Source organism: Anguilla anguilla, chromosome 3 (assembly GCF_013347855.1).
Source record: "Anguilla anguilla isolate fAngAng1 chromosome 3, fAngAng1.pri, whole genome shotgun sequence".
NCBI classification, from domain to species: domain Eukaryota; kingdom Metazoa; phylum Chordata; class Actinopteri; order Anguilliformes; family Anguillidae; genus Anguilla; species Anguilla anguilla.
Genome location: NC_049203.1, coordinates 23,193,789 through 23,302,096, shown reverse-complemented (window position 1 = coordinate 23,302,096; position 108,308 = coordinate 23,193,789). Strand labels below are relative to the sequence as shown.

At 44.0% G+C, this 108,308-nt stretch overlaps 2 protein-coding genes across 4 annotated transcripts; one reads left to right on the top strand and one right to left on the bottom strand.

Annotated features, from left to right (window-relative positions):
• Window positions 1-38,601: 38,601 nt before the first annotated feature.
• Window positions 38,602-47,571, top strand: LOC118222836 (stress-associated endoplasmic reticulum protein 2). The gene is made up of 3 exons (XM_035408725.1): window positions 38,602-38,995; window positions 43,342-43,414; window positions 46,489-47,571. Exons 1-3 carry the CDS (start codon window positions 38,912-38,914, stop codon window positions 46,527-46,529), a joined length of 198 nt encoding a protein of 65 aa, XP_035264616.1. The 5' UTR covers window positions 38,602-38,911; the 3' UTR covers window positions 46,530-47,571.
• Window positions 47,572-50,250: 2,679 nt separating this feature from the next.
• On the bottom strand, window positions 50,251-98,965 carry LOC118224240 (TSC22 domain family protein 1-like). Of its 3 annotated transcripts, none has more exons than XM_035411539.1 (3): window positions 95,921-98,965; window positions 53,822-53,873; window positions 50,251-51,988 (listed from the first exon to the last, which is right to left on the bottom strand). In XM_035411539.1, exons 1-3 carry the CDS (start codon window positions 98,275-98,277, stop codon window positions 51,710-51,712), a joined length of 2,688 nt encoding a protein of 895 aa, XP_035267430.1. In that variant the 5' UTR covers window positions 98,278-98,965; the 3' UTR covers window positions 50,251-51,709. The 3 variants fall into 3 exon arrangements, with proteins under 3 accessions (XP_035267430.1, XP_035267432.1, XP_035267431.1); XM_035411541.1 differs by lacking the exon at window positions 95,921-98,965 and adding an exon at window positions 60,301-60,441; XM_035411540.1 differs by lacking the exon at window positions 95,921-98,965 and adding an exon at window positions 54,489-55,074.
• Window positions 98,966-108,308: the final 9,343 nt, after the last annotated feature.

Below are 108,308 nucleotides of genomic sequence, written 5' to 3'. Positions count from 1 at the left end.
GGAAGTAGAGCAGCTTGCCTTTCATGTAATGCTGCATAATATGCTATTTTTAATAAAATATATAACAATACAGCTGAAATCTGCAGTTGATTTACATTGAGGGGTTTGGTTATCATTACTGGTTAAAATGATTTAAAAAAATGTTAAACCAACATGCCAAACCATCCAGTGGTAGCACATATCCAGCATCTGCATTTTAAGCCAATGGCATTAAATATTAATTTCATACAGTACTTACAAGTTACCTGAACTTTCTAGAATCTTCAGTATAACGTACACCAGTTTCTCATGATGTGCAGCCACGTTACAACAACGTCTTTAAATTGATTTGCCTGCAGGAATTTGCTGACTCCTGTGGCTTCTGGCTGTCGTTCATGCTGCAAAGCGTGTCGGACGGGTTCAAAATCTCTTATATTAGGAATTCCCAGTCTTTTTCAGAACACCCACCCAATGAAATGGTTAACTTATCCTACCTTTATGTAACACCACCACAGGCTGCAGTGCAGTCACTCTCTGACACAGAAGCACATGAAAGCATTCTTAATATGTGGTAGAATGAACAGGGAGACTAATTTATACTCTCAGAAATAAAGGTACACAAGGGTACACATTATGTACAAGTATAAAACTGTCCCTCTAAAGGTACTAGTGACAAGCAATTGTACCTTTCTAGGTGCTGAATGGTACCTTTTTTCTGGTAAAGGTACAGTTCTGTACCTTCAAGGGGTACTGCCACAGTGACAAGCAATTGTACTAGGTACAGAATTTGTACCCTTGTGTACCTTTATTTCTGAGAGTGTAGCATAGCAGTTAGGGAACTGGGCTTGCACCTCCAAGGTTGGAAGTTTGATTGACAGGTGAGGCATTGCCTTTTCACTTGTGCAAGGTACTTAACCTGAATTGCTCCAGTAAATATTCAGCTGCATAACTGGTGTACATGTAAAAAAATGTTAGCATAAGTCACGTAAGTTGTGTAAGTCACTTTGGATAAGAACATTTGCTAAATGCCTGAAATATATTGGAAAATGATAAATATCAGCATTAATAAAATTAGCACAATGGCAATACATATTTGTAACAAATGCATTATTAGTAACAATATTGCTTCAGTAAGTATCCAGACAAAAATCCGGTTTGTTTTATCTGTAAATATTTTGAATGAATAATATAGACTATAAACCATATAAATATAAATGATGTTATTAAAATGCTTTTTTTCATTTTGATGAGGATGATCTGAGGCCTATTTGCAGACTCCCTCTAAGTCACGAAGTAACACCTTTCTGTTGTGTGGGAGCGTGAAAAGCATTCTCAGCTGGAGACAATTGTATTTTCTGCCTGAAAGGGACTGTACGGATTTAGTCTCTTCTTACATCTCAAAATGGTGCATACCCTTAAACCAAGTATAGAAAGCAATGCCTTTTCTTTACAATAATTTACAGTAACCTGTGAGGGAAGAATTTTTCTTTCTTAGGGTTTAAATGTGTAGTCATACTTGTATCTGATGTATTTTTATACGTCTACTGTAAAATTGAAATACTCTTGAAAGCTGCTTAAATACTCTTCTAATAAGATGATATTGACAATAAGCATGCCAGTGGGACATTCCACTTAGGAATCAATTAAACAAAGGAAATCCAGAGATTGTTATGGGTTGATAAAAACAGTGACACATATGGCAAACAATTTAAGGTCTGAGCAAGAAGTGATGACTATGCTCCCTCTGCTGGTTACTCAAAGCACAGATATTGAAACAGCCCGGAAATTTTTTCTTCTACAACTGTATGTATTGTAATTTTGTGAAAGCTACAGCAACCTATTGTTCTGAAAGTTGGTATTGCTATTGTATTTATTGGGCAAAATATATACATTTTTAATATAAATTCATGCAGATTTAAGTTAAAATGCCTCTCAATGCAACCTGTATACAACCTTTATGTAGTCTGCAGTCTTCAACTAACTGCAGTGTTGTTTCCATAATTTAAACAAAATGCAAAAGACGCCAAAAATATGGCGAATGAAATTCAATATGGCCAAATGTAAAGTTCTGCATGTGGGAAATAAAAACATAAGGCAGGATTACTTTATGGGAGGAACAAAATTGGAATGTGCTCACTTTGAAAAAGACATAATGGCTGATAAAAGTCTTTCAGGTTCGTGGCATTGTGCTGTAGCAGTAAAAAAAGAAAGAAAAAAAAGGCCAACATGATGCTGAGATATATAGCTGAAAGTATTGAGTATAAACCCTAGGAAGTTGTACTTATCTTATACAATACATTTGTTAGACCACACTTGGAGTATTGTGTGCAGTTCTGGGGACCGTACTACAAGAAAGATACAGAGGGAAACCAAACTGTTTCCTGGTATGAAATACAAAAGCTATGAGGAAAGACTTAAGATGCTTGACGCTTAGTAAAAGGAGACTTGATTTGATTGAGGTTTTTAAATTCATGAAGGGTATTAACAAAATAAACTACAGGAGGTTCTTCAGGTTGAGTCCTGTTTGTAGAATAAGGGGACATAAATGGAAATTAGCAAAAGGTAAAAGGTCAGTGTCTGGAATAGCCTGCCAGGTCACATGTTATGCGTTGTGTTGCGTTGCGTTGCATTGCGTTATGTTATGTTATGTTATGTTATGTTATGTTATGTTATGTTATGTTATGTTACGTTACATTACGTTACGCTACATTACGTTACGTTACGTTACGTTACGTTACTTTATGTTATGTTATGTTATGTTACGTTATGTTATGTTATATAATTGTCAGTGAGGATCAGGAAATCCTTGTTCGTATTTTCAAACCTAGAAACAGTGACCTTCAGTGTTGCAGTCAGTCATTACGGTTCCAGTGATGGACTTACACACCACCTTTCCAAAATGACTCGTGAGAAGGGTTGTCATTACAGCCATATGACACATGATCCCCCTAAGGCTATTGTAAGGCATTGTTTACGCTCACAGTTTCCGTATAATCAATACTGTATATTTGGTTGATTGTTCAGATATGATTTATTGTGGGATGTATGTCTAGTCCCATGCATTTAGACAGACTACGCATTTCTCCTAATCATCGCACTCAGCATTTTTTATTTTTTCAGACCTAACAACCAGCTGTACGGCTGGACATCCAGCAATTTCTGTCATTTTGTATTAGAATGCTAATTATCAGTAGAATGTTGGGGATCAGAGAAGACTATGAAGTTATTTATTGTCAAATTCAACCCATGCTAGCGTGAGGTGATTCAAATTTGATTCATATGGGTCATCCAGGCTACATAAATTAAATGTAACACGCATGGATTTTTACCTGAAATCTAATGTAACCTATGTTACACAAGGACACAATCATAAACAGGGCTAACGAGGGCTTCATTATCAATTGGACCAATCGCAGTTTCTTTTACTAACATCTCATGTGTAGTCATAGTAACTCCCTGATAACACTTCTCACTCTTCACTTGAGAATGACTTGTTTTTCTCTTCTCATGTGCTTGACCTATATTTTCTGGAGGGAACTCCAAAAAGAAACAGGCCTGTGTCTCACATCCTTTGAATAAAAAGCTGGAAGACAAACTGACGGTGCAAATAAATTTTCTTGGCACAGTTAAGTTAGATACAGTACCATGGAAGTGGTGTTTGAATGAATAAGACGCTCTTGCCAAAATGAGTCAGTGTCTCGTTTGAAGAATCTGAGTCTAAGCTTCTCTCTGATCTTGGCAGCTATGTTAAGAAGTTATCTTCTTTCATGAGGACACTGTTTGTTTTTGCTATTTGTGGTGATCATGTGGCATATAATTTGGTTATTTAAATCAACAGCTCCCCAGTAATTCAAAATGTACTTGTAGGCTAACTTAAAAGATATGAGGGTTCAAATCTCAATTGGGGTGCTGACATTTCACCTTTTGGCAAGGGGCATAATCTGAACTGTGAATTGCTTTGCTAAAATATCTGCACAAATGCATTGTATGCAAAAATGTAATCTTTGTAAGTCACTCTGGATAAATGCTGAAATGGAATGTAAAAAAGATCAAACACTCTTAGAAATAAATAGATTAATGAGATTAATAACAGCATTACAAAGTAATGTGTTCCGTTCATTATGTGCTCAGTGTTTGGAGTGGGCAGTATTTGTCAGTCCTTGTCAAGGACAAGTGCGATTTTAAAGTGGAATTTTAATAGCGTTTGGAAAATTTGACTGCAATGTGATTTTTACCTGTAACAAATTTACACTGAGTCGTGTTCATTTATGTTCCATCATGTCTAATTTGTAGGTAAATCTCATTAGACATGATACTAAAGTTTATACTGAAGGGATATTTTATGTTTATGACTTACGCGTGAGAGTGTTTCACATAGTTTCTAATACCAGGTCTTACTGAAATACAGGAGTTGTATTGTGCAGAGTCTGTCTGTGCAGAGTGTGAGCCTGTTATCTTAGCCATGCAATGGTTCATTATGAATCGCCCCAGGCGTTCCCACCCATAGTCGGCACAAGCACCATCAGGATTCATTTGTGGGAGTGTCACAGCACCATGTTCCCCTGCTTTCGCTGGATACAGTCATCCCATTGCAACAGATCACAAACCTCAGTCCTACAGGGTCACAGCGTGTGTTTAAGCACTTAACTGCTTAATTTAAATGACTGATTGACTGTAGAGTTACACACCGCACTTCCGAGACGTAACTGGCAGCTGTTTTAAAGGACACCACAAAAATAAATAAATAGATTAATTAATTTTTAAAAATCATAAATAAATAAATAAATAAATGAAACACTGTGACCTTCCAGGACTATAGTTTGCAGACCCTGCTTTACAGTTTGTGCTCCGGGATCCTTTCGAAAACAAACTGCATGACGTAAGCGACAAGATGGTTTCCCAGGGACTTGTAAGCCTGGTGGAGAATGCAGGCGGCAGGATGGTATCCCAGAGACAGGAGCACAGGCAGCAGAAGGGTGGGGGTGTTTGGTAGTCACGGTGATTTAGCGGGCAGCTGGGGAAGGCACCGGGGTTATTCCCCGGCCATTCTGACATGGATTCTGTTGTGTGGCATGGGAATTGGGCACTTTAGCCTCAAAGGGAATGGACCTTTTTATATTCTGTCCTCATTGGAAAAAATCACTCTGTAAGCTGATTGATATCCATGTCAGGGGAGCATGGGGACTCAGGCTCTGTAATAAGCAATTTGTCTTCACTATTAGAATGAACATATTGCTATAAACATGCTCCATGGACATTAATATGTATTAAAATAGTTTTTTGAAATGATATGAGTTAGTTGTGCTCTTCTGTTTCTGAGACAACCCTGAAATGGCAGCAACTAATCAAGTGTCACTAACAAGGTTTTGACAATAGGGGGAGACAAAGTCAATATAAGGTAACAAACCCATTGTTGTTTCAAAGAGTAGCCCAACCAGAGAAAACAGATATCTGTCTTATTTGTATTGGGAATTCAGTTCTATATGCATTTCAGTTCAAATTAATATATTTTTAAGACAATGTATGTAGTACAAGCAGATTAATCTTAAATAGAATACAACCCAGGTATGAAAATCACAGCCAAAGACCAACTAGTTAACTGAATGGATATAAACAAGGAGTAGCATGAACATTTACACTTTTTTCACTTATTGCTTCTAATATGATATAGGGATTCTTTGTAATTATCACTGAAGCAAAAAGAGAATTTCAACTGTCTGTAAACTGTCAGGGTATTATGTGGTATAAAGAGTATTGTATGGTTCAGTCATTTTAGTGGAGCTTGTTAATTAGGAGTTCTTAGTAGTAATTAATTAGTAGTAATGGAATAGTTGTTATGGTTGCAGGTGAATTGTGTCTTATAACTTAGTTTGGATATGATAGATTAAGTATGGTGAAATATGTATATCAAAGTTGATTTGATGTAGTAGTGTAGTAGAGTGTATGCGAGCAATACAGTGTTTCCACCAGGCTTTCCAGTAGGCTTGTGCAGGTGGGTGAATTGTATGCATTTAAAGTTCAGGATTGTGCTATGTATGGTAAGATATTGCATCACAGATGGCAAACTCCAGTCCTAGAAGCCACTGTATCTTCAGGTTTTATGTTTGTTTCAGCACTCAACTGCTTAGTCACTGATTACCTAGACTCTACACAGCATGTTTCCAAGGCCTGAACTGGCTGCTCATTGAAAGGAAATGGCAAAATAGTGTCTCATCCTTTTACGTGTGCAATAATTGTATTCCTGTCAGTCTCAAAATCCCAGTTTTTACCTTCGCCTTTTGTGCGGTTAACGTGCACTTGTGGGTCCTATTGCATCCATCGGGGGGCAGTAGCAGCACACACACATCTGGCAAGGCTTGTTTACTGGAAACAGGCCTTCGTCCTTATTAGCAGTCCCGTCGTGTCACACAAACTCGTGGGATACTTGCCATCAGCAGAAACGTGAGGACAGTGATTAAGGACAGTTCCGTGAGGTATTGCGCCGGGGAAGCGCTGCGATTCGCGCGGAACGGTCCGGCGAAGGCAGGGGCGGCGGCGGCGGTGCGCGCACGCCATTCGAAACGTTATAAAGGTGATGTTGACAGATTCACGCTCTGACGCATAGCCGCATATAGGGCGGCCGCTCCCGGGGTAAGGGATGCGGGTGCTGTAACGGGAGGCCAGTTTATGTTGTGAGTGAATCTGTTCCGAACACATCCGCCCCGTGCGGTGGGACACAGGTGCAGAGGCACGGTTCAGCTTGGATTGCCGGCCTGGGGGTGTAGCGTGGCATCGTTTTGAGTTTGCACGGTATTTACAGTAGGTTGCAGGATGAGAGGATGTAGGCCAGGGGTCTGCAACCTTGGCCCTGGAGAGCCAAGTGGTCTGCTGGCTTTCACATTGAAATCACCAACCATGTCAGACCCCAGAAGCCAGGTTAGGCAAGCTAACCTTGCAATCAACAGCCTTAATCGAGCAGCTCAGTGCTGGGTCCCTCATGGAAAGTGAATACACTGAAAATACAGTACAGCGAAATACTGTAAATTATATTATCAAGATAGCGCAACACCGTTTTTCAAAAATAAATATTGTCTTTGTATTGCAGTAAATATAATTCTGTAGGGGCATGGATGAGTTCGAGTTTGACCTGTGTTTTGGATAGAGAGGCCATTTTAGGCTAAAGGTTGCAAATGTGAAAGTCCGTCTGTTCCAGTGAGTAGGAGCTGTGGAAGCTGGGGCAATGTAGCGTGCTTGTTCAGAGACTCTGCTGCTCTGAAAGGCTAGCTTGGTGTTTACTGTTGCTTTAAACCACTGTTAGCATGCGGCACCTCTTACAGGTGTCTGTGGTGGGGTAAGCAACCGGATGAGACAGCTTGTGCATCATTTGCTCTGTACTGCACTCGCCATTTAACACATAAAATTGTCTTCCGTACAGAAAAGACATCTATACCTCCGCTGCTCCTGACTATATATTTAGACAACACCGTTCTTTATTGTCATGCTTTTATGACTCACCGTACAGCATCTACTCAAGCTGGTTTTTAGAATATCAACCCAGTACTGTATTCAATCACTGTAACACAATCACTTGTAATCACACTGGCCATTGTAATGGTAATAGGTGTGCACATTTATCTTCCCTTCCGAGTTCCCTTCTGTGAGGTGACAACATTAATACAGCTGGCAAAGTGGCACAAATTGAAACCAGATGGCTGGACTTGTTGTTTGTAAAACTCACAATCTCACTGACCTGATACAATACTCTATTATGGGAATGTTGATATTTCCAAAGTGTCATTTTTTTCAGTTCAATAATGCATACTGTGGTACAGTTCAACTGTTTTGTCCCCTGTTGTAACCCATTAATTAAATTAATTTTAGTTTATTTATTTATTTTGGGATTTCCAAGTGTAATTTATACTTCCACACTCTTGTTGAATCGATGCATACGGTTGATGTAAAATTTAAGAAAACATTGTTTTCATAAACACCGGAGATTAGAACACCCGCTTAATTATGAACATGTATTTTTACCCAGACGTATATGAGGTTGTGATAAGGGTGCGTGTGTTTGTGTTTGTGTTCGTGTGTGTGTGTGTGCATGTGATATGGCGTGGAGCGGTGTGTGATGGATTGATGTGGTGTGATATGGTGTGGTAGGGTGTGGTGTGATATTGAGTGGCTTGGTGAGATATTAGGGGCATCCCTTTGGGGGGAATAGTGGTATTAAGGGGGGGGGGGGGGGTGGTCTGGACTTAAAAGTATGCTTTGGGAAGGGGGCCCACACCTCTGAGTGTAGTACGGTATGGTGTGCTATAATATGGCATGGTGCCCGTGTCGGGTGAAGTTGGCTGGATTCAGCATGTATGAACAGCTGCCTCCAGTCCTTACAGAATGAAGCAGTGACCATTCCTGTATCCATATCATACCTCCAATATCATAACATCTCCCTTTGTCCAAAACACGTCAAATACCAAATACCACAAGGACTGCTCATGCCTTAGCATTAGCTACTTAACCGCAACCCTGATATTTGTCTGTTATATATGAAGTAAAAGTTAAATAACCAGTGTCAATTTCTGCCGATGACTGGTCTATGCCTTACTGCAACTGCCATAACTTCACTGACTCAGCCTATCCTTGTAACGTAGGCTTGATGTTAATGACTAACCCATGGATACCTGATGCTTTATGAGAATTGTACCTTATCTGACCTGTGTTCTGCAGTTGTTCTAACAACCATCAGTATGTATTTATTGTATGTCGCTGTGGATAAAAGTGTTTGCCAAACAAAATGTAATGCAATGTAATGCAGTATAGAACGAATGCACATAAATTAAATAATGGTTGATCGGAAGATATTAAAGATCTCAGAAGTGTAAAGTCAGTGTGGTTTCTCACTGCGAGCCAGAGCATCTCACAGATTGCAGCTGGAGGACGGCAAGAAGCCACAGGAGAGAAGAGCACTGCGTCGTGCTTTGACCCTAGTTTCTGGGCGTGAGGCCATTTGGGCAAAGAGAGCGTGGGGAAGCATCACTGCAGCGGAGATAAGGGGTTCGGTCGAGGGAGCTCCGGTCACACAAGATGGCCGCCATTAAGCAGTTCAGCAGCAATACAGGTCTGTTGAAGAAAACTGTGACTCACACGCAAGAGGCTTTGCTGTACTGGCACATTTTCAAAAATGTGTCCTGTATTTTGGACGGCAAGCGAGGACACGAAAGCGATGTGTTTATCATTAAGTGGGAGGCCGGTGCTGACCAGCAGTTTGATCTCGCTATCAAACAATTCAGCTATCTCGCATAATCAACGACATCACGGAACATAAAATGTCCCTGAAGAATATTCATAATTGCAGTTTAGAGCATGACCTAGACCAGACGAAACAGAGCGTAAGCGGACGCAGCAAAGACACAGCACCTGGAGCGGGATAAAATTTGCGAGCGGATCGTCAAGTGTGAACGGGCCGCTGAGCGTGTTTCCAAAATACAGCCAGATTGCTGTTGTTTTGCAAAGAACGTAGAAAAAAGTTATTAAAATAGAAACTTCACACCACCAGCATCGCAGGGTTAGGCCTCAGTGTCACGCAACAGCAAGGTACAGTGCGTTTTAGTGCAAATAGACACAGTCGGGGGTGGGGGCCTGTCGGATTAAACTGGGTTTACAGTTCTTCTATTTGCTTTTACCTTTTATCCAAAGCGACTTTTAATATGGTAAAATAACCACAGGCACATTTATCATGGTAAAGCTCCAAAGGGTTCAGCCATTGAGTTTATAACAGCTTTTTTCCTAAATTTAGTTTTTCCTTAACTTGTGACAAGGATAGGCTAATGGAATATGAATCTGTGCACTATGTGAGATGTGAGCTATGCATGTTGAACATATTCATGTTTCACACAGCACCTTTTAGGGAAAGCTTAATCTGTGGATCTGAGCACACCGGCTGGAGCATTTTGTTACAGTAGAGAACCAATGATGATTAATCACATTAAAAATAAATAGTCACAGAAATTCAATATTATGTGTCAAATCTATTCTATATTAATGCAATATAACCCTCTCACCAAGAGCTTAGATTTCTTTTGTCTCCTTATTTACTCTGTGTGTGTATGTGTGTGTGTGTGTCTATGTGCGTGCGTCTGTGTGTGTATGACAACCAACTATAAATAACTCAATGCCTGAATCAGCCACCCACTGTTTTGACTTGAGTACATTGTCACACTCAGTCAGGTTAGCCACAGCTAACAGGAAGTATACCACATACTGTACATACATCACAATCTTCACTCAGAACAAAAAAGGAAATGTGATACAGACCGCAGAAGTGTCTGTATCTAGTACTGCATCTCAGATCAAGAAGCAGATCTGCCAGAACTTGTTTTCTGCTGGAACTTACTTCCCCTGCCAAATCCTCTTTATTTCCTGTGTATCAGAGAACCACACAGTCAGCAGCTGATGCTTTCGGATAGACCTACAGACCCCAAATGTCGGCTTTTTCTGTTCGTTCACACACAGCCGGAATTTTCTTCAAACAGACATCTTGCGGATCTCGCTCTTCTAAAATTGGGCGCCGACTGTGCTTCGCACGGTCAAACGCCATTGATTTACTGGATCGTCGTGTCACTTGCCAGCAGGCGGTTGCCATCCCTTTTAACATAGGAGGCCAGCTTCAATGGACCCGAACCGCAGAACGGGGAAGCATTCATTCAGTAAACAGGGACCGTGTGCCGAATAGCCGCAAACACAGTACCATAGATACATTATTTCCAATAAAAGCTTCCGATTATACATTCAGTTTTCCATTCATCCAGTTATCACGTGCCTGGGTAGCCACCGTTATGAGGTCAGAATTTACCAAAAACTTGATCAAAACCTGGGTCAAATAGTTATTTGGAACACTTTAACTCTTGGAACACTTTAACTTTAACTTTCACGCTTTCACTTACAGATAAATGAGAAGTTTCAGTTACATATGTTACAAACCAAAACATACCATCATACAAATTACTCTTGTTCTGAATGTTTGTGAAAATAGATGTTGCTTTTGAAATAATCTGTCATCAATTATAGCGTCATCAATATCTGCAGGGATTTTACTGGTGCCTAAAGGGTCAAAGTATACTAAATAATTATTTTACCCAGGCCTGATGTCCACCACAGTTAATTATAGGTGGTGGTTTCTTGCAGCTCTTCAGGCTTGTAATGTAATACGCATGATTTGCTCCAGCAGTTTGAGACACTTTTATTTGACTCTCCCTCCTGTAAATGATTCATTTGCAAGCCTCTTTGATTACACTCCAACGCAGTCAGAACAGTGAATCTCTTGTGTTTTACTACGTGGATAAGACAGGCTTAATTGGCTCAAAAAATGTCCTTTCTTTTTTTCCTCAGCCAATGTTTGGAGCGCATTCTGGTTAAAAATGGCTTCCGTACATCACCCAGGTGGTGGTGATTGGACCCCATCCCAGCATGCATTGGGTGAGAGGCAGGAATACACCCTGGACAGATTGCCTGTCTAATGCAGGGATTATTATTATTATTATTATTATTATTATTATTATTATTATTATTATTATTATTGTTGTTGTTGTTCTTGTTTCTGTATGCCCCATGTCATGTCAGTAAATGGTCATGAGAAGTACTATATCTACAAGATTATTTGGGCAGCGGGCACTAGGTATTGTGTAGTTACATTGAAAAGGACTGATTTCGTAGCGCTCCATCTCTTTACCTCCCTGCTCCTGACTCTCCTCTCCAAGCCGAGCCCGGTTCACCACCAAGCATGGTGCCCTTTCTGAACCGACACTACCTTTACATCGCTTTCACAGCACTGTACGCCCACTTCCACGAGCAAAATGCACATTAAAGCTGGCGAAAACTGCAAGTTCTCTCCTTACCATCAGACCAGGGTCATATGCTTATCTGAAGTACTTTAAGCCTTTAGACACCAGTTCTTCACAGCTCTCTGACAAGTAGCTCAGGTGGAACTCGTTATGCAATTACTGGTATCCTCTCCCACGCACAAGCACTTTCAAAATCGGATGAAGTTGTCGGTGCCTGTCGACTGTTGGCAGATTTGTAAATTGAACTCAGGGACCCTGCAAAGTAGACAGTCATGCATCTCAGTTACCTCCATTACCGCCAGTTAAAACAAGATTTCATTTCAACTGTCAGGCCATAGTAATTTGTGGGAATATGGGTGGAGGCTCAATATTCTCATGTAGGGTCTGTTGCTTCCACGAACCAGTACACTGTAAACCCAGGCTGAAGGTATACAGAGACAATAATTGCACCCAGTTAAATACTGTCTCTGTAGTGGAGGACAACACTGGCCAAGACACAGTCTGTGGATGTATCCACTGCCCCCACACAGCAGGCTTTTAATGCAGACAGGGCCTGGGGTGGGAATTAAGTAAGATCTCCTTTCCCAAAAATGACATAGCTCACAAAGCTCTGGACCCTGGATTTAGAGTGTCCTCGCAGGTAACTGGATCAGGGTTGGCATTACTGTTCTTGTAGGGCCAGATGTACAAGCATGTTTTTGTTTATACCAATTGTCCTGGCCCAGTTAGTTAATCAGCAGAATAAACCAATGCCTGTTCGTTCTTACAGAGGACCACGGCAAAATATTTATAGGGACGTAAGAGTAGTCTTCAGCTGTCTTTCTTCTCAATAGTGTAGCTGAAATTATTGGTCTAATTAACTAATTAAGAGCAGAAGTTGGCATGAAATGTAAAAACAGATACAGGTCTCCTTCTGTAACCCTGATGTGGCAAGTAAACACTTCATGAAGTAAAGCAAGCAAAAAGCTACTCAATTTGTAATCCTTTACGAACTTGTTCTTTCATAATAAAAGCACCCTTTTTCGACTGCGTTCTGTTGGAAAGCAATTAATAAGAGGCACAGGGGAGCTAACAAGAATTCCTATTCTGGGCTACAGGGAGTGACATCATCTCATCAGCGCTTATTTTGTCATTATGACCTCTGCTGGGGGAAAAGCCCTCTGCCTCCATTGTAATAAACTCGCTGAAAGGCCTAATGTGATTGCATTATCTTCAAAAGCACTTTTCCTCAAGCGCCAGGGAAGAAGGGGCGGGCCAGACAGCAGTGTTTAGAAGGCCGCTGGCGAGTCCTGGACCACGTCGCCGCGGCAGAACGCCGTACTGTTTTGCTGACTGAGTCACAATGCACGCTGCTGAAGGAGTCACGGTCATGGGTGGAGGGGTGGAGGGGTGGAGGGGTGGGGGCGGGAGGGGGGGGGGGTTTGGCACCGGCTGCGCCGTGCTGACTCACATAAAACCCACAGTCTGAAAGACAGAGGACAAGTCTGTCTGTTAACAAACTGGGTCACGACAACAGCAGACAGCCAAAATCTTCTGGAACTTCCCAAGCTTCACTTCCCAAACCCCAGTACCATCCCCTGGAAATGGTTAATTGTCATAGAATGTGTTTTTTTTTTTCTTTCTTGTGATATTCATCTAACATTAGTGAAGGATTTACTGCTTTGTGCAGTTTGTTATGGAAAACAATTAAACTGAAAGTTTGCTGAAAGCTAGCCCTCCTAAACTCCCTCGAGGAGGGTTTAGGTCTCCTGAAAATCAGTTTTGCCAGGTTTGGCTGTCTGCAACAAGCATGCTATGAATATGTTAATGAATTGACACTACTACTAACTGCTGTTTAATTGAGAACTTTAAAACTGTGAGTAACTATTCCTCAAGGGCTCTGAGAGGTGTGGCAGGTCATGTGTCCTGACAGGAGCAGGAAGTGAAGTCACGTGTGAATTACAGTAAGTCACGTGACCCGTGTGCAGACCGTGATCCCTGCACTCTTGCGTACGTGTGCGGACAGGAAGCCGTCGCAGAACTGAAGAACCGAGGCTCGAACTCCCGGTGATTAACGAGCACCGCGTGCACAGCACTATCCGTTACGGGGCTCAGCGGAGGGCTCTCCCATCCACAAATATCCCCGCTAACAAGGCGAGGAGGTGACCCGTGAAGCGGGGGACGAGTTCGGGCCCTCAGAGGGAGGGCTGAACAGCTGCTGAACGCCCCGCTCATTTAGGTCGGGTTTGTTGAGGACTCACTGCTCCGAGACAGTCGTGCTGCTCCAACAGATACTATTTCCTCAGTAGACCTGGCACGACTCATCAGTCCAATAGACGTTTATCTCCACAAAACGTAATTATCAGGAACGATAGAAGCAATCTTCTTTTTTCCATTTGTCAACATGGAAACAGCATTCTGGTTGAATCAGTTGGGGTTCTGAGCCAGCTACTTTTGATCTTTGATTTATTGATTTTATCAATATATGTTGTACACAGACCAGGATGAGAACTAGTAACATGTTAAAAAACAAAGACAAAAATCAAACATATGATGGGCTTTCATACAAGCATGTTCATCATTTATTCAATAAATACTTGATTATTACTTGCTCCTGGGTACATTTAGCTATGGTCAAAGACTAGTCCAGGTGTGGACTAGTATCTGTCTCAGGATTTCAGGGCAATAAACATAATAACATAATTACTTAATCAGCCAAATCATTTATGTGATGTGATATTTTAGTCACGTTTCTTGAAAAGGTCATAAATGACAGCTGGAAACTGTTCTTGTCTATATTAAGGGTTTAATGTGATCAAATCTACGAGAGAACTGGCATTCTGCTGTATTCAACTAATTGGCTAATGAAATTAGGACCACGGATGGAAACAGAAACCTGAAAACACACCGGCCCTCCAAGAACAGGTTTAGCCAGTCCTTGATCTAGACTCTTCTTGTACTCAGAGCCCAGACTGGCAGTCAGCTGCCTCATCTGGCAGTCCTCTTGTGGCTGAGACTGTGGCTGAGGCACCATTTTGCTGTTGTTGTCGGAGCAGCTTCTCGCATGGGGCTCGTGTCTGAGAGGGAGGTGGTAGAGTCGCGGTGATCTCAATGCTTGGATTCAGTCCTGGTGAGACAGAACATCTGCTGTGGGAAGACTAGGCCTCACAGCCTTTGGTGTTGGGAACTTGGGCCGATGTGTGCAAATATTCCCCCCGGAGACGTGTTTTTCTCACGATCAGTGGTTTTTTTAATGACTCAGGATGAAAAGGAAATTTAGGGAAACCCAGCTTCTGACCCTTCAGCCCACCCCACCCAGATTGCTTGCACAGTATCCTCATTCTCCCTCCAGGGCCTCTCTTCTTCCACCCCCACCTGACCAGCCCCCCCCCCACCCCTCCGGCCCCTGGGCCGTCCCCAGACACTCTTTCACTGTGGAGCCTTCCTGTACAATCCCGCAGAGACCAAACACTCAGACACCACCCCTTACACAAATAATATGATCACGTGCATAGTGAGTGTGTCTGTGTTTGTGTGTGTGTGTGTGTGTGTGTGAGTGTATACATGTGTATGTGTGAGTGTATATGTGTGAATGTGCAGAGTGTGTTTGTGTGTGTGTGTGTGAGTGTATACATGTGTATGTGTGAGTGTATATGTGTGAATGTGGGGTGTGTGTTTGTGTGTGTGAGTGCGTGCGTGTCTGTGTATGTGCTTGCAGGTGTGTGTTTGTGTATGTGTGTGTGTGTGTGTGTGTGTGTGTGTGTGTGTGTGTGAGTGCATGTGACCTGTGAGTGTGTTTCTGAGGAGCAGTGTGATCCCCAGCTGTGCCAGCATTTTTATTCAGCCCTGTTTGGACTGGCACACTTTCAGTCCGTGTCTCTGACAGGCTTCCCACCATTCAGCAGGCCAAACAATAACAATGACCGTCCTCTCCTGTCCATGGTGTTCCCTCTGGGGGAAAGTGTTCACACAGGTTCTACTGACACTCGGCTGCTGCATTCAATTCCTCTTAACTGCTTCATAACTATAGGAGGCACTGGTTGGTTAGAGGAGTATAGGGTGCCATATTACAATAGGTACACAGAATGCCCATTGCCACAGTATTGTCCTTGGTTTTACCCCTTAATGAGTTTTCAGAAAAATGTCTCAAATTGTAGCATTTTGACTTCAGTGGCAATGGAAGTTTCAGTGTTAAGAATATAGGACTGGGAATCTGGTGTTTCTATAGAATCTGTGGTGCCCATCCAGGATTGTCAATATCCCAGCGCTGGCCCCTGAAGTCTCTGAGTGTTATTGTGCTGGGAGAGAAGAAAGAGGAAGAGCAGCTGAGAAAGGAAGTCAAACAAATAGCTTCCACACACATTGTATTTTCAATATCACATCCTGAAAACCGGATGAAGAACAAAAATATAAAAGAATGAAGCTATACAGCATAAAAAGCTATATCATGAATATATTCATGGCTGCAGGGGAGTTAGGTGTGACATAAAGCAGAGTGCCATATTGCTTTTATAATATGATTGCAAGCATATATAAATTATTTTTTAATGGGACAATATGATATATTTTGTAATATTATTTGCAATTAACATGGAGTGATACCGTTTACAAACAAGCTGTTTGATCAGCCATTACCGTATCGAATTTACAATCATTGTAGAATGCAGCCACAGCCAATCAGCATCCAGAATCGAAACAGCCAGTTTTAGAAAATGTATTCATGCATTCACGTATTATTACTTCCACAGGCAACAGCTATAGCTATTCACAGACACACACCCAACACACATGCACGTACACATGCACAAATACACAAACATACAAACACAGGCACACACACACTGATTTGAAAGCTGAGAGCTATAACTGAGTGTAGAGATGGAACTCAAAAATCTCCACACACAGTACAGGTTTTTAGGTAAACACAATCTTCAGTCCATAGACAGACACTCTTGCCAGTCAGCGTTAACACCAATGCCACTGTAGACATCAGAAAAGAACAGAAATGATGTCCCACTTATCACTGACCGACTAACTCTTTGACCCACTCTCTTCGAAGAGTCAGGGGAACAAACAGTACCATCTGTGTAGTAAATGCAAGAACGGTGGAGGAGGAAAAGTTCATTTTAGAGGAAGAGAACTACATTACTGTAAATTGGACCATCATTTTACACATCATCATTGTACGAGAATGCTTCCATTTTACCGAGTGAGGAACAGAAGTTTTACATCCAGAACCTTCCCTCACAGCTCCCATCAAGTGCACTCTGGGTAATTTTTGGGGAAAAAGGGAAGTAGCACAGAATGACATCTGCTATGTGCAAACAGGAGATACTCTCTTTGTAGTATTAACGCACCCAGACCTTAATCCATTTGAGGAGGACAGTGGCCTGCTGTCACCTGCCTATCCCCCTCCACATACTCCTGTGAGGAACCATTACTTTAAACATTACATCATGGGTGGCACTTAGGTGGTGAAACAGGGACAGGAGGGACACAGATGGGATGTCACACCTGTGTGAGACGATACGTCGTGCAGATGGCCTTCTTGCGGCCTGAAGGCGTGACAGACAGCGAGGGGCTGGGGGGACTGTCAGACACAAACAAACTGTCATACCTCTATTTCCCCACCCTCAAATAAAAGTTGTTGTCAAGGAAATGTAAAAAATATTTTTGGAAGTGAAAACATCGGGTAAACTGAATTTTAGCAAGTGTGGTCTATCCAGGCAGACTCAAATGATATATCCTGGATTAGTCAAACCACTTTCTCCAATACATAAATATATCTCAACCAAAACACATTTAAAACATACAAAAATGCCTAGTTACTCACACATACAAAGCTCTGTCTGCAAGTCATTCATTAAAACTTGCTAAATCTAGGCCTACTATTAAAAGTACTGATATAAAAATGAGGTAAAGTTACAGCAAACAATATTTGCTGTCTTAGCTTGCTCAAATTAAACAAGCTCTATTCCATAGCAATGTTTCTCAAATTGTTTTATGTAACTTGGCCCTGTGTTTTTTTCATCTGAAGATAATCACTGTAAATTCCTCTGTAGAACTCTTCCATTTCTGTAGAAATGCCACAGTGGTCAATTTGACCGTTGCCACTACAAAAATCAATAAATCTGGAATCCATATGGCTCCTCCTTCATGACTTTTCCCAAATAGAATGAAAAATTCAAACAACAAGCAATTGCAGTGGCAGGCAGAATTATTTTTGCAGGTCGGCAATAAACAATGTCACTTTACCCTTTATTTTCTTGGGATTGATTACTTGCGTTTTTTATTTTTTATTTTTTTTGGTTTATATTACAGACAGACTATCGAAATGGCCACATGAAAATGAATGAATCAGATGAAGTTGATACCTGGTAGAAAGGTCTATTCACATACTCTCATAATAACTTCTCTATAAAACCCAAATAAATCGCCTGTGTTTGTGCGTGTGTGTAGCCCGTTTTACTCTTTACCCTCGCCCAGACACCACAGCGCGAGCGGCTCGGCGCATTCAGGAGAGCATCAGCAGCGTAACACAACAGCACCGAGGGCTCCAGCTCTCCGTGCCAAACAGCTCGGATACAGTCACCGCGGTGTCATCGCCGAAGTGCTGAGTTGCGTTTTCTGTGTCTGACTTTATCGGCGCAGTGCTGCTCCAGCGCAGGGCGCGAGGCCGTTTCCTCTCAGCGCGTCATTAGCCGCGTTTCCACCGCAGGAACTATACCCCGGAACTAGGAACCTTTTGAGGAACTCAGTGCGTTTCCACCGCAGGAACTAGGGTCTAAATTTAGTTCTGGGGGCTTTGTTTTACCCCCCAAAACGTTCCTGCTCGGGGGGTAGTACTTTCCGAAAGTACAGGAACCTTTTGGGTGGAGCTTGCAGCGCTGAACATTTCTGATTGGTCGAGTACTCGTAGCATTTGTGTTGTATTTATTTTCCGCCATTAGCCGCCATGTTTGAAAATATGCAGCGGCAAACCAATTTATTTTCATAATAACTTCAAATCAAACTTGTATGTTATGCGGCGCAGTAGCCTACTTTTGGTTATAGCCTGTCAACGTCTTGGAATTATAACGTGTGCTCTTCTGTTCTTTTCTTGCTTTAGTATTCGTTTTATAAAATGCTAAGCATTCGTGCTGGGACAGCATATTACGTAGGCTACCAAAACATTCAAACGGATTAATTCGGTTGCTGAATATTTTCTTCCGGATTTTCTTTGTTAGCCCGTTGTAATTGACTCAAAACGTTTGATACAGTTATGTGAGGTATGCGGTAGTTCTGCATAATTAACATTGGTGATACAGTACAAGCAAACTGGAAATCACCTTCCGCACTTTTTATCCGGGTAAAATAACAGGTTAATTCTAGTAATCTTCGCTTTAGCTTTTTCAGACTGCCGTAATTTTACTCAATTTTACTGCCATTTTTCAATTCCACGAAAAGACCAGGAAGACTATGGACTCATTTATGGTGCATGGTTCGCATCTGGAGGGCACACTTCGCTGCTCGGCTAGCAGTAACTTCGAAGGAAAGCAAACGGTGGCTGTACCACTACTAATTTACATTTTCACGCAAGTCCGAGTTTTCGTTCTATTCTTGTCATTTTGCGATTAGCCTATATGGAATTGACGACGAGAAAGTAATAAAACAGCAAATTGTTTACAACGTGTGCATGTTTTCTGCTGTTAATGAATGTGTTTGAGAGGATATATGAAAATCAATAAATACAAAAGTAACCATATATAGTCATTGTTGGTAACCCGTTGTATATAAGTGGAATAAACCCCTCCGGGCTGTCCCGGTTATTAGAAAATAATGTAGGCTACTTCGGTGGTAGTATGGGGTTACAGAAGAAATCATATGACAGATGGACCGACGACAACGTCAGTGGGCTAATTTGCCTAATCTTCGCGGTACTTTAGACCCCGGTGGAAACGCAGACAACCATTGGCTGAAGGAACCTTTTAGTTCCTGGTAAAGTAGTTCCTGGGACTGAAAGTTCCGGGTAATTTTGGTGGAAACGCGGCTATTGTAGAATGTCAGCGAACTGGCAGAGACTGAAGATCGCGGCTCCTCTTCCCCCCCGCCGGCCTCGTTCGTTTCCGCAATCGCGTTTATATTCCCTTGGGAGTTCCGCCGCCCCGGTTCATTTCGCAGAATCGCTTAGCCGGCTCTGCAGTGGGACAACAGATTCATACAAATGACGTGCGTGGGGGCCTCCATTCAAAGTGGCAAAATTTCTTGAAAGATACATTATTTCACGTGCTGAGGGTAACAGGTGGCCTCCATGTCTTCACCATCATTATGAAATGGTTATTATATAGGCTATAATAAATTAATTCCTTCACAAAAATGTAGTTCACAGTCGTTCCCATCTGAAGTGTACAGCAGAATACACCTGGCAGACTGCAGGTTTGGGTGAAATTTATTGAAATACTTTTAACTCTTCATCTCTTTAACAGAAAATGCTCTTCGGGTCCCTGAGAATGTTTAGTGAAAATTTTTCAAATCAAAATGTACAATCACGTGAAATAAAAAAATCTGTTCTGCATATTTCATGATGTCTCCTGTTGGCAGGAATTCCCAGGATCACGCCTCCCAGACTAATGTGACAGAACAGAGATGTGGCCGTATTCAAGTTTTGTTTGGTCATGTGCCTGGCGATGGCTGCTTTTGTCTGCACTGGGAATAAGAGCATGTGCAGTGTGTGCATGAGTCAGATAGTCAGACAGGAAGCACCAGGCTGAAGCTAAAAATGAGAAGAGGTGGTGAGGAGAGAAGGTGGGGTGACACCAAAAATAACTACTGCAATATAGGAAAGTGAAACGCGATAAAGGATGATCATGGTCAAGTTAGTCACAGGAATAGAAATGCAAGGAGCTTGCTCATCCAGAGAAAGATTTTAAAAGGGCAATTTTTAAAAAAAAGATGCAATGCAATTGCCATTGGAGTATCTTGTAATGCTTTTATATTTAAAATGTAAATATAAGAGCAACATCAGCAGCAAAATTGCTAATTAAAACTGTCAGACACACGTGAACTGTCGGAAAACCCACTGGACAAAGAGTGCAAGAGACACAAAACAATTAGTACAAGGGTAAACACACAACATGCTGTGCTGCTGCTAAGCACATATTTATGTGGTGTAGATTGGGTTTGGACTACAGAGAGACATTTTCGAAGGGGGAAGGGGATGACAGTGTGGGGCCAGAACTGTAATTGCACCCACACTGTACTGTGTGTGCCTCCAGTCAGATACATAAAAACAGAAATACATTTTTCCAATGGGAGAGGGCGAGGCAAAGAAAGAGACTTTCATTAGTGAAAGTATGGGAGGCTTTCCTTCATGAAATATTCCATCTCATCAGCACAAATATTAGCCTAAAAAATTAGTGACCGCTAACAGCAGGCATTAAGGTTTCCCCACTTTTATTTATTGAGACAACTGCATGCTAAGTGAACACAACAGAGGGGGGCATTGCACCAATCATCCAAACTGGCCAGGGGCCTATCAGAGAGACCCAAAAGCGCAAGAAATGCATTCAGTTTTTAATGCCACTGGCCGTGCTGCGTCGACCTACTTTCCCTGGCCAGGTCAGTTCCTGCGTTCCTTCCAGATGGACAGAGGGTTATTCACGTAGTCTGGCATGCTCCCCGGTTTCATGTGGCAAAGACCCACCGTGTTAAAACCCCTGCAAACCTGACGGAACACTGGTCCGCAGGAAAAGGTGTTGATCTTGGCTACCAGCAGCAGACCGGCGGCCATTTTACTGTTGCCGCCGAGCGGAAAGGAAGCAATTTTATACTGCATTTCACCGACAGAGGAACAAACGGCCTTTGGTTTCCTCTCGCGTTTCGTGACAGAAAAGTATGCACAGGCTACACAGGTCAGTGCATTTCTTGCCCCGCGGAGTTTTCACCAGGCCAATGATAACATTGCGACTCTGACCGTTTGTAGAGGAGTTGAAAGTGCCTCGATGGGTGATCACGTTAAGACATTCTTTTCTCCATATGGTGTGGTTTCTTTGTCCCTCACAGTCTCTGAACACCTGGTGGTAAAACAGAGACACAAGATTACGCTCAAAATGACACAGCTCATTTCAAAGCCTGTTGGCGCGATGCAATGTAAACAAGTAATGACTTTGTTATTGATGAGAAGGAAATCCTGTGCCTGTTGCGGTCTGAAATATTTATGAAGAAATGAATCATTTGGAGAACAACAGACACTGCAATGCTCTTGAGCTCTCCAAACAAAAACAGCTCGCGTACATTTGAAATCTAGCCTCGGAAGATGTCTCAAATATCTCTTTTAAAACTGCTACATTTACCTCTAACCTCCCAACGGTATCTTACATGCTTTCAGTTTAGAGCCCTGGGTATAATATTCGTGCAACGATTCACAATTGTATCAGAAATCTGATCCCATTTATATTCTGTAGGGTTTTTTTTTTTTTGGCACTTTCCTCACTTGTGTGCGAGGTGACTGCAAAGCGGGGGTGCAACCGGGACTCAGTGCCTGGCGGCAGGGTTGCGAAGCGGGGCCTATTTTTGGGATGAAGAGAGAGAAGGTGTGAGAGAGAGAGAGAGGTGCCGCTGTTAGGACAGGTATAAAGAGTTTCGTGACTGCGTTCCCGGAGGACTGGGAAAGTGGGCGGAACATGAAAGGGACACCGATCTCCCGCTCGCGCTCGCCCTCCGCTCTCCTCCGTAGGAAAGTGTTTACTCAAAAATAGAGAAGAAGCAGAGACTTCAAACGCCCTCGCCTTCACACGGCCGCCGAGCTCTGGAGAGTTCTCGACGCCTAGCCAAAGCTGCCTGCTTTTGAGCATGAGACGCCTGTCACTAAATACTGCTGTGCGCGCTAGGCCAGGGAAAGGCTCAGCAGCCTCTGAACAGCGCAGTTCCCCCTGGACCTGGTAAACACTGTCTCTGAAAGCTGCTGCAATCAAGGGACCCATCATATTCTTCTGTTACACACACGTAAACAAACCTTCAAATGCAGAACCACGTATGCACTCAGAAGCACTTGCATGCAGACCTGGGTAAAAATATTGGGATGGCAGGAAGGCCATCCAGCCACGTTACACAGCATGCCCCATATATTTTATACCAAGATGTTTTAAATTATGGTTCATTATTTTCTACTAGACTATGGGCTTCCATCTTTCTTTTGGTTGCAGTTGTTTTGAGAAACCATTGCACTGATCTGTTTACATGTTTTTGGACTGCATGGGTTAGTTTATTCCCGTATCAAGTACTTTATTTGAAATGCTTTAACATTTTAGATTCCAGCGAAATTGTTTTGAGAAACCATTGCACTGATCTGTTTACATATTTTTGGACTGCATGGGTTAGTCTTTACCCGTATCAAGTACTTTATTTGAAATGCTTTAACATTTTAGATTCCAGCGAAATTGTTTTGAGAAACCATTGCACTGATCTGTTTATATATTTTTGGACTGCATGGGTTAGTTTTTTTTCCCGTATCAAGTACTTTATTTGAAATGCTTCAACATTTTAGATTCCAGTGAAATTGTTTTGAGAAACCATTGCACTGATCTGTTTACATATTTTTGGACTGCATGGGTTAGTTTTTTTCCCCGTATCAAGTACTTTATTTGAAATGTTTTAACATTTTAGATTCCAGCGAAATTCTCATGGTAGGAGGTGGTGCAATGGCTTGTGTCTGTGAAAATTGGATTAATATTAGTTACAGGGTAGTTTATATTCTGCAATGAAGTCTGTATTACATACAGTATCTTCTAATTAACAGAAAGGCTATTTTGATATGAGCACATGCTGAATGGGGAAAAAAGACTTTAAACAAGATTTGTGGGAGAAGATATCAGGACACCCCTCAAACTACTACCTGTTATATCTGTTCCCTAAACGTTAAAATCACCACGTACCTTCACTCCCTTGTGTCAGCTGTTTCCAAGATATCTCCCTCTTCTGTCTTCATTAAAATACCTGTATACATGTTTAACTGATGTAAAAATGGCTCTAAGTTTACATCAAACTATTCCACACATAATGTGTGTCTTAAATCACTTTTGAATGCATATCTCTATATTCTACTGAAAAGAATAAAACACAGCAAAATATGTGTTTTTGTTCAACGCTAAACAGTTTATACGAGTCCAATAGGGATGAAATTTACTCTGTCAGAGTAAAATTCTCTCTATCAAAGTGAATTTAACACGGAACATTTTATCATGTGATGACTGGCTGTCTGGGAGCTGAAAAGCCGCTGTCTCCCATTCAGTCCGACACAGCTGTCGAGCGCATTTTCTGTTCCTTTTGTGGAATATCGATTCCATCTGCCGTCCTCCCGGTTACATTCAGCGCTGAGTTTTTGGGGGAATGTGAATTATATGAAAAGGGAGGATGTGGAAGACAGTACCCAGCTGCCTCGCGTTGGCATCTCAACGCTTCCTGAGCTTTCTCGGTCACACTGTGAAATAAGCCAAGGCACGGCTCAGTAAATTTAGGACGCTTCCTGAACACGTCAAAAAATCTTTTGGCTTCCATGACGTCAGGCCTGTGTATTTTTATATCACGGCTCTCAACTGACTTTTTTTGCCGTTTGCTTTCGATCAGCAGCCAACTCCTTGGAAACAAGGCGTGTGGACTCTTCAGCTAAATTCAGCATATATGGTCTGAAACACCTTTAATAAAAACCAGCGAACACTGTGGCCTTGCAGGACTGACATTTGAGGTCCCTGATATACAAATATACATAAAAAAAGAGAAAAATGCTCTAAAATTCACATTTCCATTCAAAAGATTGTACATGCAGATTTAGCTTTGAGGATATATCACAATGACATCACCTTGACCGTGCTGGCGGTCAGTGAAGGGATTGCAATCTTCAGCTTGAACTTGCTTTGGCCCCATTTATCTGTGCATTTTTATTATACAGCATCTAATTTCTTGACAAATGAGATAGGCCTACATCTTGCTTTCATTAACATGTGTGAACTCAAGAAATTGTGATTGGATCACTTCAGGAGGAAGTCTGAACTGGATTCCGCTGGTATTGGATGTGATTGTAAATGAGTCTTGTCCTATCGCCAACACTCTGCGGGCAAGAAACATCCTATAACAAGCTTGTGTGTGACACGAGATAAGGATACTAGGTGCGTCTAAATGCACAGGATCAGATATACCGCACATTATAAATCATGTGATTACAGACAACCACATATATCAAGTACACAAAAATCAGATAGTCAACTGATATGAGTGGAAACAAGGATAAATTATGAATGGCTCGTGAACAGCAGGTGGACCCGCCTCCTTCCTACCCAGCTCCACCTCCTCAGTCACCAAGACAACCTGACCTACTAAGCACAGAGCCCGTGTAGACACACACCCACATAAACACATGCATGCACACACCCACATACACACCCGCACGCACGTTCCCATTCCCATGCATTTAGCACACTTGCACCAATGACGCATACATACACACAGGCACAGAACTGCTGCCCCCAGTTATTATGCACCTCTCTCTCTCAAATCTGCAATCCTGATTCTGTTTCGATATCCCACTGTGCCCCATGCATGGCTGCAGCATTAAACCTCATTGAAATTAGTTGTGTTACAGAGAGAGTAATCCGCTGTATATCAGTCTCTGTTCTAAGTGTTTTCATTCTCATTTGTATTCATCTCTGATTGTACAGCAGCATACCCACACACAGAGGTACAAGACAAATTCACAGATACACACACACACAATATTTTATGCATGTCACTACTCTCCCATATGAAAAGGAAGCCCAGCTCTGAAATACACTTACTGCAGGTAGGCAGTGTAGTCTGCTTGCTCTAATTGCATCACAAAAAACTTTGCCCCATTTTCCTTTATTAAAGATACAGTTGGATAATTTAAGCAAATATATACAGATATTCCTACACATCAAGTGTGAGTATGTGGTGTGGTGGTTATATGTCTGTTTAGAAGGAAAATGAAAGCTATATTAGCTACAATCTATTTAGGAGAAAGATTAAAGCTATAATATAGTCTATTTAGGAGGGAAATTAAAGCTATATTCTCACATTGCAAACCACTTCATCTACCACATCACTGGACAAAAAAGAGGGAAAATCTCTGCTTGAAGATAAAAATGTACCAGTTAAAATATAAAAATGTTTGATGACAAGAACTGGTCACTCTGTCCATCTTCATAATGCAGTGACAGTCAAAAGAGTTTTCAGGGTTGGGCCAAGCCTAGACTAGTCTGTATGTGCTGCCCGAAAGAGCTCCATCATCAGCACCTACGTTCCACAAGAAAATCAATCAAAGTATTTTGTTGATGCAAGACAAAAGCATTTTCTCAGGTGTTGCTTCTGAATACCCAGTAAATTCTTTGCTTGGTTCAGATCTGATGACTCAGAAGGCCCTGACATTTTCTGTCATGCTCTTTCAATGGCTGTATGGCTGTTCATGCTGTGTGGACACAGGGGGATTGTCGTTCTGAGACTCTGCAGGAAAGAAATTAATTAACACGAAGTGAACAGGATCGCTCAGTGATCACATGTAACTCTCTCATCGTGTTGATCAGAATGCCAATGGCAAGGATCTGCCGATACAGCATATCCATTAAAACTGCAATAGGACATTTTGACTCCAGCCCTCTGGGAACTTCTACCCATTTCCCACTTCTGTTGAAGGTCGACCAGCCAAATGTGGGTCTGAACTCATGGTACAAGAGAAATGAGACTGTTGACTGTTTTTCCAATGCTTATACTTCCTGAGTCTCTTGAACAGTGGGTACTGGGTTATTTTTATGCATCACGGAGCACTATAATAAGATATCAGATTTCTCTTCCTTATTGTTTCCTGTGATATCTGATGATGGGTGACTGGTCCCATTGCTATCATCCACCACAGACAGGAAACTGCTCAGAATTAAGAAAACCAACTCCACACAGCTTACAGAAGAGCATTTAAGGGCTTCAAGCATACCGGCATACCCAAAGCAGAAAAACTGAAAGTGTTCAGTTTTGTTTGTGTATAACCTTTTTAAAATTCCACCCCCCGCAAAGGTTGACCTTATTATCCTAGTTGGAATAAAAGGGTTCAATATTTAATCTTCTTCTGTCAGAAAATGTGAAAAAGGAAAAAAAATAAATAAATAAATCAAGCTTAAGCTGCAATTTGTGCTATGTGTTATAGTTAATGATAAGTCACTGTGGTTAAAAGGTCAGTATGTGTTCTTGCAGAGATACAGTATCAAGGCAATAAATGCCCATTTAGTTGAAAGAGTGAGACAGCACTGCTGAATTTATTGTTAGCAAACAGTAGGCCTAAACAGGAAATTAAGACTCAGGTCTGATCATGTGACCTGACAGAACACAGAATCAGGGTTCTGTTTCACTCGCCTAACAGGCTGTGTACGCACACTGTTTTACTTAAAAAATAATCTTAGACACAGCTATCTTTCCAAAATAGCATCCTTTGGCTTTAATTACAATTAAACAAATAATTGGAAGTCTATCCAATCATTTTGCAAATGGGGAGTCGGTGGAAGGTGGAGGGGTAGGTAAATGGACTTAAATCTTATTTACCTTTAAGTAAAAAAAAAAAAAAAACATAGGTAGTGTAATACCATTGGCATGCAATGTAAGTAAAATTGGCTCTAAAGCTGCAAGATATGTGACAAAAAATAAGGCTTATATGCGCAGGGCCAAGGTTATTCCCCACGAGAAATTGCAAAGAAGCTTAAGATTTCCCGGTGCAGATTTCAGTACACACTCAGAAGGGTCCAGCTGATGGGCAGTAATGTTAACAGGAGAAAACCAGGAAGACAAAGTGGCAAAAGACAAATATCTTGTGCTGTCTTGCAAGAGCAACCATTGTAAAATCTGCACCACAACTACAGAAAGAACTCAATGCAGCAAGAGAGAAACCAGTTCCCCTGACTACAGTGAAACTACGAATATAGTTTTTTAAAAACTACAGGTGGTCTAATACTTTTGGCCTGTACTGTATGTTTGCACATGTGTGCCTTTGTGTGTGTGTATGTGTGTGCGTACGTAAGTGTGTAATTTGTAAGTATGCATGTGTAGGCTTAAGCCTACATATTGACCCAGATATTTTACATACTTAAGTGTCTAATGACCTTGATATTTATATCTTGAAAACTACAGCAGCTATCAGCATCCATTGTAATATTCAGCAGTTTCTGTGGAACAAAATTTCTCCTGAAACAATTCTAAAATTGTCTCTCCTATGACTCTTTGTTCTGCCCTGACCATAGATATCTGAGCTTCAGAAATGATGAACGGACTGCACCTCGGATTAAACTGTGTCACCAGGCTGTCCTAAACAGTCTGGCTGTAATTCAACAGTCCCAAAGTGACAGGGAGTGGCCGCACGGGTGCACTATACAACCCATTGAGCCCGGCAATGGGAGCGGAAGCTTGATATCCTTCTTCGGGCCCAGTTCTCCAAAGGAGCACAAATGCTGAATGGTGCTGACTTTAGAACTGAATGGGTAGCATTGTAGCACAATTGTTGGGGAACAGGGTTTGTAGAGCTTGTAGAGATTCCCAAGTGGACAACTGGCAGTGTACCCTTGAGCAAGGTATTTAGCCTGAATTGCTTCAGTAAATATCCAGCTGTACAAATGAATTGTATGTAAAATGGGCTCATTCTGGATAAGAGCATCTGCTAAATTTGTAATGCACATCAGCCAGGACAGGAACAGAATCCAGCTCTGCTGCAGATAGACGGCGGGATGGAGGGGCGGAGGGGCGGAAGGGCGATCTGACAGGGGAGGGTGGGAGCACTTTGGCCACTCTTCTGGGTGACTTAAATACCTGCTGGAGCTTTTACTTGCTCAAATTCACTCTTGTACGAAAGTACACGTTATCAGCTTCATAATGCTGCTCCTCATGTTTACAGACTGCAGTTTTATCAGACCTGTGCCATCAGGGATTTTTCTCATCTCAAATTCAAATAAAACTCCAACGTCCAACGATAGATAGGAGGGGAACTTATCACTGATGAAACTAAAATGATTTACACGATGGTGTAATTATTGACACTCCCAAAATAGGCATGGGGATCACAAGGGACTTGTAGAAAAGGGTCACAGTTTGGAACTGTTGTGTTCCTTCCTTGTAGCACTTCAGCAAACAGTCAAGACATCTGTGTTTGCAAGCAATCAGGAAGAGCTGAACTGATGATGTTGTGTCATGAGATGGGGGTGTCGCTCATTTGGGGCCACGCCCCCCAGGATCATGCAAGACAAATGCAACACAAGGGCTGAGTCACACACTTTGAAGCCACGCCCTTACTTCCTTGCACTACATGATCTATAGAGTATGGATTGACGAAAGCAATGCTGCATAAACCTCCCTTCGTCAATTTGTCAGTCAGAACAGTGAAATGACAAGGGAAGGAAGAGTATTTGGATGAGAACTATGAAAACACTGTCAGGGCCCTGCTTGCCTGTGGAACTGAAAGAGTTAAATGCATTTCATTAGGATGAGGAAGAGCCAGGACTTCTCCTCGGCACGTTCGATTTCTCCCCGAGCAGGGTGGCAGTACTTTGAGCTGGATAAGACCTTCTAATGCATGTTCAAAGCTACAGTCACCGAAGCAGGACATACAGTATGACTTTATTTCATAACACTGTTATGATATACAATATACATGATATACAATATACAGTACACAGATATTATATCGCTCTATATGACGGTGTGACTGAGCAACTGGAAACAATATTTGGATGCCAGAAAATACTGTATATTGCGATATATATTTTATCACCAGCATAAAAATATCAAACTAATGGACCTTTTTTGGAGCTTCTTCAAAAAGAATGGTTTTTAATGACTTTAACCTCAAGGCCCCAGAGGGTGTTCACACACATTATTTTCTTCATTCGATGCCTCTCCAGCACCATCACACTCCATGAGTGCATCTAAGCATAGGTCCCCTGAAGAACATTATAGGAAACTTGATGATTTTGGGCATTTTAAGTGGTAGGCAGCTTATGATAATAATATGGAAAGGCATCATTTAGTGTACATTTGTTCCAACGGAGCAATAAAGTGGCATTTTGGCATGTGGTTTAGGTACAGTGTTACTGGTTCAGCACCAAAATTGACTGGTCTCCAGGTAAAACATTTAATTTACTTTTGTATATTTTGAAAAGATGCCCTTATTTTATCCCTATTTGGAACACCTAGTTTGTGTGACTTCAGATTCATTGCTCCAACCTTGCCTATTAACTCATGGAAACATATGGTGTCAACCCACTTCTTCATTTCAGTCCACCCACTAGTCCATTACCTTAACAGGATGAACCGTCCCACACCCCTCCGTTTCCTTGGTACAATGCAAATTAGAATCTCAACTGAAACCTTTTCAACATAAAAAAGCAAAGTTACTCTCTGCATCATTTTATAAAATCACAAAAACCTATCTGCCAACAAACTTATGTCAAAATGATGTCAAGTTACAATGCAAGCTTTCATCAATGTTTGATAGAAGTTAAATACACCGTATCCCAAAGTAATGCTGCTCATGTTCTCCAGTGGTTTCCTTCCCAATGCATAGGTCACAGCATGCCTGTACAAGCTGCACATGAACTGTGCTCCTTCAACCCAATGTCTCTGCTAGTTTAGCAGCTGAGCTGCGGATTGGAAAGAAGCAGCCGCTTCACGCTGCATTTTGTGGGAGAGTACAGACCAGCAGGCGCCCTCCGCCGAAACGTGAGGCTGCAACAATTGAGAGGGAAAGAAATTCTTCACGGTGCAAAGGTCGCCAAACGCGATTGAAGCGAGGGAACGAAATGGGGTGCGCTCCATTCCTGGCTTTCTCCAGTAGAACTCAAAGCAGGCGCAATCTCCCCGCGCCTAGATTGAGCTGTAACAGCCATCAGCACGAAGGCAATCAGAGTGGCTGTATACTGTAGGTGGGGTGCCCATCTGTCTCCCCCAAGCCTGGTTTCTACAGTTAGTGGATGCACACACAGAGAATGTGAAATCCTAGCAACAAATAGGGGAGAATAGGTTTTCGCTCTCACCCCCTGGATGTCCCAGCAGCTGTTCTGTATTTGCAGTATACAGGGCAAGAATGTCTGGGATGGGGGGAATTTCAAAACAAAAGATAAGCCTTGCATCTGATAAATTTGTCTGTGTTATATTCTTCCAATGTTTTGTGTCGAAAAGTAAGAAATGTATTGGGGTATGCCTGAGCAATCAACCACTTTTCACAAGGGCTATCATGGCATTAAAGTAATGATCATTTTTGGCTAAACCTAAAATGTATAATTATTAGTTTTGACGATAATCATTAGTTGGCTCGTGGCACATCTCTTTTCTAGTAAGTGGTTGGTTCAGAGTGGCTGTCTTTTCAAGCTCTGTATTTACTATTTTGAATTACAAATTAAATATTACTTGAGTTCTAGATGTAAATTCTTTCAGTGAAATGAAGTCCTCCATGCAGACTGTTTCCAGAAAGTTGTTCCAGGACCAAGGAAGTTGAAGGCCTCCCTACCTAGCTGAATTCTTACCCCAGGTACCTGGAAGTTTATGTTCATACTGCAGCTAAAAGAGATTGTTGCCCTCACATGATTCTTAGATCAGGTGTTTATAGAACAGTGTGAACAGCAAAAAAAAGAAGAAAGAAAACAGATATGGATTTGAGTGTTGCCAGTTCAAATTTGTGCTACGTCTATGTGGAAATATATCTGTACACATAGCGATGCAATTTGCATGCAACTAATGTGTCGATGCTGAAATGAAAGAATTGTTCAGACGATGCATGTGTTTAGTATAGTACCGTCCTGTAGGTTTTCATTTCAACCTTAATTTGGCTCAAGTGATTCTACTAAATTAGCAGCTTAACAAGATCTCTAATTGTTGAATGGGGTGTGTTTTGTTAGGGTCAGTGTGAAAACCTACAGGATGGTGCATCTCCAGGAACAGTGTTTGGCATAATAAATACATTTTACTGCTTTAATGAATACATTTCCATTTCTGTTCCATGTGCAACTACTAAAAATATGTTTTGCATTAATAGAATTACTTTTTGACAGTTAACAGTTAACAATTCATGTATTAAATGAATGTAGTCTTGACACTGACATTTTTTTTTACCATGGTTCAAGGTTTTCAAATGTCTCTATAAATAATGTACTAAATGTAAGAAATGAATAAATAAATAAAAACATGCATATGCAATATAAAAAGAACTGTAATAAAATTTATTCATTCCTGCTTCTGTAGACAGTCTCTATTATTTATGTCATGTGACGGGCCACAGTGGAACAATCATGTAAATATCAGATTGGAGTCATTTCACATTTGATGAACATATGCTATGCTACTCAATTACAGTGTGTGTGTGTGTGTGTGTGTGTGTGTGTGCATGTGCATGTGCATGTGCATGTGCAAGTGTGTGTAAATTTGTCTTGCACCACAGTGTGTGGGTATGCTGCTGTATAATCAGAAATTAATAATAAAAATAAAAAAAACAGAAAAAAAACATAACAGAGACTGAAATGCAGCAGATTACTCTCTCTGCGCCTGTAGCACAACTAGCTTTCATGAGGTTTAATGGTGCAGCAATGCATGGGGCATGCTGGGATATCCAAACAAATTTGGTATTACATTACACTGCTTAGCTAAAGATAAGCACTTCATACATCAGTGAAATAGCTGGTTCTGAACGACAGTGCATATGAATGGAACTCCTAACTAGCTATTGCTGAAGATAGGCTAAACATTTGGGTACAGCCAATTTAGCTGATTTAAGTTGCTGTGATGTGTATCATAGCCTGTTTTGATAATAAGGATATATACATCCTGTCTATTTTTGCCAAGGAGCTATATTTACTGGTCAGAAGCAAGATCTGTAACAGATGGAGCAGATCTGCAAAAGTGCAAATCTTCACAAGTCAGCAACTTTCACAGTAAGGGCCAAAATTAAAATGCATCTGACATGTCCTTGGAGAGAGTGTTCATTTTTAAACAAGCTTCATGAAATAGAGCATACACAAAGCACATGACTAAGGTGCTGAGCATGTTATAATACTGATGAAGTAAATGAGAGAACCAGACGTTCATTCCTTAGAGAAAATTGAATATATTGCAATGGATTGTAAACATGTCTTTTCTAATGAAGTGATAAATACATTCAGCACAGCTGGGCATTTAATAATATACAGACACCTACAAAATTATTAACAGCTTGAAAAAGATGAGCAAAAAAGTATACAATAAACACAGGTAATGAGCTATGTATATTTATGCTGAAAATAAAGGAAAACTATATTCTGATAAAATTGTCAGAGAAGGTTTTTTTTTTTTTTTTAAAGTAATCACTTTTCCCAACCAAAATGTTTGGTGTTAAAAGGCACCCCTGTTTTCAATACTTTGTGACCCCTCCATTCGCAAGGATGACATAACTTGGGGATCCACAAAAAGATTGTGATGCTTTTGCATCTGTCAATCTGTCTAAATGAACAGGAAAAATTATGTATGGTTCACAAAGAAACCTCAGTGGGTGGAGAGCACATGCAACTGCATTACTACAGAAATAGCAATGCATTGCACAATCTCAGTACAGCATATATAATTATGTCATCGACATATTTCTATGCCAAACTGTCTCATTTTCATGCAAATGGAGCTCAGTACAGGGCATGGCACTATAATGATTGGAAATTACTAGTCGCAATAAGCATGGATTTTAAAGACCTGAAACCTATTGTTCATGTGGATCTTCCATATCAGGTTATCTCTCTTCAGCTTAAAGAAGACAGAAATTATCTGTCATCACAAGCTGAGTTATGCAATATTAGAATTGTATGATTTGTTTTCTGCTAATTAGTTTAGACAACTTCAATAACCAATAGCCAATAGCCATCTGCTTTTAAAAAAAATCATTCATTCAAAACGATCCAATTTTATGAATTAAGATAGTAAATTGTTCCAAGAAATACTGAAGAGGTGCATTTGTTGGTGAATCAACCTTGTCTCATCTGTGGCTCGATGATTTCTTTTGTAATCATTGTTTTTTCCGCACCATTGTTTGCGAGCCAAATTCAAATTAATCACTTGTAAAATGACGGCCAAGATTTCAATCCATGTTATTGAATCAATGCATGATCGACTTAAACAAAAAAGAGTGAGCAGAACTAGCCTTTTACCTAATTTGTGCTTTCAGTTTTCAATTACACAAACATAATCATGCTCAGACAACTGGGACAAGGTACAGACTCAGATGTAGAACAAAGATGACTAATGACTAAGATGAGGCAAACTAATGCAGCAGAGAATATGAATCTTGGCGTAAACCTCAATCTAAACATATCTTAAGGCTGATCTGATGACTAAACCATCGTGTTTCACGACTAAAAGCATTGTACTTGTGAACTCCCCTCACAAACTATTTGTCCATGGTTACATGGTGAATTGATTTGATACTCCAGTGAATCAGTCATATATGGTATAGATAGTATTAGGACAGTATCTACACCGGAGTCATCTGCTATAGTGCTTTATGAGATTTGTCAATATATTGGGTGGAATCTTTAATCTTTCCCTATACAGAGACTCTCATGACCCTTCAGATCTTTCAGTTTGTATTTGTGGAATACCCTCTTCAATACCCTCTGTGACTTCAAAACAGAGATGATTGTTGGAAAATCTTTAGCAGGAGCTACAGCAAGGAAATTGCTGATAATTCATTGGGAGCAGTGTCTAAAGTAATGCTATCATATCAACTCTGAATAAAAACATTATTAAACAAAACACAACTGGATGGAAGCATGTATTCCTGGACCTTGATATCCATGCATCATTTTGAGAAGCAAGGCAAAACAGGCAAGCAACTCAAAATCAACTGACTGTAAATTGCAATATCGGGCATGAACATGCAATTCATCGAGAATGGTCCTTTGGGAACTCTACACAGTATGATACCATAGTTAGGTTGTGGTGAACAAACCTTTTACTGTTGCATGTTTGTGTGTACAGTGGAACAAAGAATACTGGTAAAATGTGGCACGGTAAGATGAATCATCCTTAATCATGTTTTTGAAAAACATACGAGTGCACTTGTGGAGCACACCTAATGAAGCCAAAAGCTCTGAGTACTTCATTCCAACAGTGAAGTGTTCTGGAGGTTCGGTAATTGCTTGGTGTACATTCCTAGCACGGTTTGCATGCATTTGTCCCCTCAGAAGGCGAAGGTCAATGCTACTCACAACTTGATGTGATTACCATTAATAATGCTGAGTGATCGCCTTCATCCCATGTTGCAGTATTTCTTTCCAGCTAGGAGGGGTGTTTTCCACAATGACAATGCCCCTGTCCACAGAGTGGGTGTGGTCACCCCAGTGGTTTGATGAGTATGACAGTGATGTTATCAATTTGCCATGGCCTTCTCAGTCATCCAATCATGACCAAGCTGAGCATTTATGAGAGATCCTACAGTAGAGCTGTTCACAGAAGTTTGCTCATTAGACCCTCAAAGGAAAACAGACTTGTTTACTGTGCTGACAGGGAGTCAGCAAGTGTGATGAAGAGACAGTGCTCTGTTGCAAAATGTCTGATTGGATCAGCATTATGTGAACTTTAGCTTCTCCACAATAAAATGTTATCATGTTTTGTGTTGTTGGAAAACTGATGTCATGGGGAACAAGTTGATGTCTTTAGTGGTGGGGTGCTGACTAAACATCTTGATACCTATGGGTGAGCACCCAGCCAGATACAAAGGTTAACTGGGTGTGATATGCTTACAGAGGTAGGGCAAGCAGGATCATGATTGTGCCTTTATTTGACGGCTTGGCATTTTGCTATAATCTTTACGTATAAAAGGAGAGAAGTGCAATGGTTTGGGGAGACACACGTCTCCTACTCATCTCATGTGCATAGCCATTTCACCACTCACATTTTGCACCATTGTATTGTCATTATTACTAAACACAATGAACAACAAACTGCATAAATCTTACCCTGGCATTCCTTTTTGACTCTTACCATTGCACACCTAGCAGTTTTAAGGTTCTAGAATACACACAGAACTTAGGATGTCTGCACCCCATTGCCCATTGTCACTCAACTACACACTAGTGCTGTTGCAGGATACAAAATTGTATTATTCAGGCTACACAAGCCAAAGATATGTCCGCACCTGCCAAGCTAGATAGCGATTTGTACAAAGTCACGCTACTGGCGGACAGCGGTCTCCTCTGTTTATGCATAACTGTTAGCACAGAGGAAAGATTAAAACATTAGTTTCTCAGATAACTGAGATAATATTAAATGAATCCTGTTCCAGTAGCACCCGGTAAGACTACATGTGTGCCTTCACCACTCAGATACTTCCGTTGTTTCGTTTGCAGAGGGGTTTCTTACATTTGGTGACCTAGACCTGATACGTTTTTGTTTCCTGGTGTTGGCGACCTCGACACACCGTATGGTGTATCTGAAAGGTTTCTTACACTAGAATGACGTCTGATACAGCATTTCCCACCTCCGTTGGCATGGCATGTGTCTTTCTCAAAGAAGAATGATGCCACATCCCTGCTGCATTCCATGATTCAATGCCACAGTTGAGGCAAGCTGTTCTGGTGGCCCAATGCCTGACTATATTTTTGTGCTTCCACCTTTTTGGTCAGAAAACCATATATTTGCCCATGTTTTACAAAGTATATGTTTCAATATATGTTTAATATAAACTATTCCTGTACCAATTTCCTAATGCAGTTGTATTTATTAATGAAGGAACAATATACTCAAAAAACAACTGCACAAATTATGGACAACAAAATGTAAAGTAGAGGCTACTACATAGGTGTGGGTCAACTATTAATTAAGCAAATAGCATCCCCTGATAGGTCATGTATTAAAATGAATAAATGCATAAAAATTATGCATATTAAAAAAAGGCAGTTGCAAGAGGAGCTCATAGTGTAAATGTGTTGCTGTTAATAAAAATTTATGACTGTATGGGGCATAAAAAGATGTGAGAATCACAGTTGAAATTCTTCCTCTTGCAGGTACAATACTACTTTTTGTACATGTATTCATTTAAGTGCTCACACACTGAGGCCCACGCTAATGAAAAAAATATATGTATTGCGTTTCTAAGCTAATCATCTGAGAATTCTCAGTATCAAAATACAGAAAGTGGGCTATAATTGGTGTGTCATTTCATTCTGAATAATTAATCAACTGATTAAAATCAATGATTTCTTGAATTAAAAAGATTCAAAATTTCTGCAAGAAATATGGAGATATGTAAAGAAAACAGCCTACTCGTAAAGAAATGTAACTAAAACTGCCAGCTTGTCATGTTCCCTGAATGTGCCATTTCCATCTGCCATTGCGTGGCCAAACTATTCTCTGGAGCAGTTCCAGCTTGACTGCTCAAACACCCCCCTTCTCCCCGCAGTTGCTAGGCAACAATTTTTACAAGTGTGGCAAGATCACTGCTGATGGTTAAAGCAGTTTTCTTCTCAAACAAAAAAATCTCTGGCTTTATACTATGCAGTTTTGTAAGGTATAAAGAGGCATAACCTCAACATGAGCATTCATTATCAGTAATCATGTAACAAATAAACCCCCAAAATAATATTATCTTTAAAGAAAATTGAACATGTCTAAACCTAAATTTCCTAAATGTTTAAACCCTACATTTCAAACATGACCAGTCAAAATGAGTTAGGGCAGCATGCAAGCATTGTGAATCCTACCCACACATATTCAACATGACCAGCATGTTAAATACCTGGATAATCTATTTAATACTGTGAATATTGGCACTGTATCAAACTATAACAAAGCAGATAGTTACATAAAAATGTACAATCATGGCCATTTATCCTATCTAGGCTCCCCATTTACCAACAAGCTGAAGAGTATGTAAGACTGCATCAGGCCTGGATTTGAAACCCCAAGGGTATCTGCCTCTATCACATGACCTACATAAACTGTACCACAAATTGACAGCTCTCTGTGCTATGTTCTCCAATCCTTGAAGATTTTACCTTAAGCTAATTTCCCCCTGCACTGCCGAGGTCTACTTTTAGATGTGTCAAAATCTTCCAGATTAAAGGCGTGCGCTTCAGTCAAAATGCATTTGCTTAAATATTACTTCTCCCCTTACATTTGCTGAATGCGTAGGTAGGCTTGGATTGCCTGTTTACAGCAACACATTTTTGTGGTTTCCAGCGGTGGCAGGGTATTCATACTTGTAGTGTCAGGTGACTGGTAGTTTACGACAGGTTGCAAGAGAGGTATTGCCAGTTCTATGCAATGCTTCTTCTCAGTTTATATCAGCAGCCAACACAAGATCCAGCTAACAGGGAGGTATGAGTTGTGCTTGCTCAAACTCATTGAAACCATGCCTGTGAATGGTGGCTAAGAATTCACATATTATGACTCCCTGCTCCAGTTACGTCTATGTCCGTTGCCCCGTCTCACTGATAAACATTACCTACTAATTCCAAGCAGGAATATGCTTCCCCTTATCCACAACAAAAGCTTAAAACAAATGAAATCTTATATGATTCATAATATATTTTGAGACCCTATCATCTTTTTACATAAACTATGAATACAAGAAATTAAACTCCCAAGAAGGGGTCATTTCTATAAACGTGCCCATGCTACTATTACTACTACTACTACTACTACCACTACTACTACTAATAATAATAATAACAATTATTATTATTATTATTATTATAACTATCACCACCGCCATCATCATCATCATGTGCAGCAGCACGTTTAACTAGTACTTCTGCTATTTGGGCTCAAAACGTTGTGTGTGGTTTATGACAAAAGTGATAAACCACACATAACACACATAACAAACAAACATTAATTGGTTCTGTTAGGTAGAACAGAACTCAGATATTTTTTTAAACGTTGAATAATTGCGAAACACCATAACTGGGAGACGTGAACATGCAAGTGAAACGGGAAAGGATGCGAACATCCCAGTCGCGACCAATCTATTGAGGCGTACTTCCGTCCATTATATGTTACGCTATTGACCTGCAGGTGCTGAGGAACAGCGACTTTGGCATCAGTACCGGCTAATTATAAAAACAAGAGACATTGCAATAAATACTGTTTTTCCTCGGAAGATGGTAGCAAAACAGAGGATCCGAATGGCAAACGAAAAGCACAGCAAGAATATCACACAGAGGGGAAACGTGGCAAAGACTCTGGTAAGACAGATGGAGTCCTCCTTCACAGCACAAATTCTCCTCAAACGTGAAAGAATTATAGACATGTCACGTTGTTTACTTTTAATTATCATTCTGAAATGCGTGTAAAAAAAAAATCGAAGACGTCTTTTACGCAGCAGTCGTAGACAGAACCTGCTCTTTTAATAAGGACAATTGCGCTGTCGTTTCTTGTGCTTTCCATTCAACTTTGCACCATCTCATAAAATAAGCACATTTTCTATTGTTCTGTACCAAAACTGGAACTGGATATTTGCAGAATGGCTGTCAAAATGTGGTCGTAACGTTTGGTCTTGCTAATAGAACCTCATCAAAACGCTACCCAAGTCGACACTGAGATGTCGGCAGCAGGCTACACCTCATGGGTTTCTGTACACATGGAAGTGATTTTACCGATAATCTACCATGTTAAATCAGACAGCATGCAGTTTCTACTTCGTGCACAAAGGCTAACAGATAATGTGCCTATATCCTACACCCGAAAAGCATAGTTTCCAGAAAAGCATTTCCGACGAATGTGTTTAGGTACAAAGGTATCAATGTATCTACATCACTTGTCAAAGATAAATGCTGAATTTAAGAAGCGGTTTTTTCCTCTCCATAGAACCAATACTTAGTAATGATACATCGCCCAGCACAGGCTACAGTTTTACACTAAGAGTAGCCTACAAATAGGCTACAGTTAATCAATTGGTTGTAGCTTATTCCTTATGACTGATATACCCATTAATGGACACTTTGCTAATATGTAAAATGTACTGACTGACATACAGCCCATATTTAATCCTTCGGTTGCAACTAATGAAGGGAATGCCACTAATTGACTCGAGTTATTCGCGTTATACGTGCAACTATGCATACAGCATGCATTAGTTTTCATATTCTGTTCCTAGTTTTAAATCATTGCAGCCAATCAAACCAGAATAGCAGGCCTATACGTCTTAATCTTAGCAGATCAATTCGAATCAGAGACAGTACATAAGCATAACAGGACAGGTAAAGTCTGCCAGCATTATGGCAAAGCACCTGTGTAAATGGATGGAAATGGAACTGTGAGTCCTGTACCTTTATATCAGGGAACTCAAACACCACACTGTAAGCAATTTTTGTAAATGACACCGTATTTTACAGTATATTTGCCAGTATGATACCGTGAAATAATTTTACTGATTACTACTGTGAATGGCAATGCATTATGGGAAACCAATTTGTATACATGGCATGGGATGTAATACTATTTGTTGTACTGTGAAACCATTCATAGTACCAAATGACAAAAAACAAAGTTTTTGAAAAGCGATAGGACAAAAGATGTGGTCCTCAAAGGTCCACAGTAGCCGTTGGACCAGACAGAAAGTCCAGAAGAAAGTAGCACTCCTAAATCCCCATGTGGCATCCTTCATCACAGGCTATTTGGACTTTGATTGACTAAAGTATTAAAGCAGTAACTGACCGGTTGCCAGTAAGTTACTGTAATTTTCACAGGATCTTTTTTACAGTGCAATCTTGAAGGGCCATGTCGTCTGTTTGTTTTTGGTGTTTCAGCACTTAAGTGCTTAGTCTGAGTCATCGATTGGCTGAAGAGTACACACACCTGGTTTTCATGACCCGATCTGGCCGCCGAAAGAAAACCACAGCAAACCGCAGACACTGTAGCCATCCAAGGTTGAAGCTGGAGATCCCAGCTTTATGCCCATTAAGTCAACTATTGTGCATTTTTAGTATTTTCTAATATTTGCTTTGGCTTCTCTCATTCTCTCATTGCTGATGTTTTAAAGGTCCAGGAAACTGAAACCTGTGAATTCTTTCCTGGTGTGTTGTTTTAATACTTTTTGCATTCACAAACGGCCAAAAAATATTTTAAAATTATTCCTGCAAAAAAGCCTACACAATTATTCTTACTTATTAGCCTACACATTGAATGATCTTCAGGTTTAACTATACGATGGTAAAGCCTAGTTTATGTTGCTTTCTTTCATTTTGTCTGGTAGTGTAAGGTTACTGCATGGGACAATCTGCTTTAACCAGCTCTAACCTAGCTAGTGATGAGGAATGGTTTACATATGACATGACTTATGGATATAAATGTCAATGAGTTCAGGATACATGCCCACCCTGTCCTTGTCTGCTTAGCAGGTCACAACAATATAACAGTGTTTATTAAAATTGAATTGTTATAACTGGGTTAACAACTTGAAAGAAATATTAAGAATAAAATCAATTGTCACTTTTGGGGAATATAACCACAATATGAATCCAGTTTCCTGGACCTTTATGTGGGTATATGACTTATATATAGTGGGTATATATAGTGCATTAAACATGCTGTCTGCTTTGCAGTGAATATAGATTCCTTCATTATTTGAAGTTGCTGACGCAAGCATTAAAATATATGAATACATTGCAGTACTATACAGCAGTTATATTCTCTGTATATCAATTGATCCAGTGAACCAAAATGATTCATTTATTGTAAAACATATTCCATGTTGCATAGAATTTTGTGTATTCATTCCTCGAAATGCCAGTCAGCTTTCTATGCTGACAGTGATTCTCGCAATTCATCCTCTTAAGCGCTCAAAATGTGAGTGAAGCATGGAGTTTTTGTGGGAGCCTTCTAAACAAGAATAGGCTAATCCCTCTTAATTTGGAATGTAATACTGAATATCTGTTTTTATGCAGGCATTCCTCAGTGCATGACAGAGCTGAGCAGTACAAACAAAGAGAATTGGCAACGTATGGAACAGTCTTCCTGGTCATGTACAAGAGCAAGGGACCCTTGGGGTGTTCAAGTCCAGGGTTGACACAGTGGCCATTAGTGGCCATTAGGTCAGGGATAGCCAATCATGGTCTAGCAGTGCCACAGAGTTGAGTTCTGCTGGTTTTTGTTTTCACCCTAAAATCACCATCTTTCAAACCCAAGAAACTTTGTGAAGGGGGACATGTGGATCAGTCTCTGTCCGTTCACCTGTCTATTCATCACACCGTATTATGTGTCTGCCACAACGTTGCAATGAACCCATTGTAACGTAGAACTGAATACAGCACTCTCTCATTTGTATGCCATTGCTGACGACTGCATCACTTTTCAAGTCAATCAAAACAGTCTAGCCACTATCATATAAATAGCCTACATTTCTCCACGTAAACATTACAGCCGGTTCAATAATTAGCGGGAACGACACGCTACCATTTGTCTTTTCAGATATTAGGCTGTCAGTGTTATCAGTGATGGCAGCACAGTGAATAACACTGTTTATCTTAGAAGACAGTGTGGCGATCCGCTGCAGTTCTATTTAGAATCCAGCGACACTGCAGAGGATGTTTTCGTGAGTGGTAGCTACACTACATTTCCAAAAGAATGTGGACACCACTCCTAATTAGAGGGTTCAGCTATTTCAGCTACACCAATTGCTAACAAGTGCATAAAATCAAGCATACAGCCATGCAATCTCCATTGACAAACATTGGCAGTAGAATGGGTCGTACTGAAGACTTCAGTGACTTTCACTGTCATAGGATGCCACCTTTCCAACAAATCAGTTAAATTTGCTAGAGCTGCCCCCGTCAACTGTAAGTGCTGTTATTGTGAAGCGGAAACGTATAGGAGCAACCACTGCTCAGTTGCGCAGTGGTAGGCTACACAAGCTCACAGAACGGGACTACTGCATGCTGAAATGTGTAGGGCATAAAAATCATCTGTCCAGAGTCTAATGGTGGTGTGCTTTACACCACTCCAGCCGATGCTTGGCATGGCGCTTGGTAATCTAAGTCTACGGCTGCTCGGCCATGGAAACCCATTCCATGAAACTCTTTGCTAACAGTTCTTGTGCTGACATTGTTTCCAGAGGTAGTTTGGAACTCTGTAGTGATGAATCACACTTCCCACAATGCGATGTAACTGTATTCGTACCAAGGTTAGGCATCAAGTAATTGTCCCCCAACTGATGAAATCGGAGGTGGCGACACCGCACCTTTTGTGGGGGACAACATGTTTACTACTTGATTGTTAATCAATTACTTTAATTCGGTGGTTCCCAAACTGGGTCCCGGGCCCCCCAGTGTATGCTAGTTTCCGTCACAGCCACTTTAATTGCTTTAATTGATCAATTAAGTTGTGAATAACAACAAAAACCTGCAGACACACAGGATTGGAGGGTTCAAAACACCTGAGCTAAGCTGTAACTGAAAAAAATGAGCCAAGGGGATCTGGCCATTATGAATTCTTACGGTTTTAACTCTGTGATCTCACATGTACTGATGGTTGTGTGTTTCAGATCTATTGTAGAATTTGCAGTGACTGCTTGTTTTGTGTGCTTGCTTTCCAGCGACCGCAGGAGGAGAAGTATCCTGTCGGGCCCTGGCTTCTGGCTCTCTTTGTGTTTGTTGTTTGTGGATCAGGTAAAAATTTACCCTCGCCTTCACAGATCTTCAAACAGGCTCAGTACTCGGTGCCTTATTTCACATTTTGTTATCATGAATGTGCATGTGAATGTGCTTTTTAGTCTGTGTTTATTTATTTATATATCGGTTACATGCAATATAGACATGTTTAATAAATGTGTGTGTGCGTATGACAGTGACACAATTTTTTGTGAAAAAAAGTTGTTTTGACTCTGTACTTCAACACATCAAATTAAATAATGGATTTGACTCTGTACTTCAACACATCACATTAAATAATGGATTTAACATCCATTTCAGTTCATCTGTGTTGGAATTAAAGGAATTTATGATTTAGGAATTATAGCCCTTTTGCGTAAGAAACCCCTCAGATACACCAAACGGTGTTTTGAGGTCACCAACAGCAAGAGAACAAAAAAGACCGCAAAATCACGTTGCGGTCACCAACTGTAAGCAACCCCTCCACAAACCAAACCACGGAAGTATCTGAGTGAAGAATAAAGACACAATCATGGCAAAACAGTATTCGATCAATGATTGTGTGTGCACTACCTCTGTAAGCATATTACCACGAGTTGCATCTGGCTGGGTGCTATACCCATAGGTTTCAAGATGTTTAGTCAGCACCCCACCCCACCTCTAAAGATACCAACGTGTTCCCCATGACATCCTTTTCCCAACTATACAAAACATGATTACATTGTATTATGGAGAACCTGAAGTTCACACAATGCTGAACCAATCGGATGTTTTGCAACTGAGCACTGTCTCTTTAGCATAATTGCTGACTCCCCGTCACCACAGTAAACAGACTGTTTTACTTTGACTGTTTTACTCTGATAAGAAGCAGACTTCTGTGAACTCCCCTACATTTGCATAGTCCCCCCATTTTAAGGGAACAAAAGTAATTGGACAGTTGGCTGCTCAAGCTGTTTCTTGGCCAACTGTGTGTCCTTACATCATTAGTTCATGCACACAAAAGCTAGATGTGAAATTTGCATTTGGAGACTGTTGTCTCTCAAAATGAGGACCAAATAAGTGTCAATGTCCGTAAAGCAGGCCATCATAAGGCTGAAAAAACTAGAATAAATCGATCACAGACATAGGAAAAAGATTGGGCTTGTCAAAAGCAAGAATAAAGAAAAAATGCACTGGTGAGCTCGGCAATGGCAAATGACCTGGTAGGTCACAGAATTGTAGTGGATGACCTAGAAATTGTGCAGAACAACTTTGCAACTGTTGAACACAGCAAGGACACTCTCCAGGATATAAGCATAGATGTATCAAAGACTACCATTAAGAGAAGACTGCACCAGCATAACCTTTGAGGGTTCGGCGCAAGTTGCCCACCACTGGTAAGCCTCAAGAACAAAATTAGAGTTTGCTAAAAAGCACTTTACAAAACGTGTAATGTCCTGGACAGATAGATGAGTATTTACCTGTACCAAAGTGATGAAAAGAAAAGAAAGTGTACAGAAAGAAAGGAACTTCTCACCATCCAAAGTACCACCCAATACTAAATATGAGGATGTTTTTTCATGTCCTATTACTTGTGGTTCTCTAATGAAGGGAATATGTATTAAAAAGGCTGTATTTCATACCTGGATCACTCGATATGGATATAACCACAGATTAAAGCTGCTCATTGACCTCATATTCATTGTTTTATTTCAAATCCAATACACTCTAGTACAGAGCCAAAACAAGGAAAATAGTGTCACTGTCCCAATACCTTGCATTTAACTGTGTGTATATATACAGTGAGTTTGATAATGCTTGGGACAAAGGGATATTTTTTTTAATTTATTTGGCTCTTGTACAGCACAATTTTAAACTTTTTTTAAAGCTTTTATTTAAGGACATTTTTATACATTTTGGTTTCACCTAGTAGAAATTGCAACACTTTTTATAAATAGCCCCCCCATTTCAGGGCTTCATAATTTTTGTTACAAATGGCTTCATAGATGTTTCTGATAAGCCTGAAAAGTGTTAAATTGCTTCCTTAGTGCAAGTTTAAGAGACCTTCCAGTAACCAGACTTCTATGTTTATGATTGGAGTCTGTTATTAGCATTTGTCAACGTGAGGACCAGAGTTGTGTCAGTGAAAGTCAAGGAAGCCATTATGAGGCTAAGAAATAATAATAAGAAAAAAACAGACATTGGCCAAACCTTAGGCTTATTAAAATCAACTGCTTGGAACATCATTTAGAAGAAAGAGAGCACTGGTGAGCTCAGTAATCGCAAAGGGCCTGGCAGGCCAAGGAAGACCTCTACAGTTGATGATTGAAGAATTCTTACCATAATGAAGAAAACCCCCCAAACCAGCCCCCAAAGCAAGCAGGAGCTGCGGATGGCTGCAGTACAGCCCCGACAGAGCATCGTCAGAAAAGATGCTCAACAACTGGTGATGTCTATGGCAGGGCACTACGCCAACATTTTTTCCAAGGAGCATCTGAAAAATCTGGCACACTAATACACCCCAATTAGTAGATGTGCTCTGAAATTACTTTTAGCACACATCAATTTCAGGAGTAAATGCTCCTAAAATGGAAGCTTTGTAGAGCCGTGGTCTATGGGTTACAGAGCAGTCATTGTATGCAAAGAATATGCGGGGGGTGTTATGTATAAAAAGTACTGTCATTTTTCCTTGATGAAAATAAGTATATAAAAATAACCTTAGATATAAACTGTGGATGTACACTTTAAACACATGAAAATTGTTAGTGGAGTACGGAGCATTTGTCCCAATCATTATGGAGCTTGCTATTTATATTTTAATGTTGAATGAAGAAAGAAAACACATGCTGCTCAAGACAAGTGCCAATTCTCATTTTCAGTACCTCTTTAAGGCTGGAGGGTATAATAGAATAGAATGGAGTAGAATATGACTTTATTGCACAACTGGAACTGTAGGCCATTCATACATAGTGTATTTCCATATGTAAATACATATTTGCACTGTGCCTGTATTACATGCTGTGGGTGCTATTGGTACTAGCGCTGAACACACTGCTATCATGTTTTGAGGACACGTTTTGTGGGGCCTCTGAACTCGTTTTTCTCTATGGCAGCCATCTTTCAGATCATCCAGAGCATCCGGATGGGCATGTGAACCTTCGACCCCGAGCACAGCGTCTCTCTGTCTCTCTCTCTCTCTCTGTGACCTCTGACCCTTCCCAGACTTGGGGGGGAATATTCAGTATGATCCAGGGGAAAAGCCGGACGTCGCGGCGGTTTTCGGTCGCGGCCTGCGAAGGGATCCCCCCTCCCGTAGACAACGTCGACGTTCGCACATTGACTAAGTCCTGGGCTGAAGGGACGCAGTGCTTTTCTATTGACTCTGCTGTCAAACCCCACACTAGCGGGCTCCTGCCCTTGCTAATCGACTTACCGTTTTGATGGTTAAAAGTGTCCATTTCCTGCCGCCAAGTAAGCAGTCAACGAATGTGTGCCATACTGTGTTTCTATATTTATGTGTTTCGAGTGAACTTTCTTTTTTTTCAAATAAATGGTAAATTATGTGTGTTGGGGGAATGTATTCAAGATAAGCATACTGAAAGCTGTTTTATAAACTCAAGTGGTGCTGTACTGAACATCCATTTGCAGAGTACTATTAGTATGGTTGTTGACAGGGTGATGTGTTCATTTTATCTTGAATGCACCATGGTTTTTAGTGTTTCACTGAGTCCTTGATCGGCTGAATTTGCCGCACACACCTTGTTTCCAACGCCTAAGCTGGCTATTGATTGAAAGGACACTATCCTACAGACAGCACCTGCAATTAAGCTGCAGGCCTGACAAAAGATAAATGAACATGACAAGAAAATTGTTTTCATTGACATGAGAAAAGAAAAGATTGAATAGATAGTAGTAATGGTGTTTTTTCTGTGAAAACTTGATATGAACTATCAAGCTTTCAACCTTGACCATGAGTATACATTCTGCACTCTCGAATGTCCACATTTTATGATTAATTGTGGTATGGGAGGGAACATTTTCCCATCTTTTCTGAAGAAATATGGAAAGATATGTTACTCCTCATTTAAAGTCAATCATTCTTCATATCATTGACCATACATGAATTACAAATGCCCTTATTGTTCTGTAGAGATTTTTCAATTCATTAATCTGAATGATAAAGTAATTCACTCCAACCCTGGTGCTCTATAAGGTTTTATATGCATGAACGTTTATAATCACTGTAGCCCCTGGTGGCTTTTGAATGAAGCATCTTCCCAAATCTATATAAATCTGATTGTCTGATAAAAACTATATGGATACTCTCAGGCACCTGGATGATGTAACCCTTTGAGGAAAGCAACGATGTAGACAAAGTGATATAGAACTCCACAAATATGCAAAAGAAATTTGTCCCAGGGAATCTCTTCATCAACACCCCTCCTGTAGTTATGAGAACTCTGGGACCAGAAGTGTCTTTGGAAAAGGAAGACCCCCCCTCAGTGGTTAAAGTTCTCACTCTCACTCTCTCTGACACGCAAACACACTCTCTGACACGTGCACGCACGCTCTCCCCAGGAATTGGTAGTCCTAACACAATCGCTCATTAATTAGTAAATCATGATATTGCCTTTTATAAATGCAAGTGCATAGTAAGCCATATGTGAATGAGATTTAATGATTACCCTAAACCTGCTTTATTTTTACCGGAGTGAAACATTCTACCAGTCTGATTCCAGAGATTTCAGTTGGTGCTCTTTTGAAGCTGGCTTTACATATTTCACGATGCATACTGTACATGCTGTATGAAGTCTTCGGATGCCTAATTGAGCGTTTCACACCATGTCCTGTAAGCCTAGAACCCAACCGTCCAACTCCAGCCGACAGCCAATGACTCAGCTCACTGCAGATGCTACCCGACCCACGCTACTGCAGGCAGTAACTTGGCCTTTCCCGTACTCGCCACATACTGATGTTCCTAGAAGTTGCTAAAGTCACCTTACCCTTCAACCACAAAGTGAAACTGTACAGCATTTAGTCATAGGACCAGCACTCATCATAAGAACGGAAAGAGATTTTGTTAATGAAGACTTGTTTAGAATTGAATTAATTAACCCTGATGGTGGGAGGTTTAACAGACATGCCAAATGCGTAAAAATGTCTCTGTGCCTCCCAAAATAGGTCTTGTGTCTCGTTTCTACGCAAGTCAAAATTAACCAAGGAATTTCTATTATGTACAACTTAAAAATAGATGGTATTGCTTAACTATGTAAAGACTGCATTTAAAATGGGAGGTATTTTCCCTGTGTGCAGTCCCATGGTCTAAACAGAAACAGAACGCCACTATGGAGAAATACTCTCTTTCCAATGTGGAAAAGACCATACTTAATTAAATTGACGGAATCAACCAAAATAACTTTTTTTTCTCGTTTTAAATCCAGCTAAGCACAAGTCTCAGTCTTCTGGTAGAGGCAACCATGTTTTTGGTTAAAATGTGATACTCGGTGGGATCCATTATGCCATTGATCTTAACAATAGTCCCTGGACAACTGGCAGCAAAACAGCCCTGACACATCAATGATCCGCCAGCATATTTGACAGTACGGGGTGCTTTTCAGTGTATGCTTCCTTTTTGTGATGCAAAGATGCTGACAATGTATATAGTGAAAAAGTTCAGTTATCTGAATGTGTAGGTTAATGTCCATTTGTCACTGGCTTTCCCCATGGTGATGGATGACAAAGAGATTTTACATGCATGAGACCTCATTTTTAAGGTTGTGCACGTGCTAAAGGTCTCAGCAATTCTGGCCCTAAGTCTGTGCAGATGACACTACATGGCCAAATGCATGTGGACGCCGGACATCCAACATCCCACCCATAATTATGGCCATTAATATGGAGTTGGTCCACCCTTTGCTACTATAACAACCTACACACTTCTAGGAAGGCTTTATACTAGATGTTGGACCACTGCTGCTGGCATTTGCTGCTAGCATTTCCATTAAGCCTGAAGAGCATTAGTTTGGGTGATTAGGCCAGGCTTGGTTGGTTTTCCAATTGATCCCAAAGGTGTTGGATGTGGTTGAAGTCAGGTCTCTGTGCAGACCAGTCAAGTTCTTCCACACCGCTCCCAACAAAACCATTTCTATATGGACCTCACTGTGTGCCCAGGGGCACCGTCATGCTGAAACAGAAAAGGGCCTTCCCCCAAACTGTTGAAGAAGCACAGAATTGTCTAAAATGTCACTGCATTAAGATTTGCCTTCACTGGAAATAAGGGGCCTAGCCAAAACCATGAAAAACTGCCATATAGTGTAGTTTTACATTGTGCATAATAAATTGTACAATACTTGCAGCAACTTGTACATACTCTAGCCTTTCTCATGCCTTTTTCTAAGGTTAAATCACATTTTTATATTATTGCAGTTTCAAGGTTTCAAATTAACCAACAACAAAAAATGGTACAAACTAAAATTTGGTCGCCAGTGAGTTCAGCACAGAGATCTGATGTCAGATGCAAATTAATGGTCAACATAATTTGGAACTTCACAGAGCTGCCCAGGCTTGCATAACCACTGCATTATGCGCTCCCAATATGGCATATGGACTGACTGCTGTGAAGCCACAGCATGCTTGTAAACGTGAGAAAGTCGAGAGAGGGCGGAACCAAGTCTGACTGAGTAAAGAGAGGGGTTAAACAGTCCACCAATCAAAATTCACAGGTTGGTCACAGTCTTTACGAGGCAAACCCAGAGCAACATACATACCCTGGTACAAGAAGGGTAACACAAATTATTCAGATAACACTAGGAATTTTTAAATACCGAAAACAAAGACAGTGGAATTGCCACACACATAATTAGTGACAAGAAATATTTGGTTTCACTTATTTATTTTTATTTAAAGTTGAGAAGTGCAACTGTCAAGTGCAATTGTATTATGTTACACCGTTTTCTGGTTTCTGGTTTGAGGAACATGCACAAAAACATAAGCATACAACTCATATGTATATGCAGAATTCATATCAGGTTTGCCTTATGTTGACGGTTTGCCTTTTTAAAAAAAAAGAAGAAAAAAGTTGAATATCCGGAGTGTTTCACTGTCAAAAAAGAAAAATGCTCACAATGGTGCAATACCTAAAGCAATTTCAAGTGAACAATGGTTTACAGTAGGATTCAATTCAGCCATGAAAACCAAGTACAGTCCATTATCACTTAAATGTCCTAGCATGTTGAGAAGGTACATTCCAGGGTTACAGCAAAAAACAGACTGCCACAAACGTGTAAATGGCAGCCCATTACCAGCCTCACTTCAAACTGTACAATCTAAATCGAAACAGATTATTCGTTTTCTTTGCCTTTTCCTTCTGAGATGGTGATTTTTTACAAAGTACTTACGCTAACTACACAAATATACACAAGCCCAACAGCCGGTGCCTGAATTCGGCAGAGCCAAATCATTTGTTTTCCCCCCTCAGATTGCACTAGGTGTTACTGGTTGACCAAAGAGAAAGAGAGAGAGAGAGAGGAAAAAAATACAGCCTCAAATTAAACCGGGCAGGAATGAGGAGTTCCAAACAAAAAAAAACAAAACAAAAAAAACAACACAGTGCGCCCCTGCGCCCCGAAAGCAAAGGTTTGTCTCCTTCATTCAAACAAACGTAACGATAACAGCGACGTAAAGATCACAGTCTACTTCTCTGCTGCCTAACCCATACCAGATGGGGAGGGCAAGATGGTCCTCCAAAAAAAAAAAAAAAAAAAAAAAACTTCACATTAGCCACCAAGAAAGTGCTTGCTCAGCATTATGCTCACAGCCTGGAAAATACTGTTATATTTACACTACAAAAAAGAAAGGGGAAAAAAAAGGTAAGCGTGGTAACACCTGCACAATTCCAGAGTCACCAATGAAAACTGACATCACTTGAAATCCTTTTTTTTTTTTTTTTTTGACACAGGCACAATGATTCTTTGAGCTGTCTTCACAACGAAACCGTCCTCAATGATCCCAGCAGGTCCGTGGATTTTGGTAGCTTTCGTCTTTAGCCCCTCCGAGTCTCTCTCGCGAAGGCGATTGTCTGAAGTGTGAAAAGCATCTCGGGCAGAGGTGGGGGAAAGAGGAAAAAAAAAAAAAGACACTAATGCTTTCTGTCAAGTTCTGAAGGGTAAATATGTGCAAATTGGGAACGGAATCCTCCTGCGGCGGCAGCGGCGGCCGAGGTTCTTCAGCGCGAACGCGTCGTGTGTTTTTTTTCTTTTCTTGCGGTTTATAGCAGCTGGAGTTCTTTTTCACGCGAGTCTGTCGTCGTGGCGAGTGCGGGCGGGTGGAGGGGGGCTACGCGGACGGTCCGGTGCTCTGGGGGGCGGTCTGGGCGGGCGGGGCGGCGGGCTGCTGCGTGGTGCCGGGCCCTGCCGGTTGTGCTGACGGGGGCGGCGAGGAACCGCTCTGGACCTGGGCCTGGAACTGGGCCAGCTGCTCTGGGCTGGCCAGGTTCTTCAGCAGGTTGTTCTCCTGCTCCAGCTGCGAGTTTCTCTCGATCAGCTCTTTGATCTGTTCTTTCAAGACCTCCACCTCCTCGCGCACCGCGTACATCAAGTGGCTCTTCACCAGATCCTAGAGGGAAGGAAGGACACAGAGAGTAGGCACGGTGAACAATGATGCCCATTTAAATGCCATTTAATCAAGAATCCCATTACCGCTACCTTCACTACAGACCACAATTACGATGTGAATAAGCCAATAAAATAATACTCGGTAATGATTGTTCCAACTCTACATAGGCTACCCTTTATGATAAATAAAAATACAAAAGCCAGGTGGTGAAAAGATACTGACTTCTGCACTTTCTAAGTGTGTAACATACAACAACCACAGCACAAGGGCACTCAATCTATGTTAGAATCTAAAATAAAAAAATAATTTAAAAAATAACTTAAAAAAAAAAAAAACCTTCTCATTCATTTGACATCCGCATGGTACGAATGAATGATTGCTGCAGCAACAGCTCTGCCGCAAGCCAACATAATTAAGGCCCTACAAACTTCAGCAGGAATTAAGGAGATGTGTACATAGATACTCCGCATATGTCCTACTTTACAACCTTATCATTGGCAGTCAGCAAAATTACATTTACAAAAAGGTTTTTTTATGTTATGTACTAGTATCATAACTGATGACATTTTTATTTCTGAAGCTATCTATACAATAATGTTAATAATAATAATAATAATAATAATCAGAACAGAAAATATCTATCAAGTTTGTTTTACAAATCATGCAATATAATAACAAAAGCACATATGTTCGTGGAGCAAGGGTGTTTTCAAATGGAAACCTACAAGAACTGATATTCACCAACATTTTAAAAAACTGACAGCTGGAAGACACGGAGCACAAACATTTTTGTGCATTTGAGAAATTCGTGCAGGGATACACCCCTCAACAACCCGTCACCATGTGAACAAAATGGCCACCAGAAAGAAGAACCAATCGGTGACTGTGTTATTTATAACAAGGCGTCAGTGATTCAGTGCTTGCCTAGCAACAGCACAGATACAAAATCGCGTGAGCCTCTTTCAGGCACAAATCCAAAACCGAAAGCATAATTTCTAAATAATGTAAACCGTAAGATTTCAAATGATTCATTTACTTTCCTATGCAGGCAACTTATTTCAAACTTGTTATTTACTGATCTTAAAAGTATTTACACGTGTACAGCATATTTCACACAAGCAAAAATATTCAATATATTGTAAAGCAGGGTGGGCAATTCCGGTCCTGGAGGGCCGGTGTGTATGCACGATTTTTGCTCCCACCAGTTACCCTGGCTAAATGAGCTAACTGGCTGCATACACCAACACTGGTTCACTCACAGATTAGATCACAGTAAAAAATATATATATATTGGGACCCACACGGCGGTCATTTCGTGTGTTTATCAAGAAATGTAGCTAAATATCAGATGGCGTAAATGATAAACCTAACTAAGTAGGCTAATTAAGGCCAGAAGTTGATGTGAAAACCAGCAACGGATACGGCCCACCTCGGCTCAGAAGCTCGCTTAGGCTACTCGGAATCAAATGAGTTATACATTTTGAAAAATAATAATGTAATCATTATCAAAGTAGGTTACGAGATAAAAAAAAAAAAGTTAAATCTGACAATAGCAGCACCTGAGAAAAGTGGCTTTACTGTCCCCGTGATTCTACAGGCAAAGACTGCATATGATTCAATTACACCACTGAGCAATTTGCATGCGGTGTACTGCGCTCATTCGTGATGCATCAACTGATCATACGGATTATGTTAGCCTATATACTCGAGATTAGGGAGTGAGGACGACACAGCCCAGTAAGAATATTTGCACGCAAGCAGTGATCCGGACATCAATACATTCTAGGCAAAATTATTTCAAAATGACAATACTGCAAAATAAAATATACTTACCATTGCTTGTTCAATTTTGTTGTCTATCGCCACCACACTGGCACCCGAAGAACTGAAAGCAAACATACACATGGATACATTAATACGCAATGCAACAGCAAGTACCAACACAAAAAGCACCCAAACATCATTGTAGCACGTATCACAAAAAATAAATAAATAAAATAATGAAACGATATAACCGACTGTTTCCGTTTTCCGACTTTTCACCAAGCAAAATTTAATATGGACTCCGTAAACGAACAGGGTTTCAGCAAAGCGTTTTTCACCAGTAAAAAGACAAATAGGTTAACGTCTTACACATGCACGGGTAGTGAAGTGGAACATTTCAGGATGCATACAGAAAAATAACATATCTCTACTGAAATAATAATTATAACAATGCATGTGACAAATTGATGAGCACAACATTTTAGTGTATGGTAAACTCGACTACTTGCTACGTGTTAATCATCAACGATGACATTTTCTCCCTATGGACTGCATCAAAATGGTAGTAGCAGCATCGAGGCAAAGAAATAATTAAACATCAGTTTTCAGTAGTATTTCTAATAGAACCGACAGTGACAGAAAATAATGCACAATTCAATTATCAAGCATGAGCGTAACTTTCAAGCACACCATTTGCTATCGATAATTAGGATTTGCTCATAAAGCCAGAATTTACCTATTGTCAAGACTGACGGGCGAACTTTCTGTACCCAGTAGTGATGATAAAAAAGATATCGAAAAATGTCTCAACTGACAAACCCCAAGATCCATCGCCACTGTGTAGCATCGGGTATTCATGCTATTTCGTCCATATATACCAAAGTGCAGGTTAACATACGTCCTCTCGACGCTGGCCAAAAAACAAAATCACATTCCTTTTTTTGTCGCTTCGAGTGGCTTTCTTAGGTAGTCAGTTACCCGACAGAAAAACGCTCGCATCCAGAGCTGCCCGTGCATGTACTAGCGCTGCACAAAGAATCTCCAAGGTCAGCTCATCTTCGCTCTGCTGAAAATCTGCAGCCCCCATGATATTTGCATAATTTATCCAAGAAAAACAGTGCACTCCTGCTGCCCATTGGTGGAGAAGAGACTCATTTGACTACTCTATGTAGCAACGCCCCCACCTGCAGCTTAGCCGACCCTCACAGGATAATATACTGCACAGAAAAGCGTATTAGAAACTGGACGGAATAATACAGGTCCAGTTTTTTTTCTAGAAATGAACGGCTGCTTTTAGGTATGTTCTCATCAAAATGAGTTTCCCCACATCAATTTTTTTTTCATTCGTAAAATTTTTATAAAGTATACGATGCGAACATTACCCAACTACTGTAAAACAAACGTGCATATTTCTATTGCACTTTCACACGTGTACTCATTCCTTAAGTGGTCTGATAAAATATATTTGACAATATCTGCAGGTACATGGACGCTGATGGCTTACATCTGCCCTATATGCTCTCACACTGCCGCCTACCGGGAAATACTAATACAACAGCCTTGTACTTAATTCACAGAAAGAAAAATCAGGATTACTTCACAATCTGCGCAAAGTAACCGATAGTGATAGGAAAATTCGAGCTAGTCCCTCGCCTGATTCTTTAGTGCAGTGCTGACTGGCCATCTATCTCAGATTACTGCGAAGGTGGATAACGCTGTAAGCATTTCCATCAGCAGTCATCAATGCTCATTCGGCACATGAAAAGATTTACGCCTTTCATGCAGGCTGAAGTTCAAGTATAAACGCAACACGAACACGAGACAGTATTTCAAGCCTGTTGAGTAAAACGACACCAAAAAAAAAAAGGAGATCAACTTGAAGGGACATCACATTCAGTTGATCTAAGGGAGCCGGTTGTTAAACTTGTTATTTACCTGGACAAATCCACCAATAAGGCTGTTTAAATCCCAAAACGTCTCTCGAAAAATATATAATATAGGCTAAACCATTCACCTACACCTATACCGCACAGTTCTTCCGTCCAATTACAAATATTCAGCACAGGAAGTACACAACCATCAGTTCCACACCTCCACATTTTCAGTGTTTAGGGTTGTGTGCTCCTCAGAGACCTATTTAAAAAAAGGAGGGCCACCTGTTAGCCTGGGCGGTTGTCTCGATCCCAGCAACAGAACGTGAAATCAAATCCATATGGAAAGCAGAACTGGCTCAGATGTGAAAATATATGATGGAAATATGATAAAAATATGAAAACATGCAGAACCATGAGGATTTTCAAGGAAACGTTTCGCTCGCAACAATTTACAACCATATGAACACACAAACGTTGCTCTTCGGAGATCATTTATGGTTTAAAACTGTGGGCAATCTTCGGGAATTTTTCTTGTGTCTAAATGTTTAAAATATTTAATGTCATTATTGAACCCAGATTTGTAGCAGCCTATGGCTGGTTTCCTGGACTAAGAGATTACACAGAGTGCCAAAGTGGAAAAGAAAAATGTTCAGCTCTACTCCTTTCTGGCTTTGAAATAACTAAAACAGCACACTCAGTGAAGCATAAATAAATGGACAGGGAAGCATTATGGAAGTGTGGCTTCAGGTGTGCATGAAAAAAAAAATGCAGAAACAAGCTATGAACTGGGCCTGCATTCTACTGAAATGAGAAGAGGGGGATGCAGTTTTAAAAAAAGAATACAGTGGCAAAACAACTGATTGGGACTTGCAATACAGTGCATCATTCCCACTAGTGTGTTATGAAAGCTGGATGCAAACTTTACCATAGTGGAACAGTCCAAAAGGACCTTCACAATAACAGCATGGCAGATCTAATTTCAAGGAATTCTGGGATACCAGCAACCACCATTTTTCACTTCTCTTGCTAAAACAACTGGCCATATATTAAGAGCACCTTTCATATATGTAAATATATATATGGAATACAATATTACACTAAAGAAAGCATTAATAAAATGTAATGTAAAAAATTAAAGAAATAAAAAAATAAAAATAGAATAAACAAAACAACAGATAAAATATATAAAATGCTACACAGTTGAAAAGGAATACAAAATTGTAAGAACAGACAGCATATATAAATTCCAATTAAAAGCCAGAGTGAACAGGTATGTCTTAAGCTGCTTTTTAAAAATGCCAACTGAGCCTGCATGTAATAGCAACTGATATTTCAAGACTTGATAGTAAGCCAGCGCATTAGCAAGGCAGACCGGTGTCTTCTATGCAAGTATCTCTTCTGAGTTTACAAAGGACAGTGGGATACTTAAGCACTTTCAATGACTTTGCATGATGAAAATATTTGGAGGACTTTTGAGGACCGTGGGAATCGGGCCGGGGGGGTGGGGGGTGGGGGGGGGGCTCTGACAGTGAGCCCACGCCCGGCTTTGTGAATGGGGCGTGCCGCGAGCTGCAGGGCTAAGGGATAAAGCTTTTACTACGGCAAACCCGAGAGGAGAGCTGCCACTGAACAACTGATCAGCGTTAAGACTCCTGGTAGGGTATGAGGATTACAGAGAGAGAGACAGAGAGAGAGATTGTGAGAGAGAGAGAAAGAGAGAGAGAGAGACAGAAACAGAGAGATGTGCGGGAGGGAAGGATGAGTGCGTGTGTCTATCTGCGAGCATCTCTCTGTGTTATTTACAAGTTATTTGAGAACATTGTTTTTGCTCAAGCACCCCGGGCTTCTTGGGCAGTAACTGCAATATCAGATGCGTGACAGTGCGTCATTGTAATTCACAACATCTGCACTCCGACGACCTTCGCCGAGAAGAGAATCCCCCGGTAATTCACCTCGACACACTTTAAGGGGGGGGGGGGGGGGGGGGGACGAGGATCACGAGCCGCTCTCAGACAGCTGGATCAGCAGAGCAGCATCCGGCTCCCCTTCAAGCGAAAGCACAGGGAAATATACCTCTATATATGCCCTCTGTGGTTCTCCCTCTGCTAACCTGAGCGTCCTATTCTGATAATGTGACAGCCCTTTCCTCTTCGGTGTTATAATGTAATTCAGTAAGGGCAACGGAGCATTCAAGCAAGTCATATATATAGGCCTACTCCGTACAGGCCTGTGTGTAACAGAGACAGCCCATGAGGGGATTTAACCTGTCGGATATGAAGTCAAACTGAAGGAGAAATGCACGAGGGCACCAACGCGTCTCGCTGCGAGGGACGGCGCCTGGCGTCTAGGGGGCGGGACCAAGTCCAAGCCCGCGCGGCTCCAGCGCATCGGGACGCTACGGACGATGACAACCCGTCGATGGCGTGCCACGATACGGGAGACCATGTCATCGCTGACATCATCGAGCTCCATTTCGAAAAGTGCTTCACCCTGGGATGTTTGCGTCCCCTCCCTCCGCTAACTAAAATCAATCTCTCTCCAGTTCCCCCCCCCCCCATCTGTCCCAGCACTGCCACCCAATTAAAGTTGCTCAGTTAGTCATGAATCGCTGATATCATCGAGCTCCGCCTCCATTAACACTTCCTCTAGGCCGGTTCCAGCGTAGCCCGAGCAACGCGCCAGTGAGCGTGCTCAGTGCAGGATCACTGAATATTAGGGAGGGTAAATATAGGTTACTTATCCTACTTAAAGGCGCCAGCTCACCAAGCCCAAGCCGGGGACCTTGGTAAGCGGCTCAGGGTAAAGCCATCCCTTCCGTCTTTGACGGGAAACGGGTTTAGGCAATTACTGGACCCAAATATAGGCCGTCACAAAAAACATGGGACGTGACCCCTTGCGTGCGGTGATGTTGTTGTCCTGTCCTGTGTGTCCTACCGCTGTCATTTCAATCTGACCTTTCGCTAAACCCAGACGCGCTGGCGCTGTCGGCCAATCAGAGAAGGGCACGTCGACTGCGGCCCGCTCCTGCCCTGGGAATCCAACCCACCTCTGAGATACAGTCCCAGTTCTCTTGCCATTATACTAAAACTAGATTTTAGGGGATGTCCCTCAGTTCCTCTTAAGAAGAATTTTTTTTTTTTTTCAGTGCATCAATATAACTTAGTAAGGCACATTTCCAGGCCTGTGTGTCAGCTTCTTCCTCTACGTTAACTAAATGTTAATTTTCTAAAGGTTTGTATACATCACCAATGTGAGCTCAGACCTACAGCAAAACACAGCAAAATGTTTTCACCAAAAGACACTTTTGTCTATCGAAAGTGCCACTTCTACTAAATGACTGGGCTCGTTAATTAAGAGTAGAAGTGGTCATTAAGTCCTGAAATGGGCTAGTCCTTCACGTCCATCCCTGCTCTAGGGCAAGAAAAAGGGCCTTCGCTTATTCCTGGTCTCACCTGCTTCACTGACTCTACCGATGGTTATCGTGGCCATACAGTGTTCTGTGCTCAGCAGTGAAATATAATCACGGTCAAGCTATAGTAGGAGATCAGGACCAAATTTCGGTCATCAGCCAATCCAAATTTAACAACACGTAACAAATGCACGAAATGCCCAACAAAATCTCAAAACACCCTGTGAACAGTTGTCACAAATGTATATTTGTAATTTCACTTGCCACCACATCACCAAAACAATATATTATCCCCACCACACCCTTTCCCCATGACAGCTTAACAATCATGCTATGGATTCAATCAAAAATTTCCCTTAAATTTGACTCAAGCATAGTTTGTAAAACTCTACCAGTACCTTGAATTTGCGAAGAAAAAACAAACAATTGCAGTTAATTGTGTGTCAATGGTATAGACTAGTATTGATCTGTTTGCAGGATAGTTAAGGTAAACTTGTAACTTCATTTGTAAGTGAAGGGAGGTGCTGAAGATGACACCACAGCTCCCTACATGTTTTCAGTGCATGAACATAATTTTGCTCAGGCGCTGAATAGCACTAATTAGAGATGAGCACCATTTTGCCCTTTCTAATTATACCCTCTGAAACAGACTTTCCAAGACAAAAGAAATCTACAGTCATGCGGCGCAACTTCGCAGAAGGCTATTTTTGTGGTTATTACACTTGAAAGAAAAATTATGGCTCGACGCACAATGCGCCCACCATCAGACGTTCTCATTAAACAATACAAAAATAAGTACTGTAATTAGAATGATCTACGAGATTTTCCGCAACACCCCCAAGCCAAAGGTCACACAACCTATTTAGCGTGATGTTCAGAAGGTTCTCCGAAGCCGATGTCCTGTTTTGCATGTCTTAACCCAGTTTAGGCTATGCCGTAAAACTAAAGTGGCGCACAACCGAACCCTAACGATCGAGAAAGACGGGCTGCTAATGCGAAGAAGACGCGAGGTCTGAAACCTCTTTGTTGTGCCAGCGGTTACTGCCCGAGATTATTGTTCTCCTTCCTGACCGCTGCAGTGTGGCTCACCCCAAGGAGCCCAATAAAACGCCACAGTAAACACAGGAAGCCACAGTAAAAAAAATAAATAAAAAAAACGGCCCGGGTCCAGATCGCGGTGGGGATGACCTCAAAGCCGAGAAGGGAACCCAAACCAAATCTGCCGCCCGCGAGCCGACGGCGCCCCCCCCTCGCGGGTTTGTTACCTCTTCAAGTGCTGCTCCAACTGCCAGAACAATAGCTTCACGGCCATCTCGCTTCCAGCCTTCGGTGGCGGGGTCGCCGCGTCTCGCATTGATGTGTTAATCGGAGCTCCACCCCGGATTACGGACGAGAACCCCCCTTTTTTTGTTTCCCCCCCTTCCCTCGGTGCCGGCCGACTCTAGGGGTCTCCCCCCTCAACGGACGCTGTATTCCCAGAAGGAGTCACATCGAGAGTTTTCGGGGCCGGGGCCGGGGCGGGGCTGGAGGGGGTGGTGAGGGCGGGGGGGGATTGCGGGGGGGGGGAGGGTCAGGAGGAAAGCTCGGGCCTGTTCTGAGCCGGGCGACGGCGGTGGCGACGGTGGCGGGTCCCTCTCTCTCTCCGATCGCCCCCGACGCGCAGGGCTTTGTGCGTGTCGCGGGGAGATTCGCCCGACGACCGAACGAAAACAAGGAGGGAGGCAAAGCCGTGATGTCACAGCCTATGGGGGGTGGGTCACGTGACCCCGGCGGTTACATAAACCTTCAGCGGAGATTAGGCTCCTTCGCGGTGATGGGCGACTGCCCGTGCGAACTCGCCCCCCGTGCCTTCCCCCCGGTCCCTCTCCTCCCTCTCCTCCTCCTCCTCCTCTTTTGCTTCCTGTCCTCTCATCTCTCTCCTTCTCTATCTGAGAGAGAGAGAGAGAGGAGACCCAGGGGTTTTTGTCTGGGCTCATCAGTATTCTGGGGAGACGTGAGAGAGGCAGTCTCACGGTGTCCGCGGTGAAAGAGCAGCACTCTTTTCACCATCACACCTGTTCACTTACAGAGGCATTCCTCTGCAGAGGGCTGGGGATTTTACAAAGAGTCCTTTAATGTGTGCACACATATATATATTTATACATATATATATACATATACACACATATATATATGCATGCAGCACACATATGTGGATGTTATATAAATAATTAAATGTACTGTTATTATTATTGTCCTACCCTCCCCCCAACTCCTTTGCTCTAAAGCAGTGCTGTCCAGTATGTAGATCATGATCTGTCTGGGTATCTCACGCTACCTCTGCTGTACAAATTAATGCCTTTATTGTACATACAGATTTTTCTTGCTTTTCATTTTTATGTATGTCTACCTAGATGCATTTGTTACATGTTCTAAGAAGCAACCTTAGGTAAGAAAAAAGCACTATGCAAAGTTGTAAAAATAAAAATTATTATTATTATTATTATTATTATTAAGACCATTTTCGGCAGATAAAAAGGTACACAATTTCCGGTGGATTGCAAATTACTTCAGGGCTTATAAAACACATTTTTATGGTCTTATTTCAATGCAGTAAAATGAACATGAGACAAGCAGCTGATTTTCATAAAGGACATGGAAGTCTCTTAAGACACCGATAGATCTTTCTTAATATTACATATTAATGTTTAGTGTTAGTGTCTTTACTAATTTGCACAATTCTGTTTATCCAGGTTCTACCCATCTCAAATTAATCTTGATTGACAGCTCTCAAAGTTCTCTGTGATGCACGCAAAGTCAATCCTCAGTCCACAACACTGCTGTAAACAGCCGATGAGCGCCGGCAGCCAATCAGGCAGCCAATCGGTGTGGTCACACGCCAGGTCAGACAGCTGGGCGTGGCCTGCTGGACAAATCCCGCCCTGAAGCCGTAACGGGCGGCTCGCCTCACTCAACACGGATCAGAGGCGTGCAAACGCCACGCCCGGCCCTGAGGTTCAGCTGGCCCTGAACATGAATGCTGTCGGGGGCCCCAAAGTGTTCCCAAAATTTTAACTGTGAGGAGGCAGGGATGGTCGTGGCCACTAAACTATTTCAAGAAGTGTTTACAACAGGGGTGGCGTCTTCGACGACTTGAGGGCCTGGCGCTCAGGCCATGGAAAACAGAGGGCGCAATTAACGAGGAACCTAATCGGTTTAACAAATCAAACCTAAGCAGACCTCAGCGACCGCGTTCGCTGAGCCAACGCCAGGCAGCCGGCCAATGGCAGCGTCGCACCGTGACTGAAACGGAGGTGCCACTGCAGCAGAGCAGCCGGCCTGCTTATATTCCTGGACCTGGATTCTACTGCAAATAGGCTGCACACCTACCATTGAGCCGGCTTTGTCTGAAATGCTTGCAGACTGATCAAAAAAAAACAAACATATATTTTCTTTTTTCTATTGAATAAGTAACCCAGATAGCAGGGGCAAACACACACACACACACACACACACACACACACACACACACCTCCAAGACATGAAATAAAAAATGTAACGTGCGCTGCAGTCATCGCGTGGTCCCGCACTCTCCAGACAAAGGGAGTACCCATCAGCCCTTGCGGCAGGAGAGCAGGAGGCGGAGCCTGTCGGGCCCTTCATATTGGAAGCCTCCAAAGGTCTGTAAAAAAAAATCAGGCTCCCGATTGGTGCATTTGACAGGCACTGCACTAGATATTAGGACGCTGCAGCATGGTGAACTCCCGCCAGCATTTCCCTTATACTCCTTATTGCTTTTTCTCTAAGTTGTTTTGGCTGCGAGGGTGCAGCGGCAGGTTCGCATGGGGCGCGCTCCGGCGCGCTCCGACGCGCTGCGTCAACTTCAACACGCCGCACGCGTTATTTAAAAATTAAAAAAAAAAACACCGGGCAGCCGCTGCATGCTTCATGCTTCCATTCGCACCTCACGCTCCGTTATGCAACCGGCTTTGTTCGTGACGGAGAACGCGAAGGGGGGAAGAGAAAGGCTGGCAAGAAAAAAACGGCTGGCGAGCGGTCCGCGCTGCTCCTCGGAGCCCGCGCCGTGCTGGAAGTTAGCGCAGCGACGGCGGGTGCCTCGCTCGAAATGGACCTCGCCGTTCGCTCGGCTGTCCTTCGCTTCGCCAGCGATAGCGCTCCAGCTTTTTTAACAGCCCAAAGGGAAGCGCCTCTCAGGCTGAACCTTCTGAAGGGACGGCCTTCCATTTTTAAAACAAGTTTCCTAGTGCCACTTCCACAGTAAGGCAAAGGGTCCCAGAGCTGCCTGTTGACAGGGGCTCCGGCGTACCGCGCTGTGAGTGCCTGTTCCGTGCAGAGCGCCGCTGAAGGCTGAACCGCGGACAGGGAGTCGAGCGCAGGGGCGGCAGGTACAGAGCGAGGCACAGAGAAACCTGATAGCGACAGGATCAACTGAGAGCAGAGACGCCGCGGGAGGAGAGGCCATGAAAGGCCGGGACGGGTTCTTACACACAAGGTGTGGCAGAGAGAGAGAAAGATGGAGGGAGGGAGAGAGAGAGAGAGAGCAAATGAGAGAGAGATGGAGAGAGAGAGACAGAGAGAGAGAGCGGGAGAGAGAGAGAGAGGGAGAGAGGGAGAGAGACGGAGAGAGAGGGGGGGGGGAGAGAGAGAGAGAGAGAGAGACGGAGAGAGAGAGAGAGAGAGAGAGGGGGGATACGTCTCTTCCCCGTCACTAGCGATCCGCACGTGCCTTGCCCCTCTTTGTCTGAAACCACAGTGGTCTTCACATGGAATGGCACATGCATCTGCGCTGTGACGTAACGAGCAGGAGAAAGCCCCGCCCCCCCTTCCACCCTCCCCTCCGCCACCAAAACGAAGGCGATCGCTACGGTTCCCCGCACACAGGGCCGAATTTGGGCGTGGGTCACCGTGCGTCAAGAGGCGAAAACCCTTGACCCGTTCGGGTGACAGCGCTGAAGGCGTCGCGGTAACGACCCGGAGATTTCCGGAGCGCCGCGTTCTCCGAGCTCCGTCCAGGCGGAGCGGCTCCAGCCGGGTCAGACAGCGGCAGAGATCAGAGGGGCGGAGGAGGGAGGTGGCTCACGCCCGTTTACATCGCTCCCGGCTCGGGCGGCCGCTCGAGCGCGAGCGACAGCTTCCGCCCCGGGTCGCTAACGCCACCCGCGCGCTTTTCCGCGCGTTTGCGACGCGTCCTCCGCATCGTGCTTTTCAAACGCGACATAGCTCAGGAGGTAAGAGCGATTGTCTGGCAGTCGGAGGGTTGCCGGTTCAAACCCCGCCCTGGGCGTGTCGAAGTGTCCTTGAGCAAGACACCTAACCCCTAACCCCTAACTGCTCTGGCGAATGAGAGGCATCAATTGCAAAGCGCTTTGGATAAAAGCGCTATATAAATGCGGTCCATTTACCATTTAAACGCCGCTTCCGTCCCTCTCTCCTTCAAAGGCCCATTTGGAATTACACTGCTGGTTTTTATTGGGAGCGCTGTGCTGTTTTTCCCCCCTCACGTTCGCGGTCTCGTATCGGAGCGCGGCAGGAGGGAGAGGGCGAGCCGTCGCGAGGCATAGCATCAGGCCTGGGCCGTTCCCGTAAAGCGCAGCGATTGGAGGGAAGGATTCCAGCGGAGCCTATGGAGCCGGCCCGGCGAACACGCCCTCTGGAAAGCGCAGGGATTAAGAATCGATGACTGCACAGAGCCATCTGGCCGCTACGCATCAGCCAGCCAGCCCACACGACGGGCTCTGAAACGCAACACGCCTTCTCCGCACAGTGCTGTCAGCACGCTTGTCCGTGAGTGATAAGGACAGGCTTCTGTTTTTCCTCAGAGTTCAGTAAAGAATTTGAGAAATGAAGTGACATATACTGACTGTTTTAACAGCATATGAAACAGAGGCAATTTTAGTTGTCTACAGCCTTGTTCCTACCCCCAAGTCTCTGAGAATGTCAGTTCAGGCTAATCGGTGATGATTTCCTTTCTTAAAGCGCATATCTCATCAAAACAGCCACTGCCACAGAAACACCAAATAAAAGAAGTGGCATGTGTTCATGAACCTTTACAAGCAAAGCAGCTCTCGTCAAATATAACAAGTACCCCCCACACGGCACATGACAAAGTGCTTGGATACTTCTGACAGAATATATACAGTAGACATAATTAGCCTATATGTACTATATATACTTATTAATACCAAGTATGGGCTCTGCTCCCCAAACATCTGCCATCACTTACATTTAACCATGTAGCAGATGCTCTTATCTATAACAACGTACATTTGTATATCATGTTGCTATTAACACAGTTGTATAGTTATTGCAACTGTTCAGGCTGAATGCCTTGCTCGTGGGTACAGTGTTACAAGCTCAGGGAGCCGCAGAGAGTCCAGTTCGTACTGCCTATAGTGCAAAAAGCTGCAAATGCCATCTGCGCCGTGATTCATGAAGCCACCATGATGCAATTGTGTCTAAATGGTACTGTGAGCAATTGAAAATTAGCTTCTTGGCTAACTCGGGCACATTTAGCCTACAGAAATGCTATCAGTGTACGCTGTCCCTGTCAAATAAATCAATAAATTATCATTAAAATGAAATTAGACACAGTCGTGACAATGTGTCGTGTTGTTGGTTGTGAAATATGACAGTTCATTCATCATCCTTTATAAGATTCTTATCCTTTTTTTCTTTTTTTTTTTTTTAAATCAGGAGTCATGCTAAGCATCTTCTCTGCTGTATTAGTTGAAACTTGAGGCTGTCCCTCATCTCAGTTGGGTAAACTCAATCCTTTAACTCAAAACGGGTCGAACTTTCCCTGGACGCACAGGCGATGTAAAAGGTTTTGCTCACGTGTGTTTTTGAAGTCGAGGACGCACAATTCAGTAACATGGACTTCGAAATTCGGCTGCCATTTTACAAGGGATTAATTTTAATTTAGCAAACAAACAATGGTGCAGAAATAATAACAAGAATAAAAGGAACCATTCAGCCACAGACCAGAAAATTGTATCCCTTCAATATTTATCGGGACAACCTGCCAGCTTGATTCACTGAATTGGGCAGTTTCAAATTATTGATATTTATTAAATAAACATCGCTACTGGAATGGTCTAACTAAATAACTTAAAAAGGAAAACAAATTGCAGTGGGCCGGTTCAATGTCATCTCTGTCGTCAAGCAATTCAAGCACTGAATGACTCAGCTTGTAATGACAAATAATTTCTGCCTGTTGTCCTTGTACGGAAGAACCACATTACGGGTTACTAAATTCATGCCGTCATAGAAAAAAAATCCACGCTCGCTGCGAGTGGTAATGTGCAATCATCTTGTGTGCAAATTATGGACACACACTAGTGAGCATTAGCATTAGCATAAAATTAGCAATTTATGGAACTGATATTTAGGTCAATAATACAATTTGAATGTGTCCTTTCCACCCACCGCAGGTCCTTTGTGAATCATACACAATTTCTATCTGGGGCTTCTGACGGTTAAACAAGTGCAAAATCATAACAATCCTTTTGTGAACCACACCCCCACCCCCAACCCCCCTTCAGTTGTTTAACTGTTACACTACATTGCCGTCCTTCAGCAAATGAGGAAACGGATGTACCAATAAGGGCATTTGTTAGGCCTACATATAGGCTACGTGCTAGTCTCCTAAGGGGCAGGACATTGTGCTGTTCGTACAGGCCGTCGTGGTGTACTGTCCAGCCGGCAACAACAGGGTTTCTGTAAATCCATTTAATGGTCTCTCCATCCTCCCTTTCTCCCTCTGTACATCGCTCTGCCCCCCCCCCCCGCCCCCCCCCCCAAAACACATGGGTCTGTGATCAGTGCGCTCGCTTTCTTTCCCCGTCAGGCTGCCCTAATTCCGAGCCCGTCTGAATGGTGCGAGGACCGGCGCGATCCAGTTCTGCGCGGCGGAGACGGCGAAGCGGGAGGGGCCTCAGAGCCGCCAATCAGGGGCCGAGGGGGCAGGTGAGGGTCACTGTGACACGCATCGCCGCGGTACGTATGCGCTGCCGCCCGCACGCCTTGATCCTTCCGACTGGTTTAAACTGGCTTCGGCTACGCTGGCTTTCCACACAAAGAGAACGGTGGCGCACGGGAGGGAGGGAAGGAGGGAGGGAGGGAGGGAGGGAGGATAGCCCGGTTATGTGCATACAGTGAAAATCCACCACCCCGAAAACAAGCCCCACGGCTCTGGGTTGCCTGTACTCTGACCCCTGACCACAGACCCCGTGACCCGTTTTTCGGATGAGTTGGTTTCTTTTGATCACCGCGTCGCTGGAGGGGACGGATTTCGGATAAACGACCGACCGACGCCCTCACGGTCACTGCCTGCTGAGTTAAGTTCTGCATTGGACCATAACGCCAAACAGTGCGGTTACAGCAAAGGAGGCCCTTGACCGTAACCGAAGGTGGCCTTAAAAGTGAAGGTGGCCTTCAACTGTAACCCTTCAACATACAAGTCTCTGGTAAAGGTGGCCTTCAACTGTAACCCTTCAACATACAAGTCTCTGGTAAAGGTGGCCTTCAACTGTAACCCTTCAACATACAAGTCTCTGGTAAAGGTGGCCTTCAACTGTAACCCTTCAACATACAAGTCGCTGGTAAAGGTGGCCTTCAACTGTAACCCTTCAACATACAAGTCGCTGGTAAAGGTGGCCTTTAACTGTAACCCTTCAACATACAAGTCTCTGGTAAAGGTGGCCTTCAACTGTAACCCTTCAACATACAAGTCTCTGGTAAAGGTGGCCTTCAACTGTAACCCTTCAACATGCAACACAAAGTAAAGGTAAAGGTGACCCTCAAACGTAAGGTCTCAGGTGAAAGTGAGCCTAGACCATGGCCCATAACCACACGGGTCGGGGCTTAAAGTAGCCTTTAGACCCTAAACTGATAAGGGCGGCCCAAGGACGTAGCCCTAATCCATGCTGGCTTGCAGTAACGGTGGCCTGCGATTGGCCGAAGCGGCGAAGCGTTCCTGTAATCTCCCTGCGCATAGGCCGGGATGGGAAGCCGACCCCCCCGGCCCCCCTGCCTCGGCGATCTTTGCTTCCAGCCCCCGAGACACGGGCGAAGCCTCCTTCCGCCCCGGAGGCGGTGAGCGTGCCCGGTGCGCTCGCGTGAGAGGAAGGAGGGGGGGGCTGGGCCTTCATAAACGGCAGCAGCTGCTCCGTGTGCCCCTTCTACCAGCGGGTCAGGGTAACCCATCGGTGGGTAGCGAGGGGGGTGTAGGGTAGCCGTGAGATGGCACACGGTAAAAATAGCCAAACTGTGTACAAAACACTTCCCGCTGACATTTACAGCGGTCGGCTTAAACACTGCACCTGTTGTATGTACAGCACGCCGCTCGTCGGCATTCTGACGTGCGTTTAAATGAATTTTTATCGCATGTTTCAGCACGATAGGCTACATTTGAATGAAAGGTGAACCATTCGCTAGTTCGTTCCACACAGCGTGTGACTGCTGGAGACACACCGTAACTGTGAATATGGTTACCTTGTTTTCACATACATGTGTACTTCACTGATCGGGAAAGATGGAAATGGGAGGTCTCATTGCAGTTGGGCTGTGTGTCCCCAGTTGGTTGCTGCCATGTTTGTTACTACATTTATGACGCTGTGTTTCAGAAGCTAGTTATCAGGTCATTCCATACAGTAGTCTACTGGTAAACTACAACACCCATTTGATGGCTAACCATCCACAATTCAATTCTCCTTCAGTGTCATTAACCATAACCAGACCGCAGAAGCTGCAGCCAGAAGTTGGTCAGGGTCCTGAGATTCCTATGCAGCTCTGCCATTGGCTACGGTGGTGCTTTTCATGACCGACGTTCGTCATGCGCCAGGTCAGATGACAGACATTCCTCCATTATTCCAGGGAATACCTCATTTTAAATGTTCACTTACAAACGCGTGGTGAAAAAATGACACACGACAACGCTTTGTCGATCTGAGCTTGCATATCGATACAACTTGCAACAGACCTAAACTGCCTGTACTTTTAAGCACTTTGCATCCAATGTTTCCATGGTTTCCAAAATATACCTTTCTCTCCAGGAATTCAGATTGTACAGACTCATTTTTTCACCTTTTCTGGAATGTTTAAAGTATGTCTACGGCAGCGGATACCACTATATTGTCAGGTTAGCAATTAAATGCGATTATATTGCAGAATCTTCCTCAGACACGGAATGTGTCATTTCATAAGTACAGTATTCTATATCTCACCTCATGGACATTTCAAAAGATTACAAAATTATCTAATGCATAAAACCATGTGCCGCACCACACTTACAATCAAGGCTGGGATCAATTCCATTTAATTTCAGTAAGTTCAAATGCATGCATTAATGAAATGATGCTCTATGAAAAATTTTCTGAATTTCACTTCATATCCTCATCTGAAATGCAAACCCTTCTGATAACACTGATAACCTTTCTGCCAAGCTATCATTTTTTTTAATAACAGTTTTAAATAATATATGGAGTGAAAATCTGTTTATTTATCAACCAAGTAATTTATTTTTCTTATCATTAATGTGGAAAGCTTTTTATTAATTTCAGTAGGCTGGTGTAAATTTGGGCTCGCTGGCAGAGCCAATCGCATTGCAGACTCGGTCCGGGCTCGCTGGCAGAGCCAATCACGTTGCAGCCCTCTCGCCTTCAGCGCACTCGCAGGGCTTCAGCTTCTCACACAGGTCCAGAGCGGGACGATCCCCTGTTCGATTTCTGCTACCCCCTCCCCACCTCCACCAAACCCCTGACGCCGCCCCTTTCGCACCACGCTCTGTGCTCCGGGCTGATTGGACGGCTGCCGCGGCGGCGGCGAATGTCCCAGATTAGCGGGGCCCTGCGTCAGACGCGAAGCCGTGGCGTAATCCGGCTTTAATCCACCAGGGCCAGCTTCCAGGCCTCCAGGCACGTCGCTGCCGGGGCCCGGCGGGGTTATAAACGCTCCCGGGGAACGCGCTCGCGGTCCTCGCCCCTCTCAGAGATAGAGAGAGAGAGAGCGGTCCAGGCGACCGTTTTCAGGAGCGGTCCCTCGGGAATCAGCCCTCCCCGCATCCGTTTCGCGGGACCGTTCTGCACAAACCCCAAAGCGTAGGCTCCACAGCGTCCCGGAGAGCCGCAGAACCTGCCGGTTTTTCTTTTCATCCCCCCCCCCCCCCCCAAGATAAGTAATGAACTCAGACCCAAGAAGGCTGGCTTGGCTAATCAGCTGCTTTAGTTGATCAATAACAGCAGGTGACGGCAAAAAAGGAAGCAATCCCCACCTCTCTAAGAACGGGATCGCCCCCCTCCCCTCCCCTCCCCTCCCTCAGTTTACAGGGATGCATTAGGGCCTGGGAGCAGCAGCCAGACTGACTGTAGGAGTGAAAGGACAGAGGGGCGTGTTCTCTCTAACCTATGTGCTCTGATGTCATTGGCCCGCCCCACGCTCTCTGCTGTCCCTTCCTTCTCTGTGTAACGTGGGGGGGGTGGGGTTACGAGGCGTGGGGGTCGTTAAGAAGCCCAGCCAGTTTGAACCGGTCCGCGGCGGTTCTCCTCCCACAGCTTCAGTAAGTGAGCAGACCGGGACGCCCCCCCGCCCCCCCCCGACAAAGACCTCGTTATGCTGTATTACGGGCGCCCAGCGCCCCCTCTACCTCCGCCTCAGCTCTGCAGGACGCGCCGATCCTTAACACGGCCGAAAATGTACACTTCACCTCGCGTTTCAATCACATTCTAGCTTTAGTCACTTACTCTAGATTCTCTTCTTCAGAGATTTAAAATGGTTTCTGACAAATACGATTCGCGGCACTGATGTAAAAAAGGGACGCTTTACACACACGGTCCAGTTATAGGCTACAGCTGGACATTTGCAGAAGAAACTCAAGTTAAGTACCTGAAGCCTACAATGGCCATGTCCCACCTGGGATTCGAACCTGCAACCTCTAGGTCATAATCACAGTTCCGAACCATTAAAAACAATCACTAACGCATTATGAACCTGAAAGAGGAAAAGCGAAAACACGCGTTTAAAAATGACTGTTCGCACGGTCCATTAGTACTGAGAAACAGACGGACAAAAACTGGGACTGGGCCATGCTACACCTCCCGAATTTACCGATTTTTCAAAAAAGCCTACATTGTCTATTAATCATGGTCTTTCGAGGACGAAGTGCACCACCGTTCATGCCTCGTAAAATACTAAATTTCTTACCTTTGGACGTCAACAAGGGACCAGCCATTCGTGCAAAGAGAAAGAAAAGAACGGTCATTCGCTGCTAAGCTCGAACCAAAGCCCCCGTCCGAGCCCAAAAACCCAAACCCTCTCGCAAGCAAGCCAGCGGGCGCAAAACTTACACTGGACCTTCGGTTAGCCCGCCTCACATTGCGGAGTTGGGCTGAAGCGTCGCTCGAGACATTTCCGGGAAAATAAAATACATTACCGAGTGGGCCCTGAGGGTGGGGAACGGAGAGGAATAATCCACCACGATAAATAATTAAATCAAACGGCTAAGAGGCTAATGCAAATGGCAACGTAAACTGAAGAACGATCGAGCCGCTGCGCGCGGAAGTGACTCACGGCTTGGGCTCGGCACAACACGCAGGGTCAGACCTGGGGCGGCAGTGTAGGATAATGGGTAAGGAGCTGGTCTTGTAACCTAAAAGTCGCAGGTTCGATTCCCAGGTATGACTCTGCCGTTGTACCCTTGAGCAAGGTACTTAACCGGCATTGCTTCAGTACATATTCTACTGTATAAATGGATGCAGTGTAAAAAGCCTTAACCAGAGCGTCTGCTAAATGAATGTAAATGCAAATGTGAATGTAAAAATAAATGTAAAAAACAAAAGAATGTAATGTAGACCTGGGATCAGGCTAGTCTTATAACCGGCACAGTCATATGTACTCAAACCCACTGTCTACGTTCTGACAATGGTCAAGATAAAAATTATAGGGGGGGGGATAGCGGTGGTAATTTGTGTGTCTTTTCATCTACCGTGAGGTATTAAATGTGACGGGAAGAGGGATAATTGGTGATCACGCAGCTCAGTGCAGCCCTGCTGTGGGTCACGTGTAAGCATTGTTCAGATGCACCCCGGCCCCCTCTCTCCCACTCCATCTGCCTCTCCCCGTCTCTCCACAGGAAGCGTCGCGTAAGTGGACATCTCCGCAAAGTTAAACATCTTTATGAGTCAGACTGAGCGTGGGCTCTCACTGCTTTCTAGTGCGGGAGTCCATAACCAAGCAGGCCGTGTGATATCTCACGACATTTAAACAAAGGTCTCGCTGCCCTCAACGAGTCTTTTCTTATCTTTCTGTGCCAGCTTAGCGTCGACGCACGCAAAAATGCACACGCTGCCATTGTGCTTTCAGATTCCATAAGCAGCGACTGCCTAAATGCTGCCATCTACAGGTAAAAGCTGAAAGCAGGAATTGCTGTATGCCGCAAGACTTTGAGGTAAAGCTGATATACATATATAATACATAGGCTATATTATGGCCAAAGGCATGTGGACACCTGACATCCAACATATCATCCAAAATGTGGGTATTAATACGAAGTTGGTCCACCCTTTGCTGCTGTAACAACCTCCACTCTGGGAATGCTTTATAGAAGATGTCGGAGCATTGCTGCGGGGATTTGCTTCCATGTAGCCAGAAGAGCATTAGTGAAGTCGGGGAGCGATTGGGTGATTAGGCCTGGCTCACAGTAGGCTTTCCAATTGATCCCAAAGGTGTTTGATGGGGTTGAGGTCTCTGTTGAGGGCTCTGTGCAGGGCGTTGTCATGTTGAAACAGGGCCTTCCCCAAACTGTTGCCACAAATTTGGAAGTACAGAATCATCTAGAATGCCATTGCAGTAAGGTTTGCCTTCACTGAAATGAAGGGAACTAGCCCAAACCATGAAAAACAGCCCCAGACCAAGGGGTGTCCACATACTTTTCATATAGTATATAATACGTATGATAGTAACACACACATATATATATATATATATATATATATATATATACAAATAAGATTGTATACTAGGCTATATTAATTAAAAAACTTATATACATATATATTATATTAAAATGTGTATATGTATATATACATATAAAAAGATATTACTGATAATATATAACATTGCTTTCACATACATATTAATATATGGTGTGTATACGCATGTGTGTGTCTGCTTCGTTTCCTCAGGCGACACAAGGCTTTCTCTAGGCCACGCGCGACACGCTTCAGTCACATGACCGCTCGTGACGGCCACAGCGCCCACACGCTCTCCCCACAGAAAGCCAGCCGGAGTCGCGCGTTTTCACAGAGCTTCCACGGCACGGGAAAATCGCTGCAGAGGCAAACGAGCGTAAACTAGGCATTTTATGTCCCCTCAAGGTTCAGCGTTTCAGTAGGCTGACCCGGGCCGCACACCGTATGGAAAACGATCAAAACGGAACAGACGGGCTGGAATTCTCCATGGTGATTCCTGTGATTAAGCAGGCCTATCCATGCAGCTGCGCATTTCTCAGACAGCGAAAAGCATTGGACTTTAACAGCCGTACGCTGAGCATATTACCGCCAGAGTGCCCTCGAGTCCTGAAAGCTTATCGATTGGAAAATTACTAAGTGGGGCAACAGTGGAGCATAATTGTTAAGAACTGCACACAAAAAAAATGTTCAGTGCTAAATCAACTCTTACACAGCTTATAGGAGTCCACTACGGTCAGAGTGGATTCATGTAAATTCAGCTGGAGGTGAATTAACACTGGACAATTTAGCCTACTGAGTGGGCTTGAAACTCCAAGTCTGTATTCTCCACTCCCGGCTGGGGGAACTGCCATTGTACCCTTGAACAAGCCACTGAACCTGGACTAGGGCTGGGCAATATATCGATATTATATCGATATCGTCTGGGATTTTGTATATTGAATATCGTGATATGGCATAAGTGTTGTCTTTTCCTGGTTTTAAAGGCAGAATTACAGTAAAGTGATCTTATTTTCTGAACTTACCTGACTGTTCTAGCTGTTCTATTATTTGCCTTTACCCACTTAGTTTTACATGATTATTTATGATTATTTATTAAAAATCTCATTGTGCAATTTTGTGAAATTACCAACAGTCATCCCCACAATATCACCACATTATCGATAGAGGTATTTGGTCAAAAAAATTGTGATATTTGATTTTGTCCATATCGCCCAGCCCTAACCTGGACAGCTTCAGGAATTAATTTGATAGTAAAATCAGTCATTTGCTAACATGCACATACTATCTTCACTTCTATCAGACCCAATATTGAAAGCTGACATTTTGAGATTAGCATAAAAAAACAGTAAGAAAGATAAAGATAATCTAGGTCACAGTTTCATTTTCTGGGTCAAATAAACACGAGACCCACCCAATTGTTCTGGTAGAGAACAGATACAGCTGGATCAGCGTCACTATCAGTTATTTTACACACCACTAGATGTCACTCTAATCAAACTAATTTCACTTGTTCTTTTGGGACTACTTTCCTTGTGCCTTCGAAGGCTTCAAACAGAAAACCCAGATATTAGATTATCACTGTGCAGCTTTGTCGCTCATTCCAAAGCCCATTCCGTAATGACAAACTACTGCGCTCTTTTATTCGAAATACGGGCATTTATCATAGATAAAGGAAGAGTTTGACAAAGCAACTGCAAACCTGCCATATGCGCATCGTGTCAGAAATGAAAGAAGAAAGCTAATAAGTTTTGAACTGCATTCATCGACTGAGATATCGGCGATAAAAAAACCACAGTGGGTACCCTGGACCACATTAAGAATCCTAAATGACCTCAAACCTACAGCTAGCAGCCAAGCCAAAAAGAGATCCAAATTCTCACATCTCGCACGAGAAGAGCTGCAGACTTCGGGGAATATTCAGTGGTGGAAGCTTTCCATGGGAGTTAATGGGAATATATGAATAATTCATAGAAATCCTGGTATACTGGAGATACCACCGATCTAGACTATAAACGTGTGGGTAAATTCCCTTACAAAACTGAAAAATACTCAAATATTCTGTCAATATGAACGCCTTTTGGAATATGCCAAAAATGTAATAATTCATTTAAATATCTCAAATGTACTGCAATATAAGAAAGGGGCATTAATCTATACATGCACCATCACAAAAGATTTTCACTTTTCTGATCTTGATAATTTCATATTTCAATACCTCACAGTGTATTCAGTTTCAATAAGGGGTTAAAATAAAAGAATAATAAATCTGCATTAACATGCTAAAGGTCTTTCTATACTCAGCCTACCTAAATAGTACAGCACACTTATTCCTGGCCCTTGGATTTACACAAACGGCCACTAGAGGGCAGCGCGGTTACACATTTACAAAGACATGCAAAACGCAAACTGAAAGACAGCGCTGATGACTAACACGTGTGATGTGGCTGACGGACGCTTCCGGGTGCCCCTCCCACCCGCAGGCGGTGACAGCGCTGGCATTCAGGACACGCGTGTCACACAGAAGCCGCCCGGTTAGTCACCGGGAGACGCCACGCCTGTTCAAATCGCCGGCGGCGCAGTTTATTCGCAGGGCCCACGCCGACAGACCGAACGATTAACGTCCGCTTTCGGATGAACGATTTAGGGCGTGTGTCTCACGTCAAAGAGGAACACGGTGCGTGCGGATAATGAAAGGATTGCCGAAGTCCTGCTAGGCTGGCTGGGATAGACGCAGGCAGGCGATGGCACGGGCGGTCACAAATATGACACAATTCTCCGTGGTCTGTAACCATGGTGACACGTTAACGTTGTGCGAGGGAGCCCCATCTACAAAGGAACTGAACTGGTCACGTGGCTGCCTTGTGGACGGCCATTCGGTGGCAAAGCGAGGTACGGTTGCTTAGGGAGGACAGAATGAGCTTCCTACAGTTACCTGGGAGGAAGGGGAGAGGCGAGTCACTTGAGCGAGTGAGAGGATGAGTTACTCGGAAGTTGGGAGTCGGTGATTCGGTGATTCAGCGACTCAGTGAGCGAGTGACTGATTGACCTAACCGTGACAGGATTTGATTAGCACTGCTTGTTCCTGCCGCAGCCCGAAATAGCAGCCATGAGTTTCCCAGCAGCCTTCGAGAGAGGAACGCTCCTCTTGCTTGCCATTCACGCATGAAATTCTAAACCAATGAGGTGAGTTTTAAAAGGATTTAGACTACATTTGATCAGAACTGAGCCAATGCCAAAAAGGACACGTAACAGGATCCCTTAAGCCATACTGTAGGGAGTGCGCGCACACGCAGGGCACAGGCTTCAGTAACAACAGGGCCGGTTACAGACAAACCGGTGCCACAGACTAGCGTGACCCCGCGGTGATGTCACCACTTCAGAGAGAGAAGCATGGCGTGGAACAGGACGGACCGACCTGTGCTGGCAAGGAACTGAATCCCGGCACAGACCCCCTCAACAGGCTCATTTCAGTCCCACACAGATCAGAACAAGCCGGCTGCCACAGACATACTGGTAAACCGAGTGTACCGCATTTCCCTGGCCTCTCATTTCAAAATGCAACTGACATTTTATGAACAGGCTACCCTCCAAATACAACGTTATCTATGACATCATACCTTAAGGTTTTTAAAGATGTTTCAAGAAAACTCCAATTGGAAGAGGAAAACACATGTACAACTTACTGAATATGCCCAAGATGTGAACTTGGGTGGACCCAACATGACACAAAGCCCATTAAGCTATATTTATAGTTGCAGTATGGGAATGTATGATATGCTGTGCTGAATAAGCAGCCTATAAAATAAAAGAATATCAATCTTTGAGTCAACAGGACTCAAAGAGCAAGAACAAACAATGCTGACATAATGCCTTGCTTTTCACCGCTCAGGTTCAACCAGTTCATCGTTTCAATCGGTGAAAAGGCCAGGTGGCTCATTCTAAGTGCAAAGCAACACAGGTTTCAGATATGACCCACTTCCCCTTTAAGACAGGGAATTAGCAAGCCAAATACAATAAAGCTTCAATGACTCATAAAGATCTCTGGGTGCCCACCGCACACGGTGACTTCACTGCAGCGTGACTCCGCGTCACAGTAGACCGAGCGGTGTGGACCGACATGCCGTGAGTCAGCGGCAGAAACGCGGCACATGCGCCCTCTAGTGGACGGAAACGCACTCTGTACAAAGGGATACCGACAAAAATTAAATAAAAAAAAATTCTTACAATTTCCCCAATCTGTAAATGTCTAGCAGCCAAACATCTGTCTATAAATCTCATGCATTGCTTTAAGATGTAGAAAAAATCTAATTTCTTAACAGGACATTCAGATACTGATTTGAGCTGTGAATTGTTTATGCTATTCTTTATCATGCTAAAAAAAAAAAAAAAAAAGTATAAATGTCATTGTATTGTGCTGTTGACTTTCTTTTACCTGGAAGTAGATTAGCAACACTGGAAACTAAATGTATTGCACATCATTGAGAGTTTTGTGTATTATAACACGCAATGTTTGAAAAGGACTATTAAAAGGTTTGCTTTCAGACTATTCCACCAACCTTGCTGATGGATCGAATGTAAGGCTAATGTTACAACCAACACTGTTTTACTTTGCTACTGTTTGTATATAGCTCTCAAATCACAAAGTACTGCAAGCTGCCATGTGAGTCGGTATCTTCACGACAGCAAACTTTAAAAAAGCTGAAGTAACAGGCGCAAAATATGGCACCTACGAGATAAGCTACTGGTAGTGAAATAACTACCGGTTGGCACTTTACTGACTTACAGACATAAATACAAAGTGGCAAAGTTCAATGGTTGGCATATGCAAAGTAAATACTCTACCAGAATTTCACAGTATACAATATAAAGTGTATTGCTAACACAGAGGTTAGCAGCATGGAGATATAGAGCATTTCCTAATTAGTGTAATTGGATTAATTCAGAGTTGTCCGACTCTGGAAATTAACTGAACTAATTGAAACCCTCCCCACAGCTGGAAGACTTTGTTATAAATAACTGAAAAAAAAACTATTGGACTAAAGTCTTGCACGATAAGGACTTGACACCTCTGCTTTATCACCAAGGCCATAAGAACACTTTTCCAACACAAACAGACTGCCCCCTTGAATAATTCAACCCTCGCAGGACTGAATAAGATTGGATCTGGTCCCAGACCCTCAGCCCAAGGTCTGCTGTGAGATTGCTGATAGAGGTCTGCGCCTGTATTCATAAAGCATGTCAGGAGTTAAGATTGCTGATCTAGGATCAGTTTTACCCTCCATATCCTAATCTCATCCATTATGGGTGAAAAAGACTAAACTGATCCTGGACAAGGGCATGTATTCACGAAGCGTTTCCCATTAGGAATACAGATCAAGGATCAGGTTTCCCCTGTTCAAACCCCAATGTTATCGTTTTTGGAGCTAAAAGGCTAAACTGATCCTAGACAAGGGCCTGCATTCATAAAGCATTTCCCATTAGGAATACAGATCCAGGATCAGTTTTCCCCTGTCCATATCCTAACATTATCCTTCATGAGCTAAACAGGCCAAAATGATCCCAGACCAGGACCTGAATTCACAAAGCATTTCAGACTAGGAATACAGATCCAGGATACCGATCCCATACCCTAATATTACCCTCCATGAGCGGAAAGGCAAAACTGACCCTGTAGGGCCTGTATTCACAAAGCACAGTACTGATCTAGGATCAGAATAATTCCCCCATCCGTGTCCTCACCACATAACGCAACGTGACCCTAGATGAGCTGCCACTCGGAGTGGCTTAATGAAGACGGGCCCAGGCCCGGCAGCATGGCCGCACACACGGCCCATTCAACCCCGGGCCCCGACACCAGACTGGCCAGTGCGCCGCGCGCGGCTGCCTCGCATGCAAATGGCGGGACACAAAGTGTCCTTTCTGCAGGACAACGGGCCCAGTCTGGAGTGAGACGGGCCTTGGGGGGGGGGGGGGGTGACCTGCATTCCCCGGCCCTGGAGAGGTCAACGGCTATGCACGCTGGTCTCCAAGGAAACAAGGCTCAGCGGGTCGGGGGTCAAAGGTCGGGGGTCACACACAACGGACTGTGCAGAGTGTAGGTATAAGGGGGGTTAGGAAGAGAGTGGCGCGCTCGTCTGGAGCTAGCGACAAACTCGGCTAGTTAACAAAGAGCGGTCTGCCAGCGCGAGGCTCCGTCAGCAGCTTTTTAAACCTCATTCATGAAGGTGTTAGTTCAGTTAAATACGCGAACGCACACAGGTGTACGTGCGTGCGCATAAACAAACACACACACACACACATACATATGCACACACACGTACGTACACGTGCGCACACACACACACTGACACACTGAGGTGTAAATGAAGGTCAGAGAGCACGTGCAGACAATGGGGACAGACGCTGACCCAATCTCCAGTTACCCGACTGCAGGAACTTCCTGTGTGGCCTGAAAGGAAAGCTCTCTATGAATACTGCATGACTGCCCCTGTGCCTGCTGCCAGACCCCTCCTCTGTCAGCGACCGGGCGAAACGGGCATATCCGAGCGTGTGCGGGTGTGTGTGTACCTGAGTGTGTGTGTACCTGAGTGAGTGTTTGTGTGTGTGTGTGTGTGTGTGTGTGTGTGTGTGTTTCTGTGTGTGCGTGTCGGGTTGTGTGCATATGAGCGAGCGTTCAACAGTACATGTGCACACACGTTTGTATGTGAGCGTGTGCATGTGTGTTTGAGAGTGTTTGAGTCAGCAGTGCAGCAGAACAACTTCACCAGGGAACAAGTCAAAAGAAAAGAAGTGAATCATATCTACCAACCTCGAAAATGAATCATTTAAAAATAATATAAGAGTACTGTTTTTGCTCAAAGACCCCAAATGCTTACTCCAGTACAAATGAAACTACAATAACAGCTGCCCAGAAATATACTGAGAAATACAACAGTCCAATCTAATTTTATGAATCAAGCTCGTGTGAGGAAAAAAATAGACGACCAATCCTGGGAGGGCGGGTCCGTCCGTTCGGTCTCAGCTGCGCCCCATTGGCCACGCGAGTTACCTTTGATGGTTAGTCACCGGCAGCTTCGGCAGTAACCGAATACGCGTGAGTCACGGGCTCGGACCCGCCGCGCGACAGAGCGCTCTGTACTCAGCGCCTCCCCGCTCCCCGCCCCCCCCCGCCTCAGTCAGACGTCCCTGATGAACCCGTGTCGTCACGCCGCTCGGCTCGGCAGTCGCGCCCCGGGCCGCGGCACCGCTAATCGAGCCGGTGACTCACGCCGGCTCTCCGAGCAAAAGCGCTCGCGGCCGCCGCTCTGAAAGGACCGGGGACGAGCGGATGCGACCGCGGCGACGGACAAAGCAACCGCGGGACCGTAACCGCTACGGTGCCAGGTGTCTAGAGTGGAACTGAATGGAGCAGAACTGCCCCCGGTGACCTCCGGCTCCACCCGTCTGTGAACGTGCTAATTGCTCTAACCGCACCTGCCGGTTAAGCGAGGGTGCGGGCGAAGGGCAGGCTTCCTAACGTAGCGCCTGACGTTAGCCCGCCGCTCTGGCTGTTCGGCAGGTAAGCTCGTGTGGGTTGAAGAGCGGGAGGGCGCTGCACACGCAGCTCGTTCAGGGGTGGGGGTGGGGGGGTGGGGGTGACCTGAAGATTCGATGACCCGACTGAATATCCGCCCCCCCCCCCGGGTGAGGCTAACGCTAACTACGCTCCGCCCATTTCCACAATGTCTCTCCTCGTTCAGAGCCCCAATTGGCCTTTCGTTTCTGAAGATGCACCAAATTGGAATGTGCCATCTTCAGCAGCAAGCAGACAGAACCTTGATGCTAAGATGTAAAGAACGCAGAGTGAAACAGCCCCACGAAGCCACCCAGCAGACGCCCCGGGGCAGTTTCGCAAGCACCCGATCCAGCAAGGGGCTGCGAGAGATCGGTCGTTTCGCTCAGGACGAGCCAATCACAGCGCGGGCGCACCGCGAGGAAGCTCCAGGTAGTTGCGGACTCCGACAAGTCGCTGCAAAGAACCCCCCCCCCCCCCCCCCCCCCCCCCGTCAACGGCGTCTCTCCGGAATCCCTCGAGCGGAAGGAAAGGATACGGGGGGGGGGATCCGATCGCTCTGAACTTCTCACCGCAGGAAGGAGGGCTCGCGGTCGCTGCCAGAGCCCAGATCACGGCCGGCCGGGTCAGCCACGTTCTATCACGCGCTGCTGTCACGAAGTGCTTCAGGCCTGATGCGTCACAGCTGAGTTTTGCGTTGAGCCGGCGGTTCTACGCGCAAAAAAAACCCAAAAAGGGTTCCAGCGGACGCAGCCAGGCGACGGCGGGGGAAGGCCGCGCGTGTACCGCGCCTCGCTCCCCGCCAACGCCGATGTTTCGAGTTATCTCTGTGGGCCACGCGCGTCAAAATCCAGTCCCGGAGGGCTGCGCCGTCTGGTGGTTTTGGTGCTATTCAGTACTTACACTGTAACCGCTTAATTGAAGCCACTGATTGGCTATAGGGTTCCTTCCAAGGGCCAAATTGGCTGCAGACTGAAAGGAAACCAAAGAACTGGTGCCATTTTGGCCCCCCCGGAACTGGAGTTTCTGGGATTTGTAGTGAGAGGCGGAGTCCGAACATCACCTACCAGGTGAACTCCGCTGATCCAGCAGCATTGCCTCCAGAAAACATCCACCGACCAATGGGGCTCGGACGCCCTCGAGGCTAACGTTTTCGTGCTAGCCTTCGTCTCTAGCGAAGCCTCCCCACGTCGTTCATCGTAACTCGCATCCGGCCGCACTCACGTTCCCCCACAGTGACCTCATCCTTCGGGGCGAACGTATCCTGGAGTTCACCCCTCCCCGAAGATCCCACGCAGGCCCGTGCGAGTCGAGACCCAAGACTGCCTGCCCGACGTCTCACGGCATCGGCCTGCTGCAGCTGGAGGCTCAATACCACGGAAAGTAAAAGCTATCGAACAAAACGATTTCATTTACTTTCGTACCCGGAGGCGAAAAGCGCTTTCTCGCGCGGTAGATTTTCTACTCTCTCACGGGCACCCGGCGAGAGCTTCAACGGACAATAAAGAATAAGAGTCTGGCTGGAAAACCGTTTACAAAGACCGCCACGGAAGAGCCATTGTCCTAGCTTTCTTTTTTGTTGTTCGTAATCATACTTTTAAAAAGCCGTACAGTGACTTTTTTTTTAGGCCGTTTTAAAAAAATAAAAATAAAACATATAAAAGCCCTTTACCAGAAATGTACAATTCCACTGGGCTAACCTGGATAACTAAAGGACACATTTCTGTGAAAAACCTGGTTTTAATACCGATTTTATAGAAAACAGCTTTTAATGATTACGTGCCCTTGAAATAGAACGGCTTCCAAAACGTCCTTAAGCTTCAGTCACTGGTTTCCCTCGGATTTTAAAACAAGACTACATGTACTTCTATTTTATGACTGTTCCTGTTTTTAATATGGATCTCATGATTACTGTATATTATTCATTATTTACACAAAACGTACATTTTTTAAATATTATATTGTTCTGTAATTTCACTATCGACATCCTCTTTTGTAAAGGGCTCGTCTGTAAATGAGAGCTTGACTCTCAGCATGATTTACCCCTTTGTAAAGAAAGAAAGAAAGAAAGAAAACTAAAAAGCTGACCGGAACAGACTGACCGTACTGCCCAGCAGCGAGACAGTGACCAGACAGTGACACAGCTTCACAGAGCCGCAGTGGAGCATCAGTGATTGAATCTGACAGAGAGCTAAACCAGACACAACAAATCGACAGTACGTCAGAGTTTTTGTGATGTTTTAAGCATTAAAAAAATAACATACAAGGATTTTTTGAGCTATGAGTTTACCTTTGCAAGGATTAGGCCTATTTTGTGGCAAATTCAAAATATTCAGTATATTCAATGTAGGCTATAGCCTACTTTATTAAGGTATACAAAGAGTTACTGAAGGTAAGATCAATATTGAATCTTGAAAGACCTGATAGTGTGACATCAAGCTAATGAGTTAGCAAAACAGACAGAGGAATGTCACCCATTGTAATGTTTTTATTTTCTAATTTCAATTTTTTTTGTGCTCAATTTTTCAAAGACTATTCTAGGTCAATACCCACTCTGCAGCCAGTGAATTCCTGAATTGGACCGATCGTTTTGTTCTGTCGCGGAGGGCAAAATCTTTTGATTGGTACAAACAAGCCAGTGATTGACAGCTCACTGTAGGGCTGTGCATAATAGCATTTATTAGCCTAAACCTCAGTCTCTCATCACTAACCTACATTGGCATGTCCAGGACTTTACCTATCACAGCACTGATCCTATCGCAACATTTTAATGCCACACTAAGTTAATAACACGTTTGTGCAAAAATATGTATGTAAACTACTCTGTGTGTGTGTGCGTTGCTAACATCTTGCTCTTTCAGTGACTCTTATATAAACCAATCACAATGCTTCGAAATCAAGATCTAAATGTTTGTTTAATGGCTAGCAGATGGTAACTCCGCCCACCGCGGTGTTCATTACACCTCACTTTCCCAGTGCTATCAGTAACGTCCATAAACAAATACAATATGATGGGAAGGGCATGATACCACAGCAATAAAACCATAACTGAAATGAAAGGGGAAGTCCAGGAGCTTTATCGCAGCAGATAGGGGATCAGATTGCCAAAATGGCAGGACACGAAACACCTTTCTACACAATTAATTGTTACATCAGAAAATGGCTAACCTGGGGTAGGCTATATAGGCTATTACTTACACATCATCATTAATCATAGCTTAGTCAGCCTATATGCCTGTATAGACATCAATAGCATTGTAACATGTTGCTACATCCACAGCATCAAAATACAAATACAAAATGCTACACTGTTAGCTCTTGAACAATACTGGGACATTCAGGTCGACAGCATGCACCAATGCATTAATCTTCACAGTTTCCCACTGTCAACCACCGGAAAATTACTGACTGAATATAGGCCTACTCCAGCACAACGCAAGATAAGACACTTTATTTTTCATACCAGGACTGGTACTTCAAGATATTACCCATTCCAGCAGTGCCAATTGAGCGTTGTCGGTCCGTTACAAACGGTGAAGATGACCTTTCGCGCAATCATAATAATAACAATGAAAAACACCTTGAAACACTGGGGGAATAACCGTGAAATACAAAGCATCGAAGCAGCGAGGCAGGAGATTTCCCCCCGGCCTTGAACCTTTCCCACAGACACAGCGAGCGAGTGGGTGGAGGCCGGCGTGTGGAACCTCCTTATAGGTCACCGTTCTTCCGAGTTTAAGTCACTGATTGGAACCCACAATGTCTCGTTTCCATGGTCTAAATCGCCTGCTGAAATTTGCTCAGTGGAAACGACAATACCCGCGGCCCTGTGTTTTCCTTTGGCCTGTGGCCCTGCAGTAAAGTAGCTACATGACAGCTGGCCTGCAAAGGACATGGAATTGTAAACGGGAGTCCAGATCCAGGAGGTTTAGCCTACATCATTCCCTTTTTAACTGTCGGCGGCTCTGAACGCTGCTGCCTGGCGGCTGGGTGATGAGTCACCGCTGCCGAATGCGGGGCCGAGCGTCGATGCGAGCGTGCCGTGGCGAGCGCACGCATTCCTGCGAGCCCGCCGATGTGAGTCACGTCACGGGAAGCCGAAAAAGAGGAGGGAACGAACACAACGAAAGGTGCGCCGGTTACTACAAATTCCTTGGAGGCCTCGTCCAATCGGGCAGCTCTGCCTACTCCCGCAGTGGTTCTCAGAGGAACCCTCCCACCGGTCACCTTAGACCTTACTGATGCAGCGGTCATTATGTCAACCAGACATAATAAAATATGCAGAGAACAGCTGAGTCACACTGCCGGCAGAAAACTGAGGAGCTACACCTGTCACAGGTAACAACAGGAAACAACCAATAGAACACCATCACTGCTAATTGGGGGGATGATGGGGCTAATGATGCTTGTTTCTGGATACCTCGTCCACAGAGCCATATCAACCAATCACCGTCAGCATTATTGCTCTGGTTGGTACAACTCTTCTCCATTTTGGAAGGTGACATCACTACAGTTCTATCCCTATTTCATTACCCCTGATGTCATCTGAGAAATGGCATGAGAAAGAGTCAAATATAGATCTGTTACACAGGGGCGCTGTGTGAATGGGAAATACCATTAAAGCAGGCCTGTGCTGTGTGAATGGGAAATACCATTAAAGCAGACCTGTGCTATGTGAATGGGAAATCTCATTAAAGCAGGCCTGTGCTGTGTGAATGGGAAATATCATTAAATCAGACCAGTGCAATATGAATGGGAAATATCGTTAAAGCAGGCCTGTGCAATGTGAATGGGAAATATCATAAAAGCAGGCCTGTGCTGTGTGAATGGAAAATCTCATTAAAGCAGGCCTGTGCTGCGTGAATGGGAAATCTCATTAAAGCAGGCCTGCGCTATGAGAATGGGAAATCTCATTAAAGCAGGCCTGTGCTGCGTGAATGGGAAATACCATTAAAACAGGCCTAGACAGGACAGCCGAAGGCCGATTCCACTCGCGTTCACTCCATCGCGACTTTGCCACTTTAAGAAAGGGGGGAAAATACTTTTGTGCAGAAGCCGCCATTGTCTGGACGCTGACCTCATTTCACACAAGAGGGCCTGGCGATGCGAGCCAGGGGGGGGCGGGGGGGGAGCAGGGGGGATCTCATTGTGTCTGTTAAACGGAGCAGGAGCGCCGCACGGGCGCACGCTCGAGGCCGCCGGACCCGGTCCCGGGACTTACGGCCCCGTCCGAAACCGAGCGCGCACACCTGCACACAAATTCACACTTTACCCACGCTTTCGCTCATCCGGAGCGTATTTATACAGATTACATTTTTTACTGCGTACAGTCCATTTCCTCTGCTGGACATCGACCAAGGCAATTCGCATCGGGCCGCTTCTTGAAGGGTGTAATTGCGGCCGCCGACAAAGGGAATCGAACCCGCAACGTCAGTGTTCTAAGCCCGGTTCCCCTAGCCGGAACGCTGTGGAATCAGATGGACCGAGGTGAAGATACCGTCCGCTGCAGATCGCCGGTCATACAAAGCGCCGGTGAATGGAGAGGACACGGGAATTATACTCGCCAGAATGCTAACCGGAAAAAAAATTTAGGAGTGCATTGACTAATTTGGACGCACTGGTGTGCTCCTAGATTTTTCAACTTAGGAACACATGTGCATCTTTTGACAAACGTGTAACACAGAGCTCTTGATATTACAGGACGCGGCCAGGACTTGGGCATTTTAACGGCTGCACTTCAACGGCAGGGAGACAGAACTTTCAGAGCCCTTCGTAATGAGAGGGGAGGGGATGGCTTCACTCATCAAAGTGCAAGTTAAAAAAGTCTGACAGCTTCTCCTTTTTTTGTTCAAACTGTAAATTGACTGCGAGTGCCAGACGTTTCCTGCATGACCGAGAGCAGGCCAATCAGGCGACTCACTGTCGCTGAAACGCGACATCGAAGGCCATTTCCACAAAGCCTTCAAATGCGAGAAAGACGATTGGAGCGTCTTTCCAGGTTTGAGGATTAAAACAGGCACTGCCCGTGCGAGCCTGAAGGTAGGCTAGGCCTGTTAGCATCGTCACTGCATTCGCTGCGGTACGCGTTCAGAACACTGCATGCATTTGAACACGTAGCGGGTGCGCTTCTTAAGCACTATCCTTTCATACGTTTACAGCTGACCAGTTTCCAAAGCGGTCCAGACCACATAGGCCTACCTCGCCCAAGGGTAAGACAGCAGTGCCACACCTGGGAACTAAACCTGCAACCTCCGAGCGACAATCCACCTGTCCAGCTAAAACGCTATGCCAAACTGCATAAACTGTTTACTAAACTGCAGCTAGCGCCTCTAATGGATTTTACCCCAGCGGGCGTTCTGCCTGCGATCATTTAGCGTTTTCGCTAATTGTCTCCACGGGAGGAAACGTGCTCAGAATGCTACACGGCCCACATCGCGCCGTCGGCGCTAAGGACCGTTCCAGAAAGGCGCGTCGTTCCAAAGCCCCTCGTGATCCCCGGCGGGTTTTGTGAGCAAAAATAAAAAAACACTGTGGGAAACTTCTGGAAGGTAGGTCATTCTCCAGGTTTTATTTGCATTTCAGCAGGTAAAACACACAAAGCGAACGCCTCCGATGATTCATTTGTATTACTCCACGGGGCATTCGCGGCATTACCCGTCAGACAGCCGTTCATACTCACAGACGTATCGCCCGACTACCCAGAGAACCGTGCCAGCCAACTCGATCTGACCAGGCCGGTTTTCCATTGTTCTGTGGCCGGGGGGGGTAGACCGTTCTGGACAGCGGTCATGGGCAACAACAGGCCAGGGTTAACGGGGACAGACGCCATTCATTTTTATAGCCCCCCCGTCCCCCCCCTCCCCCCCCCCCCCCCTCTGTGGCAACTGTCAATCAACAAACAAAAAAAAAAAAACGGTAATGGCATTCCCGAGTAGAGAGGGAGAGAGAGAGTGAAGTGCAATGCGGGTGAACCAGTTCCCATTACGCCAGGAATGCGAGGCTTTTGTACATTAACCGCCGAAAATCAAAGCTAATCCCAGCCACTTACCGCCGCGCACGTTTACCCGCAGCCAACGCCGCCGTCTAAGATGGCAGTCCCCGTCGCAGTAATGAAAAAAACTAAAACACAGCACGTTCCCATTCCCACATACGGATCTGCATGTATGCGTTATACAGAGACAATTACAGAGATTGCATATCGCCTGCGTATTTACACTCAACCCATTTATATAGCTGGATATTTACTGAACCGGTTCAGGTCCGAGTACTTTGTATTGCAGTGCCACGCCTTTGGCTCAAACCTGCAACCTCTGACGATTGAGTGCACCTGGAGTGTGCAGAGACGACACTTTATCTGCATCTGCTCAACCAAGAAAATGATCTGTATCTACATACGGACTGAAAATAAGGGAGTGTGGCTTCAATACAAGCTGTATAAACAAGAGAAAATGGAATGGTTACATTTAGAAACATTGTTACAAACATTTTTAGCCATGGCCTAATCAAAAAAGATGGGATCTCGTGAGAACATTTTTTTCCCCATGTCTGCTTTCTGAAAGACACAGAATAATAATATATTTGCCCATTGTTAAGAACTACTAACATGCTACCAGTCTTGAATTCTCAAAAAAAACATCACAAATTGTAGGCCAAGTTAATGTCATAAAAATTTTGCCATAAACCTAAAACAGTATTAACCAAGAAATGGAAGTTGAAATCAAGTTCGCTCTTGCTATGCCATAAAAGATACGCCATCGGCAAGGGACACTGAAAGGTAAGCAGCAGTCTGTGGATGCAAAGGTGGTTTCTGGTAACTTAAATGGCTTCTAGATCTGTTACTTAAAAAATGCACATATCAACACATCAATGTGTCAACGAATGCATTAAAAGCAAATTACACTACTAACAAGAAATCACAGTGTAACTAACAGTGTTTTCTTTGAATGAGGCTGCTCCTTCATAACTAGATGATTTTAGAGGGACCCAACAAGCACGTTTCTATGTGAATGTTAAACGTTCGTGGCTCTTGAAACATGAGATTGCCACAAATTAACAAGGAATGAAGTTTATCATCAGTAAGCTGCAAGAGGTAAACATATCTGCACACGGTATCCGTGCATTTCCAAATAGGGTATTCACGTTTGGATGCGCTCCTATCGGACCGAAGGACCGTAAAATTATAAAAGTCAAATAACCAAAACACTGAAGCGTTCCACGCGAAATACCACAGAGTATCTTCTGGATTGTGGAAAGACTCGGAAGAGTCATGTGCACTTCATTTACTAGTAAGATTGCGCTCCAGATGCCTAGTAGATCTTTAACGTAAATATTAATGTTAATGGACTCAGAGGAAGGGAGGCCTAAACTAAAGTGGCTCTTACAGCAAATACTAGACCACTGTCCTCAAGCTCCAGTTCTGCAGAGCCTGCTGGTTTCAGGGTGCGTTTCATCACAGAGGTGTCACATTAAGTTACCGGCTGAAGGGTCCCACACACCTTGTGCCCAAAACGATCTGTTGACTGAAAGGAAAATGGCACTGAACACCTCTGGAATCGATAGATAAACAGCACTGCTGGCAAGTTATCCAACCGATAATGAAAGTCTCCGAAAACGAATACAGTTCAGTGGGCTAAAATCACGTGATGCCACTTTTCATACAGTAAAAAAAACTCGACAGTATTTGAAGCAGCTGTATAGAATTGTGGGTTCCTCTACCCCTGCCTATTGGAACAGGCTGGGAGCGTTAACTGTAGGGGATGTCTGAGGTCACGAAGACGGCAAGACGAAGGGAACGTCGTTAAAATGCGTGCGCGGTCGACTGCGGATTATTCTAAAGCGCTCAGGCCCGAGGGGGCCAGACCCCGAATTCCTACTGGCTCGGCTCCGCCCCGCCCACCCCCCTCCCGCCCCCCGACTCCGGAGAGGGGAACAGAGCGCTCCCCTCCGGAAGTGCGAGCGGCGCTCTTAAATTGTCGCTGTCGTGGGGAGTGCCGAAATCGATACCGCCCCTCGGAACACGGCGGAACCCTTCCAGAAGAAGGATGGCGGGTCTCGCGGCGTTCCGGCTCTCTCTATTACCCACACTTTGGATTCGGGGAGAGGTCACAAGCCTCTGCAATCGAGGTAATGAAGTCGGCGAGTCGGTAAATGTTTGCAGACCTGCCGCAGCCCTCTAAGAAATGGACTATGATGTAACAGCAATTCTGGGGTCATATGTGATTTTCTCTCCCCACCCCCACCCCCCCACCCCCCCAAATATGCAGGGATGTGATATTTCCTGTTTAGGAAATACTGATTTTTACACCTTAAATGGCTCCAACCAGCCCAGAGGACTTGGGCATTTCAGAAGTACATAGGCTATATCAAAAAATATTTTGCTTTTTGACAGTTGACAGCAGGATGTTCAAACACAAAACAAAGTACCAGTGGCCAGTACCTTGGAAACATTTTGGGTCTGAAAATGAGTATTGTCATTATTGAACCGGAAATATCAGGGGGGAAAAAACACACCACTGAATATTATCACTTGTCCCAGGTTCTGCACTTCAATGGACTGCCTCCATTCTGACCAACACATTGCCTGTATGAAAGGCGACCAGTCGGGCATAACTGCAGCACATCTGCACATCTGGTCATTGAGCCCGCTTCAGATTAAAACCGAGAGAGCAGACGACAGCGGTCGACAAATTAAATTATGGTTTCCATAACCAGGGGCAATGAGTTCGCTGAATGGATCAATCTCATGTAGACTTGCAGACTACAGGCAGGGCCACCCCTGACCTCTTGGAGGCCCTCTAGAAATTTATGTTGGGGGGGGGGGGGGGGGGGGGGTGAGCTGTGATTCTCTGAAATCTGAATCCATTTCTCTCCCTAATGCGCAGGCTTAACTACGCCAGCCCTCACCAAAGAACGGGTTCACACTCAGCACTCTCGCTTTCCATGATCCGACCGTAACAGGTCAAAAAGAACACACTGAGGAGATTCGACCACGAGATATAAACCGCAACAAGAAAAAGACACAACCCTGAAGCGGTGATCGAGGTGGGGGTAAAATGCGTCACTCTCCAAAAAACAGGTGAAGTCACGTGGGGGTTTTTGTCAAACAGGCAACCTCTTGGCAGCTACGGGGACCTTGTTCCTTGTACTGTACAGTTAACTCTCACAAACAGAAGAACATGATACAAATGACATCACTGACTCCTGGGAGACGGACTCCTGGGATCCTCATACCAAGAGCTTCCCATTAAGCGGGGGGTTTTCAAAGAGCGGCTGTTTGTGAGGACGTTTGTAAAAGCGCTCCATATTAAATTAGGGCGAAAAAAACTACAAACATGGAGGAGGCGGCGCGTTTGAGCACCGCCCCGCGGCGACCCGTCTCAAGAGCCGAGTTTGTTTAATCAAGGTTTACAAAGAGGCGAACATGGGATCCAGCTGCGCTGCGTCGACTCGTCGTGGGCTGTGGTTTCGAACCCGGGGCAGAGCGTTTTCCTCCAAACCCCCCACCCCACCGCACCCCCACCCTTCCCGTTCCATAGGGGCCGCTTAATTGGAGGGATAATCTACTTGATCTCCACACAAAGAGCGATTCACGGAGGCTCACATGCGCATCTCCCGAAAGCTGCCTGGAGCAGATTACATTCAGAAAAAAAGCAAACATGAGATAATCATCTTCCCATATGGCCCTGCCAATCAGCCCGACCTCAGACCATTAGAGAGGAGGGGTTTAAACAAAAAAAAAAGAAAAAAAGGTAAAAAGGTTATGGCGTTTCTACCGCGCTAGTTTGGCTCGTGTGCAACAACCAGGATTCACTGAGAAACTTTAACTCTTTACGAGCTGGCAAAATTTGAGTTTTTTTATCTTTATTTATAACCGCCAAGAATCAAAGCGTTCGGCTTACTCGAGTCCTGTTATCGTCGAGTTTGCTCTTTTCGCTTCTGAGCTGCGACTGATGTGCTCAAATCGCCTGACGGAAAGTCCCCACGCGGCCCCGCGGGGCCTGACCACTGACACAAGGGAAACATTAGCCGTGCCGCTCGCCCCCGTTAGGAAAGGAACGCTGGGACGGATCTCGCGCAGGAGTCCGCTCTGTCGTCTCTTAAAATGCCCGTTTGAAGGGGAACCTCACCGCAAGTGCCCTTTCTTTGTGGTGTGGAGCATGTGTTTTCCGTAGTTCAAATGGCGGGGGGGGGCAGCTTCCATGGCAGTTATCAAAGCCACCTTGGGTCTGGTCCCACACTGTTTACAGAAGCAGTGTGGGATGCATGTAAACCCACCTAGGTGACACTGTATGGCATAAGGGAAAATAAGGAACGTGTGCTAGACTCGTCAGGCTTGGCTGTTTTTCAGTTCACACATTTAGAGCATTAGCCTACTAGTTATCACATAATGTTTAAAGGGGCAGTTCACCCAAAGATGAAATTCCGGTGTGTTTCTACTTACTCTGAGCAGTATCTGTCCATCCAGATAGTGTCACACAAATGTGACAAGTTTTCTAGATATTTACTGCAGCTCACCCTGAATCCACTCTACAGACTTATTACATCTAAAGGCTGGCCTGGGATCGCTCAGGAGAGAGATGTCTGGGCTGCTCTACTTGTCCTTTTGCCACCACGACCCTGATCTGGACTATGCAGTTAGAGAATGGATGAATCCATTCTACAGATTTGTGAAACCATTTACAGATTTGTGAATCCATTCTGCAGATTTGTGAAACCATTCACAGATTTTAGAATCCATTTACAGATTTGTAAAACACACAAATATGGATGCAAAATTTGAGTTTTATTAGGGTGAGCTGCGGTAAATATCTAGAAAAACACGTCACAGCTAAACAATCTATCTGAATAGACAGATACTAGCCTACTTTGGGTAAGTAGAGACACACCTTCATTTCATTTTTGGGTGAACTGCCCCTTTAATCCACAAAGTGCATCAACAGTTTCTTAACGTAATTTTAAACAGGCAGCCAGAAATCATGGTTGCGTGGGCCCAACTTTCTCCAGAATTGCTGACTGAAAGCTAATGGCCGCAATACAAAAACGTCTACTTTTCACAGATAAAACCAAACATTCCTCGCTCTGGGAAACTTCTCAGTAGCTCTCTTGGTGAGCAGCCCATAGGCTTCGTGCCACCATAGCCACATCAGGCCTTTGCATATTCAATATGATATGGGCTCAACGTGTGTGGGAATTAGTGCTTTCGATTAAGGAATACCAGCACTGTGATAGCATTGCTGGTAACCATTTAGTCTAAAACTCCAATGGACACGGCAGTTTCGACGTTAATTCACAAGGGAACCGAGTTCATATATCAAAACTGCATCAGACAGGAGCTGGCGGTTCTGAGACCCAGGGGGACCCCAGTTTACAGCATGCGAGGGTCAGCCATGAAAGTTTCCAAGAACTCACTCGCTCTCGTTCTCCTTCTCTAGCGGTTTAGCGTTTCCTCTTGAGGAGCACCTCCGCAAAACGATACTGACCTGGGTACGCTCTGAAGCATGGGATTGTGGGTAAAGGTACAGATGAGATTAAACACTGGATGCAGATAGGAAAAGGAAGGAGATAAGAGGAAAATATGCATTGTTAAAGGGACAGTTCACTTCTGACATCGTACGAGCCGCTTTGGTGTTGCTAGCAGCATCCTACCCGCTTTAGCCCACAGACACCGAATGCCCTATGGCTGCCATTGTAAAGCAGGCCGTCAGAAACTTCACCAAATATCCAAAATGTCCTATTCGCGCACAAAATCCTTCTGAGCCAATCAAAACCCAATGCTGAAAAAGTGAACTACCTCTTTATCGTGGCAACAAAAACCATTAAAATTCCTACGGCGCTAACCTCAAAACGAGCATTAAAACAGATTAAAATGGCAAATTGCGTCGACGTCCGGGCTACAGTCTTAACGCTCTCAAGCTAGGCTATTAGTCATCGCAGTCCTTCAGCAACAGGTGCCAGCAAAAACAGGGAAGGACGCGGTATCAAAGCGGTAAACCATAAAAAGCAAACCGAGCCATTACTCAAGTCAACAGTTCGTCATTACTTCAAGCCAACTTCTCGCACCTGCCATAAACGCAGGTTCCAAACTGTAGGCTACATGAAAAAAAAAAAAGAGGAACAATTAAGAGGTCACTGTCAGACACTTCATTTCCATCTTTTTGAAGTCTGTTACAAGTACTTAATACTAATACAACATGCGATGCAAAACCTTTCTCCCTGCCAATGACTCACCTTTTGAGTCACTGAGAAACCATCTAATTTCGGTTTTGCTCTGGATGCAATCCAGCTGCAGCAAACCACAGAAGCATTATGGAAATTACAGGTACAAAACTCCTATCTTTAGCCTTTTCCAACTGCTTACAAACTGTGTGTGGGTGGCCTGATGCACACAACGTACACTAAAGTCTTGATTATTAACCGTCGGTTTGCATAAAACGCGTTCGAGATGCAGAAGCTTTCGTGGCCTGCACTTCCAATGTTTCTGCAAATTTTGAACAGCTAGTGCTAGCGCAGCCTCTCATACATGTGCATGCGTGTCGGAGACGGCAGAGTGCTTGTTCGCATGAAGCATTTGTCCCCATGACCTGTGATTAACGTGCAAGCAGTTGTGTGTTGCATGATGTCACAGTATGCATGCTTGAAGAAATGCACTAAGAATACACCAAGGCGAAAAAAAAAAAAAAACATCCTCACAACCAACAGAGCACAGATTAAATATTAAGTACAGATAACTGCTCTGTCCGTCTAATATTGCACAACCCGTGATACTAATCCCCACTAGACTCAACACAGCGGTCCCAAAACCATGCGCCACGGGAGAGGTTGAGGTGGAAGAGTAGTTGACGCATGAAAAATGACTTTACTGTACGCAAACTGCATGCAAAGCACTTTCTGCTGACAGTCACACCTGTCAACACTGCATATGTTACAATACATAGACCGCAATGTTTACGTGTAAATGCAGCTTTTTTTGTTTTTTGTTTCAAGAAAAACGCACATTTCAAAACTTTTTAAACTTATAAAATGTTCCACATTTTAACTGTTCCAGACTACATTTTCATAAGGTGTGGGCCACAGTAAATGTATTCTCTCACTGAGTGGTTCTGTGGGCTCTGGAACTTTGAGAACCACTGTCTTAACATGCTGAATGCCTGGTTACTAAGGCAACGTGTTGATCACATGGTCGGCCGGGATTAAGGGGGGAGGGGGCGGGGGCCGCGTGGAGACCAGCGCCGTTGCCGCGAGGAGGACGGCCGCGGCCTGCTCAGACCCCGCGAGCGCCGGGCTCTCCGGCCCGCCGTCAATCACCCGCCGCTGCCACGGTGACCGGGATCGCCCGAGCCCAAACAGACCCCGAGCGCCGCCGGGAGCCTAGCAACCTGCCGAACCGCCGGGTACGCCGGCGGCCGTGCACCGTGACATCGCAAAAAATCAATAGCGCCTGAGGAAGGGGGGCGGGGGGGGGGGGGGAGGGGGGCTGGGGGGCGCAAGGTCATTCCAGCCATTAAGGTCTGCATTCGATAAAAACATACTCGGCCTATCGACTACATGTTGCCAGGCAGCCCAACACATCTATAAGAACCGCCAGACCTTAAAGGCAGCTTTCTGCAGGCAAACCATTTATCACGCAGAACGCGGTTTCAAGACGCTGCCTCCGTAACATGATCAGGAGGAGGAAAAAAAATGAAAGTGAATTCCACAACCCACTTAAGCAGTCGCTTCTCAGCCTGCCATCTGTGTGACAAGAGCTGTAATTTGATATAAATGTTTCCCTTAAAGAAGGCTGAGCAAGCAACTTTATATTTAGGATCTATCCTCGACAGAAAGACCCTGAATCAGGGCCTTTTTAAACACCTGAATTGGAGGCCACGCGTGACGGCGGTGGGCTAAAACCAGCAGAATTACTGAGAGGGGTCCAATCACCTGTGGGAGTGGCGGAGAGAGGCAGGCACGCAAAGTATAGCTGTCGCTACCTTACTAATGTAGCGGTATGCTAAAGATCCTTATGCTTTTAAGTGACCTCACGTGCTTTCTAGAACAGACAGTGTTTCCTGTTGGCACAGATTGTGTAGAGCAGCCAGACACTCATCTCCGTATTCTCAACAGTGAAAGTTCTGTCTCTTTTGTGAGGCCAAAACATTCCAATTTGATGTCTCAGGAATATCCACGAAGGAGCATGACTAAGAGCAATGCTGTGGCAGGGGATGCTTTGTACTGTGAGATAGCACTGGAATCCCCAACCGCAAACTCCTGCAGATAAAAAACCGAAAGAGGACCAAAAGAAGGAAAAACGGGAGAGGAGTATCTGGCCAGCCTGCAGAATCTGCGCCGTTAGCGGCAGGCTAACGGCGTAACCATGACGCGGGCTCTCACCTGTCCTCCTCCCCGTCCACGGGCAGAGTCTTCAGGGGGAACAGGCCGGCCCCGGCGGGTAAGGCACTGGCCCCGGCGCCGGCGCCGTCCTCCAGGCCCGGGGCGGAGCCGGCTCCTGAGGCACATTCCCCGGCCCCGAACTTGGGCAGGGAGAGCAGGGACTGGTGGTGGAAGAGGAAGCGCCGGGCGTCCTCCAGCTGCGTGGAGGTGAGCTGCGAGGGCAGGGCCGGGCTGGGCTTGCGTTCCAGCCGGAGGCCGGCTGGCGCGGCGTGGCTGAGGGCGGCGGCGGCGGCGGCGGTGGCAGTGGCGGAGGGAGGGGGCTGGCTCCCTGGGCACTGAGTCCTGGGCGGGAGCTGCTGCTCGGTGGGAACCGGAGCCGGGCGGGGCTGGGTCGCGTTGGGGGCCTGGGCGTGAGGGGCCGGCTGCTGATGACCCTGGGGGAGGGTCTGAGGCACGGAGGAGGGCGCGCTGACCACCGGCTGGCTGGCCGTAGATGGAAGGGTGGCCCCGCCCGCCGAGTGGGGTGGCGGGTGCGGGTGCGGCGCTCTGACCCCGGCCTGAGTGACTGGCTGGTGCTGTGCGGTCGCTGCGGCGTGGGCGGGCGCCATTTGGGTGGCCCCCACCGGCGGCTGCTGGGCGGAGGTGGGGTAGCCCGTTTGGGCGGACTGACCCCCTGGGGCGTATGAGAGCTGCTGCTGGGGCGCCAGAGCCGGCTGCTGGGCTCCCTGGTGGACGAGGGCCTGCTGGTGCTGCGCCAAGCCCAGGGCGGACTGGACGGGCTGGGTCGCTGCCGGTTTCGGGGGCCCGGCGTCCTGACCGACGTGGGCCCGGGACGCGCCCTGGAGGGGGTTCTGCATGCCTGCGGGTGGCTGAAAGGGCTGCTGGGCTTCCGCGTTGTTGCCGTGGTGACCGGGCAGGGCGACGGAGCTCCCGCCCACACTCTCGCGCTCCGAGGACGCCCCGCTCCCCCCCTCGGCTACCGGCTGCCTGAGGCTTTCCACCGCCCTGTGGGCGGGAGCCACGCCCTCTGGGGGCGGGGCCTCCTTGTCATAGTACTCGGCGCAGGTCCAGCGACCCTTCTTAAATGGCTCAGAGTTGGAGTCCAGCTTCACCACCCTGAAGCGGGAGCTGGTGGAGGCAGGAGCGGGGGCGGAGGCGGGGGCGGGGGCAGGGTTGGGGGCGGGGGCAGGAGGCTGTTGTGGTGGAGCAGAAGTTACGGCAGGGGGCGGAGCGACTCCGCCTACCCCGGGCCTCATCACGCCAGGGGAACCGCCGCTGGCCGCTGCCATGGCCTGTGTCCCGCTTTGCTGCTGTATCAAGCTTGCGTTCAGACCGCCGCTATCCATTCCGGCGCTACCGCTTCTGGCATTCAGCAGACCGGCGGAAAGGCTCCTGCCAGACGACCTCAACATATTCACATCACTAACGTTGCTAATGGAGGGATTGACCATGTTAAATGCTGATACCGCAGGCATAGAGGGTGCTCCTGTACCTGAGGACGATGCAGGAACAGGCTGAGGCAACGTGGCAGGTTTACTGACGTGCGTGTTCTCCGCAGCGGCCACCAAACTTGCAGGCAACTTCTGAGCAATGCCGGACAAAGCCCCTGAGGAGGAGGCGCCAGCAACGGAAACACCACCCCCTACTGGCAAGCCAGAGGTTGGCTGGGAAGGGGGCACTTGGCGGTGATGTCCAAGGTTGGGGTGGTGGCTATGGCTATGTTGCTGGTGGGGGAGATGATGCGCAGTTCCGTTCACCATGGGCCCGTGCTGAGACCCATGTGAGAGTGGGTGAGGGGGCTGGTTGGGAGACAGGACACCTGGCGACTCAGCCTCATGAAAGTTGTTCAGAGTTTCTTCAGAGGAGCTTCTCCCTGGCCCCCCCATGTCAGTAGCGCGAGACAGGGACACGTCCAGGATCTCAGAGGAAGACAGATCCTCGGTGTGGGACTCGTCCAAGTCGTCGCAGCTCTCGGTGTCTTCCGTAATGCTGTTGTTGGTGCTGACGGAAATCTGGGCCGGCGTAACGCTCGTGATCTGAAAACCGCTTTTCTTTTTCACCTGTGCCCCGGCCTGGAGAGTTTGGGAGTGCAGCTGGGATTGGGAGAGGAGGTTAAGGCTTTGCGGGTGATGCTGTGGCCCAGGGGACGACGAACCAGCCGGGGGTGGAGGCTGTATCACCAAAGGCGACTGGTAATCGTCAGTCGGAATGATATTATTGCTAACGCTCGCACTAGCCGCTGTTGTCAACGCAGAGGCACTACTGCTACCGGTGTTACTACCCCGTCTTGGAAATATTGCCGGGTGCGCCATCTTCCTAATGCTTGCGGAGTCTCCTGCAGATTCCGAATGATGCATTTTGTAAAATTCCACGGGCAGTTAGTGACAGGGTCGCAAATTCTGATAGAAACTAACGTTATAATCGCACTGGCAATTATAGGCTCGACAGAAAAACTTCGCGCAACAACTAATAACAGCCCCAAAATGCCATAAATTTTAATTCAATGTTTCCCCTCTGAAATAGCTTGCTAGCAGGCTTATGCTAAGCGAGGCGTCTGTGAGCCTGTAATGCTAGCTAACGTTAGCTGGCTCGTTATACAGCTATCCCGGTGCTTGATGTTATGGGTGCTCTTAAACGCAGTTCGACATTTCTTTTCATGTATTATTTATATATCTATATATAAATATTTCAATATATTCTCATGACAATGATACAGTCAGATAATACAATACGTTCACCAGTACGCCGACAGATCACCTCCATCACTGCCAGGCATTGAGTCGCATTATTTGAAAATTCTTATCTTCACGAAATGAAACAATCCCAGGCCGATGAACAGTTTCTCTCGGTAGAATATCTCCCATTCGATTTTGACACCAAGTGATTAATCCATTCCTCGATACTTTGTTTTTAATCCAATGTTTTCTAGATACCTCTCACGGGACCTTTCACCGGCCACCTTATTGTAGTGTTGCTGGCTAGCTTGTTAGCTATTTCTCTCCGACTGAGTGACGAGCCGAAGGGGGAGGACTTGCTAACATGGCGATGGCGCATGCTCACTGACACCCTATAAACAGCCAGACATAAAGCTGAAGTCTGGATAGGAGGAGGGAAAGGTTGGGGGGGCTCGGATAGACACGAATCTTCCCGAAAACTATCGAGAAGTAGTGTCGATGATGATCGAATAAAAACGAGTCCTCAACGAAGTATGCCGAGCACATACACCAGCTCCTGAAATTTACTGCCTTGTCTTTTGCCATTTAGCGGTGTTAGATTTTTTATTGTGCATGATGTAGTCACCCAGTTTGCAATATGACGAGAGGCGGGCGTTGCCGCGTTTACGGATGTTCTCATTCAGTTTAATTACTGTACCGAATCAGAGCTTTGCGGATCGTGATGAATCGATGACACTAATCACATCTGTGCCGGCTAGTCTCACAAGGGCGTTGTCTTTGGTAGCATCAACCACGACGACGGACAGTGTTTCAAACTCGGTCCTGGGGTTTTGTATCTATGCTGGTTTTCGTTCCAACCAAAATTGAAATCCCAGACTTGTTTAACAAGCTGTTAATTTCCCTTAATTACGTGCTTCTTATGTTTTTTTTTTTGTTTGTTTGTTCGTTCGTTTTGTGTTGTTTTTTTAATTTTACATTTTTTTATTTATTCAACTCTTTAAAATTGACCCATACCCTGATGAAAAACAGCATACAGTAAACCGGCATAACCTCCAAGCTGGTTAATGTTGGTGTGCAGTGCTGGTGTTAAGCTGGTCAAGCTGTTAGGCCAGCTTGGTCAAGTTGATAATGAAAATAGCTGTGCTGGTACAAGACTGGTTTTGTCAGGATGATAAAATGATGGTCATGCTGGTAGATCAAATTAGTCATGCTACTACAGTGTGGTTCCTGCATGCTTTTTACATAAAAAGTATAACCATCTTCATTGATCTATGCTGGTTTTTTCAGCAGGGTAGTTTTATGGGTTGGGCTCAAAAAACAAAAGTACGCCCAGGTAATTGCTGAAAATTGGAAATATGAACACATAAACATATCCTCAACCAGATTAGTATATTTACAAAACACATAGGATCAAAGAGGAGCCCACACACTAAATGGTACCACATACTGCAGAACCAACTTTTTTTCATTTTTTTCACGAAAATTGCTGCTGTAATCCTTGTATGAGGGTGTTTACACACATAATGAAGAAATGTGGTGTTTTCATTTTCAAAAGTTTCCAGGCCTTGCATCTCAAAATGCATTGCAAAATCTAAATTGCACTTGTATCGTTAGCTGTATTTTTATTGTTAGCTTGTTGTTATTCCTCCTAGTTTGACTTAACATTACTCGCTGACCTAGTCTATGCTCACTGTGTGAACTGGCCATAATGTGTTCATGGCTATGAATAACCGTTACATAATGAGTATTGTACCTTATCGGCCCTGTGTTTTGTAGTTGTTCCAATGACCTTTGGTATGCACTTATTGTTTGTCGCTTTGGATAAAAGAGTCTGCCAAATAAATGTAATGAAAATTTAATGATGCATATTTTTGCTCTGAAACATCCAAATCAGGTTGTGTTTTCTGCAAAGGATTACAAAACATACATAAATCATGGAATGAAAATTTTGTCAAATACATTAACAATTTTGACAGTATCCAAGGGTCAATAAGGAAAATCTCCTAATATCAATGAGTAAAATAACAGATTTTCCTGAAATAATTCAGACAACTTTTGTTTTCTTTACAAAAAAACAAAAAAAAAAACATTGATACATGCAGATACTGCAGATCAAAAAGATACACAGCTGCACAGGAATACAGCCCCTGTCACAATAGTAGCTGGAACACTTGCAGGCAGTCCCTCGTTTCAAATGCATCTGTGCTGGATCTTTGCTGTGCACCTCCTGCAATTTACTTTCCAGAATTCTCCACTTTATCCAATTCACTGTCGGCTGTGACGGAGGCCGGGCTGTCATGGAGGGCAGACTGTCACGGGGGGACCATATTATTACTGTGCTGTGAGAGTCGTGTAAACAGGAAAACAAGTCGCTGAATTGAACAGAGCAGCAATAGCAGTAGCATCCACCAGAATCAGTACAATAACAAAGATAGTCGCAAACAGCCACCAAGGGGGCGGAGCCCGAAAATACCAACAGGGCTGAGCAGCCACAGGGAAACGTTTGAACCAGAAAAACAAAAACAAGAACTTTTTGTTAATATAGGCACATACTGTACCTCTTATGATAGATAATCACATACCTTGTGTGACTGCATAGGAGGCACACCCATAAGGATCACCCCTAAACATTATTTTAGTTTGAGAGAAGCAGAGTAGTTTCCTACTAAGGAATTCCCAGGAATTCCCCAATTCTCATTAAAAATGGCTGTTTAGGCAGTTACCACTCAATGTTTACATTGTGTGCTGCAGACCAATAATTCTTATATGCATTTGTTTAAAATTATTGTTTTGGTGTTTGGAAGCTATCCCAATTCACAGTGTTTCATACATGGATTATGTTGATAAATTAAAAAAAGGGTTTTCAAAAAACTTTTCCAATAATGTTTTGTAGGAGTAGCATGGCAGTGAGTATGAGATGGAAATATTCGTTTGCCTCCAAAATGTGTGTGTGCCCCTTGTGATTGGCAGAACTGTGTCTAAGCTGCAGGAAGGAAGACAAGACAGCAAGACAGGCTGTGCCCAACCATATGAATGATAGAGAGAGAGAGAGAGAGAGTCAGAGAGAGAGAGTGAGACTGCAGGAGCTGAAGCTGATTGCAATGTAAGCGTCTGGTGCTGTCAGCAGCTTTAAATCACACTGGCACTCTGCAACAAAAAGCACACACAGAGTGCCATTGTACTGCCAGAACAATAATAGTCAATTTATACACTGGACTCTGTTTTCATTTTGTAAACACTCATAAACAGACACGTAATGACCTACAATGTGAATCATTATGACTGTACACGTTTAAGGTGATTTTAGGTGTAATTTAGGCTTTAACAATGTCAACAGAGCTTTGCTAACAAGGGGTGTTAATTATTAGTTGAGATCTTGAGTCTACTCTTTAGTTTGTTTCAAGGACAAATGCAGGCACAACCCTTGGCTGAAATTGCGAAAGCTTATGAGAGGAGAGGAAATGTTTGACCTCCAGACAACGAGGCAAACGTCGCTCCACCAGGTCCCGTGTCCACGCTTTTGTGCTTGCTTCGACTGCACTCAATTAGTCAATCGAAGAGCCAATGGGAAGACCCAATGGTCAGTCAAAATGGCGTCTTTATTTTTGTTAGACATCCTGCCTAGCAGAAAATCTGGGTCTGTTGTACTAGGCCCAGGACACTATGTGACCTACCACACTTATCCATGAGATTTTCTTCCCACATTGACTCACCCATTGCACCACAGCCACCACTGTGTTATTTGAAATCCTCCCAAGTGATAAATTAGACCCTAAACTAAATCCTTCCCATCATGGCGTCAGTCTGCTCATAGCCTGTCTATTTGTATTTGCAAAGGATCTTTAGGGAATGCAGACCAACCGATGTGATTTTAAAGGATTATGTTTTGTAGAGGCAATGACAACACGATCTCAGAAGAATGGTTCAGTTTGAAAATGCTGTGAACTTGTTTTAGCATGTTTGCTTTATGTCTTCCTTTCTTCCTATTGTGGAACACAGTATCATGTCAACATAGGATGTAATGTCTTTTCAGAAAAAATGTTTGGCATACAAGGTGTTCCAATCAGAAAAAGCCATGCATAAAAGTAATATGGCAAATAAAGCAAGTATTCTAATACTGAAGACCATTTTTATACTTATGCATACATATTTGGACAGGAAGTACTGAAAAGCAATTTGTGTGTCCACATTTGTGTCTTTTTTCTTTTCTTTATCCAGTTCTGTTTGGCAAACACAAGTTTGCAGACTGCCACTGCTATGTTGCATGCATAAACTGCATTTGCACTGTCACTGTGGATTGTTCATTCAGGCAAGTATAAATAGTAGCCGAGTATAAAATCTGCCATTTCAAAGTTATTCTCCTGGCCTAGTGCATAACATGAGTGATGATATGGATCGCTCATTGAGTAAGTTAATTACATCTCTGAGATCGCTGCTTGCGCTCTCACTAGGGGTGGAAAATAAATGCCTGCGGACAGGAGCTTTCCCCACAGTATCCGCGAAGCGATATGCTGCCACAGTGCATTTCATCAAGCTACCTGCTCGGATTTGCTCTGCCCTTGTCTTTGAAATGATTAGCCTCCATGTCAGCTTCATCTGAGCAGAAACTATTGATGTGAAATCACTCATAACTCATTTAAAAAGACAAGACACACCTAACCGAAGAGCAAAGGAGAAAAAAAAAAAAACACTAGACAGTGATTACTTAAATACTGATAAATCTTGTGACTGCTCCTTACAATGGCATATTAAGATTTTAAATTTACATTTTTTTAAATTCTTATTCGGTACACAGCTTTAACATTGCATACTAACATTCACAATCAATGTTGAATTCCACTGGAATTGATGACATAGTTCTACACTGAAATGAAAAGTTATTCATTAGTAGCCTTGGATTAACTGATTGGTTGAATGACTGCAGTGGTATTTGGGGGATCCCTATGGACTTAGCACATGTAACAAGAGGTACAGAAATGACAGCAAAAGAGTAAGTCATTCCTGTACTGAGTAGAGTACTTAATAACATGTCGTAAATTGACAATAAAGATGAAAGGAAAACCAGAAAATAAACTCAGGCTTGAGAGAGAGTGACATCTTTAAAGTGGGCGAGCATCAGAATCATCATATCCTTATTTCCACCTGCTAATATCTGTTACCGTCTGGATGTTCTGGGTAGGTTGGGTAAACTCTCTCTGAAATGTGCCTTGAAGAGCATTGAACCGTACTCGAGAAAACATCTTTTAAAGGTCCTCCAAGACGTCACTTCTGCCTGCATCGTATACACGTGCTTTAAAGTTGAAGTAGAAAAGTCTGGTGTTGGGAAAATTCCATGGTGGGTGGGGGCTAGGGCGCTGGGGGGTGGGGGGGGTGGTTGGGGGGAGTGCTGCTAGCAGAGCTTCAGCCCTGACAAGTTAATCACTTCATATTTGACTTTTGTGCACATGCAAGGACTTGCGAGGCATCGAAATTGTTCCTGCCATTCAAGGGTACACATTTCCCATTGCATTTCATCCATTTTAGATCACAGTGCTAATCCTAGCAGAAATATCAAAGAATAATAAAGGAGAAAGAGTGTTTCATTGTTACAACAGAGTCAGGCAGAGGAGACATATGGGTTCTCTCAGCCTAGATAAGCTGCTCAAAAATCTGTAGAAATATTTACCGGTTTTAGATTAATTCCATGGGATAGCTATAGGATCAATGACCAGTATTAGTGGGATAATCTGGTGAGAGTATAGGATCTAGTACCAGTTTAAGGAATGGTTAATGTAAAAGATATATAATCAAGTATCAGTTTGAGAATAGCCTGTGGGATGGCTATAGGATCATGTATCAGTTATATATGTAAGGATTCTCCTGAAAAGTTAAAAGATTAAGAAATAGTCTGTGGGCCATCTTATAATGATTAAGTACCAGTTTTAGAGGGAGTATCCTGGAAATTTGTAGGATAAAGTATTAAGTTTTTGAAGAAGTCTATGGGAATGCTATTTTATAGAATGTGCTGCTCAAATTCCTCAGGGATTTGCATTAGAGTTATATTTAAAATGTGCAGTTGACCCAGGTCTACCAGGTCTACCAATCACATCGGCCCACACTGGAATTCCCCACATAGCTTTGGAGTTGCCCCAGTCACTTGGCTTGCTTCTGTATGCCTCATGTTTTCCACCTAAATTGTGCCCTGCTCTGGTGACCTCCCGTACATCTTTCTGGAATCGCTATGTCTGTTTTGTGTCTCTTTCCTCAACCAATCAATCATCTGTCAACTTGAGCTTCCAGACTCAGCGCTTAAGACAACCTGCTACATAACAACAGCAGACAGTCTATATTTCTTTCACGGTGGACCCCCATTCCCGTCAGCCACAGTAAAACAAGTGTAACCCAAGATGCATGCATTTAAAGCCGTATGGCATCCAATCATTCCTTTCTGAATGTGTAGATCAAAATTTAAAATAGGAGAACAGCCCTGCTATAGCTCCCCTCAGTGAATTTGACCTCAAGTGAGACTTTGGCAAGGACTTTGATTAAAATACATTAGAAAAAAATATTCATGACATCACATTTTTTTGAGTTTATAAATTGAAATACTTAAGTAATTGTTGCAGATTGTTGAACTTTGGAATAAAACATGTGGGTTCAGCCGCACAATTGCTTATCCCATTTCACCTCCTAGAATGAGAACAGTGCGAACAGTGAGTTTGCTGATGTGAAAATGCATTTCTGCAGATGTAGTTGTTGATTTCTTTCTTTGTTTCTTTGTTGGATTTCTTATTATTCCTGCCCTGTGCAAATGTTTGAGTATCTAAATACTTGTTTTAAATAATGTGATCATAAAAAAGGACCAGAACTAAAATAAAAAATAAAATTTTAAAACTGCGCGATTAATGAGTTATTCACTTATTTCCAAGTTTTAGTGTAAATGTGTTTACATTAGGGAATCCATGGCAACATCCATGACCCACAGATCTCCAACTCTACAGGCGCAGGAATTTCACTACTCTACAAGAATAGAACATCTTGCAATTACACCGGATCGTTAACCTCAATAGGCTTGCGAATGGGGGGATTTCTCTCACTGGTATGGTGTGCATTTATTGCACGGAGTTTATGAACTAGAGCAACAAGTGTGTAATGAATGGCTGAAAACCACATTACCCGGCACCCCCTCCCCCTGCTCCTTTTCACTCGCAAATGTGACCTCATTGGGTAAAAGGTGCTGGAATCGCCTAGAGGGGTTAGTAGCCTGGCAACAGGTTTAGGTCTCAATACAGTGGCCCACAGCGTCTTTTCTCTGCTGTTGAATGACTGGAGGAGCTCCAGTTTCAGAATCTCATTCACATCCGCCATTGACAGGCTTTAGTGTAGCCAACCCTGTCGATGAGGTCACCATCGCGTCCATTGGACAGTGGCATGTAGCTACTCCACCCCCTAGCTGCGCTATTTGCCCTTCTGTTGAGCTTATAGGCTTTAGTTTTAGTTATGTTTTATTTTTAATTCTTGCAGAACATTGTTTGAAAAATGAAACTATTGTTTAACATTCACCTAGTTAGGTTGCTGGGCTTGTAATCCCAAGGTTGTAGATGAAGTTCTTGTGTGAGGCATTGTTGTTATACTGTATTCTTGAACAAGGTAGCTAACACTTATTCTGAAAATATCCAGTTGTATGAATGTATTGCATGTACAGATTGTAGACTGTTTAAGTTCCACTGGATAAGTGCTTCTGTCATATGCCAGGCAAAACTGTATATACACGGAGCCCTTTTCTGATCAGCGTGAGATCCATCCTTAAGTCTTGCTTGTCTACTTGATGAAGAGCTTTAAGACACATTGCCACACTCAAGGCCTGACTTTATCATTATCATGGTCATCTTGAGATCACCACAGCTGGTCTTCAGGCGCATTTGAATAGACATTCCAGCATATCAGGTGGATGTACTGTTATGTCAAACTGTATGTATATAAATTAATACAATAATAATTCAAAATATAAATGAAAAATATTTAGAATGATTATTATAAGAATATAAATTAGACTAAAAGAAGAGCAGAAACAAAGGGGCATGGTATTGCCTATTCATAGTTGGGGTCTCGTTGCCCCAGTTAGATGTACAGTATATATATATTCATTCCAACAGTTGTGATTGAAATTTGCTTCAATGTCCCTTGGTACAGCAATTAATTCCAAATTCAATTATGAAGTTGTTAAAAAGAATATGGCACAAATTCTTCAGCTTGGCTATCAACAGACTATCAGCATTAAGATGAAATTACTCCCCTCTTAATCTGATTAAAAATGTAATTTAAACCCCCCAGAAATGTGAGGCATGTTCGCCAATTACAAATGCCCTCGGGCTTCTGAGCTCATTACAGTGCCTAGGACTAGGAGTGCAGACAGAGGAAGGGGCAATACTGGCTCTGTGTGATGGATTACGTTCGGATACGGACAGGCAAAACCTGATCTTAGTTCAGAACTCCTGCACCGAGACGCTCGTATGGACCCTGGTGGTCGTTGCTGTCAAAACAGTGCCGTTGCCACCTAGTGCTGAGGTCATATGTTGACATTCCTGAGGCACTCAGACTATGTTTCCTGCCCTCTGCTCTTTTTTTTTTTTTTTTTTTTTTTTTTTGTCTGAGTCTGCCAGGAAACATCATAAGGAATTTCAACACTATTCCATTAGAGTTTGAGCCCTGTGTTATGCAACATGTTCCGTGGGAGAGGTTAAAATATTTGGGGGAGAAATCAAAAATGTAAAAAGGTGGTAAAAGGCAAACTGCATCAAATATCCTGAAAGTTCTTAGTGAATGCTGGGCTTAGCCTGAGAAATTTGATTAATTTTATCATTAAACCTGAGCTAGATCAAAAACATATACGGGTAAAGAAGAGCCACAAAACATGTTATGATTGTATTGTGTTGTCCTTGATCATCTTAAGTGCAGTCATTGTACCATCATGTATATTTAGTGATACAATTCTGTTGTATTTTGATGATGAAATATAATACATTAATAAATTAATGAAACAATCGAAGACTGAATTTCCCTGTATGGAATAGATTAGGATCCCAATCCAGTCCTCTGTTGTCCCTTCAAACATATGGCTTTGCAAGGCAATGACCCAGCAACCTTGACTTCATCCACCTGCTCATTTCCATGTTCTGGAATCTTTCCCATCTCTGGTGAGATTCTTGACCTGCTGCTGTTCCTAGCATGACCTCTAACCTCTGCCAGTCAAGCATTTATAGGAAAGTTTGACCTCACATACTCTTTTCATGGAATATTTAAACTCATACATCTGCAGCGCATCTGGTGAACCTGCCTTTGATGTGTTCACAACAAAGGGATCTACAGCAGCAGTTCATCTTGTATGTTGCTCAATGCAGTGCAATTTAAGGTTTGAGTGGAGAATCCACCTGTTCTGAAGACTTATACAACACCAGTCAGCTGTTTAAAAAAGGCACAACACTTCTGCCAGTGCTAGATTATTATTCGCAATAGTTTAAAATGGACTATATATTTAAAATGGGGCTTCCATGTTTGTATTTTTTGCTTGATTTTTAAGTTACACCTCTTGCGTTACATTACTAATTCACTGTACTTCATATCAGCATTGCAAGTACCCTAATCCAGATTGCACAACATACAAAACATTGCCACCTAGTGGTTATTTATAATGATAATGACTATTTTGTAAATCAATACCAGGCATTGCCATT

What these genes read in the sequence shown, in the direction of transcription:
- LOC118222836 (XM_035408725.1), top strand. Translation starts at nt 38,912, where the DNA reads ATGGTAGCAAAACAGAGGATCCGAATGGCAAACGAAAAGCACAGCAAG. An exon ending in GAAACGTGGCAAAGACTCTG is followed by an intron (nt 38,996 to 43,341) that starts GTAAGACAGATG and finishes CTTGCTTTCCAG; the next exon opens with CGACCGCAGGAGGAGAAGTA. An exon ending in GTTTGTTGTTTGTGGATCAG is followed by an intron (nt 43,415 to 46,488) that starts GTAAAAATTTAC and finishes TCTCTATGGCAG; the next exon opens with CCATCTTTCAGATCATCCAG.
- LOC118224240 (XM_035411539.1), bottom strand. Translation starts at nt 98,277, where the DNA reads ATGCATCATTCGGAATCTGCAGGAGACTCCGCAAGCATTAGGAAGATG. An exon ending in GTGGACGGGGAGGAGGACAG is followed by an intron (nt 53,874 to 95,920) that starts GTGAGAGCCCGC and finishes GTTTGCTTTCAG; the next exon opens with TTCTTCGGGTGCCAGTGTGG. An exon ending in ACAAAATTGAACAAGCAATG is followed by an intron (nt 51,989 to 53,821) that starts GTAAGTATATTT and finishes CCTTCCCTCTAG; the next exon opens with GATCTGGTGAAGAGCCACTT.